The 143847-nt window shown below is 45.6% G+C and overlaps 3 protein-coding genes across 12 annotated transcripts in view; 2 read left to right on the plus strand and 1 right to left on the minus strand.

Annotated features, from left to right (window-relative positions):
* RAD51D (RAD51 paralog D) overlaps positions 1-4546 on the plus strand; it is a 12847-nt gene extending 8301 nt beyond the window's left edge. Inside the window, exons 10-11 of the mRNA XM_077836695.1 lie at positions 1265-1432; positions 2477-4546. Of these exons, the coding sequence (XP_077692821.1) occupies positions 1265-1432; positions 2477-2560 (252 nt within the window). The 3' untranslated portion in view covers positions 2561-4546. The remainder of the gene's footprint in view (positions 1-1264; positions 1433-2476) is intronic.
* Positions 4547-10505: 5959 nt separating this feature from the next.
* RFFL (ring finger and FYVE like domain containing E3 ubiquitin protein ligase) lies at positions 10506-90442 on the plus strand. 8 transcript variants are annotated; one of them, XM_077836700.1, is made up of 9 exons: positions 10506-10656; positions 28930-29015; positions 39742-39932; positions 55978-56385; positions 58914-58997; positions 59437-59644; positions 61314-61337; positions 61698-61829; positions 89576-90442. In XM_077836700.1, exons 1-9 carry the CDS (start codon positions 10541-10543, stop codon positions 89776-89778), a joined length of 1452 nt encoding a protein of 483 aa, XP_077692826.1. In that variant the 5' UTR covers positions 10506-10540; the 3' UTR covers positions 89779-90442. The 8 variants fall into 8 exon arrangements, with proteins under 8 accessions (XP_077692826.1, XP_077692827.1, XP_077692830.1 ...); XM_077836702.1 differs by lacking the exon at positions 28930-29015 and adding an exon at positions 22860-22972 and having other exon boundaries at positions 10594-10656; positions 89576-90437; XM_077836703.1 differs by lacking the exons at positions 10506-10656; positions 28930-29015 and adding exons at positions 13728-13857; positions 22860-22972 and having other exon boundaries at positions 89576-90438.
* On the minus strand, positions 67479-94604 carry LIG3 (DNA ligase 3). 3 transcript variants are annotated; one of them, XM_077836696.1, is made up of 20 exons: positions 94446-94604; positions 93411-93992; positions 91226-91369; positions 89029-89226; positions 88381-88532; positions 87401-87567; positions 84278-84355; positions 83988-84156; positions 83477-83632; positions 81646-81777; positions 80669-80748; positions 79824-79911; positions 77832-77909; positions 76830-76953; positions 76250-76392; positions 74840-74914; positions 73391-73537; positions 72594-72765; positions 72085-72179; positions 67479-68081 (listed from the first exon to the last, which is right to left on the minus strand). In XM_077836696.1, exons 1-20 carry the CDS (start codon positions 94570-94572, stop codon positions 67848-67850), a joined length of 3141 nt encoding a protein of 1046 aa, XP_077692822.1. In that variant the 5' UTR covers positions 94573-94604; the 3' UTR covers positions 67479-67847. The 3 variants fall into 3 exon arrangements, with proteins under 3 accessions (XP_077692822.1, XP_077692824.1, XP_077692823.1); XM_077836698.1 differs by having other exon boundaries at positions 93411-93781; positions 94446-94596; XM_077836697.1 differs by lacking the exon at positions 94446-94604 and having other exon boundaries at positions 93411-94119.
* Positions 94605-143847: the final 49243 nt, after the last annotated feature.

Here is a 143847-nt window from a genome sequence, read left to right on the forward strand (position 1 = left end):
TGCTTTAGCTCAAGTAGTAGAGGTTCATGCTTCTAAAACATAAAGTGGTGGCCAGGCAGGGATTTGGACTGTGGTGGACGGGAGAATTGCCTGCTTGGGGAAGCTTGTCCAGTACTGCTTGAGCTAAAAGATAAGCTTGGCAGCAGTAACGTATTTGTAAACCTGTATACATGGCATAGCCACTGGAGAGGCACAGAGAGCCACACCATGTTATATTTTGAAGGGCACAGGACTTAATTTGCACCAGGGGTGAGCCCCGGCACCTCTAGGCTTGGCAGTTCATAGTCCTGGCACCTCTAGGCCTCCTGCATCAGTTATTAAAGTAAAAAAAAACTTGCTTGAGCCCCGGCACCTCTTTCATTACAAATTAAGCACTGGACGGGCAGCATGGCCAGTCACGACAAGGAGCAAAGGAAGGAAAGGAACAAAAACCAGTGGAAGCAACTGATTGCATCCATTCGCTCCCTCATCATCAAGAAAGGGATAGATAATAAGACAGAAAATATCATACTGCCTCTATAAATCCATGGTACTCCCACACCTTGAATACTGTGTGCAGGTGTGGTCACCCCATTTTGAAAGAGATATATTGGAATTGGAAAAGGTTGAGAAAAGGGCAACAAAAATGAGGGGTATAGAACAGCTTCTGTATGAGGAGAGATTAATAAGACTGGGACTTTTCAGCTTGGAAAAGAGGTGACCACCTGGGGGATATGATTGAGGTCTATAAAATCATGAATGGTATAGTGACAGTAAATAAGGAAGTGATATTTACTCCTTCTCATAATACAAGAACAAGGGGCCCCCAAATGAAATTAATAGGTATCAGGTTTAAAACAAACACAAAGTATTTTTTCACGCAACGCACTGCCAGCCTCTGGAAGTCCTTGCCAGAGGGTGTTGTGAAGGCCAAAACTATGATGGGGTTCAAAAGGGAGCTAGATAGCCATTGATGGACCCATCTTCTACTAATCTATTAGCCAGGATGGACCGGAGTGGTGTCCCTAGCCTCTGTTTGCCAGAAGCTGGGATTGCGTGACAGGGGATGGATCACTTGATGATAACCAGTCTGTTCATTCCCTTTGGGGCACCTGGCATTGGCCACTGTCAGAGGAGAGGATTCTGGGTTTGATGGACCTTTGGTCTGACCCAGTATGGCCGTTCTTATGTTCTTACGTTCTAAGTGTCTAAGTTTTCATTGCAAGAAGTAGCCATTATTGCTGATAACTGGCTGGAAATGATAAGCTGGTTTGTTGCATTCCAGGTGACTAACCACGTGACGAGAGATGGCAGCAGTGGTCACCTGAAACCAGCCCTAGGTCGCTCCTGGAGTTTTGTGCCCAGCACCCGGGTGCTGTTAGAAAGCAGAGAAGGCACTTGGGGAAAAGCTAGCACCCGTCGCATTGCTTCCTTAACAAAATCGCCCCGGCAGGTGAGACTTTCCGGAGAGCCCATCTGGGAGTGGTGAGGATGGCTGTGGAGAAGGTTGCTTGGATTTAAGTCAGAGATAGGATGCCAGGCAAGGACTGAGTCCTTAGGGAAGTAATGCAAGAACTCTGGCTTCATTCAGGAGTCACCGGCAGGACGCTGTGATGGGCTTTGGGGACTTGAAGAAAATACAACCAAGCTATAAACTGTGGAAGTGCATGTATTTTCCCCCCCTGCTTCTAAATGGCCCATTTTATAATTCCAGACATACTAAATCAGTTGTTCCATTTCTAATTTGGGTCACACTGACTCAGTTGTTCCATCGAAACACTCCTGACTACGCATGGTCATTAAAGATCCCATATACCTACTTGCAAGAAGAACATTGGCTCAGATGTCCTGGTCAGTTACTAACATGGGTGACTATATCGTATTGTTCTCACTGCAGCTTCCCATTAGATACTATGGGCCAAGCCCTAAGATGGTGTAAATCCGTGTAACTCCATTGAAGTCACTGGATCTATGCTGATTTATACCACCTGAAGATCTAGCCCTATATTCTGTTTCCCTTCCTGAGCCAAATTGTTGTCAAGTGTATTGCAATAGTATCCAGAAGCCCAAATCAAAATCAGAGCCATATTGTACTGGACACTAAATAAAATAGTTAGAGACGATCCCTGTCCCCAAAGAGCTTACAGTGTAACACTGATACTAGGTACAGATGTGCCCTTAATTATGGACTCTTAGGGCTTATCTACATGTGGACATAGAGGAAAGTTAATCTGAATTAACTAAATGTGTGAATTTGAAATGGATTAGTTAAACTACATTAAATCCCTGTGTGTATTTACTTTTGGAAGTGAATTAAAATAAACTGACTTAAAGCCACTTAATTCTGAACGAGTGTGTTCACACCGGGATTTAATAGTTTCACTAATCCAGTTCAAATTCATACCTTCAATTAATTCGGATTAACTTTCCTGGATGCCTCGGTATAGACAAGCCCTTCGATAATGTGAGCTTAATTTCCTCTTGGCTTCCCTTACAGCCAACTGGGATTGAGGTGGAGCTGGACATCGGAAGCTGTGGGGTATTGGATGAGAGCCCAGCCGCTTCCGGAGCGGGACGCTGATGGAGAGTGAAAAGTGAACAGCAGATTACAAGGGCCTTTACTGTGGGCAGTAATATTAGCTGCAAAGGTGAAGACTGCAGAGCCATCCCGGGAGAGATGCTTGGAGTCCCAGAAGAAAGGACTGTAGAAACTGGGCTGTTTCCTATTGTCCCCGCCAGTTAAGGAACTCCCTCATCCTGGACAAGAGAGGTTTGGGCTTCAAGGAGATCTCGGAGGAATGTGTTTGAGTCGGACAAGTGCGGTGTGTGACTGTACCACTCTTCTGGAGTGCATTAAAACCACAGGCCCTTTCCTGGGGGTTTTGTGGATTGTCAGGGGAATCTTTGTCTCAGGGTGTCGTGAGGTGAGAGGGAATTTTGCTGAATTCTTTGCTGGGTAAACACCAGACTGTTGGTAACGTGGCTTTTTATAGCTGCCTGATCCCAGAACCTCCAGCCCTCTGGTGAGGGTCCCTGGGAGGCCTCAATAAAGAATACCATCAAGACCTTCAGGAGCTGGAATTCCATCTACTGTAGCAGCCATTAGTTTTAGTCCTGTTCTACCTCTAAAGGGTCATCACTACAGCAGCCTTCAGGCCTGGGTCCCGCTCTGCTTATTCTGTCGCAGCACGAGGGTGGACACAGGCTGCTGAAGGGAAACCACAAGAGAAGTTCTCAGAGCTTTTTATGGTCACATCTTTGCTACCCAGATTGTCAGTGGGAGTATTGGTATTTTGGTATATTGCATAAAGAATTGCTGGAAAAAGGTATAAGTATCTTGGGCCAGATCCTTAGCTGGTGCAAACTGGGTGTTGCTCCTGACTGACAGCAGTGGCAGATCTGGTCCTGTGTTTACGCACTTCTTGGCTGATGTATTTGATACCACTTTCTGTATTCCTTTGACTCATTTTTTAAAAAATTATTATTATAAGGAATATTTTGCGTGGAAAACAGGAACTTTGTTTTAATGAGGTTATTCTAGACCAGCTGCTGCGCCTGCAAATGATCACGATTTCAGGTGAGGACAGATGGACTCTAAGGCCTGGCCTGAACTCAGGGAACTGTACAAAAAAACACACACACCCCGATTTAGCTGAATCAGTGTTTGCACCGGTGAGAACATTAGTGTAGACAAGGCTCTGGTCTCTGGATCCATTTTTACCATCACGTTGATTAGACTTGCTTTTTGCTAATGCTGCGATGTAAACCGGTCCAGCTTCTTTCTATACCATGGCTCCCATTCCTGCTGGCACTGCTGTAGCCAAACTGGTGTTTGACTCAGGAAGGAGTTTTTGTAAATTTCCCCAGACTACAAATGGACTTACGGTCTTCTATTTTCGTCTGCAGGCAAATGTCCCTGGTAATGAAAGGAGCAAATAAACACACAAAAGGGATCTGAGATTTTGGTCTAATTGCCCTAAATTGCATGTTTTTCAGAATTTCCCAGGAGGCAGCAGCAGGTCTGGGTTTTGCTACCATTGGATTTTGTTTGTCACCTGTGTGTTGCTACAGTGCTTGTGAGAACCCAAGATCTCTGTTCTCTCAGGGATATAATTTAACAAGAAAGTGTACAACGCCTTCCATTAACTCAGCCAACCAACAATGTAATGCGTATGCATTGCTGTGTGAGATAACAATAAGCACAATAGCTAAGTCAACATGGTAGTCTAGGAAAGTAGCAAAGAACCATGTGACCAGATATAAATAAAATAGGTTTATCATCATTGGAAGCCATTTGTAATTATTATTTGTATTGATCCGGCACCAGTACCCGTGCTATGCAAACCCAAAAAGACAACCCCTGTCCCACACAGCTTGCAAACTGACTTTTGTCTTACAATCTTTTCTGTGCAAATAGTTGTCATGCGTGTCTGGTGGAGATACAGTGGGCCAAATTCTCTGCTGCTGCAGATTGGCCCAGCTCCCTTGAAGTCACTATCAAATTTGACCTGTTATGTATTTTGTACCAGCTGTGTTTACACACCGGTTTATAAACCTTTCAGGTAAACTCCTATCTGTCATTATTACTTTTTCCATTTAGTTTGGGAGTCCGAGGTGGAGTACAAATTGGGGGAGGTGGAGTAGGAAAGGGAAATTATATAAAAATTTCCAGATGCTGTCACAGATCCATAGAGGTGAAGACTAGAAGGGACTATTAGATCATCGAGTCTGACCTCAACCTTACGTAACCTGCATTTAGCCAGAGATTTTTAAAGCTACCTAAGCAATTTGAATGGCCATTGGGCATCCGGAGCCCTAAGGTGACTTTGAAAGCCTCAGCATTAAACCATTGACACGTGCCTGCAACTTTAACCTCGCCTTAACGACATTTTGTGTGTGTTCTCTTCTGCGTACTTTGTGAGTCTTCTCAGATTCAGTGCACATATTTTCCAAGAGTGTCCAAGTCATTAGGGCAGAGATGGAAACGTCTCCAGAGGCAAAAAACAATTTGTTTCTGGCAATTGCTGTGCTCTCTCTAGTCACCACAAGTGCCAGTCAGAGGAAAGCTTCAGAGGTGAGATAGGAAGAAGTGCAGTGACTTGGTGGAAGGGAAGGAGGAGGGGAGAGAACTATAGCTAGCTGGAGCAAGGTCAGTGAAAGAATCATAGAATCATAGAATATCAGGGTTGGAAGGGACCCCTGAAGGTCATCTAGTCCAACCCCCTGCTCGAAGCAGGACCAATTCCCAGTTAAATCATCCCAGCCAGGGCTTTGTCAAGCCTGACCTTAAAAACTTCCAAGGAAGGAGATTCCACCACCTCCCTAGGCAACGCATTCCAGTGTTTCACCACCCTCTTAGTGAAAAAGTTTTTCCTAATATCCAATCTAAACCTCCCCCACTGCAACTTGAGGCCATTACTCCTCGTTCTGTCATCTGCTACCATTGAGAACAGTCTAGAGCCATCCTCTTTGGAACCCCCTTTCAGGTAGTTGAAAGCAGCTATCAAATCCCCCCTCATTCTTCTCTTCTGCAGGCTAAACAATCCCAGCTCCCTCAGCCTCTCCTCATAACTCATGTGTTCCAGACCCCTAATCATTTTTGTTGCCCTTCGCTGGACTCTCTCCAATTTATCCACATCCTTCTTGTAGTGTGGGGCCCAAAACTGGACACAGTACTCCAGATGAGGCCTCACCAATGTCGAATAGAGGGGGACGATCACGTCCCTCGATCTGCTCGCTATGCCCCTACGTATACATCCCAAAATGCCATTGGCCTTCTTGGCAACAAGGGCACACTGCTGACTCATATCCAGCTTCTCGTCCACTGTCACCCCTAGGTCCTTTTCCGCAGAACTGCTGCCTAGCCATTTGGTCCCTAGTCTGTAGCGGTGCATTGGATTCTTCCGTCCTAAGTGCAGGACCCTGCACTTATCCTTATTGAACCTCATCAGATTTCTTTTGGCCCAATCCTCCAATTTGTCTAGGTCCTTCTGTATCCTATCCCTCCCCTCCAGCGTATCTACCACTCCTCCCAGTTTAGTATCGTCCGCAAATTTGCTGAGAGTGCAATCCACACCATCCTCCAGATCATTTATGAAGATATTGAACAAAACCGGCCCCAGGACCGACCCCTGGGGCACTCCACTTGACACCGGCTGCCAACTAGACATGGAGCCATTGATCACTACCCGTTGAGCCCGACAATCTAGCCAGCTTTCTACCCACCCTATAGTGCATTCATCCAGCCCATACTTCCTTAACTTGCTGACAAGAATACTGTGGGAGACCGTGTCAAAAGCTTTGCTAAAGTCAAGAAACAATACATCCACTGCTTTCCCTTCATCCACAGAACCAGTAATCTCATGATAAAAGGCGATTAGATTAGTCAGGCATGACCTTCCCTTGGTGAATCCATGCTGGCTGTTCCTGATCACTTTCCTTTCATGCAAGTACTTCAAGATTGATTCTTTGAGGACCTGCTCCATGATTTTTCCAGGGACTGAGGTGAGGCTGACTGGCCTGTAGTTCCCAGGATCCTCCTTCTTCCCTTTTTTAAAGATTGGCACTACATTCGCCTTTTTCCAGTCATCCAGGACTTCCCCCGTTCGCCACGAGTTTTCAAAGATAATGGCCAATGGCTCTGCAATCACAGCCGCCAATTCCTTCAGCACTCTCGGATGCAACTCGTCCGGCCCCATGGACTTGTGCACGTCCAGCTTTTCTAAATAGTCCCTAACCACCTCTATCTCCACAGAGGGCTGGCCATCTCTTCCCCATTTTGTGATGCCCAGCGTAGCAGTCTGGGAGCTGACCTTGTTAGTGAAAACAGAGGCAAAAAAAGCATTGAGTACATTAGCTTTTTCCACATCCTCTGTCACTAGGTTGCCTCCCTCATTCAGTAAGGGGCCCACACTTTCCTTGGCTTTCTTCTTGTTGCCAACATACCTGAAGAAACCCTTCTTGTTACTCTTGACATCTCTCGCTAGCTGCAGCTCCAGGTGCGATTTGGCCCTCCTGATTTCATTCCTACATGCCCGAGCAATATTTTTATACTCTTCCCTGGTCATATGTCCAACCTTCCACTTCTTGTAAGCTTCTTTTTTATGTTTAAGATCCGCTAGGATTTCACCGTTAAGCCAAGCCGGTCGCCTGCCATATTTACTATTCTTTCGACTCATCGGGATGGTTTGTCCCTGTAACCTCAACAGGGATTCCTTGAAATACAGCCAGCTCTCCTGGACTCCTTTCCCCTTCAAGTTAGTCCCCCAGGGGATCCTGGCCATCCGTTCCCTGAGGGAGTCGAAGTCTGCTTTCCTGAAGTCCAGGGTCCGTATCCTGCTGCTTACCTTTCTTCCCTGCGTCAGGATCCTGAACTCAACCAACTCATGGTCACTGCCTCCCAGATTCCCATCCACTTTTGCTTCCCCCACTAATTCTACCTGGTTTGTGAGCAGCAGGTCAAGAAAAGCGCCCCCCCTAGTTGGCTCCTCTAGCACTTGCACCAGGAAATTGTCCCCTACGCTTTCCAAAAACTTCCTGGATTGTCTATGCACCGCAGTATTGCTCTCCCAGCAGATATCAGGAAAATTAAAGTCACCCATGAGAATCAGGGCATGCGATCTAGTAGCTTCCGTGAGCTGCCAAAAGAAAGCCTCATCTACCTCATCCCCCTGGTCCGGTGGTCTATAGCAGACTCCCACCACTACATCACTCTTGTTGCACACACTTCTAAACTTAATCCAGAGACACTCAGATTTTTCTACAGTTTCGTACCGGAGCTCTGAGCAGTCATACTGCTCCCTTACATACAGTGCTACTCCCCCACCTTTTCTGCCCTGCCTGTCCTTCCTGAACAGTTTATAACCATCCATGACAGTACTCCAGTCATGTGAGTTATCCCACCAAGTCTCTGTGATTCCAATCACATCATAGTTCCTTGACATTACCAGGACCTCCAGTTCTCCCTGCTTGTTTCCAAGGCTTTGTGCATTTGTATATAAGCACTTGAGATAACCTGTTGATCGCCCCTCATTCCCAGTATGAGGCAGGAGCCCTCCCCTCACAGACATTTCTGCCTGTGCTTCCTCCCGGTATCCCTCTTTCCCACTTACCTCAGGGCTTTGGTCTCCTTCCCCCGGTGAACCTAGTTTAAAGCCCTCCTCACTAGGTTAGCCAGCCTGCTGGCAAAGATGCTCTTCCCTCTCTTCGTAAGATGGAGCCCGTCTCTGCCCAGCACTCCTCCTTCATGGAACACCATTCCATGGTCAAAGAATCCAAAGCCTTCTCTCCGACACCACCTGCGTAGCCATTCGTTGACTTCCACGATTCGACGGTCCCTACCCAGGCCTTTTCCTTCCAGAAGAAACTGGAGAGCGTGGACTGTGGGGAATGAGTGGGTTGGGAAGTAGGGGATGTGTGGTGGGAGATAGGGGGAGAACAGAGGGGTGGACATGAGGAGCTCTATGAAAGACCGCCTCCAAATGTCAGGGTGGCTATTTTGAGTGAGTGAGTGGGTGGGTGGGAAGTAGGCAGAGAGGCAAGGGGAGATTGGAAGAGTTCTGTCCTTCCTTTCCTGTCTCCTTCTTCCAAAGGCCCTAAGCCCTGTTGCAATAGTTTGATTTCACAGCTTCCCCACACTATGGATGACTGTAGTGACTCATCTCATGCCCCCAACTGGGGCAGAACATATGCAAATATTCAGAAGCAAGGAAATGAAGAAGAAACTCGAAGCAACTGCTAGTTCTCAGAGTATGTTTCACAATCATGGAGCTGTGATGCAAAAGGTTTGGAGGAAATTGCTAAGCAGAGAAGGCTTAAACTGCATAAAGCCGAGCTATACTGCTACAAGCTATCAATCCTTACACTTCAGGGAATAAGCTGCTTACCAGAAGGGGTCAGGAAGAAATATCCTTCCTGGATCAGCGTACAGAGCCGATTTGGTGTTTTATGCCTTCCTCTGAAGCAACAGAGACAGGCTGCTGCTGACGGCAGAATACTGGACTAGACAGACCATCGCTTAGAGTGGGGCAGTTCCTACCTTCTTAGTGTTGGCTGTGAGGTAAATAACGGGGGCGAGTTTCATGACAGAGATAATGTCCTGAGTCTTCTGGCTGCATTTCAAGCACTTTGAAGAGGTAAAGTGTGATGTAAGTGGCATGTATGGTTTTATCAGTGATGTTATGGTTATAGGGTCTTGCCTTCAGCTGAAAGGTAGGGGTCAGTGCAAGAGGCAGGATCTTGGATTCAGCAGCCAGAGCCGTGTGGCAAAGCATGACTTCCAACCAAAGTTGACTTTCCCTACATTTATAATGAAATCATGGTTGAACATGGCTTGTGTCCTAAATATAATGAGAATCTGGCTAAGCATCTTGGTGCCTACACCCAGCTCTCCTCTAATGCAAGCTATGCAGTGTGTTCCTTATACAGAGGGAGATAAGGCACCTTAGATAGTTTTCCAAATGCAGGAGATGAAATTGAAAACAGAGTGAAAAATGCATTCTGAGACATCCCTATCAACTGAAACAAATCTGATGGGAGCTGCTATGGCTGGAGGCTGCTAGGGCAAACAAGATGGTCAAATATCTCATAGAAGTGAGATTATCTTGTATGTACTTGACAGTACCTTTCTGCAGGGAGGACTCAATAGCACTCCACCACTGTGATATGTGCATACAGCTGCAAGTTAGTGGAAAACTGCAAAGTGGCCAGGGATTTTTAATATGCACCCAGAGCAGACATGATCTCACTCTTTGCCCCCCAAAAGCCAGAAACAGTAATCGCAGTGGAACTCAATGCATCAAAGAGAAGGAAGAGCAGCTGTGACTCCGGCCAGGATCTGAACCCCCAGCAGGGCTGGTCTTGGGTTCAGATTTATTCCCCCAGTTGAGTCCCATGCAGGGATTCAAACCCTAAGCCAGCTCTTGCTTGGGTAAATGTTTGAACCCAGATCCATGTCCCACGGGTCAGGGGCGTCAGATCTTAGACCCAGGCCCTGCTTCACGGGATGATGTTGGAACCTGGACTCTGCCTGGGGCCATTCAGATTTGATCCTGAAACAGGGCCCTGCCCAGGGTTATGAAGCTCCAGCTAGGTCGGGCCTGGGACTTTGCTCTTGGAGTCCAAGGGTGGGATTTACAAGGTGAGGGGACCCTGGCACCAGGCTCTGTAGTGGGGTGAGGCTAGGGTGACCAGATGTTCCAATATTAGGGGCTTTATTTTATATAAGCAACTCTACCCCACTCCCTGAAAGAATTCCTGATTTTTCACACTTGCTAGCTAGGTGAGGGGACCCGCCCCTGCCTCGGGCGGGATTCGAACCCTCTGTCCCAGGGACGAGTTATTTCCGCCCTCATGGTCTAAGCACCACTCCCGGCCTGAGTTGCGCTGCCCCCGCCTCCCCACCAGCGGTCGCTGTGGCGGCGCCGGCCGGCAGGGCCGAGAGGCCGCTCTAGCCCTCCTCTCGCTGGCTTCCACCGCTCTGGCCCACGTCTCTTTGGCTGGCGGCGCCGGGGTGGGGAGTTGTCATAGCGCCGCCGCCGCGCGGTGCGGAGGGGGAGGTTCGATGCAGGCGCCAGCGCCCTTCCCCTCCCCTCCCCCTCCCCCCGCCCTCGCCGGAGGGGACGGCCCGGGCCGGGTGATACCAGAGACACCCCCTCCCGGGAGCGAGGGGCAGAGCAGGTGAGGGGGACGGGGGGCGGGAGAGAGGCGGGGGGGCTGCCCGGGGTTTTGGGGGGGCGGGAGAGAGGCGGGGGGGGCTGCCCGGGGTTTTGGGGGAGGCGGGGGGGGCTTCCTGGGGTGGGGGGGCTGCCCGGGGTTGGGGAAGGCAGGAGGGGCGGGGGTCAGGAGACAGGCGGGGGGGCTGCCCGGGGTTGGGGGGGCAGGAGAGAGGAGGGGGGGGCAGGTGGGGGGGGGCTGCCTGGAGTTGGGGGGGTGGGAGAGAGGTGGGGGGGCTGCCTGGGGTTTTGGGGGGAGCAGGAGGGAGGGAGGGATGGGCTGCCCGGGGTTGGGGGGGCAGGAGAGAGGCGGGGGGCAGGAGAAGGGGGGGCTGCCCAGGGTTTGGGGGGGCGGGAGAGAGGCAGGGGGCTGCCTGGGGTTGGGGGGGCAGGAGAGAGGTGGGGGGGTTGCCCAGGGTTTTGGGGGGAGCAGAAGGGAGGGAGGGATGGGCTGCCCGGGGTTGGGGGGGCAGGAGAGGCGGGGGGCAGGAGAGAGGCGGTGGGGTTGCCTGGGGTTTTGGGGGGGCGGGAGAGAGGCAGGGGGGCTGCCCGGGGTTGGGGGGGCAGAAGAGAGGCAGGGGGCTGCCCGGGGTTTTGGGGGGAGCAGGAGGGACGGATGGGCTGCCTGGGGTTGGGGGGGCAGGAGAGAGGCGGGGGGAGCTGCCCGGGGTTGGGGGAGGCAGAAGGGGCGGGGGTCAGGAGAGAGGCGGGGGGGGGGGGCTGCCTGGGGGTGGGGGGGGCAGGAGAGAGGCGGAGGGGCTGCCTGGGGTTGGGGGGCAGGAGAGAGGTGGGGGGGCTGCCTGGGTTGGGGGGGCTGTCCCGGGGGGGTAGGAGAGAAGTGTGTGGGGGAGGTGTTGGGGGGTCATTGGGCTTTGTTCTCTCTTGGGCAGGGGGTGAGGCGAAGGGGGCTGTATTGCTGCGGAGGGGTTGGTGAAGGGTTGGAGAGCCCCTTAACAAAGTCTTGTGGGTAAAGCCTGAGCTTGTGGGGACTGGGAGTTAGGAGCTGCTGTATTTCTAACTCTCGCTGCAGTGTGCTGGCAAGTAAGTCCCCTTCCCTCTCTGTGTGCCTCGCTTTCCCCATTTGTCCAACGGCCACAGTGACACTGAACCCCCTGGCAGAGGGTTTTGAGACTCAGTTAGCTACTATGTGTAAATGCTGCCAGACAGTGGAGTGCTGTGGAAGTGTCAAGTGTTGTTATTTTGCCTAAACTGTTTGCTGTCATGTGCATTTTATCATGTCCAAAGTCCTTGCTCATTTGGTACAATGCCAGTGGCACCAGGATGCTGTTTTCTTGATGTAATGGAGCCAAACTAGTTTCTCAATGAATAACTTTACCCGTATAGTGGAAATACCCTTCCTGTTTTTATGTCATAAACAAAATCAGGCAAAAATTAAATATTTATCTTAAAGTGTAAACAACGATGGAAATGTTAACAGGAAGGCAAAGGGGCATTATCTGTGAGCCAGGTGAAAAGTTAAGGTAGTTTGCCTGTTCTTCAGAGGCTTTTTCCTGTAATCTAGACAAAGTGTTGCTGGGGAAGTAATGACATGCCTTGTCAAGGTAGGCTTCTAACAAACATTGCAGTATTATGATTAATTGTACATAAGTGTCTCACATTGAAAACTCACTTACACATAGTCCAGTCTGAATTTGTACAGATTAGGCACTTGGTGGGCGGGGAAGGAAGCACCTGCAAGTACTTTACACGTTTTGAACATTCATGGAAGGACTCTTGCACTTCATAACAGTTCATGTATCTTAATCTAATGTATCTTTATGATAGCAGAAGGCAAGCCAATACTGTAGAGGTAAGCATGACATAAGAATTTAGCTAGCTAGAAGAATTTAGCTTTACAGTTCACAGATTCTAGTAGTGTGCAAGGTGATGTTTAATCTGCCAAGAGAGATGGAAGTGTGTGTCATTTATGTATTGTTTACTAAGACTCTGCATTGCCACTAATTTTTTTTTCACAGAATATGTATATGTTATGTCCTAGAGCATGTTGTGCAATTCTTAATTAGATGTTCTCTTTAGAGAACTATAATGCTATGGTGTATTAAGTTGTATTACTCGGTCTTTCTCACTTGACTGGATCAATAAGGAACTGGACTAAGGGAAATACTTCTCTAGTTTCAGCACTCCCTTTCATTACGCTGGTGATTGGAAAATAAAGTAATTTTTTATTTAGGATTATCTTTCTGCAGGTTTGAAGGCAGTGGGGGGTTTCTTTTTCTTACGCTAGCTGTACTAACTGCAAATTGATACGGCATAGATGGCTACAGTAATCCTTTTTGGTTTTGTTCGAAATTTACTCAGTGTAATAATTTTCACTAGTACCATTTTATTTTGTCAGTTCCAAATAAATTGAAGAGTAGTGGGGGTGAACTATCTGTGTTCAAACAATATTTTTATATTATTTCCTGTATGTTCTAGATCAGTGGTCCTCAACCTATTTACCATTGTGGCATACACATGCAGCTCTCTGTGTTTGGTGGGCCTCATCCACACACAATATACCAGGAGTGGCCAAACTTACTGAACCTCCAAGCTGCATACAATAATCTTCAGAAGTTGGAGAGCCGCAAGAAACACACAACCTGCCCTATGGGGCGGCACCTGCTGGGCTGTGGGGCTTCTGTCCCGATGCTCCCCCCGAGGGCTAAAGTCCTTAACCCCCTCCCGGCAGAAGCCCCATGTCTTACCACACTGCCGCAGGGCAGAAGCTCCGAGCTCCCGCCTTGCCCAGTCTTGAAGGTGGAGAATGGATGGGGTGCTTGGGGAGCTCCAGGAGCCGCACCTTTGACTGTGAAAGAGCTGCATGCGACTCGTGAGCCACCGTTTAGCCCACCTGCAATATACTCTACCTGTACGTCCCTGAAAATGTCACATGGGCCACAGCTCTGTGCTGATTGGGCCGTGGGTTGAGAACCACTGTTCTAGACCCTCCCTTCTCTCATATTCAAAATACTATGTCCCTATAACAACTTCTGTGTTCACAGTGTTGGTGGTGAGAAGGATTTGTGGTTATATCAGCAAGCTGCCCTATGGATAAACATAACTGGCTTTAATGGAACAACTGGGTCCAATGAAACAAATTGATCCACCTAAATCCATTATCGTGTCTACTACACTGGCCAGTGCTGGCTGCTTCAGGATGCATCCTGTGAGTGGTTGGGGAACTGTCTAACTATACAGCAGAGGGGTTTGGGCATTTCCTCTGTCAGTATTAATCAGACTTTAATGAAAGCAAAGATATCTTCCACTGTAATTTATGTCTGTGGATAAATGTTTATTTACCCATGCCTTTACTGAGGTGAAATAGACTTCCACAGGTTTCCACAAGAGTCATGCCCTTTGAATGGAGTGTCCCCGTACCCTCTCTTCCTATGCTTGCAGGATTAAAAATAAAATTAAGGCAGAAAGCCATACAATAATATCTTTAAACTATCTGGGGCTTGTTAGCATACTAGATGCATTTATTTTGTCAATCTAATTCCTTCCTCCCTTCCCCATCCCAAACCTGTATTCCCTGTCTTTGTTGTTGGCTTTGGAAGTACATGCTTTTAATTTTCATAGCTAAAGATGTACTGATTACTTGTAATACTGTAGCCTTGTAATTCAACCCACCAAGTTTGTTGGTTTCATTTACTTATAACCTAGACCGGGGTGGGCAAACTACGGCCTGGGGGTCGCATCCAGCCCTTCAGACGTTTTAATCTGGCCCTCGAGCTACCGACGGGGAGTGGAGTCCGGGGCTTGCCTTGCACCACACGTGCCGTGGCTCTGCACGGCTCCCGGAAGCAGCGGCATGTCCTCCCTCCGGCTCCTACGCATACAGGCAGCCTGGGGGCTCCACACACTGCCCCTGCCCCAAGCGCCAGCCTTGCAGCTCCCATTGACTGGGAACTGTGAGCATTCATGGCCCGCCATACAATTTCCATACCCTGATGTGGCCCTCGGGCCAGTTTGCCCACTGCTGACCTAGACTGTAAATTCTTTGGGGGCAGGGACTGATTTAAATGTTTGTTCAGTGCCTACATATTTTGGAAGGAATATTAAATCTAATGTTTCAGGCCTTAAACTAGTCTCTATAGAGATCATGGTGAAACCTCATGTCAAGGCAGGCTATCCTACAGCTGTCTACTGTGGGGATCATACACCTTTCTCTTGAGGTATCTGGTTAGGCTTACTCAGTTTCTCTAAACTGGAGGTGAGGCTGATCAATCTGTAATTCCTGGAAACTCCTCAAGGCTTTTTTTTCTAGAAGATACATTTCCACATTAGTGACTTTCAAGTCTTTAGAAAAAATTTTTTCTTTTAGAGCAGGAGTGGGCAAACTTTTTGGCCTGAGGGCCACATCTGGGTATGGAAATGGTATGGAGGGCCATGAATGCTCACGAAATTGGGGGTTGGGGTGCAGGAGGAGGTGAGGGCTCCAGAGGGGGAGGGCAGGGGCAGCGTGTGGAGTCCCCTAGCTGACCCTACCTGTAGGAGTCGGAGGGGGGACATGCCGCTGTTTCCAGGAGTAACGTGGAGCCATAGCATGCGCAGAGCGGGGCAAGCCCCCGACCCTGCTCCCTGGCGAGAGCTCGAGGGCCGGATTAAAATGTTTAAAGGGCTGGATGTGGTTCCCGGGCCGTAGTTTGCCCACCCATGTTTTAGAGACAAGATGCATCCTTTTCAGGATCTCCCAATATCTATTGAGTACCTAGTAATTTACTGCACTTGAGTTTCTCAATTTGCTCTAGAATACTAATTAGATTTCCTTTTTTGGTAAAGCCACACTGACTTCCTATGTCAGGTAAGGTTTGAATAGGAATTGGTATGCCTTCATTTGTTTAGCTTGCCCCAAGAGCTAAACTATGTAAGTTGGGTTTTAACCTATGTAAGAGTGCTCACACACAAAAATGCATTGATTTAACTACATTAGTGCAACATCACACCCTTAGGTGCACTAGTGCAACTTGTATGTGTAGATCAGGGGTCGGCAACCTATGGCACGCGTGCCAAACACGGCACGTGAGCCGATTTTTAATGGCACGCTGCTGCCTGCCGGGTCCCAGCCACCAGCCCCGCTCAGCCCGCTGCCGAACCCCCGGGACCCCGGCAGGCAGCAGCGTGCCATTAAAAATCCTGCCTGCCCTGGCCTGCCCTCCCCCCCCCCCCCCCCCCCCGTGGGGGCAGGGTGAAGAAGGTTAGTCCTGCTGGCTACTGCTGCAGGGCAGGCAAGCTCCCTCCTCCCCCGCCTCTTCCCCCAGCCTGCTGGGTTGCTGCCCCTCCTCCTCTCCCTCCCTGCTGCCCATCAGCTGATGGCCCTTGCCACGGAGGGGGAGAAGCGGAGCCTGCAGCGCACTCGCTGCTTTGGGGAGGAGGGGGAGAAGAGTTGGGGACAGGGCCTTGGGGACGGGGTGTGGAATCAGGGCATGTCCCCTCCAGCCCCCTGCCATGAGCCACTCTGGGCAGGGGTCTGGGAGCAGTCCCATGACCCTAGCCCACACCCCCAGCCCTCTGCCCTGATCCCTGCACCCCCCTCACACACTCCTAGCCCTGACTCCAGCCCTCCCCCACAGACCCAGCCCCCCCATGCCCTGATTCCTGCACCCCCTCACATGCCCCCAGCCCTCTGCTATGACTCCTGCACCCGCCACACCCCATGCCCTGGCTCTTGCACCCCCCACATTCCCACCCCCACTCTGAGCACCAAATGGGAGTTCCTGCACACTCTCCCCCCTCCCCCCCAAACATTCCCACCTGCACCCCTTGCACCAAATGGGAGCTGCCCAGGTAAGCACTCCACACCCAAACCTCCCGCCCCAACCCTGAGCCCCCTCTGTCATTCTAGCTCTTGGCCAGGCCCAACACCCCAACCTCCAGCCTGCTCCTTCACCCCCAGCTCTGTGCTCAGTGCACTCCCACCCTCAGCTTAGTGCAGAGAAAGAGGAAGAGAATGGGCGAGAACCAGGGAGAAGGTAGGTACCCACTCTATGTGGGCAGGGCTGGGATCCCAGACCGGCAGTGGGCTGAGCTGCTCGGCCCACTGCTGGTCTGGGGTCCCGGCCACTGGCCCCGTTCAGCCTGCTTCTGGTCTGGGGTTCTGGCTGCCAGGCCCTTGTCAGCCGGGGTCCTGGTCGCAGGCCCCGCTCAGCCCGCTGCCGGCCTAGGTGAACGAAATCCCAGGCTGGCAGCAGGCTGGCGGCGTAAGATCAGCATTTTAATTTAATTTTAAATGAAGCTTCTTAAACATTTTGAAAACCTTGTTTACTTTACATATGACAATAGTTTTAGTTATATAATAAATAGACTTATAGAGAGAGACCTTGTAAAAAACATTAAAATGTATTACTGGCACGCAAAACCTTAAATTAAAGTGAATAAATGAAGACTCAGTACACCACTTCTGAAAGGTTGCCGACTCATGATGTAGATCAAGCTTATGTTGATATTGTCCCTTGTCAGTGTCAAAACAATCTGCTCTAAAAGCAGTCATTCTATGGTATCAGTAAATCGCTTCTTCGTACCATACCGTTCAGTCAGTTTTGTGGTTGTTAAAATCACCCACTGTAAACATTTGCTAATGAGAGGTTATTTATAGTGCTTTCGGTTTATGTGCAATGATGATATGTTTTGTAGGCTTGCATCATGCATTCATAGTTTTCTTACACATTCACGTCAATATTCCTTTGGAACTTTTTTCTCTTTAGATATCTGTGGCTCAGGCAAGGCACTGAGCAATGGAATTCTTTGGATGGGAGGGGTGGTGGGTAGCAAGTTAAAGCTGCATTGTACCTTGCAACTAGTAACTGATACAACACAACTTTGGTAACTCTGCTGTGGTTCCCGTGAGGAGAGTTGGATTGGTGGACCCTTTGTCCTTTAACTAGTTGCAGTGAGCTACTTTTATTCATCACATCTCTAATGGGGTCTTCACAGGTACCTGGTTTTGTAATTTTGAGCACAAATGGGTCCTGGAGTCCTGAAATAATTTTTTTTAGAATGATCAGTATCTCTATAATTATAGCAGGATGAATGGCTTCTGTGTTTAGACAATTAGCATTTTTTCTCATGTGAATCCAGGAAACTCTTCCCATATGTGCCTGACATTCTAGGCTAATTGCAGAGACGGGTGAAATGTGAAGCCTAATAGATGGTTGGAGGGTGTTTTGGGGGGTGGGGTGATTAAACAATAATGAAACTGTTAGATGCTTGCAGGGAAACACTGCTGCCTGTGTGTGGACTTTGCACTGGAGAAAGTTTCAATTGTTCCAAAGCAGGGCTTGCTCTAAAATGTAGCTTTTGTGACTGCTAGTAGCATAGTTGTCTAAATTACTGACTCTCTTGAGGCCATTATACAAGCATTGCAAAATGTTTTTGGAAACAGTTTATTTTATGATTCAAATAAAGCTTTGTCTTAAATGTCCCTTCCTACTTTATAATCAAAAACCTAGAAATTGAGGAAGAGAATTCTTATATTTTTTAATTCACAGTATGCTGCAATTCAAAATTCAGGTTCTTCAAACTGGAGACTGATATTTGCGTAGTTCATGCCTTGTAGTTTTTAAAGAAATTGAAAAACTTGTCAGGTGTTGTATGTGATCACTTGTTTCCTTATAAGGTCAGTCAGCTTCTGTTCTGTGTTGCTATTTCATATCATTTTGGTGCACAGGGACCTCTGTTACCATAAGTAAGGGCAAGTTTACACTACAAAATTAAGTCAACCTAAGTTACGTTGATGTACAGCCGCCACAATAATTAAATCACTTTTACACATCCACAGTACACTCCTTGTGTCTGTGGTGCATGTCCTCACTAGCAGAGCTTGCACTGATGCAGAGAGCAGTGCACCATCTGTAGTTACCCCACTGAGCAACTTGCCACCGTCTAGCGCATAGTATTTTGGGAAGGGTTTGCACGGCCTCTTGGGGGCAAATGAGTCACACAGGGCTGACTGGAAACATGGTGCAGTTTTCTCTAACCCATAATGTTATCTCCATCCCATAATGTTTCACGCCTCTTTTCAAAAGCCCCACAACCCACTCCATCTGTGTGAGAAGGATGGATCCTGCAAAGCTCTGCATTGTTGTGATGAGCCTTGCAAGCATGGCGCGCCTGATCCTGCGGTATTTGCAGAGCTGCCAGAGGAGCTACAGGGAACATGATGACTCCTTGCAGGCTAGGTTGCTGTGGGACATAGAAAGAAACAATTCAAGGTGGTTGTTGGATTCACAGAGCAGCTGCAGAGGTGGAGTGCTGGTTCGGAACCTTAGAAACAAGCACTGACTGTTGGGATCACATTGTTATGCAGGTATGGGATGACTTGCAGTGTCCACAGAATTTTTGGATGTGCAAGGCCACATTCCTAGGTGTGCTTGTGTGTGTGTGTAGCTTTCCCAAGCCCTCCAGCAGAGTGACACCAAAATGAGAGCTGCACTGACCGTGGAAAGGCAATTGGCGATTGCTAGTGATCAGTTGGGGATCAATTTGGAGTAGGGAAATTCACTGTGGGGGTTGCTGTGATGCAAGAATGCAGGGCCATTAATTGCGTCCTGCTATGAAGGACTGTGACTTTGGGCAATGTGTAGGACATATTGGATGATTTTGCAGAAATGGTGTTTCTGAACTGTGGTGGAGTGATAGTGGCACACATACCCCTATTTTGGCACCAGACCACCTTGCCACAGAGTACATCAACGGAAAAGGATACTTTTCTATGGTATTGCAAGCATTGTGGATCACCAGGGATGTTTTACTGACATCAGCGCAGGATGGTAAAGGAAGCTGCATACACACACATCTTTAAGAACATAGGCTTGTTCAGAAAGCTGCAAGCAGGGACTTTCTTTCCAGACCGGAGGATTACCACTGGGGATGTTGAAATGCCAGTAGTGATCCTGGGAGACCCAGCCTACCCCTTACTCCCGTGGCTCATGAAGCCGTACACCAGCCACCTTGACAGCAGCAAGAAGCGCTTTAACAACAGGCTCAGCAGGTGCAGAATGACCGTTGAATGTGCCTTTGGCTGTTTGAAAAGCTGCTGGTGCTGTCTACTCATGAGATTTGATCTCAGCGGAAAGAAAATCCCAATGGCTATAGCTGCTTGCTGTGTGCTTCATAATATCTGTGAAACAAAGGGGGAAAAGTTTCTGCTGGGGTGAAGGGTGGAGGTGGAATGGCTGTCTGCTGATTTTGAGCAGCCAGATACTAGGGTTGTAAGAAGAGCTCAACAGGGAGCTATATTGATTAGGGAGTCTTTGAAAGACCATTTTAATAGTGACCCACAGTAAAGTATGTTGCTGTAGTGTGCTCTTCTTGGCATTGGTTTTTTTGAACCCCGGTATGAACCTTATAATGAGTGCTCAGTGTGTAGTAATATAACATTGAAAATGAATGTACCTATTGCCATTATCTGTGAATGATGTCAGACTCACCCAGCATATGTTGTGAACTAATAAAGATGAATTAAGTTTCCATAAATAGACTTTTATTCCAAACCCATGCAAACAGACATATTTATAAATGAATTAAACTTTATAAATACAAGGAAAAGAACCTTTGAAGGGGAAAGAACATTCATTTTCATTTCACAAACACCAACTGTATCTCTCACAGGTCAGTGTGTGTGTGGCTGTGATTGCCTGTACTCTCCTTCAGGGTGGAGTGATGGGGTAGTGCATCAGCCCCGGATTTCCTGGGAATGTGTGTAGGGAGGTCCCAGAATGCAACTATCTATGGGCTGCAGAGGAAGGCGAGCACGGATCTGTTGAACCTGAAGATCAACAGGAGTCTCCAGCATCTCTCGTTTGCTGCTTGAGAAGTGCTAGCATCTCCTGCTGCTCTCTCTCTCCTTTTCCTTTGCTTTTCTCCTCTCCATTCTATCCCTGTCCTTTCTGTCTTTGAGGGCGATCCTCCAAGCTCTGTGCTCAGTATCCGAAGCACCAGAAGCTTGCAGGATCTCTTGAAACATGTCACTACACGTCCTCTTCCTTCTTCTTCTTATCTGACTGAGCCGCTCCGCTGGTGTGGATGGAGAGACCCTCAAGGTCACATTTCCAGATGCAAAAGATACAGTACACAGAGGTACTATTGAGAGTGTATTCACAAGATAAACGGAAACTTGGTATCCTGAACTCACTCCCCGTCATCCACACAAGTTACAGGCACTACATTCTCACTTCTCCTTGGGATTCATAGAGCACAGCGGCAGTCCCAGCCATGGTGAATACCGCCCAAAGACGGGGCGAGTTGGGACAATGGGGGTGTGGTAGCTCATGGGCATGACTATATGTGGTTAGGGGAATTGAACTGAATGCTGGTACCGTTTTCCACAGGCAGTGGGTGATGTTAGCTGAGATCTCACTCCTGCGTGCAATGGAGGCTGAAAGGGAACAGCTCCTGCATGCGTCTGTCTGCAGACCGGGACCCTATGCTGCTAGCCTGTGCGCTGCAATGGTGCCTGCTGAAGTAATTGCTGAGTGGTGTGGGAAAGTGTCCTATTGTGGCGGAAGAAATAAGGCAGCCCCACCCAGAAACCTTGGGCAGAGGATTGCAGACTACCTCCAGGAAAGTTTCCTCGAGATCTTTATGGAGGATTCATGGGACATCCCAGTGCACTTAAACAAATTATTGTGCAGGGCCCCCTTGGCCTAATTGTACAAGGGAGTGAGAAGCAGATAGCAACTTTGCATCTATTGATTATTTCACTACCTGTTCAAGCATGATTTAAAAAAGAGTAAATGAACAGAGGTGTCCCTGCAGTTTCAAAGCAAATTGCGCACTTACCAGAGGTTCCTTTCCCTGCATCAGGCTTGCCCATGCTGGACTGTAGGGACTGGCTCGACTGGTCTGGAATAAACAGGTCCTGGCTGGCTGCACCACTGGATCCCCCGGTCATCTGTCCCCCATACTACTCCTCCCTTGTCCAACATCACCTCCTCACTATTCACTCAGGGGCCTGTGATTCTGACTCCCCCGAAGTACCACGGGGCTCTTCGGGGTGGTCTCAGCCGAGGATGGCACGCAGCTCTTTGTAAAAGTGGCATATCTGCGGCTCGGCACCAGAACAACTGTTAGCATCCCTGGCCTTCTGGTATGCCTGCCGCAGCTTCTTGGCTTTCATGTGGCACTGCTACGGGACCCTCTTTTAGCCCTTCTCCCTCATGCCCCAAGCGGTCTGCTCGCAGATATGGACGTTTCTACAGCTAGATCGTAGCTGTGCCTGCACAGTCTTCTCCCCACAGACACGGGAGCTCCACCAGCTGCTGTGTACTCCAGGCAGGAGCACGTCTGCGGCGTGTAACCAGCATGGTCAGCTGGGCAGTCGCTAGGTGAGCTGTCCGTGCTAAACAAACAGAAAATGGAATTTCAGAAATCTATGAGCGTTTAGAGCAGAAGGGTGTATACCTGTGTACCTGGCTGCTGGGCAACAAAGCTCAAAATGGTGACCATGGCGGTCACAGTAGGGCATTGTGCGACACCTCCCAGAGGCCACTAAAATTGACGTAAGCAATGCAGTGTCTAGACTGATGCTGCGTCGACCTAAGTACTAGGCCTATCGGGGAGGTGGAGTTATTAAGTTGGCGTGGTGGGTGGGTCACATCAACAGGAGCCACATTTTAGTGTAGACGCTTACAGAGTTAGATCAACATAAGCTGCCTTACGCCAACCTAACTCTGTAGTGTAGATCAGGCCTAACCCTATTTATTATAGAGGCTTCCTTTACACAGAGGAGAACTGCAAGATTCTGGATGCAGGCACTTGTACAAAAAGCAGCTTACTCTTCTAACTTGCTTTACTATTTTTGTGTTTATACCAAGACTTTTCCCCTCCCCATCTCTTTTTTTTTTTCTTCTGTTTAATCATTGAAAGGTCACAATCCTCTGTGTATGACATCACTATATTCCCATGAAAATTACACAAGTCATTCAATCAGCATTGTGACTTCCTTCTAGGATGAAGTAAGAAATGGCTAAAATGTGTTGCCACTGATGCTATTAAATATATTGGAGCTCTAAAAGTGAACTGAAATATTTTAAAAACACATACAAAACTGTAAGATGTCAAAATGTAGGTAATTATGTGTATTGAAATATTACAAATAATTAATGCATTTTGGAGCAAAATACTTGAAAATTACTTTTTTTTTTGGGGTGCTCCCACCCTGGCTTTCAGATATCCTTGTCTACTGCTACAGTTGATGCTGGTGACACCTTAAAACTGTGTAAAGAATGGCTTTTACCTGATTGTTGTAGAGGTACTGATGTCGTCTCTGAACACATGTTTTAGTGAGTAAAAATCTCTTTGTAATGTAAGTCTGTGTGTTCTAAAAATTTGAGATCTCAAAAATAGCATGTTTAATATTATTTATGCATTTCCATTCTCCTGACTCAGTCCATTGCTTTACATGTAAGATCACCCTTCCCAGCAGTGATGACATTTTCAGTGATTACATGTCCTATGACATTTCCAGAACTATAAGCCCGTAGAGATGTGTATGTTCTTATCCTGATGGCTGCTAAGACATGTTACTTCTATGTTTAATTCCAAAATAAATGTATGTTTTCAATGTGAAGATCCATCTTCATGTAAGTGGACAATTCTTAATGAGCCATCAAGTTAAGAAACTAGAAGTCAGAGTGGATATAACTTAATTTGATGTTAAAAGGCTGTTTGGCTAAAAAGACAACATAATATAGTGCCTTTTAATGTCAGAACTGTCGTCTATTTCTTGTGTTAGAATGCCAGATAACAACAGCTGTCATTTCTGACCCATCACAGAATGCTGCCTGTGCATGGAAGAGATTAAATTGACATCTTTAGTTGTTTTAGAATCGAATGAGTAAGCATACTGGGTCAGTCAAAAGTTATTTTTACAAGAGTGAGAGAGATTTTCCCAAGAGTGAGAGAAAACAAGATAGATCAACTCCTGCCAACTTTCATGATTGGTTTTTTCTTCAAGCCCCAATTCCAGTAATCATATTATTATTTGACAATCTCAGCAGTTGTCTTCCCCTTCCCCTTCCCCCCTCCACCCCAAATCTGCCTTCATGGTTGCCAAGAGGAACTTGAAAATGTGACTCAAAAGTACCCTAAAGGTTTAAGACCCAAAAGACAAATAAAATTCCCCAGATTATTTTTTTTATTTTTATTTTTTAATTTCATGATTTTTAAGCCACTCATGATTTTGAGGGCGGGGGGGGTGTTTATGATTTTTGAATGCTTGGAGTTGGCAGTACTATATTAGTTGGGAACTAAAATATGGACCTTTTATGCCTAATGACTTGGATCATATATGGGGGATTTATTCTCCATGATATAGGTCTGGAATCTCGTTGATGTTGGTTATTGTGGGACAGTTGAAGTGATCAGTAGCTACTAACCTTGCCATCTTTTTTTAGAATTGTTGGTGTGGCTTTTGAATAACTTGGCATGGTGACTTAACCAGGTTTGTCAAATTTATGTTATTTACTGGGAATGCCTCTATGCATGCGTCTTGTATAAGCAACCACTGTAATATGCCTATTTTATTGAAATACAATTTTGGGGGGATGTGAGTTCCAGTACCTTTGGTGAATCATAATTCTGAACTGCAGCCTGATTTCCTTGTGCTCCTCTTGACAGTCTACACTGATTTTTCTAAAGTATGTACCAGATCAGTGTAGTGTTCCACCATAGTACAGGTGCAGTTGTTACACCATGCAGGGAAGCCAAAACTTAGGAATCAATTTGTATTCATTGCCAAGGTTGTGGGTGCCAGTGTTTGGAAACTGTTACTGGTTTGAAGAGTGTTTGTACCGATCTGCCGGCTAAGCACCTCTGGGTAGGTCTATAATACAGCTAGCTGGAGGCAAGCTTCCCAGCCCAGGTAGAAAGAATGGAGCTAGGGTGCTAAAAATAACTGACACCCTGGGCTTGAAAACCTGAGCTCCATCCTGCTCCTCAGAGTTCACGCTATTTTTAGCGTCCTAGCTAAAGCCCTGCTAGCACAAGTCTATCTGGGCTGGGAAGGTTGCGCCCATTTGCACTGTATACATACATACTTGAAGTGACAGTGTTTCCACAAGATTGTAGAGATGGTATCTTTCAAACTGCTAGGTACATATTATTGCTTTATACTCTTTGACAGTTGGGTTTGCAAGTTTTGAGATGGTATAAAGCACTGGTTTCTAGCTCTAGTAGTTCACAGGTTACCAACCATTAATATGCTGCTGGAATTAAGATTGGAGGAAGACAGAGAAGCAAGATGGCAATTGAAAAGATGCCGTTTTAAGGTCATCTGATTCAGAATTTTCCAGGCCCAGAAAAAATGCATTATATTACTAGAAAGCTGAGAGATTCAGCTCTGTAATGGATAGCAGTATAAATGTCACACAACATTTCCTACTAGCCCTAGTGACTTATATCAGATATCATATTCAGTCCTCTTGGGTTTTTTTCTAGCAGTTATCCAAAACTGAATGGAGCAAATCTTGGACTTCAAACAGTTCAGTGCTAAATGGACATTGTTTTTGGAGCTATAATGATATTTACTATTTAAAAAGAGCATGTATAGAGCAGAGCCTCAGAGTGTCTGCAATCTTTTACCCATATAGCACTCCTGTATGGAGGCAAGTATTTTCATTCCTATTTTATAGATGAGGAAACTGAGGGTACATTTATAATACAGGGACTATACCAGGATAGGTATGGAGCCGTAGCTATGTTGACATAGCTCTGTAGTGTAGACCCTGCCTACACCTAGGGTGGATTTGATTGAAATCAGATTTATTTAAATCATGATTTAAATCACTAGTCAGGAAGACTTGATTTAATCATGGTTTTCTACCTAAAAACGTGGTTTTCTGCATTCTTGTTGATTTTTGTAACCTTAATACATATTCTTCACAACTCCGAGAGAGATGTAGGTTTCATTTTTAGAAGGTACACACGATACATTTTTAAGCAGTGATTTATTTTGAAAACTTCTCAGATTAGTTTTACAGCTATCTCAGAAAATGAATGATTGTTTGGTTATTTCATTTACCAAAGGTAATTGAAGCAGATATTTATGAAGTCAGTGGGAGGTGAACTATCTCCAATTCAACAGGTTAATCATTAATATTTGGAGGATTTTCTTGCCATGCTATATTAGGAGAACATCACCAGACAGACGCTTTAATTGTTTTATTTAACTAAAATAACAATGTTAAGTATTCTGGATTTTTTTCTTCAACAGCAAACGTAATATTTTAACAAAACAAGCATATGTGCCTCACTTCTCACATTTATCTCCAGACTTCTTCTCCTTGTCTGGATCTGTTCCTCCCCCAACAATCTTCTATTCATTGAACTTTTTGAAACTTTATACTTTTAGAGAGAGGTAAGGGATTGACTCTGTGTACACAAATTTGCAGAGGGACAATAGAGTTGAGGTCTGTTATTTCTCACCTCTGTATATTATTTATTTAAAAACATTTTTGGTGTTAACAAGCATGTTACCTCTGGAGAGACAAATCCACAGTTTGAGAACGGCAAAACTAAGCATCTCTGATGCTATCTTTTAGATTGAGCACTGAGTCCCATTGGGTAGATAGAAAGATTAACCTAAATAATCTATACAGAAGCCTGTGGAACCCCATAAAATTGGGTCCCTAATCCATGAACTATTGGAACTCACTCACAAAACTTTTCTTCAACATTACATGAATATATTGTCTCATACTATAGAATTAGAATTTATAATCCCCATTCCATGATGAGATATCTTTGAGCTACAATGTATCTTAATTAAAACTATTTTTAGATAAAACGCTTTTTGAGGAAAAAACTTATCAAAAAATCCGATTTAAATAAAAAAAAAAATCATTGATTTTTATCCACCCTGCCTATACCACAGACAGAAGGGGTTTTTCTGTGTTTGTAGGAACACCACCTCCCTGAGCAACTGTAGTTAGGTTGATGGCAGCATGCTTCCATTGACCTAGCTATTCTACACTGGAGGTTAGGTTGGCATAACTGTACTGCACAGGAGTATGGATTTTTTCACACCCATGAATGTCATAGGTATGTCAACCTAATTTGTAAGCGTAAACCAGGCCTGGTCTACAAAGGTTAATTCATTTTCCAAGACCACAAAGGGTATTGGAGTTAAAATCAGAACTAGCATGCAGGATTTCCGGTCTTCTAGTACTATGGTCTGTCTACTATACCCAGGTCTCTTACCTGTTACACACTTCTAACAAAAAGGCATATTATCCATTATCTGAAAACTCAATTTTTCCAACCATTTTAGATGCTGTGAAGTGGACTCTGCTCTCTATGGGCTTGTCTACACTACCCGCTGGATCGGCGGGCAGCGATCGATCCAGCGGGGGGGTCGATTTATCGCATCTAGTATAGATGCGATAAATCGACTGCTGAGCACTCTCCTGTCGACTCCGGTACTCCACCAGAACGAGGAGCGCAAGCGGAGTTGGCAGGAGAGTGTCAGCTGTCGACTTACCACAGTGAAGACACCACAGTAAGTAGATCGAAGTACATCGACTTCAGCTACGCTATTCACATAGCTGAAGTTGCATATCTTAGATCAACCCTGCGTGATAGTGTAGACAAGCCCTGTGTGTCATGCTGAATGAGGAGGTGTTTAGTTTGCATTTCCATTTCTCTTTGCATTTCAGAGCCAGTTTGGGTATGAATTTCAGGTTTATCTTGAATAAAACTAGTTAAGCAACAGGTTTGCTGTATTTGTAAATTACTAGTATTGTATCTACCTCTAATTAAAACTGTGTCCAAGTAGAGTAAAAGCTCACAAACATTAGAACAAGCTGAAATCAGATTTTTATCAGAATACAGATGGACAGCAGGGCTTTAGGTTATGCTTACAGATCTACTTGAGTTTTATACTTTGATGCACAATTCTTCTGCAGTATCATGGATTTCGACTCCTCTTTTCCAGCATCACAGTTCCGTCATATTTGTGTGGCATCATTTTTCCTCTTCCAGTGTATAGAGTGTGAAAAGAAGCCCATTTCATGTATGACTAGCAGCATTGCTCTTTATTTTTAACTTCAAAAATGATTTTAGAAGTTGAAGCTCAATTAAAAAAAATACCACCACCAGGACCACCTAGACTCTGCAAGGTTGTCATCCTGCTCTTGTGCACAGTGACACCTCCCAGGGCTTTCTCTCTGGAGGCTTGGCTCCAAAGCCTGCAGTCCTTTTTGTCAGGGTGTTTCCAAGCTACCTTTTCCGATGGCAGGTAGGGAAACTCAGGCCCTCCCTCTCCTCTGGGTTCTAGTCCATGGGCCACGTGGCAAGCAGCGAAGATCTGCTATTGCAGACTCCTTGCTGCCTCCCTGGGACTTCTTCCTACCTTGGCCTTTCTTCAGGCCTTTTCCCACAGCTCCTTCCTGGGCTTATTGTACAATCTGCCTGTTTCTAGGCGCTTCCTTCACTCTCTAGTAACCAGAGAGGAACTGCATAGTTTTTCCCCTCTTTTCTTGCAGCTCCTTTCTGATCTGGGCTTCCTCCCTTTATTCTCCCCACCGAGCTTCTTCCTTAGCTGGGCCCACCTGCAAGATGTAACTATGTACCTTAATTGAATTCAGTAGCTCCCGTTAAATCTCTTAGTGCTAGTGTGGGGTATATACCACATCACAGGTACATGGTGTAGGAATCCTCCTGAACTTCTATTTGATACTAAACTCTCAAATTGAAACATTTTCCACCTCTGATTCGCTAGGAGACTACATCCTGTGGTGGTCCGAATGGACTTTGAGACTGGACTGTTGCAACATGTTATACTTTGGTAGGAATCCACAGATACTAAAGAAACAGCGAGTGTATAATGTAGCAGAAGGCCTGCTGACAGGAAAGTTGGGTGGAGTTTGTTATGCCGTTGTTGCGTTTGTGGTGCTGGCTACTGATCAAGTTTAAGGACCTGATGCTTATCTTCCAGGCCCTCGGTGGGCTAGGTGTGAGCTATTTTACAGAGCTTCTCTTCCTCTTTTCAAGATGTTTGTAATAGTTTCATTGTCCCTTAATATCAGCTGATAGAGGCTAATGGGAACTGGAGATGGAGACTTCTTGGCAACTGGTGAAGGTCTGTGGAACTCCCTTCCCAAGGAACTGAGGATGACCACAAAACTGACTGTTCAGGACTAAATGCAAGCCTCACTCTTTTCCCATATATATGTTTTACATACATAGATGCAGAGAGAGAGGACACACACTTACACTTGCATTGTTGTTTTACCTTGGTTAGGATTGGGGGAGAGGAGAATAGTTGTAAAGTGAAGTTCCCAGCCATCCTGCTGACTCCAGGGCTTTCTCTTCTCTCCGTACTGTTCTGTATGTATGTTCATATATATATATAATTTTTTGTGGTGATGAGTGTGGAATAAATATCTAGATAGTATGGTTATATTAATGTGAAAGGATATTCCACAGGAACAATTTGCATATCTTTAAAATATGAATGAGTGAATATTTTACGTAATATTATATGTATTTGTTCCTCAGCATAGTCTAGGGGAGAGGGGAAGGGAGACCATCATTGGTAAGGTTCTACCAAATTCATGGCCATGAAAAACACGTCATGGACCGTGAAATCTGGTCGTTTGTGTGCTTTTATCCTATACTATACGGATTTCATGGGGCAGACCAGTGTTTCTCAGATTGGGGGTTCTGACTCAAAAGGGAGTTGAAGGGCGGGGGTGTCACAAGGTTATTTTAGGGGGTGGTCACAATATTGCCGCCCTTACTTCTGCGCTGCCTTCAGAGCTGGGCAGCTGGAGCGTGGCAGATGTTGGCCGGGCACCCAGCTCTGAAGGCAGCGCTGTCACCAGCAGCGAGCAGAAGTAAGCATCGCAGTACTGCAGTTCCCCCCCCTGCAATAACCTTACAGCTTCCCTACAACTCCTTTTTCGGGCCAGGAACCCGACAGTTACGACGCCATGAAATTTCAGATTTAAATAGCTGAAATCATGACATTTGCCGTTTTAAAAATCCTGTGACCATGAAACTGACCAAAATGGACCATGAATTTGGTAGAGCCCTAATCATTGGAGGTTACTCTCTCTTACTACAAACACATTATGTAATTAAAAGTGAAAAATTTTAAAGTGAATCACGTAGCTGAAGTCAATGTACTTAGATCTACTTACTGCGGGGTACACGCTACGCGATGTCGATTGGAGATGAGACTCCCGTGTGCTTCTTGTTCAGGTGGAGGACAGGAGTCAATGGGAGAGCAATCTGCTGTTGATTTAGCAAGCCTTCACTAGACCCTCTAAATCAACCGCCGATGCATCCATCGCCACACCTCGATCCCCCGGTAAGCGTAGACAAGCCCTGAGACTGCAAGATTTTTTGACATGGACTGTATAATCCTATATCTCTCAAAAGATTCTAGCACATTGTTGGTGCTGTGTTTAAAATAGTAATGGCTTTGCTTTCCTGGCAAGCCCTCTAGTAGCACAAAAAACAAGTTATAAATACTTCTTTAATAAAGTTAAATTCAAACTTTAAAGTACCGCGGAAAATAGTCTCGTCTCTTACTCCCCAGTACTGAAGGAAACTGTTTTGTCAAATTTCGTACCCTATCAGAATAAAAGAAGTCATTTTTTTTTCAACCTGGCCTTTAAAAACATACCAGCCAACTACCCCAAACCCCCAGTTATGAAGCACTAATTTCTGGTGTATGTACATAACCGTATGATTGATAAATATTGGAAGACTTAAGACTTACTCCTACTCCCATCTACTTCAGTGGGAGTAGTAGTAGACCTCTAGCTTCTATTGCTGTATTCACTCTGAAGTATAACTTTGTTCTGTCTACAAAAGTCCTTTTGTAACATGGCCTTTCTTACAACTGTTGTTTGCAAACACATACTGAATGTACAATATACAGACCATGGTGTAACTTAAATCAGTTTATGTCTCAGGAAACAGTTTCAAGTGGAGCATTTTTTTATGTTCCAGTAGTACTTAGGAAATTCCCACGTTCTCAGGATTTGTTTTTCTAAAATTGTACACTCTAATTTTCTAGGATTTTAACTCTTCTATCTCTGTAAAACATTTGGTTTCAGGCATTTTACATTCCTTGGTTTTCACAATTTTCTTCCGACAAGACAACCTTTTTATTAGTCTTCTATAAGATAGTACTTACATACATAATCTAAAACAGTTATGTCTCATACTGTTAAATTTATTTGTAATTATTTGTGTGTGTGTTACTTTTTCAACTGACACATCCACCAAGGTCAAGTAAATCTGGTGGTATAGTATGCCAAAGGCAAGCAATTAATAATTGTTTCCATTAATTTTAAATACGATCACCTTCTTGAATATAGAGTTGTTGTATCACTGTGAATAATACCGTGGCACCAGGCATTTAGTGGGAGTTATGTTAGCTAGTTAGCGCGTCACAGGGGGAATCTAGCCCTTGTAGTCTTCTATGGGGGTACTTTTACTTTCTGCAGCAAAACTAAATTACAATGAACTGTGCTCCGTACTTTCCTCTCAGACTATAACAGCTCATTAAAATAAAAGGGACCAGGAATCCTTGTGCCACATGGATAGAATCATCATTGCTGTTATGACTTCTCTTCTGTCTCATGGAAGGCTGCTTTAGGTATGATCAGCAAGTCCGTCGTTGCTGGTGCTTCAGTGATGGCACAGCGTCTAGTATACGTCGGTCATTTGAGCTGCGGTTTACAGAAGTTCAAATTCCTAGGAAAGAGTTCTGTTAGTAAGGCAAACCTGGGTTTTCCCCCTCCCCGATTTTTTTAATTTTGACATTTCTGAAGAATTGAGTGAATTTACATGCACCAAGTGAACAACATAAATCCAGTCAAGCCGTCATCTGATAAACTAGATGTGAAAATGAATTGATAAAACAATGCTTCACCCGACAGTTGAAAACCTAACAGTATTTTAAGTAATCACAGCTGAAACTTAACTGTTAGCAATCTGTTTGCAAAAGCACCCCACCACCCCTATGGCCACACAACAACATCACAGTGAGGGAATAAGGCTTACCTGATGTTACAATCCAACACTGCAATACTAAAATTGGGGTGAAAATTAACATACAGGATACATGAAGGGCTATTTGCTGTATTGTGTATTATGTAAAGCAGAAATCACTGAGTAGACTTTGCACTCTGATTTTATTATCAGCTCTGAGTCATTGTACTGTGTAAACTTTAGTCCATTGCTGAAGTAATATTTGCCAAAGATATGTCACAAGTTTTGCCAGTTACTCAGCTGGAAAGCTGATGACTGTTTCTCATGTGGTGCAGTTATCTGAAAGCGATCTCCGCATTCTTCTTTGTACGGAGAACTTAATGGGAGCTAAGCTTGGACATGTTTTGAAATTTAAAAATACTATATTCTTTATGCCAACTCCATGTACTCTTCGTCCTTTAACCAATGCTTTTCTTTCCTTACTTTTGTACTGCTGCTCAGGCGTATATCTGTATCAGCAAAACTTGTAAGTTTAGACAAGCTCAGAGAGAAGATACCTGCTACTGTGGGGCTTTTAAAAGTGACAGACAAAACAGATAAGATCTAATGGCTAGAAGTAAAAATCAGCAAAATTTAAACTGGAAGTAAGATGCATATTTTGAACAGAGAGGGCAATTAATGACTGAACAGATTACCAAAGGATCTGGTAAATTCTCCATCACTTGGAGTCAAAATTGGATGTCTCCGTAAAAAGTATATGTTAGTTCAACCAGAAGTTGGTTGAGCTTCATGCAGGAATCATTGAATTAAGTTCTGTTTGTGTTATGCAGAAGGTCAGGCAGGAGGTCATAATGGTAGCTTCTGGCCTGGAAATCTATGAAAAAGCATAGGTAACTGGATTCTAAGTTTAGTTACCATACACACAAAATAATCAAGATGAAACCTGAACCTTATCTTTGAATTATTCTGCTGCCAGCTGGTCTGTTTGTCAATGTCTCAGCAAGGGCAAATGTTCTTTACTTCCATTCTTTCCTTTTTTTCTAGTTCACTGTGGTTTGGCGAGGCTAGGTGGTGTTGTCTTCATTAGCAAGTTATATATTACTTTATCCCTTAGTCCAAACACCAGTACAAATAGATTTACATTTTTTTCATAGATTCATAGATATTAAGATCAGACAGGACCATTATGATCATCTAGTCTGACCTCCTGCACAACGCAGGCCACCGAATCTCACCCACCGACTCCTGCAATAAACCTCTCACCTATGTCTGAGCTATTGAATTTCTCAAATTGTGGTTTAAAGACTTCAAGGTGCAGAGAATCCTCCAGCAAGTGACCCGTGCCCCATGCTGCAGAGGAAGGTGAAAAACCCCCAGGGCCTCTTCCAATCTGCCCGGGAGGGAAATTCCTTCCTGACCCCAAATGTGGTGATCAGCGGAACCCTGGGCATGTGGGCAAGATTCACCAGCCAGATACCCAGGAAAGAATGCTCTGTAGTAACTCAGATCCCACCCCATCTAACATTCCATCACAGGCCATTGGGCCTATTTACCATGAATAGTTAAAGATCAATTAATTGCCAAAATCATGTTATCCCATTATACCTTCTCCTCCATAAACTTATCGAGTTTAATCTTGAAGCCAGATAGGTCTTTTGCCCCCACTGCTTCCCTTGGAAGGCTGTTCCAGAACTTCACTCCTCTGATGGTTAGAAACCTTCGTCTAATTTCAAGTCTAAACTTCCTGATGGCCAGTTTATATCCATTTGTTCTTGTGTTCACATTGGTACTGAGCTTAAATAATTCCTCTTCCTCTCTGGTATTTATCCCTATTTCAAGGTTGCAGCATGTTTGACTAGCTTCATTTATTCCTTTTTGCCACATAAACAGTCTTTCATTTCCTTCTAATTTTTATGTCTGTATTTCAAAGATTTTTTTCACCTTTTTCATAAGAACTCTTTGAATTTGTCTAAGTTGTGAAAAGAAAAGGAGGACTTGTGGCACCTTAGAGACTAACCAATTTATTTGAGCATAAGCTTTTGTGAGCTACAGCATCCGATGAAGTGAGCTGTAGCTCACGAAAGCTTATGCTCAAATAAATTGGTTAGTCGCTGAGGTGCCACAAGTACTCCTTTTCTTTTTGCGAATACAGACTAACACGGCTGCTACTCTGAAACCTGTCTAAATTGTGAGTGATTTAAATTGGATATGTACAAATATTGTGCATAAAACTAATTTGTCCAGAAGATTAAGTTTAACATCTTGGAATCTTTACCTATCTCTCTTTCTGTCTGAGAGCATACCCTCTTTTGGAGCGGTTTTTGTTAGCGTGTTAATGAAAACTTCATGCTATGGGTTTACTCTGTTCCATGCCAGAGTACAGTCTGGAATATTAAAGTTTATAGACAAATCCATCATTCTGACCATTGGAAAAACAGGTTGATTTCATATTGAGTGGCAAGATACTGTACCTACTGTCCTAGCCAATTCGTTCCTTTTCTCTCGAACTTCCTGCTGAGAGCTGCTGTTGTCGTTTCAATTTATAAATCAAAACTGAAGGTTCATTCATTTTTCTTTGCAAAGAATATTCATTATCACACTAATGTTTAGAAACTAAGTGACTTGAGATGTCTTGGCAGGCAAAGGCAAGATAAAAGCATTTCTTGGCCAGCTACCAAGAGGTTACATACTACTGACCCTATATTCTAAAACCGCTGCTAAAATATCCACTTTTGCTAGCTAAAATTAACTGAGTATAACCTTATGAGTTTTCTGCACATGGTAAGGGTATTGATCTGAATTCTGAACCACATAATCTACTAAAATGGAAACCTTAATGTGAAGCAGATCTACTTTGAACAATGTCTATGGGAGCATCATAGAATCACAGAAATGTAGGGCTGGAAGAGATCTCAAGAGGTCATCAAGATCAGCCCCCTATGCTGAGGCAAGACCAAGTAAATCTAAACCATCCCTGACAGGTTTTGTCCAACCCGTTCTTAAAAAATCTCCAACGATGAGGATTCCACAACCTCCCTTGGAAGCTTATTCCGGAGTTTAACTACCCTTAGAATTAGAAAACTTTTCCTACTATCTAACCGAAATGTCCCTTGCCACAGATTAAGCCCATTACTACTTGCCCTACGTTCAGTGGACATGGAGAACAGGTGATTGCTGTCCTTTTTATAACAGTCCTTAATATATTTGGAGACTGTTATCAGCCTTCAGTCTTCTTTTCTCAAGACTCAACATACCCAGTTTTTTTAACCTTTTCTCACAGGTCATGTTGTTTTTGTTGCTCTCCTCTGGGCTTGGACCAGTTTATCCACATCTTTCCTAAAATGTGGCATCCAGAATTGCGTAAGAATCAGCTAAGAGCATCAGTTCTCTGGCAGCTCCGTACTATTTGCTGGGGTTTGCATCTGGCCTGCTAAAGCTTCAGAAGCCGTTTTAATATAGAGTAACTCCTCGCTTAACGTTGTAGTTATGTTCCTGAAAAATGTGACTTTAAGTGAAACGATGTTAAGTGAATCCAATTTCCCCATAAGAATGAATGTAAATAGGGGTTAGGTTCCAGGGAATTTTTTTCACCAGACAAAAGACTAAATTTTATTTTATTTATATAAAGCAAACAGTCTCTCTCTCTCTATGTATATATACATACACACACAGTATAAGTTTTAAACAAACCATTTAATACTGTACACAGTGATGATGATTGTGAAGCTTGGTTGAGGTGGTGAAGTCAGAGGGTGGAAGAGGGTGGGATATTTCCCAGGGAATGCCTTAGTGTTAAATGATGAACTAGCTGAGCACTCAAGGGTTAACACATTGTTAATGTAGCCTCACACTCTACAAGGCAGCACAAGTGGAGGGAGGGGAGACAGCATGACAGAGACACACCGTGTGTGAGACAGAGATGCGCATTGCCCCTTTTAGTACACTGACACCCTCCCCACCCCCCCACAGCAAGCAGGGAGCAGCTCCAAGGCAGAGGGCAGGAGCAGCACATGGCAATGGTGGGAGGGACAGCTGAACTGCCGAGGTAGCTGCCGCACAGGAAACTTAAGGGAGTGGGGAGCTGATGGGGGGCTGCTGGTCCACCCTGGTGCCAAGCCACCACCAGCTAGCTGCAACGGGCTGCTCTTTCTGCAAGCAGTGGACAAAGCAGACGGCTGCCAAACAACGTTATAAGGGAGCATTGCGCAACTTTAAATGAGCATGTTCTCTAATTGATCAGCAACGAAACAACGTTAACCGGGACAATTTTAAGTGAGGAGTTACTGTAGTCTCATCTCTTCTCCCCTTGGAGTTTGACAGGCAGGTTCCTGAAGATGATTTTCAAATACTGCATTTTTGCTGATAGTTTTGTTCTTTGATGTCCTTTGCAGGAAAAAGAAATCTCTTCCCTCCCAACCTGCCTCCTTTGAGGGCAGCCCCTCTCTTTCTTTAACACAAGAATTTTTCTTGCTTATCATACTCTTGGGTCACTACTACTAGGGTATTTGTGCATCTCCCTAATTGCAGCAAGTTCTGTTTCTTGTGGTAAATTAGCAGCAAAATTAAACTTTTGTGCTTTCTTATAATCTTATGGGTTGATGGAAACCCATAACCAATTATCACTATTTGTGGTGTTACATTAATGGCTGTCATTTACTCTTACTCATTTCTCTTAAACCTGGGAAGCAGCTTCTTAAGAACCTTACAGTTCAATGAACTAAAGTAACTGTTAACTTTTTCATATATAGAAGCTATTCTTTCAGACTTTATCAGCTAAGCAGGTTTAAGGATCTTCTGAAACCACATCCGAGTCTTATTGTCAACCTTCTGATAACGCTAGAACAGAATGTAGGCTTAATAACATTGAGCTCAGTCTTTGTTTCTTCTGGTTTGCTCATTCCTTCTTTGCAATATCTGAACTGGTGCAAAGTTTGAGTGAGTTGGCCTATCTTTTTAAGAAAAATAAATCAGGACAAACCGTAGACATTTGTATATGCTGCTACTGTGGGTGGCCTCAAGTTCACAGGAGTCCTTATGGGCTTAATGTGGATGTAGTTTTTTAATCTCTTGTGGAGGCTATGAATGCTTCTTTCAGTGTTCACAGGGCTCATATCTTGGGTCTGTAAACCGTAGGATCAAATTAAGACTCTCAAAACAGCTGAGTCATTCCATAAAATAGCAAAATTGCAAAAATGTTGAATTTCCAAAATACATAACTTCTAACAGAAATTTAATGCTCTGAAATTAGAGTTCAGAAAAAAGCATAGGTAAGTTCTGATGTGTATTTTATTTATAGTCTGTGCATTTATAGCCATTACCACTGGATACTGTGGTTTCAATTTAAGGCTAATACACATGATGAAGCTAAATACATTCTGTATTATGACTTTGTACTATGGACTGCTTTTGTTAGACTGTATTCCTTGAACACGAGGTGTGTTTTCTTACTTTGGAACGAGTACCATGAACATATAATATAGAATGCTGGACTAACTACAGCTCCTCCACTAACATACTGGGACCTCAGACCTTACACCATGTTAATAACCATTTGTCCTGCTTTTTGTTGGTCATTAAACTTGTTTATAATTTGACATAAAAACTGTTTAAGGTTAAAAACCTTCTGGCACCAGGTTTTACACATACAGTTGTAAACCAGTCTGTACTGTTTATTAGCCTAAATGACCAGGTTATTTTTCAGTATGGTAGTTATCCCCAAATATTTGTTATATGGGATATACCGCCCCCACCCTCCGTTTCCCATGGTACATTTCTATTTAAAAACGTCTGGGCAAAAATAAAGCAGACTAGCCCCCTCAGCATATTTCAGAACAGCTTCAAATGGTATAGAAGTAAAGTCCGTGCACCTACACAAATAGATTATTTCCGTGGAAGTTAGAAGGAACAGGCTGTCAGCACGATGTGATGTATGTAGACATAAGCATAAGAGACTAATTCAGTTAACCTGAAAATTTAAAAATCGCATACATTTGCTTTTTCATCTAAGGTGAGACGTCTAATTGCTGCTCTAAGTGTATATTTCACAGCATGACACACTGTATGAACTGTTTCTCCTGTATCATCAAGACTCTTGTTTTCTATTTGAACACTAAAATTTGCTGAACCTGCAAGCTTATGTTGTCATGCTCAGGCATGTGTCCACTATAGCGACAGTGGTAACTTTGATAGACCAAATTCACCTACACTTTGAAAGGATTAAAGAGTCCAGTAAATCTGCAGATTATTGGAACTGCACCAAACTTCAAAAGCCTCCTTGTTTAAGTACATCAGCCCAACAGGGCTGATTGTATAAAACATTCAAATACTATGTTAGCACCTCATGCCAAACACTCCTCAGAGCTTGTATTGATTCACCAATTTCCAAAGTATGGTTTAATCATGTCATAAAATGTTATGTAGGGAACATGCACAAACAGCCTAGCTAAGAAAAAAGGTTGACTCCAGGGGTTTGGAAAATCGAGGAAAATTGAACTGGCAGATACCAATGTTGACAGAATCTGGGAGATTTCAGGGGGGAAGCTTGCTGTGAATCAGGGGTGTGGAGTGGCTGCGAGGGGAGCTACTGAGAGTTGGCAGGGAGCAGCTGGGAAGGGGTGTCCTGGCAGTTCCTACTCCCATTCCTTGGTGCCCAATGCCATGTGTTCCCTCTTTCCGTTGGCAGCTGGCACAGTGATGCCTCCTTGTCCCTGATCCCAGTGGCTGACACGTGTGCTCCTGCCCCTCCCTCAGGCCAGGTGCCTAGGCCAGGACCTGTGGTGGCTGGAAGGCGTGGAGAGGAGAGCAATCCTACCTGCTCCTTGGTGGTTGGCCTAATCTGCTCTGATCTCTCCTCCAGCTTCCGTGCTTGCCTCCACCAGATATTGGGCAGAAGTATACCTGAGCCCCCCAGTATTTCCATTGTGGGGGTGTTAGCCCCCCGCTCTGCCCCCTGCTTTCCTGGTTCTGCTGCCTCTGGACAGAATAGGCTGAAAGATTTAAAAGAAGCGTAAAAGTATCTGTCTGTTAACTATAACATGAATGCAGCAAATACAGGGTGGGAAGCAGAGTGTATTCCTTATGCTAGTGACTGATGACACCTAGCATATGGTCTGAGTGCCCAGAGGAATGTTTTCAGGCCTATGTGCTTAGTAGATTACAAATAAGTATGGAAATGTTATTGCAGAAATGGTTTTGCTCCAAAAATACTGAGAGGAAGCATTCCCCCTCCTCTCTTTGCTCTCCCCCTCTGTTTCCACACTGTTTCCTCAAGGAGTCTAGGTAGGGGTACATCTCTTACCACCAGGGCCCAAGCAAATAGATACGTAGAGACATTCATAATTTCTTACCAGTTAGCTCCCCTATATTCAACTGTGTTTCTAAATAAGTTAGCAGAGGTTAACACTGATTCATTGTCTGGAAGCTTACTGAGTGCAGGACGCAAATTAGGGTAGCTGTCTGTTTCCATTTCAGCTGAGTCCAGCTGAGTTCATGGGGCACCGACACTGCCTGTTCTTGTCTGTTTACAGGCCTGCAGCTGTAGCTTTATATGTGGAGCCAGGCTGTCGAGAAAAACCAGCTAGGGTCTCGCTGTTAATCTTACACAAGCACCATGTGAGAGAGAACACGAGTCTGTAATATCTTTCTGAGGGAGAAATTCACCAGTGCCTCTAACCTTTCCCTTACTCCCTACTGCAAAGTAACTGAAAACTGCCTCACTCGGTTGTAGCTCCATAGTGTAATACAAATGACTGTTCTGCGATCATAGAGTTCTGAACAATGCCCATGCACAACAGAGTGGAATTTAAACATAGTCTTCCTCCTGCCCTAACCAGAGTCTCCGAAAAATGTCAGTAAAGTCCATTCTGAAACTCTGCCCGTGCATTTTCATTAAGGGTTTAGAGCATGTTGTGTGTTGCAGATACGTACGTTTTTGGCCTACGCCTGCAGTTGGTAAGAGAAAAGATCCAGTCCCCTTGCTACTTGCTGTCAAGTAGCTTAGTTAGTGAAGGAAGCATAAACATTTCAGTTCGTGCCCGGCCCTCACTTTGGTAGCAAATATGTGGCTTCTAGTACGTTATTTACCTTGTGTTTTTTCTCACCCTTTTAGTTATTATGTGGGCAACCTGTTGTAACTGGTTTTGTCTGGATGGACAACCTGAGGAGATGCAGCAGCGGCCGCAGCAGGGTGCCAGACCCCAGGCGTATTCCAACCCAGGTTACAGCTCCTACCCTTCTCCTACAGGTTCTGAACAGAACTGCAAGGCATGTGGGATGCACTTTGAAAATTCCTCCAGGAAGGTAAGGGGTGAATTTAGCCACTGATTTGGGCACCCATTTGGTTTGACTGACATACACAATCTGACTCCCAGATCATTTATTTACAGCGTCACTTTCAAGAGCCTGCAAAACACACAACCAAAGGAGGCCCTTGATTTAGGGACATAATGTATAGCAGAAGACAACTTGCCTTGCTTCTTTATTTCCTAGTTGCTTTCACAATTAGCTGGCACAAATGAAAATAACCAACAGTTCTTGTTAGCGCACAGTAGTCATGGCTGTACTGGATGCTTTATTAAAGGACAGCAAGCTACTTATAGTCAGTTAAAGGGATACCACTTTAAAAATATGTTACCTACTGTTATTGCAATGACCACCTAGGGTTACTGAGCTTATTTGTAGATTGTTCAGGCATTTGACAGCAATTCATGTTGTAGTCTGTTTTTCCTGGTCGTCTTGTGGGTCTTTACACAGTAATAGGGGAGAAGAGAAAACGTTTTAAAAACTGGAAAATGCCATTGCAAAACTACAACAATTAGGCAGGTGTAGTACCTGAAATCATAACTAAGTTATTTTCAAATTGACTCTTTAAAACTCTTTAAAACATTTAGTCCTCAGCTAAAAAGCCATCACTGTTTATAGGGAGTGAATTGCCAGTTTAGTGTTCATCCCTGAATTTCTGCACTTCTTTTTTTGTTTTGTTTTACTTGTTACCCCGTTTTGTGTACTAGATCCTTGTGCATTGCAGCTGCCAAAACTATTGGTGTCACAAGATTCAAAATTAATCAGCAGCCTCTGGCCAGGGAAATGATTTAAATGGGGAAGTTCCTAGAGTGCTTCCTGAAAGTCTTTAGGAGCTGGTTAGAATCCACACTCCATGACACAGCCAGTATTTGATCTGTACCATGTTCTCAGAGTTAGGGTGATGAATAAAGAATGGAGGCATTTGACCTGGATAAATTAAACTTTTAAAAAACTCTATTTTAAGGTACTGCTTCATGACATAGTCTTCAAAAAGAGCTATAAAACCTACAATCAGCTTGGCAACTGCTAAGGAGTTATATTTGTTTTGGCTTTACCCCTTTTCAGGCATTGGAAATTTTGGACTGGGAAATTCATCGAATTTGACTTTGCATTTTTAGCCACGTTTGGATGCTCACATGTGTCTGGGAGAAGATAACTCTTGATAAAGCTGCTTTACCTGTCTGCCCGTAGAGACAACATGGATATGTCTGGTTTTGGTATTGTTATATTATGAGAATCTTACATTGCTTAAGAAACTATTCTAAGGATTAAAATTTTGGAAATAAATTTTTTTTGTAAGCAGGGTTCAGGCATATATGTGTACTCAGAACTCTGTTCTGAAAGTAGGCAGTTTATCTGTGTATAGTACTTTATACCACTACACTAGGAATCCTCTAAATATGTCCCCAGTAAGAGAGCATCTCTCTCTACAGAATACATGGCAAAAGAATTATTGAGAATCAAACTTTGACTCTTTTCCACAACAGGGAATAAAAGGTGAGGAATAGGTAATTTTTGTCAGCACAGTGAAAGATATGAATGAGATAGGCAGCCGTAGTTCCAAGGGTGGTACATTATTGGTGGTAATAAATACTTTATCTCTTTGCAAAAATCTAATCCACGAACAATGGAACCCTGATTTTTTTAAATGTGTATTTTAATAGAATCCATCCTGAAATTGATGGCCTACTACTTGAATCCCCATCAATAGCATCCCACAGAGTTGGTGGCCAGTTCACTGAAGGTAGAATTGTTTACTGATTCACACTTCTTGAGTTACTTATTCTCTACAGTGAGACTTTGGACTACCCACTTGCTCCATAATTTATTCAGATTTGTGCTTCTAAATAAAACCAACAAGTGTATGTAGTATCGTGAAGATAATATTTTACTCATTTGTTTACCAAGATGTCATTAATGTTGTCTGGTCTAAGGTGATATGACTTCAGGCCACCATCAGGGAAATGAATTAAAGGATATATTAGAATCTGATTCTGCTGCAACAGGATCACAGAAAAAAACCAGTTACTCACCTTTGTAACTGTTGTTCTTCGAGATGTGTTGCTCGTATCCATTCCAATTAGGTGTGTGCGCACCGTGTGCACGGCCGTCGGAGAATATTTTACCCTAGCAACACCCGGTGGGTTGGCTGTGGAGCCCCCTGGAGTGGCGCCTTCATGGCGCTTGATATATAGCCCAGCTGACCCAGCGCCCCCTCATTTGATTCTTGCCGGCTACTCCGACAGAGGGGAAGGGGGGGAGGGTTTGGAATGGATATGAGCAACACATCTCAAAGAACAACAGTTACAAAGGTGAGTAACTGTTTTTTCTTCTTCCAGTGCTTGCTCATATCCATTCCAATTAGGTGACTCCCAAGCCTTACCTAGGCAGTGGGGTCGGATTGAAGCAATGTGTGGATTGTAGGACTGCTCTACCAAACGCTGCGTCATCTCTGGCGTGCCGGATGATGGCGCAGCGTGAAGCAAAAGTGTGTACCGAGGACCAAGTCGTGGCTCTGCAGATCTCCTGGATTGGCACCTGGGCCAGGAATGCCGCCGCCGAAGCCTGGGCCCTTGTGGAGTGAGCAGTGAGGGGCGGGGTTGGTACGCCAGTCAGATCGTAGCAAGCGTGGATGAAGGACGTGGTCCACGAAGAGATCCACTGAAAGGAGACTGGGAGGCCTTTTATCCGGTCCGCCACTGCAACGAAGAGCTGGGTCGTGTTCTGGAACTGCTTCCAATGCTCAGTGTAGAAAGCAAGGGCCCTACGAACATTGAGGGAGTGCAGCTGCTGTTCCTGGTGACTGAAATGCGGTTTTGGATTAAAAACCGGAAGAAAAATGTCCTGGCTGATATGGAAGTCTGATACAACCTGGGGAAGAAAGGCCGGGTGAGGCCGAAGCTGCACCTTATCTTTATGGAAGATTATGTAAGATTGTTCTGAGGTAAGGGCTCTCAGCTCGGAAACACGCTGCGCCGACGTGATAGCAACCAGGAAAGCCGTTTTCCAGAAGAGGTAGAGGAGGGAGCAGGTGGCCAGTGGCTCAAACGGGGGCTCCATGAGTCTGGAGAGGACCAGGTTAAGGTCCTATGTGGGGACTGGCTGTCAAACTTGTGGAAAGAGATGGTCCAGGCCCTTGAGGAACCTGCCAACCATGGGATTGGCGAAGATCGAGCGGCCATTCGCACCGGTTGAAAAGCCGAGATGGCCGCAAGGTGAACTCTGACAGACGATGCTGCCAGGCCCTGCTGCTTTGGGTCCAGGAGATACTCCACAATGAGAGACACGGACACCTGGAGAGGGGGCGTGTTGCGCTGAGTGCACCAGCATGAAAACTGCTTCCACTTAGCCGTATGCGTAGCCTGAGTGGAGGGCTTCCTGCTGCCCATCAGTACTTGCTGTACAGGTTCCGAACAGAGACGATCTGAAGGGTTCAGCCACGCAGCATCCATACTATGAGGTGGAGTGTTCGCAGGTCGGGATGGCAGAGGCGACCGTGACCCGGAGTAATCAGGTCGGGAAGAGGAGGCAATGGGACTGGAGTGTCCACAGAGAGCTCCAATAGCACAGGGTACCAGTGCTGCCTTGGCCACGCTGGAGTCTCCAGAATCACTCGCGCCCTGTCCCTGCGAACCTTGAGCAGGACCCTGTGCACAAGGGGGAATGGGGGAAAGGCGTGAAACAATCGGCTCGTCCATGGGAGTAGGAAGGCGTCTGTGAAAGAGCCCGGGGAGTGGCCCTGGAGGGAGCAGAACGCCAGGCATTTCTGATTGCTGCGGGAGGCGAACAGGTCGTCCTGGGGAAACCCGCACCTTCGGAAGATTGGGTGGATGACATTGGGGTGGAGTGACCACTCATGGGAGTGGAAGGACCTGCTCAGGTGGTCCGCCAGCGTGTTCTGGAGCCCAGGTAGAAAGGACGCCACCAGGTGAATGGAGTGGGCTATACAGAATTCCCACAGTCGAACGGCCTCCTGACAGAGGGGGGAGGAGTGGGCCCCTCCTTGCTTGTTTATGTAGAACATGGCTGTGGTGTTGTCTGTGAGGACCGCCACACAATGACCCTGCAGCCGCTCCAAGAAGGCTTGACAGGCAAGGAGCACCGCCATCAGCTCCGGGACGTTGATATGAAGGGAGAGTGCGGACCAGGGCCATATCCCTGTGTCTGAATGTCCTCGAGGTGGGTGCCCCATCCCAGGGCTGACGCATCCATGACAAGGGATAAGGAGGGCTGCGGGCTGTGAAAAGGAACTCCTTCACATACCGCCTGGGGATCTAGCCACCAGAGGAGGGAGGTCAGGACCCGCTCTGGGACAGTGTCCCAACCTGGGCGATAGACTGATATCAGCCAGGCCTATAATGGGCGGAGTCGAAGTCTGGTGTGCCTGGTTACATACGTGCATGAAGTCATGTGGCTGAGAAGACTCAAGCAACTTCTTGCCAACGAGGTTGGGAAGCTCTGAAGGCTCCGGACAAGGGCCACAATGGCCTGGAAATGAGCATCTGGAAGGAGGGCTCGTGCCTGCACGGAGTCTAGAACCGCCCTGATGAATTCTATTCTCTGGGTCAGTTCTAGTGTCGATTTTGCGACAAGAGGCCTAACCGACGAAATGTGTCTATAACCAAGCAGAGGTAGGAGTGCACCTGTTCTCTGGTGCTCCCACGGATAAGCCAGTCGTCGAGGTAAGGGTATACCTGCACCTGCTGCCGACGAAGGAGACCAAAGGGAAGGGCTGTGAACTGATGATGTTCGCGGTTGACCACAAAGTGGAGGAAGTATCTGTGCGCCAGATGAATTCGCTATGTGGAAATACACATCTTTCATGTCGAGGGCGGCGTACCAGTCTCCAGGATCCAGGGAAGGTATGATGGTGCCCAAGGAGACCATGCAGAACTTCAGCTTTACCAAGAACTTGTTGAGTCTGCGCAGGTCCAGAATGGGTCGAAGCCCTCCCTTTGCCTTGGGGATTAGGAAATAATGGGAGTAAAACCCCCTGCCCCTTAGCTCCCTCGGGACCTCCTCGATCACCCCCTTGGCGAGGAGCATGATAAGGATAACCTCCTGAATAAGGAGTTGCTTGTGAGAAGGGTCCCTGAAGAGGGACAGGGAAGGACGGTGGGGAGGAACAAAATTGGAGAGAGCATCCTGCTTCCACCATGTGGAGGATCCAGTGGTCTGTGGTTATGCGGGCCCAGGCACGGTGGAAATGGGATAAACGATTCAAGAAGGGTGGGGTAGGATCCTGAATGAGGTCCGGTATATCGTTCTTGAGCGTCCCTTCTAAAGGCCTGTTTTGAGCCTGAGGATGGTTCAGACTGGCCCTGACCTTGCGCAGACTGGGGGTTGGAGGGCTTCCTCCTGCCATTACGCCCCTGTCTCCTATACAAATCCTGCCTTGGTCGAGGAGGGAGTTGGAGCGTTATTGTTGTGGCTGCTGTGGTTTGAAGGGTTTCCGCTGGGTAGCCGGTGTGTGCATGCCCAGGGACTTCATTATTGCCCTTGAGTCCTTAAGGGTTTGTAGCCTGGAATTGGTTTTGTCCGAAAACAGGCCCCCTCCATCAAAGGGGAGGTCCTGCAGTGTTTGCTGAAGCTCCAGTGGCAGGTAGGAAGCTTGCACCCAGGAGATATGCCTCATCGCTATCCCTGAGGACAAAGTGCATGCGGCAGAATCTGCAGCATCCAGCAAGGCCTGCAACAAGGTTCGTGCCACTATTTTGCCCTCATTGACCAAGGCCCCAAACTCTTCTCTGGACTTAGGAGGTAATAACTGCTTAAATTTCAGCATGGAGTTCCAGGAGTTAAAATTGTAATGGCTCAGCCTGCTGATTAGTGATCCTGAGCTGAAGACCCCCCACAGAATAAACTTTGTGCCCAAACAGATCAAGGTGCCTGGCGTCCTTTGATTTGAGAGCTGGGGCCTGCTGGCCTTGCCATTCTTTCTCATTCACTGATGCTACCACTAGCAAACAAGGCTGTGGGTGGGCGAACAAATAATTGTACCCCTTTGAGGGGACAAAGTATTTGCGCTCCACTCCCTTAGCAGTCAGTGGGATGGATGCAGGTGTTTGCCAGATTGTTCTGGTGCTGGATTGGATAGTCCGAATAAGGGGTAGGGCTACCCTTGATGGAGCTTCTGCTGAGAGAATATCCACCACCAGGTCCTCCACCTCTACCACCTCCTCCGCTTGCAAGTTTATGTTCCGCACCACCCTATGCAAGAGGTCTTGGTGGGCATGGAGGTCTATAGGAGGGGGACCCGAGACTGTAGTGCCTGCCACCGCCTCGTCGGGTGAGGAGGAGGAGGAGGATACCGGGGCGGGAGAGGGTCATCTAGGGCCTCTTGTGGAGCTGGGCCCAGCTGTCCTGTGCCAGTGACCTCAGGGCCCGGAGCAGGAACTGCTGTTAGAGGAGGTCCTGCAGCGGGAAGAGGAGCCACCATGGTCTCCATGCCTCCTGGGGCGGGGGCTGAGTGGCAGTAGCCTCTGGCACTTGTGGCTCAGACGGGGTTGAGCGAGAAGCCCCAGACAGAGCACCCTGTGCTTGGTGGTACTCCCAGTGTGTCCAGAACAGCCATTGGGTGGACCCTTGAGCAGGACCCTGCTCTTGTGCCTGCCAATGCCCAGCCCCCGACTCCAGGTGGCTATGGTCCAAATGGCGGCAGTCCGAGAAGCGCGACCCTGCCTCCGATCCCGAAGAATGGGAAATGGAACAGGAAGGCCACGGTGGTGCCGAGTGGATCTGCACGGGGTCGCGCCAACGGGGTGAAGTGAACGGTGCCACAATGCTGTGGAGCGGAGCCGGTGCCGGCATCTGGAACAGTGCCTGGATCTGGACCTGGCTCTAGACGATGAGCGGCATTGGGAGCAGCGTCGGGTCCGGCATCTGCTCCTTGACGGCAACCAGTGGGCAGAGTGGTGCCGGGACTGCGAGCGGGAACGGTGCCGAGAACGAGATCAGTGCCGTGGCTCGACCGACGGTGCCGATGGGTGGATCAGGGCCAGCTTGCCTCGGGACGGTGCCACGCATGCAGTACTGGTGCTTTGGCATGAGGCTATGGGGATGCCGATGCTATCATGGCAATAAGGTCCCTTGCAGTCGCAAAGGTATCCGGGGTGGATGGCAACTGGACCTTGACCATGCTGCGTACCGGGGAGTCCAGGGGTACCGGACTTAACGGCTCTCTTCCCAGGGCCGGAGTCAACGGTGCTGAGGCCGTAGACTGTGCCCCTCGACATTCCCCTGCGGGACGCACCTCCAGAGGCGGTTCCAAGGAGGCTGGCCTCTGTGTCGGCGGGCCAGCCTTTGCTGGTTTCTGGTGCCACTTCTTGCCAGGAGAGTGGGAGTGGTGCCGGGCCGAAGATGTCAGCTGCGGTGCCGGGGAGCGTCGGTGCTGCGGGTCTCAGTCACAGTCCAACCGTGGTGCCGCTCCTGCTGGAGCGCTGGGCACCGAGGCGCTCGGTGCCGGATCTTGGCGCGCCGCAGGAGGTTGAGGCCTGTTTGAGATGAAAGTCCCGCTCCTTCTTGGTCCGGGGATGAAAACCCTTGCAGATCCTGCACTTGTCTGCTTGATGAGACTCCCCCAGACACTTCAGGCACGAGTCGTGTGGGTCGCCCACTGGCATGGGCTTAGAGCAGAAACTGCAGGGCTTGAATCCTGGAGCTTTGGGTATGAGCCCAATAGAAAATCGGGGAGGAGGGGAACCCCCCCCAACCCACTAATCCTAACTAACTACAAGTATAACTATGAGCGATTATAAACTATGAACTATTATAACTAGAAACTGTAAGTGCTAGCGAGAGTGGAGACCAGCAACGCTGAACTCCACAGTTCCAATGGCCATTACGGGTGGTAAGAAGGAACGGAGGAAGCGCTGGGTCGGCTGGGGTATATATCAAGCGCCATGAAGGTGCCACTCCAGGGGGCTACAAAGTCGACCTACCGGGTGTTGCTAGGGTAAAAATTCTCCGACGGCTGTGCACGTGGCACGCATGCACCTCATTGGAATCGATATGAGCAAGCACTCGAAGAACTCTGTATCCTATCCTAGGATGGCTGAAGCAGTTACTTTGAACTGTGATACCCAGTTAATATTTAAATCAAGCCACTTATATGTAAAACATAATGAATATGAAAGCGAAGTCCTTTCAAATTGGAGGCCATACAGATAAATGAGTTTGTTAAAAGTGAGATTCAACAGAACGTTGACCTCTCAAGAAATATATTTTTTCAGGGTATTCAACCCCCTTACCACATATATATCAGTCCTGATACATTGTTAAATGGATCAGGGCAGAGAACAGTGAAGATGGTTGCAATGAGGCAAGTATGGACATTTTCTTTGTATCTAATAAGATGCCTTTATATAATCATTGAAGCATCTTTAAAGGACATTCAATTGTTCTTGGTAGTGAAAGCAATCTTGTCTTCCTTATTCTCCAAGCTAACTTCTGATCCTGGCTTTCTGTTTCACAGGATGACCATTAATTTAAGTCAGGCTTCGCTGATTTTATATTTTTTCCTGCTGATAGCAAGGTAGACCAGGCGTTCTTCTGGGGCAAGGTCAAGTTCTCCTTGCTGCCTCCTCTTCCGCCCCCTGAGAAAGGTTTACGTGTCTCAGCCACTGGCTGACATTTTCAGGAAGGCCATTTTTTCTGAAGAATACTTACTGGAAAAGCTCCTGGCAAGCTCAGGTCTAAGATATAAAACAATAGCTCTAGTTAAATCTTGAATGTTGGCATTGACTCACTTTTATCTCAAACAAAATGATGTGCCAAGTGAATTGAATAGGAATTCTATAATCTCTGGAACCCTAGTTGTTAGTGCAAACTGAACCTTTCACAATTTAGAGCGTGCTGTCAAAGATTAAGTTCTAGGCAGTGTTTTGATTAAAATATTACAAAATTAGCTGATAGGTTGGCATTTGTGACAGATATGGCAATTCCCTGCAATATCCTTGAAAAAAACATATAGAATTACATTTAAATATATTTGGAGTCCATTGTATTAAATGCAAAGGTTATGTATTATTCTGGCCTGAGACTATATGTAACTTCTGTAGAGAGATGTGATGTAAGGCCTGGATGATCAAAGGACTATATTAAACAATATATGTCAGACAAGAATGGACTTTTGAGACAATAAACGTGAAATGAATTTCCTGGGAAGTATCTACAGAGAGGTGAATGCAAATTCTCCACTGCCAGTTATACAAAAATGCAGCCTTTTGAAGCTACGCCCTGAGAAGTGGGCCTTTGTCTGCTGATCATCTGTTACATGAGGCCGAGATCAAAGGCGCAAGCTGTATAAAGGGAAGACTGGTTGTTCTGGTTCTGAAGTAAGGCTGTTATGAACTTGTAACCAAAGGAATAAACCCTTTGTTGGGTTTGAAGGATTGACTCCTACCAGAGACCTTGTTGGAGTTGAGGGCTGATCTCTGCTTAGCTTTTTAGGATGCATATAGGTTATTTTATTATTTTTAATATATTTTCTCTAATGCTTTCATCTTAAAAATAAACACACTTGCTTAGAGAGAGCTGTGTGGTAGCTTGTAACGGTTGTCAATTACAGCTGTTCATAGCCTTCAGAGAGAAAGCAAAGCACCCTGGCCTGTTGTAGGCACTCTGATTTGCTGGGGAACTCAGTGTAGGTACGTAACTGCGCAGTCCTGAAAAACCTTGGTTGGGAGGGAGGGTGGACACGCACCTCTCTCGGGAGAGGTGATGACTGAGGAACTGGGAACCTAGAGCAGGTGGGCTTAAGGGACCATGGAGGGGGATACAGGTTGTTGCCCTGAACTGTGACAGGGTTATTGTTGCTGATCCCTTGCTGAGATCAGTTAGATGATGTATCTCTTGTACTATGCCCGTGTGGTAGCTGAACACCTCTGCGCTCCGGAGTGTTAAATGCAGGGACATTCTAGGCGAAGGGTCCTCAGCTGTGGAATGAGGTCCCTCTGCTGTTCCTTCAGAGCCAGTCTGCCAGGTTTTGAGTGTGGTGAAAAACTCAATCTTTTCAGATACGACTACCAGATGCTTCTAAACTAAAGCATTGCATCTCCCCTCTAATCTTCTCTGATGGCTAACTGGAAGAGGGAAAGTATTGGCCACAATAGATGTTCTCCATTAATATTTGTGTAATGTATCCAGATGCCCCTGTGATGAGCACCCCCACTGTAGGTTGTTAAAATAGGGATTGTTCGCTCGACTAGTCTAGATGGTGCACAGACAACACTCCCCATCTTTGCACTGAACAGTGTTACATTGACTAGATCCCTTCAGGAGTCCAGTGTCCAACAAATCAGACCAACAGTAATATTTTATATTAACAAGTGGGGGGAGGAGGGGGAAACTGGTGAAGCTGGACAGTAACAAGAAGGGTTTCTTCAGGTATGTTGGCAACAAGAAGAAAGCCAAGGAAAGTGTGGGCCCCTTAATGAATGAACTAGGGAGGCAACCTAGTGACAGAGGATGTGGAAAAAGCTAATGTACTCAATGCTTTTTTTGCCTCTGTCTTCACGAACAAGGTCAGCTCCCAGACTGCTGTGCTGGGCATCACAACATGGGGAATAGATGGCCAGCCCTCTGTGGAGAAAGAGGTGGTTAGGGACTATTTAGAAAAGCTGGACGTGCACAAGTCCATGGGGCTGGATGAGTTGCATCCGAGAGTACTAAAGGAACTGGCGGCTGTGATTGCAGAGCCATTGGCCATTATCTTTGAAAACTCGTGGCGAACGGGGGAAGTCCCGGATGAGTGGAAAAAGGCTAATGTAGTGCCAATCTTTAAAAAAGGGAAGAAGGAGGATCCTGGGAACTACAGGCCAGTCAGCCTCACTTCAGTCCCCGGAAAAATCATGGAGCAGGTCCTCAAAGAATCAATCCTGAAGCACTTACATGAGAGGAAAGTGATCAGGAACAGTCAGCATGGATTCATCAAGGGAAGGTCATGCCTGACTAATCTAATCGCCTTCTATGATGAGATTACTGGTTCTGTGGATGAAGGGAAAGCAGTGGATGTATTGTATCTTGACTTTAGCAAAGCTTTTGACACGGTCTCCCACAGTATTCTTGTCAGCAAGTTAAGGAAGTATGGGCTGGATGAATGCACCATAAGGTAGGTAGAAAGTTGGCTACATTGTCGGGCTTAACGGGTAGTGAGCAATGGCTCCATGTCTAGTTGGCAGCCGGTGTCAAGTGGAGTGCCCCAGGGGTCGGCCCTGGGGCCGGTTTTGTTCAATATCTTCATAAATGATCTGGAGGATGGTTTGGATTGCACTCTCAGCAAATTTGCGGATGATACTAAACTGGGAGGAGTGGTAGATACGCTGGAGGGCAGGGATAGGCTACAGAGGGCCCTAGACAAATTGGAGGATTGGGCCAAAAGAAATCTGATGAGGTTCAATAAGGATAAGTGCAGGGTCCTGCACTTAGGACGGAAGAACCCAATGCACAGCTACAGACTAGGGACCGAATGGCTAGGCAGCAGTTCTGCGGAAAAGGACCTAGGGGTGACAGTGGACGAGAAGCTGGATATGAGCCAGCAGTGTGCCCTTGTTGCCAAGAAGGCCAATGGCATTTTGGGATGTATAAGTAGGGGCATAGCGAGCAGATCGAGGGACGTGATCGTCCCCCTCTATTCGACATTGGTGAGGCCTCATCTGGAGTACTGTGTCCAGTTTTGGGCCCCACACTACAAGAAGGATGTGGATAAATTGGAGAGAGTCCAGCGAAGGGCAACAAAAATGATTAGGGGTCTGGAACACATGAGTTATGAGGAGAGGCTGAGGGAACTGGGATTATTTAGTCTGCAGAAGAGAAGAATGAGGGGGGATTTGATAGCTGCTTTCAACTACCTGAGAGGTAGTTCCAGAGAGGATGGTTCTAGACTATTCTCAGTGGTGGAAGAGGACAGGACAAGGAGTAATGGTCTCAAGTTGCAGTGGGGGAGGTTCAGGTTGGATATTAGGAAAAACTTTCACTAGGAGGGTGGTGAAACACTGGAATGCGTTGCCTAGGGAGGTGGTGGAATCTCTTTCCTTAGAAGTTTTTAAGGTCAGGCTTGACAAAGCCCTGGCTGGGATGATTTAATTGGGTATGGGTCCTGCTTTTGAGTAGGGGGTTGGACTAGATGACCTCCTGAGGTCCCTTCCAACCCTGATATTCTATGATTCTATGACTTTCCTGCCAGCAACTCATCTTGTAGTTTAATGGACTTGAATTACTTTTGTCCTGCATAGGAGTGTTCTTCTCCTGAGACGGATTGTGTGCTTTGGTGAATAGGAATCTTGAGACCTGATTTACGATCTGTACTGATTATGTGATAACCTCAGGATAGGTATAAAGGGGTGGAGATGATTCTTATCTAGAAATGTTTATGGGAAGAGGTTTTGCATCTTTCCATCGAGCCCCATTAACATGTCTTTTATGAAGTTCCAGAACACCAGCAGAAGTCCCACAGATGTCACTGGCCAGGGATTCAGCTGGATATTTACCCTTCAGTAGGGTAAAATGGGGGAGCAGTGATCTAGGTTGAGAGGGAGCTTATTTAAGAGGTATAGTAGTCATACCTCTCAAGGCATTATCCATGAGAAGAAAACATCCGAACAGATCAAGCTCAAAAACCACACCCTGAATTCCTGTTCTAAAACAGCTGACTCAGAGGCATGAATCTATAAATCTACTTTCTTTGAACTTTATGCACAGTGGAGTTGAAGATTTTCTCATTCACCATAAGTAATTCAGAAAACAAAAAAAGAGTTTTTTGTGTTTGGTTCAAGAGTTTCTATCTCTTGCTTTCAAGCCCAAGTTCTGATTCCTTATTGCTAAGGCTACGATTTAGTCACAGAGGGTGCGGAAGTCACGGACTCTGAGACTTCCAGTGACCTCCATGATTGCAGCCTGCAGCATTTAGGAGCCGCAGAATCCCCCATTGTCCGTGAGGGGCAGAGCGCTGCGGGGTAAGTGGCAGGGCCCCTGGAGCTCCAAGCCACCACAAGTGGTAGGGGAAACCCAAAGCTCCTGGCCCCGGCAGGCAGCAGGGAACCCCGCAGCTCCTGGCCACCGCAGGCGGCAATGGAAGCTCCGAGCTCCTGGCTAACGGCAGGTGCCCATGGAGCTGCTGTAGGCCCCCCGGAGCGGTGGGCGATGGGGGCAGCTCGCGGCTGCCATAGGACCCCAGAGCTGTGGGTGGCAGGGGCAGCTCGCGGCTGCCACAGGTGGTGGGGGCAACCTGCAGCTCCCGGGAGGCGGGGGGACCCAGCAGCTCCTGGCCGCCGTGGGCCCTTGGAGCTGTGGGTAATGGGGGGCCCCTTGAGCTCTGATATCCAACCTGTGGTGGGGGACCCTGGAGCGCCTAGCCACACATACAGCGGGCAGGCTGTACGGGAACCCACAGATCCCCATTTTGTCACAGATGTTTTTAGTAAAACTCACGGACAGGTAACGGCTTCCGTGAATTTTTCTTTATTGCCCGTGACCTGTCTGTGACGTGACAAAATCTTAGCCTTACTTACTGCATAGCGCTAAAGAGTCTGGACGGGAGTGCAAATTTATGGTGAAATCTAAAGGAAGAAAGCCAGTGACTAAATGGATGTGGGAAACAGGGGGATTAGTAATAGAATACAAATCCAGTTCAGGTTTGTAGTGATAGAAAATGATCTAATGGCTGATCTGTCGCATAGGCCACCAAAGTTTGGTCTCAGTCCAACTGCCAATGGAGAACTGATCCTGACACAAAAATCTCCTTCGTAACTGGCAGTCTCAAGAGAAGGGCAAAGTACTGAATCAGCTTGCTGAGTCACACCCTAGAGGTGGTCACTCTCGAGGTTAAGGTAAACTGCCAGACTTAGGAGGGGACCGAAAGTTTGTACATTACTGCATACGCTGTACCTGTTTTGTAGAGGGGAAGTGTCCCAAGTACGGCTGACCTGGCACCTTTTACTAGCACTGAATCCATCCATGCATAAAAAAACAAACAAAAAAACAGGAGAAGAAGGACTCAAGTGACTGTCCTAATGATGATCCTATTGTGAGTGCTCTCACCTGACTTTCAGAAATGCTGAACAGAGTTCCAGCTATCAGCAGGAGCTGTGAGTGTTCAGAACCTCTGAAAATCAAGCCCCTGTGCCCAGGGTGCTGAGGGTAGTAGAAAAACTTAGATATGAACAAACAGAACTTAAACATTAAAATTGGTTTTGATGCTTGAAGCCGCCAGGCTCTCAGAAGAGCTCAGATGTTCCAAAATACTTAGCACCCAGCCACTGTCATTGTGACGTTGAAGGCCAGGTTCTGAAGAACTTACCTTGTTGCCAGTGTGCTGGGCTCCTTTGAAAACCTTGCTACTTATTTTGGAAAATAGAAGCTGAATTATTTTGAAAAGCTGGCCATTGTTGTAAAACTTGTTCTTGTTTCCTTTCCTCGTGGCAGAGGCCTCCCCCAGCAGATAATTTATGCATGCTACTGTTTACATTTTTAAACCAGCACACACATCTGATTTACTTCGGAAAGTCTGTTCCCTTATAGGATAGTGTGGCAAATTGCCGGCACTACTTTGATGGGTCTCGCGCTTTCTCTTCTTGGGGAGGGTTCAGGGCACCGTTTCTCACCCCTGAACTGGGGTATTAACTGCTCCACTAGTGTCCTAGAGGAGGGGAGTGGAGAGGGAGGGACCTGGGCCCGACCTCTACTCCGGGTCCCAGCCCAGGGGCCCTAGGGATAGCGGTAAATCGCTTAAACTAGAGGTTCCTTCCCCTGGGCTACTTCCGTCTCCTGCCCTTCAGCTTGTGGGGCTTCCTGCCCTCCCTCTGCACAAACCAGGTGTCCCTTTACCTAGGGTCTTGGTCGTCTTAGCCCACTGCAGCACTTCTCCAAATTCTCCTCTGCTTCCCTCCAAACTGCTCTCTGCTCCAGCACCAATCCACTCTGCTTCAACTCCTTCCCTTGTCTGATTGAAGCAGATCAGATGACTGGCTTCAGGTGCTTTAATTAATCTATAGCAAACTTTCTTCCCTCTACAGGGAATAAGGCTCCCTTCTGACACTCTCCTGCTGCCCTCTGGCCATGCTGTATCACAATAGATAGATCCGTTGTATTCCATCTGTGATTTAGCTGGGCAGATGGGTTCAGAATAAACCATTGAAAACCGTTGCAGTGTTGGAATTCATTATTGTTTAAAAACATTTTTGTGATTTGTGTAATAGAATTTATCTAATTTCTTTTATAAGAACTGTGTGTTGAATCCAGACACATGTCAGAAATATTTGTTAATTTTCTTTCAGTCAACAGCACACATTGTGTGCTTGACATATCTTTCATAAATAAGGTTTGATTTATCTAGGACAGTGGTTTTCAAACTTTTTTTCTGGTGGCTCAGTTGAAGAAAACGGTTGATTTCAGCAGAGCTGGGGATGAGGGGTTTGGGGTGCAAGAGGGGACTCCGGGTTTGGGGGGGCTCAGAGGTGGGAGCACAGGCTTACTTTGAGCGGCTCCCAGTCAGCAGCGTAGCGGGGGGGTGCTAAAGCAGGCTTCCTGCCTGTCCTGGCACTATGGACCATGCTGCTCCCCAGAAGTGGCCAGCAGCAGGTCCGGCTCCTAGACAGAAGCACGCAAGTGGCTCTGTGCAGCTGTCACCCGCAGGCACTTCCCCCCCCCCCAGCTTCCATTGGCTGATTCCTGGCCAATGGGAGTGTGCAGCTGGTGCTCGGGGCGGGGGCAGCGGGCGGAGCCCAGTGTCGTGTCCCCCACCCCCTCCGGAGCCAGACCTGCTGCTGGCTGCTTCTGGGACATAGTGTGCTGTCGCAACAGGTCGGGACTTTTAATGGCCCGGTCGGTGGTGCTGACCAGAGCCGCTGGGACCCAGTGTCTTACATTCTGCAACCCAGTACTGGGTCATGACCTGCAGTTTGAAAACCACTGATCTAGGACATGGGCTTCAATTTATATTATCTCCAGCTTGCATGTTGTGTTAACCCCAATACCGTTCTTCGATAATCACTCTAAACCTTTGTGGCTTGGTGTCTTTTCTCTCCCCCTCTTCTGTTTTGAGCAGCACATCTGCTTTGACTGTAAAAAGAATTTTTGCACTTCCTGTTCAAGCCAGCCTGAAAGCAGTCCCCTTCTCTGCCATCTCTGTCAGCGGTTCCAAGCCACAGCGTTTCAGCGGGAGGAGTTGATAAAGATGAAGGTGAAGGATCTACGAGACTATCTGGCACTCCACGAGGTTTCCACAGAGTTGTGCCGTGAAAAGGAAGACCTCGTGTTTCTGATTCTTGGGCAACAGCCTGTAATCACCCAGGAGGATAGAATACGAATCCCGCCGTTAAATTCTGGCACATCTGGACAGCAAAGCTTTGTGATTCTGCCAGAGACCAGCACAGCATCTTCTACCTCACATGGAGATACCTCTCCAGTGTCTGCAGACTCCATCTTGAGTCCAATAACTCAGGAACATCAACAGGTACACCAGTCTCCAGTTAGAAGCACCTTTAGTGTACTTATTCCCTCTCGTTGTCAGATTAATTATTGAGATGCTGCCTGTGTTTTTGCCATCAAAATTCTGCACATATCTTCCTTGATTAAAGATCAGTGCCATGAGACTGCAGGGCTTCTATTTACCACAAACGACAGTGCTTCAGCTGCGTATTACGCATGGCTGTCCCCATGTTCATAGTAAAGCTAAGTCCAGGGGGTCAAATCCTGAGGTCCTTGCTTAGGCAAACACCCACTGATTGCAGTGTTTGAGTAAGGACCTCAGACATTTTGCTGTAGAATGAATTCCTTTAGTTTCTGAATTGTTCTAACTTGTGAATTTCATTGTTGCTGTTTGTCAGTTGTGGCATTTGTCCTGCCTGCATTAATGGAATTTAATTTTTTTTTTTTTTTGGACTTTCAACCTTATTTTTGGATCTTGTTTGGATATACTGGATCCTTCAGTCACTGTTTTAAGGCAGTCTTATCATTGCTTTGTTTTGCACCCTTACATCAGCACTGGATACTCCTGTGACTAATAAGTTATATGGATATTTAATATCTATACTGATGCTAAAGCATATTTTACTTCCTTTTCTAGCCAGGATGTTGATATCATACTGACAACTACAAGCAGCTGTTAAAATGTTATATCCTCATTCTGTATTTCCTTATTTCTTGTGCCAGGAGGTCTCCAAAATTTCAAAGTGATATTGGAGTTAAAACAGTGGGGGAGGAGGATGGTTGAGGGGGCTCCTGGAGTCTGATCATCTACTGATTTGGGTCTGCAGAAATGCTTTGACTGAGGCCAAAAGTTATTAGTCCTGGCACAGAGAGTGCCAGAAACGGTCCAGCTGAATTCTTTTAGAGGAAATTAGTCATCTGATTATTTATATTGCCTTGCTTTGTTGTTAGGCTTTCTACTGACTGCTGTGGAATGTTTGCTTAGGGCTTGTCTATACAAACACTAAGTTCAGAGCAAGCTGGGGTGTAAATCTACCTCACATTAGCCTGCCGCACACTAGAAGTTCCCTACTGTGCTTTAATCTACTCCTATTTCAAAGTGGGATAGATCCAAGTGCACTGTGGAACTTTTGAGTGCATGGCAGCAGGGTCTATGCAGATACTTAGTGCACTAGTGCGAGGTGGATTTACACCCCAGCTTCCTGTGAACTGTTTGTTTAGACAAATCTTTAATGTTTAACATCTACTCTGGGCCTTCCTGGCGGGCTTAATTATCCCGGGGCCATCTCAGAAAGTGTGCTGCTTAGTTTCTCTATAGGTGTATCATGAGGCATGGTATCTTGTTTAAAAATGCAGTTATTCTTGAGGACATCTTTCACGCGTGGAGTTAGAAGGGCTTCTTACTGCCATCGCGGTAGCTCATGTTTGGAAATACCTGTGTTCACCTATGAGTTCTAAGTTTTTTCTCCAGCAAATTTCAGCTCCTGGCTTGACTCCTGGTTTCATCTGGTCATCTTGTGGGAATTCTCAGTAATATCAGCTCTTAAAATGCTTTTCATTTTCCTAAAGTTTTACAGATATTAACTGATCACAGTTACCCTAAGTAGTAGGGGAACATTCTCTCCATTTTCACTAAAAGGCAAACTGAGGTGGAGAGGATAAATACCATGCCCAAAGCCACAGATGGGGAATCAATAGGAACTGGGATTACAGGTCTGTTCCTTTCACCCAGTCCAGTGTTCAGAACCCCTGCCCTCCCTCTCCAGCTGCCATTGTCCTGTCCCCATTGCAGCTTCTCACCCCTACCTGTCCACACAGCACTCCACTCTAGGGAAGCCGTAATCTCCAGAGCAGTTTGAGGTGTGGGAGCTGGAGGAGAGAGGCAACTAATCCCTCACTTAACATCTCCAACACAACACCCCAAACCCAGCAACAATGTGCAGAGAGCACCGTGCCCTAATGGTCATTGAGTAACTGATCTGAGCAATCTTGAAGAGCGCCATCAAGTGGTCTCTCAATGAGAAACACAGCACAAATTCTTGACATATTCTAGTGATTGTGCTGTCAGTGACATCACACATGGATGCCACCTCACAATGAAGGATTGTAGAGCAGTGTCAAGATTTCACATCATGATAATCAGGTGGCTTTGTGCAACGCCATTTTGAGTCTCTATACCATCTGTCTCCTCCCAGTCCAGACTCGTAAGCCCCATGAGAACAACATGTGGGGGTATATTGTACATCATCAAGTATTCTAACAGGGCTCAATATATAATAAGGTGGGACCTGAAAGGGCCAAATGTAACACTAAAGTTTCAAATTGAGTTTTACTTGTTTAAGTGACAGGAATGTAGTATAGGAAACTTACTTTCTGCTAACGTGGCAGGAATGTAGTATAGGAAACTTACTTTCTGCTAACGTGGCTCTGTTTTGTCTTGTAATGACTTTCCTAATTCCACCCTATGTAGTGCATGCTCTGTGCTCAAGCCCATTTCCACTCTGGATATGCAGGGAGATTCCCTGCTGGTGAAAGATTTATTTCCTCTTCTAGGCAAATGGGCATGTGCCTCCAAGCCAAGACGATATGACAGAAATTGAGAATGCAGCAGAAGCACCAACAGAGGAGGAGACACAGGTTTGTGTGTGTCCCTTAAAATCAGACCATAGAAATAGGAAGGGTTCTTATAAGGGTTATTTCGTCCAACAGCCAGCTAGTGAAGAATTGCCGCTACCGCGGGTACTGCACAGAGCAGCAGAATAGCAGTTCGGAGTACAGCCGCCAGAAGACACTTTTCTGTACGTGGAGAATGGCAGGACGACCATATATGCAGAGAACCTGGTGTCACTTTAACACACGTGTCCTCCATAGTGGAGGACATTATAATGTAACTTTATAATAGGAGGAGGTGCTTTTATCTCCCTCCTAGAAGGCCCTTGTGTTCCTCGTAACTGGAGGGATGAAAGATCATTCACCTCCATGGATGAGTTCCTGCTAGTAAACCTATGAAAAGCTGCTTTGAATTCTGTCATCACATTGTGAGGTCAAATGTTAGTCTGTCTTTGTTCCATTTCAGTCTGTTGACTCGGAGGATAACCTGGTACAGGGACGGAGGGCCTCTCTTTCTGATCTAACGAGTGTCGGAGACATTGATGCACTCTCTGTGCGACAGCTGAAGGAAATCCTGGCTCGCAACTTTGTCAACTATAAAGGCTGCTGTGAGAAGTGGGAGCTGATGGAGAGAGTGACCCGCCTTTATAAAGAGAAGGACCTTCAGCATCTGGGTAAGGAGGAGGAACTGTATCAGTTTGCCAGGCTAACTGTCTTTCTCAACTCTTCGCTTTGGCATCAGCAGAAGCAAGCAGCAAGTCAAAGGGAGAAGGGGCTATAGTCTCCTTTTTCTTCCCTCCCTCTTCTCGAATGGCTCCTCCAAAAGTTTCTGCCTCTGCCCTTTGCAAGTGAGAGTTGGGACAGAGGCATCAAGGACTAAATAAACAAGGCAAGAGCGTGTCAGAGTGAATGCTGGTAAACTTATGGTTAGGCTTAAAGAGACAAGGTGGGTGAGGTAACACTAATTGTCAACCTCACATGTCAAAAGATACAAAGTAAATATCCTTAAATCAAACTCTTAAGTTCTAAAGCAGCCCTATCTTACTTTGCTTATGTGTACATTTTGATTATTGATGGAAATATTTAATTCATCAGTTTGTTTGTACTGTGAAACCTGTTTATCCATATTTACCAATAATCTAACCTGCCAAGCCTATGGTTTACCACTACATGTGTTTACCTACATAAAAGCTTTGTTAGTGTGGTTCAACTCAGGAAGGCAACTGCTCCATTGTGTATTGAGAGTGAGAGTGATTGACTCTAGTGACAAAATGTGTTCTTCCTGCCAGAGCCAACAGAGCTGTGGAAGATTCGAGCTACCACCTAATTCTTAAAAAAAGGAGGACTTTTGGCACCTTAGAGACTAACAAATGTATTTGAGCATAAGTTTTCGTGAGCTACAGCTCACTTCATCGGATGCATTCAGATGAAGTGAGCTGTAGCTCACGAAAGCTTACGCTCAAATACATTTGTTAGTCTCTAAGGTGCCACAAGTCCTCCTTTTCTTTTTGCAAATACAGACTAACATGGCTGCTAGTCTGAAACCCACCTAATTCTTGTGCATCATCACCAGAACTGTTAAGTTCCAACCAGATGCATCCATGCATATCTGTGGCCAGCAGTTTCTATAGGTTATTACTGAGGGGCAATTGGAAGATAGTTGTTATATAGGTCTCACTGAGGGCTTTGTTAGCTCTGCAGATTCTTTGTTCCTGGGGGTGACTTGCAACAAGGAAAGAACCCATTTTAATTCTCAGAACTCAGGTTGAGTTTCAGGGCTAGTAGTTAGAAAAAAACGTTTCTTTATTTGTAAACTGAGGCTATTTGTTATGGACTCTGAGAGGAGATAAACATGGAAACCCGCTATGCCAATTGTTGAGAATCATTTTAAGAACAGAATCTTTAATTTTCAGGTTTAGAGCTGTATTTATTTTTGATAATCATTTACAGGGGAGTATCAACTTAAATCAAACCTCTCTCTGAAATTTGTAACATACTATCGTTAAGGTAAGATTATAACTAAAGGAAGGACCAGAAGACTTTTCTTCCTGCATTTTGTTTACTTTGTGCTTTAGCCAAACACTTTGCATATAGTCGCTCAGTTTGCCTCCTGTGAGGATCTTTTGTACCAGAACATAGTGAAGAAAACTTTTAGAGAAATGTGTAAAACCACAAAATTGGAGTTCAAGTGATGTCTTTTTATAAAATACAGAAATAATTTAAGATAGTCATTTTGCTTTGTAAGGTCTTAAATTAACTGTACTTGAAGTAGACAATCTATTAGCCTACCCATAGTCGTCATCCTACATAATGCAGCTTTTCTCCTCTCTTTTTATATTGCAGTTTCCGACATGGATGATCAAAATGGTAAGTAATTTGTTTGTTCAACGATCTCACCACAAAGATTCTCAGGACTAGTTGTTGCTCTTGTGTGCTCATATGGGGGGGTGTTTGTTTTAGGCATAAATTTTCAGCTCCTCCTTCTCAGATGATCAGGTAAATAGTCCCACATCGGTATCAATGCAGGGCCAGGAGCAGGACTGTTTACAAGTGCTTAGTACACTTGTGAAAAGATGGCGCTTCTGAACTTTAGTCTCACATAATTATACATAATTTGACACTGAAGCCACTATTAATATATGTGTATTGGATAACACTGAACATCCTGTCCTAACGCCATGATATCGTTTCCTTAAATCTAATACGTATAACCCCTTTTGTCTTCAGTTTCCTCAGGCAGTGCAGGGCTCCCTAGCACTGAAGAGAATCTCTGCAAAATCTGCATGGACTCACCCATCGACTGTGTCCTGTTAGAATGTGGCCACATGGTCACCTGCACCAAGTGTGGAAAGCGTATGAGTGAGTGTCCCATATGCAGGCAGTATGTGATAAGAGCTGTCCATGTATTTAAGTCCTGAGTGAGCATGAGGAAGACCAGTGTTGCCTTAAAGCCTCATCCGCTGTTAGAGATGGTCAAAAACCTCTACAGGTAGGTCAGAGACTGGCACACAGGACCTCACAAGAAACCTGAAGTTCACAGGCGAGATGAGGAAAGGAGAAAGCTTGGGGAATTGTTCTGATTAAAGCCATTGACTGGCTGTGCCCTTCACACCACAGTGCTTTACCCTGCAGTACCTAGACTCCAGGAGCCCACCGTCAGCAGCAGAGACGGAAATAATTAACAGCTTGCATTCTAGGCTAGCTTGATCAACTGATGAGGGGGGACAAATAATCACTTGGCTTTCCAAAACTGACCCCAGCTTCTGAGGCTTATTTCCTCCACAGTAATAAATAAGGTGGACTGAGGTTTTGGCACGACATTTGCTTTTGTTTTGCTGCTACTGAATTCTCCCATTCTGGTTCCCTCTTTAATTTGCTCTGTTCCAGGTCACACATCCACTGGTATTTTTATTTTCAAGGAACAAAATCGTATTGGGCTGGTTCCCTCTCCCTAGGCTTTGCTTTTTTTTAAAAAAAAAGTGTAACTTTATTTTAATCTCTAGTTCCTTATGCTTGCAGGCCAGGCTGAACTTTTGTCCTCTGTGGCCTTTAGCTTTTTCATATTCAGAATTTATTTCAAAGCCAAGCCCTGTAAGATCACGGTGAAACATTCACTATTGCTACACCTTAATATGGAAAGGAGGCAAGACTTCATACTGTTAAAGATGCATTCTTCCCCTTTGAAAGACAAGAGGCAGTGAAGTGGCTTAGGGCATAGAGCCTCCTCTTGAAGCTTACCCAGCATAGGCAGCGTTTGTCTTCCTCCCGCCTACAATTTGCCTTTCCTTGGTGGTTCTTTGTTATAACACCAAAGGATGGTATGTCGCCTGCAGGGTACGCAAGAAATCCCTATATACCTGAACTGGCTGAGAGTCAACCTCCTCCAGTGACTAATGAGTTGGGACCCTGAGGCCCTAGTCCCCTACAATGTTTGAACACTAGTGGAAAAATCCACTATGGCCCGAGTAGTGAGATTTTGGTCTAGGACTGCCTATGCTCCTAAAAGGGATTGGTGAGACATTTCAATCATGAAGCTCTCAGCAATGTATTCTTATAACGATCTCCTAAGGCCTAGAGATGAAGCTGTCAGAGAGAGATTGTGAAGTTTGGAGGACTTTTTCCACTGTGAACCTCTACAGCTGGGTTGTGTATTTTCAGTCTCATTTCTTGCTGTCTGCTGATTTGTCTTATGATTTGAGGATAGTGATGATCAGTCCCCAGCCTTCCTTTTTCTGCCTGTTTACCAATTCACTGTTTCAGAGTCCTGATGTGTTGCCAAATATGCAAAGACTGTTTGCTGAAGAGCACAAGATAACTTCTCCATTTTCCTTTTATGGGGATGAGGCTACAGCTTCACCCTTAGAGAGAATTCTGCAAGGTAGACTTGAGACATCAATCAAAAGCTGTTCATGACATCTGTGGTTTAGAAAGTCCCAGTGGACCTATTGCAGTGTTTTTTTTCCTCTATGGGGTATTAAAAAAAAAGTTATCTTACAAGGTGTCCTGGAAATACTCCATTCTGAACTGCCAGAAAAATATTCAATTTCAAAATCATCCTATTATGCGTTAAATAAGATTTTTCAGCTAAATTAGGGTTACACTGGGGTCTTATCTTATGCCACATGGCTCCTGGACCCATTTAAGGCTTAACAGTTGTTTCCAATTGTTTTTCACACACAGTTGTAGGCCTTACATGAACTGTAACTTTGAGTTCTTCTTACATTATCATAGTAAATGCAGGGGTGTTCCGAATGAATGTGTGGGCGCATGCATGGTATGGTATGGGGCCAGGAACAGCATCTCTATACAAAAATTGTATTTGTCCACTCGAATGAGAGTGGCCATTCCTAGGCTCTGCACCATTAGAGAAGCAGCTTCTATGGATGGATCTAGGTACACTTGTGGTAACAGCTGGTAATCTTAAGTAACTGCCAAGGTATGTAAGCTTTGCAACTATTTAACAGTGCTGTAAATAACAGTAGCAATGCCTCTGCTGCAAGAAATGCCTGCGTTGTGTGTCAGGGGTGGGGTGTGGGGGGGGTCTTTCTTGTGGAAGAGAGTAAACCATTCCTGGTAGCTCATAAGTATCATTCATGGATAGATATTTAAAGGAAGGGGCCTCTGCCCTGTGATCTGCAGCACCTGTCTGTTAGAGAAGGCCTTTACTTTTAGTGGCAGCAGTTCCTGTAGAGGAAGGACAGGAGCCTCACCTTGTTTCTTGGATCTGTGTCCTTGCCCTGTCTCTCTTCATTTCATGGTAAGAGAGCTGCTACTTCTGGACAGTTTGACCTGTTTTTATAATCTCTGGCAAAAGGCTGAGCCCAGACTTTCCTAAACAGAGGGGTACTGATACACATTTTGCCAGCAGCTAAATTGTATTATGTTAAATACTCTTCCCATACAAGTAATGGCTGAAGTTACTATTGAGCTGTTCAATCATGAATGGGAAGAGGGTGTTTACATCAACCTCTACATGTGGCCTAAACTTATGAACCCCTGATCTAGCAAATTCACTGTGAAAAATAATGCATTTTACCATGTTCAGCAATAACCTCAGGCCGGAGGGGCTTAGGTGGAGGAAGACACTTTCCCTAGTCAGTGAGTAAGTTTACTTAGCTTCTGGTCTCTAAGGTTCTTCTGCCTGTATTCTACAGTAGAAAGGCCCTCGTGCAGATCAGTTTTTGCAGGGATGATGTACACACCCACCTCAAGCTTGCAATTTGCCTTCCTAGTTTGGTAGTGAATAGTTTTCCCATTGCAAAAATTGATTCTTTGCTGTAGGGGTGACTGATAGAATTTATTTTTAAGTGAAACTTTTAAAAGCCAGAGGAAACTGGTTCATAATCCAAAGGAATATACTGATCTGAACTAATAAATATGAAAATAGTCAAGTGCTTTATGTACATTGTACACATTTGTTCAAATATTTTGAAAGTTAATGTTCTACTTGAAATGGATTCTATTAAATTCTTTAAATCCTAGTAAATAGACTAGTTTTGGTACAGAGTTCTGCTTTATAATTTTATAATAAAGTGAAAATTTGATTTATCCAACTATTGATATTTTCTGAGTTTCTCTTTTTGGGAGCAGCAGAGGGCTTGGCAGAGATGTTTGACTTACTGCTGCTTTTGAAGTTTAAAAGATAAGGAGAAGCATGAAACAAAATACCCCTATGCTGTGTAGTATATGAACCTGAATATAATGTAAATTCATCACCAAGCTCCCCCGACCCAACCTGGAGCTATTCTTCCTCAAAAGTCTGAGGAAGAAAAGATGGAGAAAGCTCAACTCTCAACAGTAGAATTCTTTAACCTACTTATAGCAAAGTAGTCAACTGCCATTGAAGTCAACAGGACTTGAGGGTGATCAGCCTTTTGCCATTTTCATATTACGTATTTAATGCAGGTGTGTGTAAACACTGAAGAGCCAACACAACCGCTGCAAAGCAACTTGTAACCAACATGCAAAGTTAAACTACATCCTAAAGCTTAAAGTGAGCAAGAAAATTAAAATAAAAACCTACATTAATAGGCCTCACTAACAAATGTCTGAAATCCTTTTGAGCTTCTTACTAAATTGATTCCAAGAAGCCTGTTGGAAAAGGAAGAACCCAGTGTGTTTCCTTAGAATTCCTGAGCATGTTTTGGCCTAAATTTATCAAATTGCTTTATGTACATGAGGGGCATAGGACATCCCACCTGACAATCAGATCCAATAGACCATCTCTAAAATGACCTTTTGAGAGGCAATTTGGTTACAGTCCACATTCAATGGAATGATACTTCAAACAAAACTCTGAACACTGCCTCACTTGAGGTAGAAACAAATAATCCAAGTGTGGATTAGACAAATATTCCTAGACACCAACAAGCCAGAGATCTTCGGTTCATGCTAGAATGGAACAGTCCTTAAGTTAGAGGCATTGCCTTGAGAAGCAAGTTGTTATAAAATGAGTGGGGTAGAGCAAGCATCCCACTGCATCTGCATGCTTCCACCGTTTCCTTTATAATAAGCCTAGGAAAATCATCAGTGAGACAAATACAATTTTCCTTATAGTACCTTATTTAAGTGCTGCCATGAGTGAAACAGTCCAGCCCAAACCTTGGGTGCTGAGTGGCCTTCCCTGGACTAAAGACTTCATTACCCAGCAATGATAGAGAAACCACATGGTACACTCACATTACAGGAGCTAGAGGTTGAGGGGAGAGTAGGGAGGCTTCATGTTCTACAAGGTGGGGCAGGGGAGAAGATGCATCTGCTGCTTCACACGCCATGGCACTGGGAGCATGAGCATCATGCTATCACTTGAACTTGACCCAGCAGCTACAGGTTTGGCTGTTCTGAGCCAGCCTTGCTTGTAACACACTAGGACAATCACAACAGTAACTTTCTAATAAAGCACTTGGACTCCAAAATCCATGATTTTTTACTTTCCAAGTTATCAAACCCCCATTAAATATCCATCTATTTCTCTGCAACCCTATTTTCTATCTGAGTCCCACCCCCAGGCCATACATGAGCTGTCTATTCATAAAGTTTAGTGTCATGGAATAGTCTGCAGTATATTTAGATGGCAAAACCTGCAAATAACTCAGCTCCCAAGTTTCACTCCATGAAATGTGCACAGCAGCCAAGAGATCAGATTACTTCTCCATGGCACTGATGTAACCAACTACTACTGGAATAGTCTGGTGGCCACAATTCAAGGAGGCTGAAAAATTGGAGGGGGGTTTAGAGAAGAGCCATGAGAATGGGAAAAGATTGGAAAACATCCCGGATATTGATAGGGATCCTGGAGTCCGTTTAACTAAATCTTCTCTTAAGGGATGACTTGATTACAATCTGTAAGTACCTACATGAGAAACGGCTCTTCAATCTAGCAGACAAAAGTATAGCGAAATTCCAATCCCTGAACTTGAGGTTAGACACATTCAGACTGGAAATGAGGCACAAATGTTTACAGTGAGGGCAATTAACCACTGGAACAACTTACCCAAGGCTGTGGTAGATTCTCCACTGCTGGCCACTTTAAGACTAGATTTTTTTTTCTAAACACATTAATTCAGGGAAGTCCTATGCTCTGTTATATGGTCAGAGTGGTTCCTTCTGGCTTTATAATCGACAAATTCCAGGAGACACTGGCACAGAATTAGCTCTTCACTAACTCTTGATCCCAGCAGCCTGGTTGTGACAAAAGAATATCTTGGGGACACAAACCCTTAATGGAAGTTTATTTGGCCCAGTTTTAAAATGAAACACTGTCTAAACTGTTTCTGGATGCTAGCCTATAGCTCTGATTGTTAAAACACGTTAGCCTAGCCAACAACAGTCTTAAAATAAAACGGAGGAGAAAATACCAAGCAGTATAAATGGCAGTGTTTAGACTAGCCTTCCTTTGTTTGAACTATAATAGTGCAGCAAGTTCATACTGGTAATAGGTCTATAGGAAGTTGTACACGCTGCCAGGATTTGTCTTCTGTTCAGATACAGAACAGCCTGAGAAAAATATCTGTGTCCTTACCGGAAAGGAGAAGACACTGTGTAGTTTTTATTTATAAAAATACCCAAACTTTAAAACAAAACAGATGAAACCAGCACCGAGAGCGAATGGACGGGTTCAAATGATGGGCAGAAAGAACGGATTCCAATGGTGCCATCTTTTAGTGAGATCTCTGAATTCATTCCAGCTGGCACTGATAAAAATCAAAGTGGTTGCTATGGATCCTTAGAACCCACCTGTGAGGAACTCCAGGCATTAGATAGAGATGTGGATAGAAAAGCAAAGGATCTCAGCCTTTCTTCCACCTGCCTAGTTGCTGCTGTTCCCTTGTGTTCCTAGAGCACAGCAGTGTTGGGCCAGGTAGCTGCCTTGAGTTTTTAACGGGGGGCCACTAGCCTCCGTTTCCGGATACACTCCCAGATCCAGTCAGGAGAGACGCGCTTGGCTCCAAGGTTCTCATCAACATCCCCTATTACATGTGTTGCTGAGGCAGTGTCGAACTCTTGCACAAGGTCTCCATCATACGCCACAAAGTACCGGCGGATTTTGCTGAAGTCCTCCACGGAGGGCGGTAGGTACAGCTTCACCCCTGTAAATATGTCCAGCAGCATCTGCAAATTGTGGGGAAATAGAAAAAGATGGTGAGGAGAAATAAGATTGGGGAAGAGACTAGAGTGGTCTGGGTGCTTTACTAGATTAAGCGCTCTTTAGGCATGGACTCTCACTACATACAGCTCCCACCGCAAGGGGGCTGACAGAGGTCTCTGGGTGCTACTTGTGAAAGTAGAATGAATTATATTGAAATTATAATTCATTAAAGAAATGCTGCTTGAAGGGTTTGTTGAAGTATGGTTGTCAGGAAGAGAAACATCAAGGAGTGTGAGACAATGGGTCCTCAAACTAATTAACTTAGAGCTCCTACTGAGCTAGGAGATTGGTAAACATTAGTATGCAAATAAGATATGTATATATATATTTGTCAGTTTCTGCTTCCTTTTGTCTCCTATGTTAAATTGGCTTTCCCTTATCTGTTTAAATAAGTTAGCTTGAGCTTTTGCAGGAGGCTCACATATCTGGGTGCACTGGCAAAGCGCTTTGCTAATAAACAGAGTGGTCTGACAAATTCAGTGAGTCTTAATCTGACTTTGACATACTGCAACACAAATAAGGATGCAGCTTATTTAATACAAGCTTTGGGAACAGACTCTCTTTCCTCCATGCTGAAAATGTTCAGTATAGTTTCAAATGGGACCTCCCAGCAGGAGGTGAACAGGGAGCACGCTGAGGAAGCAAGATGCCCCCCAAACTCAGATGGGTAGGAAGCACAGGGCGTTACCTTCTGTGTTGCCACTGTGCAGTGTAAAAGCTACACATCTGTTCTGAGACACGTAGTGGTGGATTAGCAGGTGGTGCTGTAGGTAGGGGTTAATAGAGCCAACCCCTTACTCACTCTGCAGCAATGCCTGCTAAGAACCCAGCAGGACCCCCCCCCAAGCAGACATTGTCAAACTGAACAAACGCCCTCCAGCTCCCCAATCTCAGTTCTTTGAAAGCATTCAGCAGGTTCCAAGCACAAGCCCCTCAAGTACAGAGTCCTGTGCGCTCAGAAGAGGGGGCTGCAAACCAAGAGGATCCTGTTCTAATCCCAGTTCAGAGGCTGTCTTACCATTGTAAATCCCTCACTCTTTGCGCTTCAGTTAATCCATCTGCACTGGGACCTCTCTCACACAGACACACTCCTGTGAAAGTCAGATACTGCAGCTGAACTCTACGTCCATAGCTAAGTGCCTTACCAAGAGCTACAGGGACACGATTAGCCCCAACGGCTACCTCTCGCCGGCTGCTCTCGGGGCCCAGCGACCGAAACATGTCTGCTGCTGAGGCTACGTCTACCCTAGACACTTCAAAGCGCTGCTGCGGGAGCCCTCCAGTGGCCGCACTGTGAAGTGTGAGCGTGGTCGCGTGCGAGCGCTGGGAGAGCTCTCTCCACCTCCACGAGGGGACCGGCTCCGAGTGCTGGGAGCGCTGTTTCTAGCGCTTGGAGCCTGGCCACACGAGCGCTTTGAAGCGCTCCAACTTGCTGCGCTCAGGGGGGTGATTTTTCACACCACTTAGCCAGCATGTTAGAGCGCTATAAAACGTAAGTGTAGCCAAGCCCGGAGATGCCCAGTGACTTTGGCAGTTGGTGTTTTTCAGTTTATCTAGTGCAGCATGGTAGCCCTGAGAGTTCGCACTTGCTATCCCCATCAGGAGTGTTCCAGCCGACACTAACCCAGGGACTGCTCCCACAGGTTTCCATGGACCTGGTCCCGCACCCCACCCCCAGCTCGTACAGAGCGAAGCAGAGGCGTTGCGCTCTCTCTCTCTCTCTCCATGCAAAGGCCACAAAGCTCAAACCTTCCACAAAGAGCTCAGCAGGGCCAGCACAGCCTGCTACAGGAGCCAATGCACTTGCTTGTTGAAGGATTTATTGCTGATTGGCACAGCAAAGCCCAATTTTTCCAGCCCGTTCCTCATCTATTGTGTCACGTGAAAGCTCCTTGTCCTCACCTGCAAGTTCCTGATCAGCTCTGCCTGCGTCTCCTGTCGTACTGTCCCCACTGCCAGTCTGTCCAGGCATCTCATAGGTGGCTGTGCATTCCTCCACACCATGCTCTCCGCATGGAACACCTCCCCAGACTGATCCATGATGCGATCACTCTCCTTCTGCAGACCCACCTGGCCTATGATTCCTACTGGCAGTCACCCAACTAATGGCTAGGGCTGAAGATCAGTTGATTTATTTTAACCCCCCAAACTCTACAATCCTTTCGGGGGCCTAGGCCATATAGCCATGTGACTTTATCCTCCCAATGATGAATCACTTACGTAAGCCGCACAAGCACACTCGTTAATGCAGAAACTGGAATGGCTCAGAGGCTTCATACTGCAGACACAAGGTGATCCCCAGCTGGGATCAGGACAGATACTTCCTCCCCTGTGCAACCTGACCGCTTCCACACACAGCACTGCACCAGCGACCAGGTGCAGTAACAGTAGCCGTGCCTTCCATCACAACATCTAGTCCAGCCCACTGCTGGAGTCAGGACAATGGGCACCGATGTGCTCTGGGTTGACAAGCCCCGTTATCTCAGCCACTCCGTACTCAGCGTGAAAGGAAGTGGGGGGAGGCAGAGGCTCAGCCGGAGGAGCTTGCTGCTACCATTTCTGCTTTTACATATCACCGAACTCAGACTGGCTTACAACGGATCCAGTGGTCAAATACTGAATCATCACTGCTTTGCCCAGGATGGAGGGCAGAGGTGGACTGAGAATGCACACTGCGTAACAGACAATCCGTGGAAGAGAGCTAGGCTCTTGAATGAGCCAACATGCCTGCTCACAGCATCTACGAGAAGCCACAGCCATTTCCTGCAAACCCCAGCTGCAGTGCAACACATCAGCGGGCTCTTTCGTGACAGAAAAATCTAGTCAGTTAGTTTCAGTCTTTAATGACTAGCTAACAGGCTTCTCTCTGAGAATGGCTGGGAAAGGCTCTAGCTCTTCTACATGCTGATCTGCTAGCACCTTCCTGGGTGCCCAGCTCACCTGCTGGTTCTCTCTCCAGGTCTGCTCTGCAACAACAAACAACAGCCCCTCTGAGGAGCAGTTCTGCTTGTTCCGAGTCTCCTTCCCAGCCGAGACTTGGGTCTGCATGTGCCTGGGGGTACGAGGCCCCAGCTCCCCTGGAGTAACTCACAGCACATTCCCATTGCTTCCTCCTGGCTCCTCCCCCCCCTTACTGGCTTCTCCAGAAGACTGAATGTACCTCCTCCTAGCCTGAATGGACTGTTGGCTTGGCCCAGAGATTCGGTACGGTTCTGGCAGATCTTCTTCCACCGGGTGCAGTAGCCAAGAGCAGCCTGATGCTCAGGTTGAGGCAGGGAGGCTTAAAGCACCCACCTGCACATGCCAGGCCTCACGAACTGCAGCATAGCAACCCTTGTTTTTCAGACAGCCGGCTGCTGCCATGCCGGGGAATGTGTCCCAAAGCAACGGACTCCGCTCTGCTGCTCCCTGGTGAGCCCACTGTACTGTGCGGAGAGCGAGCAGACCCCGCAACGCCGAGTTAGAGGACGTGCCTCCTTTCCCTCCCAATCTCTGGATCAACTGCACAGGGGGCAGCTCCGGAGCCCAGTCTCCCTGAGGTGGGGCTCTGGGTCTCCACAGCTCCTTGGGCTGGACGCAAGGCGGCAAAGCTGGAAGTGAACCAATGATGGCGGCGCCCCCACTTGGCAGTGGCATGCTCCAGGCCAACCCTTAGCCCTTTTCACCAGGGCATGGCTGGCTATTGCTTGCTGCTGGGCCATGCTGAATTTGACCTGCTGGGAACAGCTGCTTTACTGCTCACCTGAGAATACTACTGCTGCTACCCAAGGTTCAGGGGAAGGTTACATCAGGCCCATAGACTCCAGTATGGCAGACACCTTAGCAGCCTAGCGGCCCCCTGCACAGCACATGGCCTCTGCTTCAGATTTGTTCTGAAACACTAATGCGTTTAATGTTTTCCCTGTCTCTTAACTGCCCTGCAGCTCCCGCACTGCTCTGAAGCCAGCCCCACCCAGCCGTCCATACCTTCTTTCTGTTGTCATCCGGCTCAGCTGCTTTCCGTTTCTCCCCTCGCTTCTCCTCCGCCTTCTTTGCGGGAGATCTAACAACTGCTTTGCTGCCTGTCAACAGGAATGGCCTGGGTTAGTGCATTTTGCAGAGACAGGTGTGTTTTAAAGCAGGTTTGGATGCGCAGAGGGAGAGAGGAGAATAAGTTCCCTGCTCTAACCACTGTATCTGGGAGTGCTTTTATTATTGACCAGTGTGTCTCAATACTGGGCTGTAGGACCACATCAGCCTGGCTTCCACCTCCTCTCACTCCCAGTGGGCCTCAGAGCCACAGCCACTCACTTTACACTGTGAACTGCCACGGCCAAACTGCAGGTGCTCACACCTTTGCACAGTGCAACTGACACGAACGTTAGGTACATGGTGCTGCAACACATACACCAGTGTTAGCTGAAGGCAAACAAAAGCCCAGCCACCAAACCCAAATCCCCAGAGGCCCTTAGACTCTGTGGAGGGCACTCTCTTACCTTCTGGCTTCTTGGCTTTTGCAGGTGACTTGCTTGGGGGTGTCTTAGCAATTCTGTGGGGTGTGGAAGATCTAGAATTTCCCTCATTCTCGCCACTGCTGCTGGCTGTGGACCCCTCCTCCTCTGCTACAATATTGAAATCGGATTTCTCCTTGGAGAGCTGGTATAGCTCCTGCCCCGCAAGGAAACAAATTCTGCCCGTTAGCCACAGTGGAATTCCCTGACATCAGACATGATATGCCCAGAGACACGAGACACAAGTGATAAGCCAGGTACTCCCTTGGGATCCTCTCTCCAGCACCTGCTCCACATCCTCCACCCTCTCCTAAATTCCTAGCAGCTGCTCCACACAAAAGACACCAGGAGAACATAAAGGGTCATGATTAAACACCGAACGACAATGGTGAGGCTGAGAACAGAGCTGACCAACGGGTGACTAGTGAAGGCAACCAAGAACCCATTTCCATCGGTCAAGGAAGTGACAAGTACAAAGATGCAGTCATTATTAATCAGATTTATTATGGTAGTGCCTAAGCCAACCAAGAACAGGGCTCCACGGTGCTAGGCGCTGTACAAACAGAAGCACATGGTTCCTGTCCCGTACAGCGTACAATCTAAATAACCAAACCAATCCCAGAAGCAGTGCAAAAATGCAGCCTACCACCACGAACATCACTTCCAGCAAATGTCTTTGTACACACAATGCAATCTGAATTTGCCTGCAACTTTATGAAGGGGTTTCCCTTTGGATTGATGTCCTTACTATGCTGCACCTGGGAATATATTACAAGTCTCACCTTGAGTTGAGGGAGGTTGGTGGCCGTCTTCCAGTCTTTGTCATCTCGGATCCGGGTGCAGCGAGGGAAGCGGATGGAGATCCCATCTGCAGTGTGGGCTTCTGCTTTAGAGAACTCAGCACCTGTGATCTCCCACACAGGGGCTTTCTAGACAGAGAATATTGGAGATCCATCAGCAAGGAAGCCCTACATTATTTTCCTTTGTAATCCTCCGTCTCATCTACTAACTGAATGCATGTCTGAGCCCTCCCCCCCCCACTACAAGAGATCAGACCAAACTGAGCTAAATACACACAAGTTAATTCATTGAGTGTTGCCATTAGATCTTCTGCCAAACACCTACAGGCAGCCATATCTAGTAACTCTGTTGTATTTTCAATTATATGACCAGAAACATCACAGACTGGGTTTACGTGTGTGTCAACTTCGAGATAATAAAATGTAACAGATATGCATGGCACCGAAGCTGTCTGCAAAATTATGGAGTGACAGTAGCAACTTCATATTTAAGGTTGCAATTCGATTTTCACCAGCCCTTTAACTTCGTGAAGCTCCTTTCTGCCTGAGAGTTCATGTGAGGTCCCTCGCCAGGATGGATTTGTTGGGAAAAGTGAGTTTGCTAAGATCAGGGGTTTCAGAGAAACAGGATTTTTCCAGAAGTAAACGAGTCCTCTAAAGCAATGGTTTTCAAACTTTTTTCCTGGGGACCCAGTTGAAGAAAATTGTTGAGGCCCACGACACAACGGAGCTGGGTCAGAGGGGTTTCGGGTGTGGGAGGGACTCTGGGCTGGGTCAGAGGATGGGGTGTGGGAGAGGGTCAGGGCTCTGGGCTGGGGGTGCAAGCTCTAGGGTGGGGCTGGGGATGAGGGGTTTGGGGTGCAGGAGGGGGCTCTGGGTTTGGGGGGAGTGAGGGCTGGGGCAGGGGATTGGGGCACAGGCTTACCTCGGGTGGCTCCCTGTCAGCGGTGGTGCTAAGGCAGGCTTCCTGCCTCTTCTGGCAGTGCAGACTCTGCTGCGTTCCAGAAGCGGCCAGCAGCAGGTCTGGCTCATAGGCGGAGGTGCGCAAGTGGCTCCACACAGCTCTTGCTTTTTAATGGCCCGGTCAGCGGTGCTGACCAGAGCAACCTAGTGCCTGACTTTCCGCGACCCAGCACTGGGTCTCGACCTACAGTTTGAAAACCACTGATCTAAAGGTTTTTGTCAATTCCTCTCTTAGCAGCTTGGGCTGGAAACCTCAATTTTAAAGTATTTTAATCTTAGATGAGGTTTGATGCACCGGAATATTTTTCCCAAGAAAGGCTGCAAATGCAACATTAAGAACTTGTGCTTCCTCTCAGTGCCCCACCACAAACTGCTCTGTAGCATAGAAAACCTCTACCTTGACTAAGAGATTAGTGCACTGCTGCATGCCACCCCTGGAAAGCATGATCTATCCATGGAAGCACTTGCCTTTGGGTCTGGAACAATGAAGTCTGGATAATAGATCTTGTTAATTTTCAACCAGCTTGGAATTTTACTGGGATCCTAGAAGTCCAAGAGGACAGGATCAAACATAGGAAGGGTGATTATTACAACAACATGCCTGTTAAAATACGAACCTGCTCCAACAGCAAATATGTGTTGAAGGGACGTTAGCCCTTACCCTGGTTCTTGTCACGCAGACAGAAAGCAGAAGACCAGAAGTCCGAAGTGCAGACAGTGCGATGTTTATTGGGGTTAATCAGGCAAGCATATCCATAGCACTGCACACCGGCAGAGCCTTTATCCCAGTGTCCCCCCTTTCCCCTTCCTTAGCAGGCATAATTATAAAGGTCCCACCCCTTACAATTTATGGTCATATTCGGTTTTGAAGGGTCTTGGGGCTTCGGCACCACTTCTTTTGTATCCCATGGGAAGGCTACGGAGTGAGGTTGTGCTTTGGTCAGAGACAGGCATTTCTTTGGCCTTTTTGTGTTTCTTATATCTTCCCCCCCCCCGCCCCTCCCGACTGGTTACTTGACCTTATCTCAAGAGAGGAGTTTGAGGCAGAACTGTCCTTCAAGTGTGCGTTCGTATATTACACTCCCATTCTGCCCAGCAACACTTTAGCTCTCTCTCTTGTTCCCCCCTAATCTGCTTGTGGGCAGATGTAAGTGTCTTTGTTTACACATTAGTAAGAATATAAAAATATCAAAAATCAAATGGGCACACAAGACCCAAAATTCTATCTCAGGCAAATATACAGGCCTGAATATGACATCATCATCACTAGCACTAAACACCTGGTAGATTAGCAACAGCTCACTGCATCTCCACACAAGGGATCTCTACCACTAAGAGCCCAAGGTACTCCCTCATGCCCCAAGAAAGCAGGTACTGGAGGCAGAGTATCCTTTAGATCTGCAGCAACCCCTCTCCTGATTTGGGAGAATTGGCTTCCATCTGTATGTGAACCAAATCATAGCCAGGTAAAATTAAGTGTTTCCCCGAACAGTTTAACTCGCTATAAACAGATTTTAGTCTATACAGATTTGCCAGGCAAAATGAATTCTCAACCTTCTAAAATACGAGGTAAATGCTCCAAGCCCAGTATTTGCAAACTTTCTACACCTAGATGAGATTTAAAGTGGCCTGAGATATTGGATTTCGGCATCAAAGGCACTTGCGTTTGAAAGTCAGGCCTTGGCGTTTCTGAAGTAACACTCCCCTCTAGCGGCTAGTGAGGTAAAGCACAGCAAACCACACCAACTGCCATTTGCTGCTGCTCGTCGGAATGTCTAGTAGCCTAAATGGGAATCGAATGGCCAGTAGCCTCCCACGCTGAGCTTGGATCCAAATATAAGATGTGCCCACCCAGGCACATGCCAGAGCCCCCCTCACCTTGCTGATCTTCACCATGTCCAGCTCCTTCTGCAGGCGAGCCAGGGTGGCATCATCGTGCCCACCCGCGCACTTTGTCACCGTGCACCATTTCTGGCTCTTGGGGTCATAGCAGCCCATGAGGAAAATGGACATCATCCCACCTGGAACAGGGAGCAGGGGTTTCAGCATCGGAGTGCCAGGAGGAGCCCACCACTTCACGGCACACAAAGAGCCATCAAGCTGAACAGTGGGTCCCAGTCTCTGTGAATCTTGGGACTTTAGGCTTGTGACCGGGATTCCAGCCAGGCAAACCCCAACCCACAAAGCTTAACAATGAGCATCTGTACATTGGGCCACAGTGCGCCAGCTGCCAACTCATTCGGCTCAGCGCACTCTAGCCCACAATGGAGCCGGGCTGCTAGCTGTATTATGGGTTACAGTACACCCACCCACACAGAGGAAGTGGCAGGCAATAGCTGGTACAGCCAAATCTTAGCCAAGGAACAGCACAGTAGCCTGGAAACCAACGAGCCAGAGATTTTTCTCCCACCTGAAGCATAGGCAAGTTATCGACTCACGTTAGTTCAAGGAGACACACCTTTACTGCCTTGTCCATAGAAAGCTCCCAGAACCACCAAGTCTGCCGTGTCAGCCATGGCACCTTCATTCAGATAGTCCTTTTTCACTTTTAGCCAGTGACGTTTACCAGGCTCGTACGTACTCTGCAAACAAGCAAGAACGCTGAATCAGAAAGAAGCCTATTCAGATTTCTGTGGGGAACCATTTAAAAAAGTGGCCCAGGACTTCTATTTGGCCACACTGTACTTGAGCTGTGTTTCCACGACTGGTCTTTGGACTGGGCTGGTCCCTGAGATCTCCCTGACACAACTTAGGAATGCAGCAAGTCAGTCCCTAGTATCCAAAAGGTTGAGAAACATTGTACTAGAGCACTTTGATATACCAGTTCACAAGGAAAGGTTTAGACTAAGGCTTCCAGTGTTCATGAAACCAGCACCTACCAAAATCCAGCATGACATGACACTTCAAACACAAGCTAATAATAAATAAGTGACACGTAATGTTTTCATCCATAGGTCTCAAATCACTTTCAAAGGGGATTAAAGTATCATCCACATTTTACAAAGGGGGAAACTGAGGCACGGGGAAATGTAGTGACATGCCTATTGTCACAGAGCCACAACTAGAACCCATGTTTCTAGACTCCCAGTTCAGTGCCCTAGCCACTGGACTACACTGCTACAGGAACATGAGTGCAATACAGCCCTGCTGCAGGGACATCAAACGCATTTAGAAAACCAGGAGACCAGATGGCAAGAAAACAATATGCGAGTGCGGAAGGAATTAAGAAATGGTTTAGGTAAGAAGCAGTGACAGTAATCTGGAGCTCAAATGAAATCGACTGTAAGGCATTCTCGGCATAGTTCAAAGGCTTTTATCTACTTAAGAGCCGAGTTCAAGGTAAGATTAGATTAAAACAATTTAACATTACATATGGTGAAATCTTATCCTGAGAAATTGTTACTCCAAGATTCCAGAGAAAGTCTAAGCAAGGAAAGATCGTGACCATAAGCAGACTTGCCTTTATATCTTTCAGCACCAGCCCTTCCAGCCCCTCACGGATGACTCGAGTGATCATATCTGCCAGATCTGAAGCTTTCTGGAAGAGAAAGGAAACGGTTGTGTTAAGATTACCCTACCAGATGGGGCTATGTTCACGGACATTCCTGTGCCGACCATTACAGCTCTCAGGCAGGAGCAGAAATGCATAAAGAATACGAAGTGACTGCAAGGGAAACGAACAAGAAGCTGGTTTCAGCAGGTGATTTTCAGAGCGAACAGTCCCACTTTTGCTTTTCTCTATTGTCAGTCTGTGCATGCAATGACGACTGCCACCAATGTCTCCAAACACAAAGAACTGTCATTGACCTTACAGTAAATGTGGTTATTCTAGATGCGTCATCCAAATGGATTCCAATTCTGGTGCACACGACTCCACACATGCGAGAGCAGATTCTTTTGGCTGGCAGTGTCTTTTGGGGCTTTACCTAAGTCTTTGACATCCTTGTGCTCCTCACCTACGGGTATAAGACGGTGGAGCAGACCCAACTGTCCCTCAGTTCCTTCACCATACAGCATCCAGATGATATAAGACTATTGTAGAGGAAGAGGAGGAAGGCTGGTTGTGGAATCCATGTGGACTACAGAGTCACTGAGGTAAGTAACTGTTCTTTTGTCAAGTGATTGTCATATGGATTCCACTTCTGGTGACTAAAAGGCAGTAATCTCATTCAGGAGGTTGATATTAGGAGTCCTATTTAAATAATGACAGCAGGACAACTCTACCAAAGCAGGCATCAGACCTTGATGCCTCAGCTAAGGTATAGATAGTGCTGTGTGAAAGCATGGACGGACCTCCACCTGTTGAGACATCTCAAATCTAGAATCAGGTGCTAGCTTCCCTTCTTCTTGGGGATTAGATAACATCAGTAAAACCTCTTCCCTATGAGTTCCAACTGCACCTCCTTCCACTGCTCCAAGATTTCGAAGGAAATCCACTTTTTTAACAGTTGCGACAGGGAATGAGGTGGGAAGGAAGCAACTGAAATGGGATGGAATATCCCTTGTTATAATTTCTAAGAACCATTAATCCGAGTCCAGGTCTCCCAAAAATAAAAAAGATGGTTGCCAAAGGGGGAGAAAAAATGGGGCATAAATCTTGGAATGGTTCTGATTACCTCACAGCAAGTTGGTCACCATCGTTGAGAGCCAGAGACAGGGTGTGCAGTTGGGGAAAAAGAGGCACAGGGCCTCCTGTGCTGGAACCCGTTTGTCCCTCAGTGGTTCCGATGTCCTTATGGCTTGTAGCAATAAGCAGAAGGTCACTGCTTCCTCCTAGGAGCTGGTGTGCAAATGCCCAGTGAGTGGCTCTTGAATCTTTCAAAGCATGCAGGGATTCATCAGTAAATCCATTGAACAGATCACAACCTTCAAATGGAAGGTCCCCAATCGTCATTTGGCCCCTCTCTTTCAGTATTTCCAAAGATTAGAGCCATGAAGCACTGCTCATGTTGATGGAAGGGGACACTGACCGAGCTGCTGTATCTGAAGCATCTAATGCAGCCAGTAATGATGTTTGGACTACTTAAGATCCCTCACTCACAATGGATTTCAGCTGCTCCCTATGTTCTTGCAGGAGCTTTTCTAACTATACTATTAACTAGCCTACGAAAAATTGCACAGCGCACAGAGTAAGCAGACACTACAAAGGTTCCATATTGCTGCCACAGATTGTAAGAAGTTAAAGAAATGATGAGCCCACTCCAACCTTTAAGCCCTCAAGCAGGAGAATGTGAGGGCATGTAGCGTGCAGGTGCAGCCCTAGCCACTGAAGGCCAAAAGAATCTGAGCACACCAGAAGCGGAATCCATGAGGACAATCACCAGGATAAAAATCACAACAATTGCAGAACTATACTGCTGCTCCATTAATCATGGGGCAGCAAAGTGCCCAGGTCATAGGCCAGACAGATTACTATTTAAGATGCCTTTTTGCTAGCTGAAACTGAACTCACCGTGACATGCTTCATCTCAGAGAAGAGTATCCGGTTGGGGATTTCCACCATGTTATCATGGAGAAACTTTCGACGCTCACGCAGGGGCCTAAGGAACACAGTACACACACATCAACCAAGGAGAAGCAAAAGATCCCCATAGACACTAAGTACTAGTCACACGAACATTTAAACAGCACTTTGCAAATGCCTTCCTACATTTATTTCTACACAGAGAAGTAGAAAGTTCCATTTTTAACAACTTGCACTTGTAGCACTGATAACGCACGGAGCTCAAAGTGCTTTGCCAATACTGAGCAAGCCTCACAACCCCTCTGTGAATTAGGCAGCCTTCATTACACACAATATATTCTGTATACATTATACAAATGAACTGTGGCACACGGGAGTGACCTGCCAAAGCTCACAACAGGAGTAGTTAGTGGCAGAGTTCTGAACAGAACCAAGGAGTCCTGGCTTCTACTCTTTTGCTCTCAAATACTGACCACATTGTAAGCAATACTAAAAATTTAGAGTGTTTTATTTCCTTCCTAAAATTCTGGCTGGAAATCGGTGTCCTACATTCCATTTGCCAGTATGTCAGCCAGAATTTTGGGGAGGAAAATGTGCAGAGCTATCTTCAGACTAGGGTTGATATTTTCAAAAGTGCCCCACTTAAAAGCTCAAGTCCCATTTTCAAAAGGTACTTAGGTACTTAAGAGCCTAAATCCCATTGTCTTTCAGTGTGACTTAGGCTCCCAAATGCTTAAGTCAGTTTTAAAAATGGAACTTAGGTGCTTTAGAAAATGTTGCCCTAAACCTATTTCTCCATCCTGAACATCAATGAAGCTGTCTGTCAAACTCACCTGTCCATCAGGCTGGTGTCATTGAAATAGATGCAGTCAAACACAAACAAGCAGACATTGGCATCCTGGAAAGCAGCTTTCTGCAAAACAATTAAGATCAAAGAAATCAATCTGTTTGAGCATCAAAATTTATTATGCAAGCAGGAACACAGGAGAAATGTGACTATATGCAAAGTGCTCTCAAGCGTACAAAACACTAAACAGAAAAATATTTTCCCCTCTTTGATCTTTCATACTAAAATTGTATTTTGTAACAGTCATAAACATTCTTACAAAGCCTGATTTAAATTTATAGTGTCTCTTTACACATAAAATAGGAAAATAAAACATGTTAATAATTCCCAAGTGACCTGGTAGTAAAAGCTACATGATATTAATGGCTTAAAGCAACCCAAGTATAAGGAGTTACTGCTATGGGGAAAACCCAAACAAACCTTCCATTGATTTCAGATAAGCAGCTCCTCAGAAATCAGTAAAACAGTTCCAATTTAATTTTCAGTTTATGGCCCTGATCCTCACCTCAGTTTAACATAGGTCTGAACTTTAAAATCATGCTGATGGGGACCTAAAGCTCACGTCAGTATCATTTTGTCCTTTTCCACCTACTAAAGAATGTTGCAAGCAATCCTGAACACTCAATGGCAGAGAAGCCTGTAAGTGACTGATTTTTTTCCTTTTTTAATATCCATCCTAGGTTGAAGTTTCCCAAACATCTCGGCCACCATTTGATCAGATGATCTTCTGATAATCTGGTGCACTATGTCTCAGCTGAAACTTCTAATTTACACTATCACATCCTTGGGCCAGGGGCCAGATCTTCCTCTAATGTTCTGTTCAGCACTGGACAGGTGAATGGCCTTAAGTGATAATGAACTGCATGATAAAAATGTTTAAGGTGACAGACTAATCACGTCTAAACCACCAGCTTTAACCTTCAGACCACAGCAACAACACATGGCAAGTGCCCACTTTGGTACCTTATGCACTCCAAGGGTCCCAAAGGGTAGCGGTTTGCCTGCTTTGTTGTCAATCAGAAGAACTTCCGCATCCAGGATCATACTATGTCCACCAGGGAACGCCTGGGGGATGAAGTCCTTAAAATGGGCTACCTGAAAAAGCACATAGCAATGACTTACTTTCCTTACACTCTCTAAGTCTGCCTAGGGGTCTGTCTCACTCCTTTAGCAAAGATGGGGGCCCCCCACCCTTCATGAAGTCCTGGGAGGAAAGCAAACAGCAATACACACAATGTTTTCCACTCAGAACGCAATGTGCTTGGCTGGACAGCTTCTCATTACCCCAGCAGCAAGCGATCGTACACTGGAGAGATACATAAGCCACAGCTAACTGAACCAGAGCTTTAAACACATGGGAACATACCGGCAGTAACCTGCAGGAGGAGCAAGTTCCCCCTTTCAACTTTGTGTAGCAGATAAGGCTGTAGTATTAAACACAATGCCATTCACAAACCCCACCACATCCTACTGCAACTAACCCACGCCATGGTGGCAGCCAAAGCATCCCTGACAATGAGAGGTGTAGGCAAGAGACTGGGGTAGGTACAAAGGAGGGGCAGAACCATATTCCTGCAGATTTTCCCGGGCCGGGAGAGGGAGTTATGGAGAAACATGGAAAGGAGAGGTAGGAAGCAGGTTTGTATATAGGACATGAATTCTAGAAGATTGAGAGTGAGTTCAGACTCAGACCTTCAGAACAAGGTACAACAAGTCTGAGCCTCTCCATGTGCCTCACAGTAAGAATCAGTTCTCTTGCATGCCATAAATACTCCTCCTAATGGAAATCTTACCAAGTGCCCAACATCATTCACCTGCCTTCACGCACGGTGTCTTTGAATCAACCACTGAACAGGTGGTGTCAAAATTACCCTTAACCCTCAGTTCCCAGCAGTTCCTGGGCATTTCCCACAAATTACAGGATTAGAAAACACATTTTATAGTGATAGACTCAAAGAGCTCAATATATTTATCATAACAAGGGTTAAGGGGTGACTTGATCACAGCCTACAAGTATCTACATAGGGAACAAATATTTAATAATGTGCTCTTCAATCTAGCAGAGAAAGGTATAACATGATCCAATGGCTGGAAGTTGAAGCTAGAGAAATTCAGACTGGAAATATGGCATGAATTTAGAATGATGAGAGTAATTAATCATTGGAATAACTTACTGAGGATAGTGGTGGATTCTCCATCAGACAATTTTTAAATCTACATGGGATATTTTTCTGAAAGATCTGCTGTAGGAATTATTTTGGGGAAGTTCTCTGACCTGTGTTGTACAGAAGGACAGACTAGATGATCACAATGGTCCCTTCTGGCCTGGACTCAGGTCTCAAACATCCATACTGCACTATGCAGACTTTTTGACTGGGATGGGCAGCTTGAGCTGTATCCAAACTGCAAAAATCACAGGGCTTGCACCCAAGGACTCAGGCTGTGACCCAACCCCCTAGAAGGTTCCTAAGGACCCAGGTCCTGAGTGCTTGCTGATCCAAGTCAGGCTGATTTGTGTGTGGAAGAAAGCAGGGCTTAGGCTCAAACCTGAGTCAGAGCCCAGGCTTACTGTGCAGTGTAGATATACCCCAAGAGGTTAACAATGAATTCTGCCCACAATGTTGAATGCAGCTTTTAAAATTCATATTTAATATGGTACACAATGGTCTGCAACAGACACTGGGCATCTTGGCTCCAGGAACTGCTGGGAAATTCACAGTTTATCACACAAGCCTGGAGAGGAGAAAAGCAAACAGAAGGCAAATTACAAAATGGAGCTTAGGACTCTGCTTACTTTGTGAGGGAGGACAGGTTTGAGGCTTCGGCTGAAGTAGCTGAAGTGATCTCCATTCTTGTGGACCTGGACTCGCTCCCCATCGTATTTGATCTCTGCATACATCCCATTGGGGCACTTCTTCATGGCGTATTCAATTGACTTGCAGGCTTCAGCCTTACAGAAGACAGGAAAGAAGAATCCCATGAAAACTTCACTTGTGGAAGTAGTGACTGGAATTACTTTTAAATAGTTTCTACAAAACTTCCCAAAGAAAAGCCAGAACAAACAGGAGAGAGCCAGAGAGATTTTTGCTTGTGTGACATCACTACAACACTTATACAACACACTTAGTACATGGAAGAGCAGTTTAAAGCCACGTATTATATCAGTGCCTCACACCCCATCACCCCAATCTTGCACAACCATTTATGCTTCTGTTGATTCTTAAAGGTGAGGATATCTCAGGACAGTTTGTATGAGGATCCTCATCTCTACCTCCTATGTAGGGTACTGAGGAAATCCATATTACCAGCATGGGCTGAACAGGGGTCATCAGTGAGGCCTGGACGCTGAGGGTTCGCTTCAAACCTGGCAACTTGTCAGCCTCCTGCTGGTTCCTCAGCACTCGCTCCACCACATTCTGGAGATTGCGGGAGGCTTTGAATGCCTCATAAGCATTAGGATCTAAAGCATCCAACCTTTAAACAATTAAGGGGGAAAAAAGAAAGTCACTCTCTCAAGCCAAGCCTTCTACAGACAGTTAAGGAGGTTGCTGCCTGCTACCGTTTTTACTTCTCAGACAGTAAATGTGGAACTCACACATGCTTTGCACCAGCATTCATTTTCAGATCATGCTTTATTAGCCTGATGATGCATTTCAGGTCATTCCCTGTGCACCTAAAATGAAAAGAGGATTCAATCAGAAGATGTTCATCTGACCTACTCCTTCCCTTGATAATAGGGAAAGGGATCTGCTCCAAACCTCAGTACCATGGGGTAAACACTGCAGCAGAATGAGAGCATGACTACACGGAAGCAGAAGTTAAAGATGGGGACCCCCTCTGAAATTTGAGTCCCATAGAGTTTTTAGCTTATACAGTGTCACTACAATAGCAGTTATATAACACAAGGTGGGCGTCTCTGCAGAAGAGCAGCTTAAAGCCATGCCACCAGTCACTGCAACATACTTTTTACGGCTCTGAATGACTGAGGAAATTGAGCTCCCATCACTTTCCCTGGAAAGCGAGGTGTATAATCGATGTCACTGTTACATGTGTGTTATACAAATCACAAGACAGATGGCACAGCTGCATTTCAGCAATATCACCACTGTCTAGGTAGGAGGTATGCCCACTGTCTGCTGAAGTTAGAGCAGCTACAAGCCACACACTCAGCAGGTCACAGTATGGAAATCAGGGTGTCTGGTATTGATTGAAACACTCACTCAGCTCCCAACAATCTATGCAAGTAATCAAAAGAAATGCACTCAGGAGATGGCTCGCCAGTGATCTAAATTTTAAGATAAGGCTCTAAAACTCTCCAGAACCATAGAAAGAATGAGAAGGACTTGTGGCACCTTAGAGACTAACACATTTATTTGAGCATAAGCTTTTGTGGGCTAAAACCCACTTCATCATTCAAATCCCAGCAGGGTCAAAACCTTTCATCCTTCAGCAGCAAACTAAGTTCCATGCAATTTACTGCATGTGGTGGTGAGGGGGCTTTTAGAAGAGACCTTGTGTGAAATGTCTAAATATTAAAGATGCCATAGGATTTTACACAGGGATTTGCCCTTTTCTCACTGTTGCACAATGGGTTATTTAGCTGATACAACCATCTCTCGGAGGAGGGCTATCCAATGCTGTTTTACATAGCATCATTGCAAACTGCTTTGCAAATTATATGCATAGGAGGTCAGAGGAGAGACCTCTTTGTATCAACCTTCTAGACCAGCGTTTTTCAAACTAGAGTCTGTGAGGGTATTCTAGTGGGTCCGCCAGCCCCGCTGATCAACTCCTCTCCATCCTTCTCAGTGCCTCCTGCACACTGGGGAACAGCTGTTCAGCGGCATGCAGGATGCACTGGGAAAGAGGGGGAGAGGTTGGAGGGGGAGGAGTTGATTGGCAGGGCCGATGGACCCCCTGGAGTATCCTCAGTTCCCTGGTGTGCAGGAGGCACTAGGATGGATGGGGTGGAGTGGGGACGGGGTGTGCTTGGGGGAGGGGGCGGAAAGAGGCAGGGAAGAGGAGGGGCAGGAGTGGGGCCCTGGGGAAGGGGTGGAGTGAGGTCAGGGCCTGGGGCTGAGTGGGGAGCTTGAGGGTCCGTGAAAATTTTTAAATCAAAATGGGGGTCCTCAGGTTGCTAAAGTTTGAGAACTGCTATTCTAGATGTTGAGCATTAGTGTCATCTCAGTGGGATCTTGGCCCTGGCACCCAAGTAAATGGCAGAGCTGAAAATTTTACTGACTTCCTCTACTCCTAACTCAGTTAAAGGATGATTCTCTCAAGTCAATATTTTCCAGTGAGGGACAAAAGAGACCAACTCCTATACAAATTAAAGGAGAGTTACCAAAAAGATTGAGAACATGTCGAATCTGGGAAAATGGAAAAACCCAAGAAGGTCTGGCTGCAAACTCCAAGGAATTCATTCTTTTGGCAATAAGTAGCAGTAGAATAAGCTTATTTGCAAAAACCAAGAAACAAGCACTTGACACACAGTCATTAGGAAAAGCAAACAGGAAGCTGGCGGAAGTGGAGCTCTTATCACACATCAGTTGAGAAAAAAATTGATGGTGGCAACAGTTCAGTCTCATTGACAGAAAGATTAAACACGGACGTCTGTGCTCTGTAACACTCCTGTCCACGTCAGCTGAATCATGAATTAAGTATGGACGGAATGAAGCATCAAATACCTGACTTTAGATAGATGAGTGATACCGAGTCTGTGTGGCATGGTAAATATCAGGGTCCAGATTTTTAAAAGTGATTTTGGGTGTCCAACGTGAGATGCTTTCAAGCCATCTGATATTCAGAAAGTGTTGCTGGGCACTGCAAATCAGGCCCCTTTAAGGTATCTCAAAAGCTAAATACCCCAAAATGGAGGCACTAAAAATAATTCGCCACACTGGAACATCTTGGCTCACGTTTTTATCATTATTCAAGTCCAGAAGGATCAATTCAAAACCCTTACGATGCTCAAAGAACAAAAATGTATGAGATTTTACACTCTTACAGGCCCCAAAATATATGGCTTGAAGAACTTTGCAGGGTCCTTCAAATTTAATCCCCTACAGTAATTCTATTTCTTCATATACAGAAGTTGTAGAAAGATCGTTAACAACTTCATTTTGAAATGTAACAAATTAATGTAAATTAAAAATACGGTAACAGGTCCATAGCCTGACACTTATATGGTGACTGAGCAAGACATGCCCAGGTTCTATAGGGTTTCTTCCCTCACAGTGGCTGAGAACAGCAGCTTTACATGCAGGTTGGATCTGAAGTTTCTCTATTAACCTTTTGCTTAGTGCTGGTGCTAGATACCGACTCGATAGCCAAGACTGAAATTCTTTACACAGCGCATGAGCAAAAGCAACATGCTCTCCATGCTGATCAGTACTCAAATGAGATTTAACTCTGCCATTGAAGGACCCTTTATAGATGCGAATAGCAAGTTCAGTCTGTATGGCCTTTTCAGTCAGTAACAATTGTGGTTATAGTTTTTAAGGTGCACACTTATCCACTGGGAACTGCACTGAGACAGACACATTTCACACAGACTGCCAAAAAGCCAGAGTGCAAAGACTACCAATCTGGGCCGGATTCAAACCAGTTATCTAAATGTAAGAAACAGATCCTTATCCCCCTTAAAAAAATAACCAGAACCACCCACTGGTTTGTGCTTATGGCCTCAGAGTTAGACTTAACCCGTGTCTCACCCTACCTGCTAGCCATATCCTGCAGCACACTTTGCTGGTCGTCCTCCTTGGAAAGCTTTGAAAGTTGAGTGAGGAACTCATCCACTTCCTGGATGGTAAGGAGACTTTTGCCAGCAGGAGGGCAGGACTTGCTCTCTTCAAAAAAGATGCGCACCGTTTCAGAAACATCTCCCTGTCTCCAAAACAAACAAAACCAGGGTGTTTATCAAACCTTTGGCAGGAGACTAAGGCAAAAGGGATGGGGCACTGGAGATGAAGTATGGGTCAATAACTAGATCTTTAGTAGGAGGGGAAAAAGGGAGTCTGATGCCAGACCTCTATGAATGGGTCACAACCAAAGAGCGAGGAAGGGCAACAATGATGCAGCACTGGGATTGTCTTCCCAGCCATTTCTTTTTTAAGTGGTATATGCAAGACACAGACCCTGTGTCCTGCTGTCATCATATTTTCCACCACTGCAATATTTGGTGCCTTTAATTTCCTCACCATGAATCCAATCTTGTAGAGTTTATGTGCCATGAACTCTTGCTGAGTTCACTGGAGGCTAATACACTAAGCCTACAGAAGTGGACCCATCATCATCGTTTGGATTACAATTTTGCTTTTATTTTAAAGTAAATCCTTGCAAAACAATCAGTTAAATGGGAATAAGCCAGACACAACAAGAACCTCTAGGGTAGCTGTGGCAAAGATTTCAGTGCATCAAGTGCAACCAGAGTATTGTTCAGAACTTTTGCATTACTACACCTTTAGTCCTGGATGCTGCGGGTTAACTGATGCGCAGCATAACACTAGCCTGCGTTCTGTTGGAATACCATTATATAAAAGGTCCAGTTTGTGGGAAGCTTCATGATGAAAAAGAATCACCAACTGCAGCTCTGAAAACTTATAATCCTTTCAAGTGAAGGAAAATTTGCATGGTTTCAGTATCAAGAGGCTGAACAGTGAGATGAAATGAACTTGCAGTCTCCATCCCTTTACTGACCTGCTCCAGGTCTCGGACCATCTCCTCCTGGCTGCAGTTGAAAATCCTGCTGAATAGCTTGACAATCTGCTTGTCGTTCAAGTTGTAAACACTTTTAATGACACCTGGTAATAGCAGCTTAATAGTCAGGTAGAGGTCACCATGGAAGCCATCTGGAAAAAGGCAGGTGCATCATTAGAAACTACCAGACATTGGTCTCAGCAACAGGCTCTAGATTCACGTACACAGGGGCCATCAGGTAAGTACTAACTCTAAAAGACAGCAACACAACCATGGCCCACCATGTGTTGCCCTATGGGGTACTACTCTACATTCAAGGGCACCTCCCAGTTGGTCCTCCATAGCTAATTCCGATACTGCAAATTTAGCACCAGCTACAAAAATTTCTCCTGATCCCGCCACGGGACCCAGTCTTATTGAACTTATTATCTAGATAACAGACAAGAACAAGGCAGTCCACACTGTAGGCACTGTCCACATCACAACAGACACAAAAGTGGTGCAGCGCATAACTCTGAAAATCACATCTTACCCATGGACTTGACTGTCCTTTGTCCCCATTCCTGACAAAGCTGGGTGGCCTTTGCTGTTCATTATTTTCAGATGCCCTCCCAACACAGAAAAATGCCAAGCACGAGTCACACATACCTCCCGCAGTTCCTTTTTGCAAGAAGTCCTGAATGATCTGCGTTTTCACGTTATAGCTGGGCTTCTCGGCAACCATGGCGCACAACTTTCTGAACTCCCGCAGCAAGCAATCCTTGTGCTTTGGGTCACACTTCTTTGCAGAGAGGCTAGACTTGTGGGAAGAGCTTTCAGGGGCTTCATCAGAGTTGCCCGGTTTAGCTGTACAAAAGGAGACACAGCATGTATTTAACTTTTAATAAGTAGGTTGGGAGGATACGGTACAAACTTTGAAGATGAGGGTCACTACTGTCCAGGCAAACGAAAAGCAAGAACAATCCCTACAAGCTGGCAAAGCTTCACATGTGAGTAGTGAAGCGCACATCAATGAGATTTATAAAATCATGATTGAAAATCTGAACGTGCATTTTTAACAAAAAATTCAACTACTCTAGTATGTACCTTGCACTCAGAGCACGTGAGAATTTTCTGCAGTTTATGAAATAAAGTTAAAATCTCAATGAAAAATCATCATGCTGACGGATAATTTCATTTTATTCTCACTTTATAGGCAATTCTCCACTCCAGCATCAGGTTTCCCCAATACTCTCACAGCAAAAGGCAACCTTCAGTGGAAGAAAAAGGCTTGACAAAGCTGCTGGCTCCCTTAGAATCCCTCCCAAACCATTTTTCATTTCTTCCCACTCAACTTCCAGAGGCAGATGCCAAGATGGAGCCCATCCCATGAGTCACAAACCGGATCTGGACACCTGATGTACAATACGACCAGTTCATCCAAAAAAAATCAGGGGACTTGGAATCTGTTTTAACTAATTTGGAATTTGTTTTACTATGCAAGAGGTGAGGGGGCACAATCTAATTTCCAGTTGCATATTGATAAACTAGGTTCTACTGTAATTACTTTGGGTACCTGGTGAGCATCTGTTTGTCTTGATGTTACAGAGACAAGAGGATAAATACCTTAGCAATAACTTAGTTAACTAAACCCAAGCCTCTTTACTGCTCACAACGTTCAGGAACTAACCAGCAAATGCTCAACTTATTGCAGAAGCTTTCAGTTAACAGGATACTACTCCACTTGGGAGGGATTAAAAGATCTGCATAGCTTCTGGACAGTTATATTCTGAAAACCATGAGAAATTTATTTCTACACTTGCCAACTCTGTGGTTTCCCTTCCCTAACCCACAAGAAAGATGGATGCTCAATTTCTTAGAACTAAACTGGACAAAACTAGAAAATAGCATAAGAGAATCCTACATGGGCAAGAAAGACTGGGTGAAGTAATGGAGTCTTTCCATCTCTAGCTTCCGTTATACAATTCTGAGCACGATGAAATAACTTACAAAACCAGAGTTTGTCCAATACAATAAAACACGTTTACTGAATTTTCATTAGAAATGAAGTTTTTTCCAGTGGAACCAAGGCAAAGAACGGCTGTGCCCACATTTCTGAATTCACAATTCTGAGGGAAAGTGATTTTATTTTAACAAGTTTCACTAAATATTAAAAAAAATCCCAGATTGTGCTACCTGATTTATTTCAACCTTTCTTCCTGTAGAAAAAGGTGCAGTTTCCAAATCTCAAAGGCTCTTCAAAGAACCAGCCAGGTAGCCAGTGTAAGTCACAAAATAAAAATGCTCTCCACTTCAGTTATAGGTTTCAAAATCACTGTTCATGAATACAATTGAGTCCAGATCCTCCTCCCCTAATGTTAGTCAGAGCTTTTCCACTAACAGGTACAGGTCCTTCTGATTACAGATATCTGGAGTCAACATTCCATCTAGACCAGTGGTTTCAACCTGTGGTCCACGGGCTCCTGGGGGTCCGTAGACTGTGTCTAAGATTTCCAAAGGGGTTTTAGGGGCTCGCAAACGAAAAAGATTGAAAACCACTGATCTAGACATATAAATGCAGTTCTGCAGTCTTACTCTTTCTGGGCAGAAGATTTGGTAGATTTTATCCCTTTTGTACACATCACCAAAATAATGCAAACATCAGTTCTTTTATGACTGACAGCTTAGAAAACACTTAACTTTGTCTACACAAAGTAAATAAAATATGAAGTTTTGTTAGCATTAAATCATTTCTTATTCATTAGATATAAACTACTGAGGTCTGACTCAAATTGAAACTCCACCGCTAATGCTAATATTATAAGAGGAATAAAGGTTCCCCCAGCATCAGCATAATAATTCCCACCTGTGAAGCCAGAGAATTTCTTTGGTGATGGATTGGGGGTAGCTAGCAGCTCCTTCTTGGGACTGGTTATCTGTCCACTGGGGGAGAGCTTCGCCTGGATAGTCGCCTTTTTCTTAGGTGTGTTCGCAGCCTTGGAACTGGCCTCTGTAGAACACAGTAAGAGGTAAAGCATCGGGTCAAAGCAACCCATAATCCGCAACAACAAAATCAGGTAAGTAATTCACAATACTTTGCAATGAGCAACTTGTGTGAGAACTTACAAACAATTAACCCACAAAACACATTGAGGGAGGGGATAGGTAAACATTTTACAAATAAGAAAACTAAGAGTGGTTAAGTGATATGACAAAGCTCAAACAGCAAGATAGAGCTAGCTGGGAATGGTAGCCAAGATTTGAGGCTCCCGTGTCTTGCAATCACCAGTAGAAAACAGTGCTTCTCTCCTCCACTCTTTTAGTGCTTGAATTCGGAGAATAGGTCTTCCCTGCAGAGTTAACTCAGGCACTTGTTTAGATGTTGCCTCTAACCCCTCTGATCCCCACATAAAAACCTTACATGAGTTTAGGGATGCTTTAAACCTGGGTTAACTGGCCCATCTGGGGAGGGATAGGCTAGAGCCTGGGTGCCACTTTCACTCAGGCTGATAATCCTCCCATTTTTCAGTGAGGATGTAGGCTAAACTACTTGGGGCAGGGCCCCTCTTTTTGTTCTGTGTTTGGACAGTGCCTAACACAATGGGGGCCTAGTCCATGAATGTGGCGCCATGGTAACACAAATAATAATAAATAGCTCGAATGCCGATAGTCCTCCAATGCCTTCCCACAGTTCCCCTCAACTGCCCCCTAGGACAGACAAGTTCTCTCAACTCACTGGGAAAGAATCAGAGCACCTCAGCTCACTGCAGTTCAAAGATAAATTCATGGAGGATAGGTCCATCAATGGCTATTAGCCAGGATGGGCAGGAAGGGTGTCCCTAAGCCTCTGTTTGCCAGAAGCTGGGAATGAGCGACAGGGGATGGATCACTTGTGATTATCTGTTCTGTTCATTCCCTCTGGGGCACCTGGCACTGGCCACTGTTGGAAGACAGGATACTGGACTAGATGGACCTTTGGTCTGACCCAGTAGGGCCATTCTTATGAACCACGGGATATGTTCCCAGAAGTTCTAGTGACACACAAGTGAGGGTGCAGCATCAATGAGGACACAATAACTCAGGTATGCTTTGTGGTATGGCTGCTCACACTAGGCTAACCCAGATAATCACCCAAGTTAACTCTGCCATGAAGACATACCCTGAGTATCATGGAGCAATGAGGAAGGATCCACTCCAAAGCCTTAGTTGCCAACCTCTTTGGAAAAAAATTAAGTTTTGATTCTTAGATGGTTTCTAAGGTAGCCAGGGTCTGTAACAACTGCAGAAGCAATGCACTCAGCCCCAGTGGAATGATACAAGGCTCCTCCTCTTCCAACAGTGACCACTGTCAACTGATTAAACAGCTAAATGGCATGACTGACTGCAAGAGGTGAAAAGCTTTTCAAGGAAATGGCTTAAAGATGAGAAATTTGTGAAGGGAAGTCCTCAATACAGACTGGGAACAGAAAAAAAAATTATGACTCAGTGGAATAACTGGTGTTGTAGAAAACAAAAGCATAGAAGCAGTACTGATGTTTTAAAAAGCAAAAGCAAATGCAAATACTACCAACTTCAGTGCAAGCAGGCCATTTTTAGGACAAATTAAGTATATGGTAAAGGCAATTGCAATAAGGTGACAGCAACTGTAAAAGGCTTGTGGAATTACAGCATACAACACTAGCGTCCAATCTTTCTTGAGCAAGTAGATTAATTTAACCAAAGAATTTAGCGACGCCTGCTAGCACCGACACCTCCCATTCACCTGTACATGAGGGAATTGGAGCAACTTGGGCTTTTCCAAATCCACTTCATGATTTCACAGCTCTCAATCTCCAGGATGGATTACAGCACCACTGAATGGAAAGTGGCCCATCCTGGAGACTCATTATAATGCAGAGGAAGAGCCAGCTGCACTAGTCACAAAGAACTGCAATGCCATTTACTGGTCCAGATACTCTTGGGTAGGAATCACTGACATACAGCATTGCCTAATATTACCGATTATTAAGGCCCCAGACAAGGGCACAGAGGCTCTCCCTCAAGCATCTCACCTGAAATATACTGGTTTATCATATCTTTCTCCGGATCCTGGAGCTCTTCCCAACCCTCCAAGTCTGTGATGTCTTCAATCTTCTTTGTTGTGGCCCGAGCCCTCTCTAGCTTCTCAAAAATGCACTTCACATGGTACCACTCCTTCATCTCCCCGCCCGACTCTGTGAAGGGGTTGGGGACCACCTTCCCAATGCGCACCATCCCCTTCAAGATCTTCTCCTTACATTTCTTGCAGCCGGCTGTGCCGCGCTTGGCATAGTCCACGCAGTACCTCTGTTCCGCCATCTCATCAGGGACTGTGCAGACCCTTCGATGCCAAACATGCAAAGCTGAGGGCACAGCAAAGTCTTCACCACAAGCTCCCTGGTTTCTGCCGGCAGAAAGGAGAGACTTATTTCTTACCAGCAATCGGAACCAAGTAAACGGGCTGGCCACCAGGAGACGCAGAAGGCAACTTTCAAATCTCAGTAGAAAAGCCTGTCTCTGGGGCAGGCAAAGTCCTTCCCTTCTGCTGAGCGTCCTGGCAGTCTGTAGGAAGAGGCTCTTGAAAACGGCCGGCATACAGCTCCCTCGACGCCACACTAAGCCAGAGAAAAAGGGGAACAAATCAAGGCGCCTTCCTAAGTCTCTGAGCAGCGTAAGCTGCCCCCCGAGTATCGCCCCAAGGGCTTTCCCTGGGCTGAACCCGGAGAGAGACACGGGAACGGGCCAGGTGCAGGCAACCGGGTCGCGGCGGTTTCAACACCGGCCGTCCCGGGCCAGGGGAGCGGGGGGCCAGACAAGGCCGCCGCCGGGGGGAGCGGCCCTCGCCCGTGCCCGGCTTGGGACGCCCTGGGCCGGGGTTTGCAGCAGCAGAGGCAGCGGCGGCGGCCCGGCCGGCAGCGGGGGGGAGGGCCCGGGAGCGACTCGGCGGCCGAGCCGGGCCGGGAGCGGCAGGGCCGGGCTGGGGGGACGCCGCGGCCCCGGAAGGAGACGGGCCGGGCCCCCGGAGGGAGCAGGGGCCGGGCCCCCGCGCCCCGCCGCGCCGCAGGCACCTGGTTCCGGCAGCCGCGGGCAGGAGCGTCCGGGGACTGACCGGCCCAGCCCCCTCGGCCCGCGCCGCCGCCCCCGCCTCGCCTTCAAATCCGGGACTCGCGGCCACGCAGGGCGGGCATCGCGCATGCGCGCGGGCCCGCGAGCACGGGCGGCTGGGCCGGGACGGGAGTGGGGCCCCGCCGGCTGACCCCGCCCTCTGCAAGTGGCCACGCCCCTCGGTACTGACTCCGCCCCCAGCGGTGGCCGCGTTTCTCTCGCGGGAGCTTCACCCCCTCAGGCACAGACCCTCGGTCCTCAGTAGGTTTGCCAACCCTCCAGGATTATCCGGGAGTCTCCGGGAGTTAAAGAGTAATCCTTAATGAAAGATCAAGTAATGTGATGAAATCTCCAGGAATACCTCTAACCAAAGTTGACAACCCTACCCCTCAACAACTCCGGTCTCAGCCTAGTCCCCACCTCCTCATGGCAAACCCCACCCCCTCAGCACAGACCCCGCCCCCTCAAGGCAAACCCCGCCCCCTCAGCACAGACCCCGCCCCCTCAAGGCAAACCCCGCCCCCTCAGCACAGACCCCGCCCCCTCAAGGCAAACCCCGCCCCCTCAGCACAGACCCCCCCAAGCAACCCCCCATCAGAGACCCCGCCCCCTCAACAGAGACTCCACCCTCTCATCAGAGACTCTGCCTCAGCATTGCAGACTCCGCCCACTCAGCAAGACCCCCATCTCCTTATGGCAAATCCCTCTCCCTCAAGACAAACCCTCCCTCTCACCCAAGACCCTACTCCCTCAAATCCCTCTCCCTCAAGACAAACCCTCCCTCTCACCCAAGACCCTACTCCCTCATTCATAGATTCCAAGGCCAGAGGGGTCCATTGTGGTCACCTAGTCTGGCCTCCCAGCACAGACCAGAGAACTGCCCCAAAATAATTCCTGGAGCAGATCTTTCAGGAAAACATCTGATCCTGATTTTAAAATGGTCAGTGATGAGAATCTACCAGCGCCCTTGGTAACTTGTTCCAACTGTTAAATACTCTCACGGGTAAAAATTTATGCCTTATTTCCCATCTGAATTTGTCTAATGTCAACTTCCAGCCACTGGTTCACGTTAGACCTTTCTCTACTAGATGGAAGAGCCCTTTATCAAATATGTGTTCCCCAGGTACTGTGGATCAAGTCACCCTTTAATCTTTTCTTTGTTAAGCTAAATAGAGTCAGCTCCTTCAGTCTATCACTATAAAGCAGGTTTTCTAATCCTTTACTCATTCGTGACTCTTCTCGAAACCCTCTCCTATTTATCAGCATCCTTCTTGAATTGTGGGCACCAGAACTGAACACAGTTTTGCAGCAATGGTCGCACCAGTGCCAAATACAGAGATGAAATAACCTCTCTATTCTTACTTGAGATGCCCCTGTTTATGCATCCCAGAATCACATTAGCTCTTTTGGCCACAGCATCACACTGGGAGCTCAAGTTCAGCTGATTATCCACCATGACCCCCAAGTCTTTTTTGGAGCTGCTGCTTTTCAGGGTATAGCCCCCCATCCTATAAGTATGGCCTGCATTCTTTGTTCCCAGATGTACACCTTTACGTTTAGCCATATTAAAATACATATTGTTAGCTTGCACTCAGCTTACTAAGGCAATGTCTATGCTACCACTTGTCAGCAAAACTTATGTTGCTCAGAGGTGTGAATAAACACCCCCCGCCCCAAGCAACGTAAGTTTCTCCAGCATAAGTGGTAGTGTGCACAGCATTACGTTGGTAGGAGAGCTACTCCCACCAACATAGCTACCGCTGCTTGTTGGGGGTGGTTTGATTATGTCGACGGGACAGCTCTCTCCTATTTGCAGAGAGTGACTACACAAGAGATCTTACAGCGGTGGACCTGCATGGGTACAGCTGTCCTGCTGTAAGGTCTGTAATATAGATCTAGCCTAAGAGATCTAGATCGCTCTGAATCAATGACCTGTCCTCTTCATTATTTACCACTCCCCCAATTTTTGTGTCATCTACAAAGTTTATCAGTGATGATTTTACGTTTTCCTACAGGTCATTGATAAAGATGTTAAATAGCATAGGGCCAAGAACTAATCCTGATGGGCCCCAAGTGGCAACAGACCTGCTCAATGACAATTCTCTGTTTACAGTTACATTCTGAGATTTATCAGTTAGCCGGTTTTAAATCCATTTAATGTGTGCCATATTAATTTTATAATTGTTCTAGTTTTTTAATCAAAATGTAATGCAGCACCAAGTTAAATGCCTTACAGACGTCAACACTATTACCTTTATCAACCAAACTTGTAATCTCATCAAAAAAGGATATCATGTTAGTTTGGCAGGATCATTTTTCCATAAACCCATGTTGATTAGCATTAATTACATTACCTTCCTTTATGTCATTATTAATCGAGTCCTGTATGAATTACTCCAGTATCTTGCCTGGGATCGATGTCAGGCAGACAGGCCTATAATAACCCATGTCATCATGTTTACCCTTTTTAAAAATTGGCACAACATTAACTTTCTCCCAGTCTTCTGGAATGTCAACCATGAACCAAGATTTATTGAAAATCAACTTTAATGATCTAGTGAGTGGCTTAGCCACTCTTTTAAAACTCTTGGATGCAAGTTATCTGGATCTGCTGATTAAAAAATGTATAACTTTAGTAGCTTCTGTTTAACATCCTCTAGAGATATTAGTTGAATGGCAAACTCCTCCTCCTCAACACAGACCCTACCCCATCATGGCAAACCCCTTCCACTCAGAACATACCCTGCCCCCTCCTAGCAAATCCCACTTCGTTAGCACAGATCCCACGTCCTCAGGGCAAACCCCTCCCCTTATGGTAAATCCCATCCCCTCAGGCCTGCCTATACACCTTGTGGCCCTAACTGCTTGGAAATCCATGGGCTGGAGATCATTATTGCTTTTACTAACCAGAAAAATAGAGAAGTGTAAAGAAAAAATAAATTAACTTACATTTTGGCAAGTTAGACACCTAGAGTGGTTGTTGCCATGGATATAAATAAGATTCACCTGACATGACTAGCAATCTAAGACCAGTACAGGAGCCAATAGGAAAGCAGGACTTCATTGTCAACATTCCATCAGCTTTATAATGGAAGATAATGACCAGGACCCAAATCCCTTAAATCTCAGGTTTTGGCCCAAATTTTTTTCATACACCTATAAGACAGAACAAATTTAATTGCTTCATTTATGGTACAGTGCTGGAGAGATTATCACAGCAAAAGTTCACCCTCTCCAAATCTTCTGGTAATCCTTAAATTGATATTTTTTTTGGTCTGAAATTAAAGTCTTGATGCAAGACTTGTTTCAGTTACATTCCAATGAATCCAATCTTCTTGGTATTGAGGAAATGTCCAGAATCACACTATATAAAGGGAAGATGTCTGGAATTTTAATAACTGCTGTGAACAAATGTATCCATGGCCGCTAAAGTAGGTATGGAATCTGGGTATTAGCAGGAAAGGCATAAGAGAAATAGACAGGATTACCGAAAACAAGCAAGTACATGGAATTATTATTTGAAGAAAGGTGGAGTAATGCTGGTGAAATAAGGGATCAAGCTGTTGTATAATGAGCCTATTCAGCTCAGTTTTACTCATTTATTTGCATATTATTTGCCAATAAGGTTTATTTTAATAGGGTTTAGAAAGGAAAGCCTATTGCAGCCCTAATGGCAGAGTCACAACTAGAATGGTGTGTACATATTCACTTTGAACAGGATTCATAATCTGTGTGTGTGAGAAGTGGTTTCAAAGACTTTCCCGGGTTCTGAAGTTAGAAAAGGTGTATGTTTGATTGACTCTTCAGTTTATTTTCATGGTCATATCTGTTTGGGTGAAATTCACCTCTGAGTAGAAGGCTAAGCGCCACTTAAGTTCCACTAGAAATCTGTCTTAAATGGGATTAGTGACGTCTAGGGCTTTTGCTATTCCTCTGCACAGGGCTGAATATCATCTGTTGAGAACTTATAGACAAGGTACACTTTCATTCAGTTCATGTGCATTCACAAAGGTAGACAATGGGTTCTCTGGAACCAAAAGTGGAAGTAGGCCTTGGTTAACATACAAACAAAAGAGCTCTGATCTCAGAAGAATAAATTCCCTCTGCTATTGCACAGTTATTATGGTCCTGATCCAATGCCCAATGATGCCAATGAAAAGATTCCTGTTGACTGCATGGGCTTTTGATCAGGCAAGTGACAAAACCAAATAAAAGTTGGGAGTTTAACTCCCTTAGGCTCCAGTGCTCGCTAACAGGCGACTACTGAAAAGGGCAGACCTCTTCCAGCAACACACAGTCTCTGGATCTTACTTCAGATGCAGCAACGGATCTCGAATCGCAGAGACATTATCTCTTCTAATACTAGTGTTGTGGTATCATTAAAAGCAACTAAATATCAAGGCTGTAAAATTAAGACACCCCTCAAAATGCAACACAGGAAAATTTCTAATGACGTTTTTTGTTTTTGTAATGATTCCCAGGCAAAACTGGACCCTGAGTGAAAAAGGCCTTTGAAAACCCATGTTTAAAGAAAATAAGTAATTTTGACAGAAACGGGGCATTGTGTTTTCCATAACACCCCCACCCCAAAGAGATTAAGTGGGTAGGATGATCGACACCTACTGAATATGATATTGAAATATCAAAATGAAGAATTGCTAAATGGTAGGATTAAAAGCTTTGAAAGCTGTATTTTAATGATTTGTAATTATGGATAGTGAATGAGTTTCGATGAGGTAACACTTAGGCCAAGGGTGTGCTGGCATAAGTAGTTTTGCCAATTTTTATTTTACACAGAATTGCTGATCTGCTTAAAATGGTGTTATTGCTGACTGCAAAAAGGTCGCATGTGCTGGAAGTTTTGAGGTAAAAATACACAAACTTGTAAAAAGAAGCCTTTTTTCTGGGAAGTCCCAGGAACACGGTGACAAAAAACAACATGACTTAAAAACTGCATAAACAGCAACAAATGCAGAGATTGTGTAAACTAAAGCTTGCATGTGCATAATGTATGGGTTGCATAAAACCCAAAGGCTTGATGTGCTAAAAGCTGATTGGAGAAAAGTTAAGGAATAAAGATTGTGGAAATTCATAATAATCCAAGTGAACAAGGTCCAAATCAGAGAAACACCTGACCAGAAACTGAAAGATGGGTCTGAAGGAGAAGACCAAGGGATCAGGGCAGGTGATGACTATCATCAAGTAGAGGAGAACTTCCCGGCATACTGGCATGTGGTAACTTGGGTCCTCTACCTATTCCATCTTGTCTGGTATTATTTCCTTGCATAAATGTGTGTTCAGATACTATAGTGACAATAATTCTGTTTGAAATTGTATAAATAAAGGCAAAAATTGATTAAGCCTAAATTGGGTGGATTTGTGACTCAGTTTCCCACTTTAAATCCCAACACTGGCATATTATTGTGTGACCCAAATGATGAAATGACAATTCGCAAGTAGAGTTAAGGCTGAAATGCCCAGAATTGTAATTTCTTAAAACATCCTATTTCATTCACGGAATAAAACAAAAACAATATTTCAAAAGACAGGCAATGGCCAGCTGAGGTCAGCCAACCAACTTCCACTCTGTGCCTGTGTAACAGCAATTTTGCATGCTTCAAAAAAGCATCACCAATTGCCTGAGAGACCGATGCTGTCATACGTGACTTTTCATGAGGAGGATTTGCATGATAACTTTAAGGAATCTTCTCTCTAATAAATCCACTTTGTTTATCAAAATGTGGTTCCTCTCCTTCCCCTGCAGTAACCACAGTCCCTACTGCATCTCCCTCTTCCTGGGCTTTAACGTAGGCTGCCTCAGATTCTCCTGCACCTGCATGTGCCAGAACTTCAGCCCCTCTGGGACTCTCTCTCCTACCACACACCTTGCACTATCTCTTCTTTCCAAAAACACCAGGTGAGTCAAAACAGGGACCTACATTCCACTCCAAGATACCATCATGGACATGAGGAGGGGGACACACCACTGTTGATGTTGTTGCTGCTATGGAGACCCTGAGGCCGGTCTCCATCCCCCAAATTTAACATTAATGCCAGGCTGACGTATAGACCTGCAGAGAGGTCTGTTCATGCCACTAAGACTCTGAGCCTTGGCTCCATTCACCCAGATTAATATGAATGTCAGGCTGCTATCTAGCTCTTCAGGGAGGGATCCATTCCATAAATATAATCCTTGCCTACCCAGTTCCAGGCTCCAATTCTCAGGCTTCTCAGACTAGTCCCAGTCTCCTTACCTAGCCAGTCCCTGTTGCCCCCCCAGCCTAGTTCCTTGTCCGATCTGTCTATTAGCTCCCCCTCCTCCCCCCCGCCCGCCCACTGGCTCCCACTCCCAGTGTTCCTTCCCAGGCCCCTCATCAGACTGTCTCCCCACCCCCACTCTGGCTTCTTGTCCCAGTCTCTTTACCCAACCAGTCCCAGTTCTCCTCCCACATCCCTGCTCCTTGTCATAGCTGGCGCTCTTTTCCCCTACCCTTTTCCCCAACTGGTTGCCCGTCCCAGCCGTGTTGTCCAGCTAGTCCCAATTTCCTTCCTCTCCCCAGCTCCTCATCTGATCTCAGCACCCATTCCAGCAGCCAACTGCCCCCCCAGCTTCCACTTCCCACTCTGGCTCCCAATCTCCCCCCCAGCTCCCAGCCACAGTGTCTTTGCCTAACCATTCCCAGCCTGCCTTTCCCCTTGGCTCCCAGTCTCCTTGCCCAACCCATCCTAGTCTCCCCCCTCAAACTCCCAATCACAGTTTCCCTCCCCTCATTAGACTCCTCAGTCCACTCCTTTTCCTCTCTCCAGCCTACCTTTTGTCCCCTCTGCATTAAAATCAGGTACCTTCCCCCTTCTTGGTGCCAGCAGGGGGATCACTGAGAGCACAGGAGAGACGGACTCTCTATTCTCAGTTCCAGTGCTTGGCCCAGCCCTGGTCCTGAGCAGCTGGGAGCAGCCATTGAAGGGTTAGGGATAGTTTCCATTGCAGGGAAAGTCCTTGTGAACCTCTGGGCTGGAGCAAGCTCAGTCGCTCTGTGGGGAGGGATGGCACATGTGCAGGCTGGTCAGCACCAAGAGTTGTAAGGGGCTGGAGCATGTTCAGTGAGAATGGAATTATTTCTGAGATTTTAGCTGTTAAGTTCTAGCAAGTCTCTACTGGCTTCAAGAATTTTTTTTAACACAGGTGAAACAATGTACTTTTCCTTCGCTTCATTCTCAGAAACAGCTAAACTTTTTTTGGCTGAAATTTCCCCAAAACAATTAGCCTGAGACAGACGTCCAGCATCAAAAATTTCAGCCTAAAGGGTTAAAATTTGGCAAAAGTGATCAGCAACTGAAAACAGGGTCTTATAATGGAAAATGTTGAGCAACCTAACCAAAGGTCCTGCTGCCAGCTCTACCTATTGTAACATCATCCTATCCATCACCCTTTCTGCATTGCTGGTCAGCCCTCTCTACAATGATGTGCTTCCCCATAGCTCATGGTTTCTTGAAGGACGTCTTGTATAATGGCAGAGGTGTGAGTCTGGTGAGCTGAAGATGGCTAATTTATGATTGTACATTGTCAAAGTTATTTTTTAAACAGCAGAGAGTAATTAAACTCCGCTATAAAATAACTGGGGAAGTGCCTGAAATAAATACAATAGAGACAGCTGCATGCTGAAATAACTTTATTTAAAATGACATTAAAAAGAATCTCCATCCTGATCAGGAACATAAATCCAGACTCTTCCCTCCCCTCCCCTCCCCGACTGCCTGAGCTGTCTCTTTAAGAAAAGAATGTTGTAACTGCCTGAAAACAGGTGTTAACTGGGGCGGGGAGCCTCTCAGCCGCCGCTGATTAAACCCAATTTACCAGCCTCTTCTTGTTATAAGACTCCCAGGGAGCAGGCCTGCTGCTTCATGGCTCTATGGGGGAAGGAAGGATGTGTGGGGATGTTTGCAGAAATTAGGGCTAGGCGTTGGTTTCAAATGCTCCATCTTTTGAATACCCAAACTCTGACAGCCCTTTGGATAGGGGAGAGACTATAGGAAGCATTAGCTCAAAATGAGGGCTGAAGTGCTGAGAACATCTGAACAGGGACCTCTCTAAATTAGGTTTAACTAGTTCCTGTAAATCAGGATATCTTTCTCTCTAGTGGCCTCAGAGGATTACTAAATTAGTCAGGAAGTCTAGAATATGGAGGTTTCCTCTACAAACCTGTAGGCTGGGTCTTCTGGATCTAGTCTCAGAGGAGAAAGGGCTGACTTTTCTTGTACAGAGACTTGAGAGGTCTTCTTCAGATCTCTCAAGCCTTTAGCTCTAATCTACAGCAGTACAGTACTTCAGCTAGACAAGAGAAACCTCTCCTGACTTCTGTCTCCCTTGTTAAACCTATTATGTCAGTAACTATTGCCTGATGGTAACTTAACTGTCTTCCCAACCTTACCTACCTTCCTCAACTGAATGAATTGAGTGAAGGGCTTTTTAGAAACAAGGTTTGTTTTAAACCTACTTATTCTTAATCTCCCTGTTCTAAGCAATCTGAGCCAAGATGAATATTGGTACCTGAATGTATGTTGCTATCATCTTCTCCCTCTTAAAACTAACTTGGTTAATATCATGGAATATGTCTTTTATGGGGGGTGAAACAACTTCTGGGAACATCCAAGAAACTCCATTGTGCAATGCTGGGTGGAAAATTAGGATTTATGAATGGGCAGTCTGAGGTCTAGTAGCTATAATGTCTACAGTCCTACCTACCACAGGAACCTAGGTTAATTGGTATGTGTCTCAGGTGTAAAGCAGGTATGGTGTAAGTCTTTTTGGCTCTGGTGTTGAACAGAATCTAACTCCTATTGTTACACTGGAGTCAGTAATTAGCTGGAATGTGTGCCTGACAACCAGGGGCTCTTCTCTGGATGCTGTGGCAGCTTTTAGGCCCTTTAATTGTCTATAGGACATACTGAATCAAACATTCCCTTAATCTGAATGGGGAACACTAAAAATGAGATTTAACTGCTTTCTATAAATCAAGTTTTTTAATTTCCTTTCTAGAAGAAAACACTGTAAAGGAAAAGACTGTCTAGTTGCTAGCAAATAGCTGCTAATGCATCCTTGCTCTAATGAAATGCCTTGGAGGGGTAATGCATGGTACGAACATGGTCTGGACTAATACACTGCAGTAACTAAAAAGCAGATCTAAGTAAATAGCAAGAGTTTCTGGTCCCCAGTTTCTTTAGAATCTCAGGTGTGCTTTCCCTTCTGAGCTTAGAAATGCAATGCACTTAAACACATGAGCTGAAATGACTTGTGGCTTAGTGATGAGGGTATTAAGAAATCCTATGGATAAACATTTGCTTAAACTGCTTTTTCCCTCCTCCTGATAGGTTTCCAAACATACTCTTCTGTTTCTGAATCGCCCATTCTTTACTTTGCTTTTGATTCTGCTTAACAGCAAAACATTCTTTCCACAAACCAGTCAGTGAATAAATGATTACACAAAATAACCAGAATCCATTGTCCACTTACACAAACACCTTTATTGGTTCTCACTATTAAAGGTCTAAGTGGTGCTTAAAAAATGCAGACAGAAGTTGCTTCTCCTAGCTGGATCACCACAAAAAATCTAACTTCTGGATTGCTGGCTCAGCATAGGTGGGGAAGAGGCTACACAAAGGCACTATTTTTGCCATATTCACCAATCCTCTTTTCCTATTGCAAACTCAGACGTATCTCTCTAACTCAATAAAACCATTTCCCCATTAGAAGCCTGTCCGAAACTTTTGGGTGTACCTTCAGAATTTTGAACTCAAATCAGGTGAAATGCAGCAGCAGCTATCTCCTTGGGTTGCTTTTATTAAAACTAACTTACTGGGTCTTCTAGATGAAGCACCTCTCTGGGCCCTGGTCTACACTAGGACTTTAGGTCGAATTTAGCAGTGTTAAATCGATGTAAACCTGCACCCGTCCACACGAAGCCCTTTTTTCTACTTAAAGGGCTTTTAAAATCAATTTCCTTACTCCACCCCTGACAAGTGGATTAGTGCTTAAATCGGCCTTGCCGGGTCGAATTTGGGGTACTGTGGACACAATTCAAAGGTATTGGCCTCTGGGAGCTATCCCAGAGTGCTCCATTGTGACCGCTCTGGACAGCACTCTCAACTCAGATGCACTGGCCAGGTAGACAGGAAAAGAACCGCGAACTTTTGAATCTCATTTCCGGAGACACTGGGAACTGTGGGATAGCTACCCACAGTGCAACACTCCGGAAGTCGACGCGAGCCTCGGTACGGTGGACGCACTCCGCCGAGTTAATGCACTTAGAGCATTTTCTGTGGGGACACACACTCGACTATATAAAAATGATTTCTATAAATTTGACCTAATTTTGTAGAGTAGACATACCCTAAGTAGGAGTCCATTAAGAAGCAACACAAGAAACCAGCTGCAATAAGCTGGTAGACACCAGTTGCGTACTCAGTGTGGGTGTTGTGGAGGATTGATACCACATTGCATTGCCACTAGACCAACTATTCAGCCTGCCAGCATGCTATCTGACCATTTACTAGTAAATCAGTATCCAACCTCTCAGAGGGCACTCAAATTGTGAGGAGCTAAATGAGTGTTTTGAGTTTTTTTCACACTAACTTGAAATCTGGATTGGGTGGGCTTTAATACCCAGCCTGAAATGGCTCTGCTCCATCCTTCAGTGTAGTTGCCACTTATTTGATATGAGATGTAGCAATTTCACTTGAGGAATCTTTCATCTTGCCTCTATATTTAACTTGGGAAGAGGTGCCATTCTTTGCTTTCAGTGAAAGCAAGTCAATGTCTCAACTAATCTGAAAAGTGTGGGTGCTACAAACACAGCTAGGAACACCTTCATATTTAAAGACCTAGTAATCGCCAAATGAGATCTTCCCTAGCTCACACAGAGCAGAGTTTGTCAGTTCATCTTTCCCATCGTAAGATGTTGGACTTGTACTGCCAAGCCAGGCAGCTTTATAATTTAGCTTTTAGGAGACTAAGTGCTAGATGTGAGCCAAAATAGTAATTCTGAATCTGCTTAACTCAGTTGAGTCTCAAAGTAGAAGGTTTCAGAGTAACAGCCGTGTTAGTCTGTATTCGCAAAAAGAAAAGGAGTACTTGTGGCACCTTAGAGACTAACCAATTTATTTGAGCATGAGCTTTCGTGAGCTAGCCTATTTCCTCTTGTTTTTTCCTCCCCCCCCTCCCCCAATGTTCTGGTTTAACTTGGATTTAAACTTGGAGAGTGGTCAGTTTGGATGAGCTATTACCAGCAGGAGAGTGAGTTTGTGTGTGTATGGGGGTGGGTTTTTGGAGGGGGATGAGGGAGTGAGAGAACCTGGATTTGTGCAGGAAATGGCCTAACTTGATTATCATGCACAATGTGTAAAGAGTTGTCACTTTGGATGGGCTATCACCAGCAGGAGAGTGAATTTGTGTGGGGGGGTGGAGGGTGAGAGAACCTGGATTTGTGCTGGAAATGGCCTAACCTGATGATTACTTTAGATAAGCTATTACCAGCAGGACAGTGGGGTGGGAGGAGGTATTGTTTCATATTCTCTGTGTATATATAAAGTCTGCTGCAGTTTCCACGGTATGCATCTGATGAAGTGAGCTGTAGCTCACGAAAGCTCATGCTCAAATAAATTGGTTAGTCTCTAAGGTGCCACAAGTACTCCTTTTCTTTTTTCAAAGTAGAAGAATGGTGTAACTAAGAAGTCATGGTGAATGACATCCTTGTCTATTTTGGCCCGGTGATATAAGTCAGGGGTATTCTTTGGTACTGTATTGTTTACAAAATACACATACAAGCCTGTTTCCCAGAAGGCAGTAGAAGAAGCAAGTAGTTTTCTTGCCTGGAAATTCCCAAGCCTGCCTTTCCAAGTTCTGTGCCCAAGAAGCATTCTACTTCAGCTCAGCGTCACACTCACCACGGCTTCTCTTGCTTTCTGCCTTTCACACCAACCCAAAACTTAGATCCTGCCTTTGTAATATTTACCTGGTTTAGGTTTTACTCAGGTCTTGGCATCTGGCAGACTGCCTTGGGCAGTAGTTGCTATTGTTTCTACCTCTCTCTGCATGAAGCAGGTTAATTGCTGCTTCCATTTAGCCAGAAAGAAAGGTGTTTAACACACCCATTGGCTTTAATCAGGTCCCTGAGTCCTTGGATCAAAGACTCTCCATGGCAGCTATTCACAATTTCCAGCATAGTACTCAAACTGTAGCTATAGTTCCCTGTCTCTCCTTGACACTAAACAATGCAGGGAGGGGAAAAAAAATTCTGCCTTCAGGTCTATGTAGCTACATTAGCACCGACCGAAAAACCTAACTGTTTTGAGCCAATCCCCAGGAATGAGTCCCATATGGGGATTCTCTGAAAGTATCAATAGAATAGTTAATAGTTTTTTGTGAAACCAGTCAGAGGCCAAATTAAATCCCTGCACGAGTGGATATTAAGAAATGGGCAACATGAGAGCAGATGAAGTCAATGTTGATATGCAACATCTGGAAGGGATGTGAACTATTCATACACCCTTTTTATGGGGTTCCAAACAGCACAGCGGAGACCAGGTTACTGTAGGCAGTTCACTGAGGACTTCTGCTCAATGTGTAGTAGTGGTTTAATAAAAAAAAAAAAAAGCAAACCACTTATTTTTAGGATGCATAATAAAAGGAATTAAATGTTACGCGGTGCTGCTGTATAAAGCAATTGTATGGCATCACTTGGAATACTACTTTAGCTCTAGTCTATCTACATCAGAAGATAGAAAGGGGGGCTCATACGTGGCTGAGTGACTAGAAGCACAGAATCCATTAAATACTGAAGATTGGGACTAATCTTGGAGAGGAGATGAATAGAAGAAACGTGGTAAAGGTATGCAAAAGGAATGGCTAGAAGTTCCTAAGCTACCTTCCCTTATTCTTTAGAGAGGGTAAAGAGAGAACATCTGAAATTGAAGAGTGGTAAATTTAAAGCAGAAAAGAAATTTTCCACACAGTGCACAGTTGGCCTGAGGAACTCCTTGCCACAAGATGCCACTGTGGCCAAGAGCTTAGCAGGATTTAGAAAAAGTGGACGTTGCTTTTATCAATCCAAAAATATCCAAAGTTAAGGCTAAAAACTTGAGTCCTGAAAGGGCTTTATCTCATAACTGCCTCCTGCAGGGCTTCTTGAACCTTCCTCTGAAGCATCTGGTACTGGCTGCTGCCTGATAGCTGGCAGTGCACCTTTATGAAAAGCATTGCAGTTCTGAGCTACAGACCTTTCCTTTAGGTCTGAGACAATGATTTCTAGTTGCTTCTCTGTGGTCTTGGAGCTTTATTTTCCTCCATGAAAACTCTTTATTCTAGTCATGGCACAAAATCTGACAGATTTTTCAGGTGTGATCTTCATATTTCAGTTTTGTCCTTTTCCCCTAATATGGAATTAAGTCCCCCCGATGCTCAAAATAGTGAATAGCAAGTTTACTTCAGTTTCCAGTGGGAGCTGGTTAGGATTCTAAAGGTACTGCTCCATCTGGCATCTCTAAACTTTTTTTATAACTGTAAGTTGAATTGGTAACTTGAATAAAGCTATCTAGTGCATACCTTAACCAAGATTGCCTAGTTTTAGGGCTTTTCTTTCACATTGAACCATCAAATCCTTATAAAGAACCTGTTTGGAACTGAATGCAGGCCGGTTTTCCTTCCGGGAATATAAAATGAGGCCAAACTCCTAGCAAACGGCACCTTTTGGAAGAGGCACCATCTTGTTAAGGTTCATGAAACAATATACTATGTGGGGTTTCTTTGCCCCACTGCTAACAGTCCGAGTTGAACATCAACTTGCTTTCCTGAACGTGCATATTCAATTTAATCTTTGTAAAAATCAAAGAAACTAGATTTAAGACCACTCCATGCATTAAATGAAACAGGCCTGGGTGTAGACACTGTCTTGAATGATACAAAAAGAGGGTAACTGTTATACCAATAAAATAAAAACCAGCAGGATCTTATTAAAGGGGAAAAGGCAAAATACCACATTTTCTGTGAATACAGAGAATCATAGTAAGCAGTTATAGCTATAACATTCCATTCAATTTCATATTTATTCACACACACACACACAGAGGTTCTGCAAGGTTGTTGTTATAGTTACCAGCCTTAGAGTTGCTCAGGCCAAGCCACTGGCCAGGTGGCCTGGACATGAGGAGGGAGCAGGGCCTTGTCAGATGCTCATCTGATGCTCCTGGAAGTTGGTTTGCAGAATCAGACCCCAAAGTTCTCACTTTCTAGAGTCCATTTTTATAGGAATTTCTTCCTATGCCAGTCTATGGGAATTGCTTCGTCATGCTGTTGCTGAATCAATCAGCAGATGTCACATTCCTGACAGCTCCGTGCTGCCAGATGTTATCTTGTTCTTTGGTTCTCCCATTCTTGAGGCTGTTGGGTGGATTCCAGTCTGCCCTCCGGGGGTCCTCTGGTTATTTCCACTTGACGCCTTCTTCAGCCGATGGACACTGGATTCTTAGGCTGGCACCTCCCCTGATCATTCAGTTATTATCCACACCAAGCATCCATCCACATACATCCTCTATCTCTATTTTAATCACAATTGTTAACAAAGCGAGATGAATACAACAAAATGGCGGGGAGTCTCTGGGTGCTGTTTCTATTGTTAGAGTATTGCTTTGAGGCTCTCTCTGTGTAAGTAGTTGTTACATAGAATTGCTTTGAGAACAGACTGTCTTAGAATGTACTCACACAATTAGCAACTTGCAAGTTTTACACATAGAGGGAGAGAGACAGTACCAAAAACCAAGAGACCTCTTAGTTTAAATTCCAGGGTATTACTAATTATGGGGAATCAAACTCATTTGTGATTTTAATGCAGAACTTCTTTAATATGATCCAACATAACAGCATAATCAATGTCTTGTTCATGTGAATTAAGTATGAATGTCAGTGTAATTTCTTGCTCCTTAGAATTGGCAAGGCATTCTGATGTTTTTACTAGTCTCAGAAAATGAGACCATACTGGGAGTCCTATTTCCATTTAGTATTTTGCCCTTGACAGTTAAAGCTTGATATATATATATATTTTTCAAATCGTGTTAATGGTGCTTTTAACTCCTTTCCAATGTCTTGATGCAGGAGTTACCATACACCTTTACACTAGCCTTCTCAGCACCCGCAACCCTGCTTCATGATTAAATCATTCTTGCAAATTTGGTTCTCCCATTTCATTTTAATATCTTAGAGTTACAGGGTCTCATAACTTTGATCGATTCACTTCCCATACTTTTATAGCTGCCTATATAACATCTGATCCTTAAATCTGACAATTTATGTCCCCAAGATGACTGATGGAAGGTAGCAATATATTTTAAACATTAAAAACAAAGATCTAGCAATAGAACAGAATTGTATGGGGGCAATGAAATGGTGTGCATATGAATCAACTTCAAAACTTGATCTCCAATTGTAGCTAAATCTGTCCCAAGTCATCTAGAAACTAACAAATCCATCTCAGGAGCAATTTTGCCTAATTCAAGAGGGGGAACATGAATTCCACCCAAATGTGCAGAACAATGGGAGTAGGAAGGCATCTAAAAGGAAGCAATCTAGATAAAACTAGAGAGCTAAATGAAATAAAGCATGACAAACATCTGTGCCCCATGTTCAAGCCATCTTTAACTTTTTTTAAAAAAGGCCAAGGAGCTCCCAAAAAGCAGACTTGGTTCTGCACATACGTAATCAGAGGAAACCACCAGTTTGGATCTGAAGATGAGTTCTCAACTGCTTCAGATCAGAAACTTAGGTCAGAGACCAGTTAGCATTTACATTGTATTAAAGAAGCACCCTACTGCTAGAGGAGAAACAAAGGCTTATAAAATAGAAACCACTTGGGAGCCAGACCTGGGTAGCATGGCCTTGGGGCAACCTCCTCCTATAAACAGGGATACCAGCCAACTCCAGGTGTAGCATGGATCCAATGTTTGTAAAGCACTCTGAACATGAGATGCCACACAAGTATCAAGCATTCATAGATTTCTGTGCCTCAAAAGGAAGGATGCAAAACTAATTCAAATGCCAGGGCAAACCAGCCCCATCTTCACTGCTGGCTGTAGAGATACAAAGCTATCAAAAAGAGGGCTTACTCTCCTCTGAGGCTGCCTGCTACCAGGCTGCATAGCGTCTTAGAGCTTCTGAAGAGGCGAGGGGGTCAACTCCTAGGGGTTGCCGTGGAGGCTGCTACAACAGCCTTTCCTAGCCATATTGAGGCTAACTTGTCATGTCATGGCTTGTGAAGAGAACAAGTGCCCCTTGCTCCTGGACTTTCTGGCCATTATCTGACCAGATGTTGCCACTTAAGGCCTAGACTGAAATGAGTCATCAGTAGAGCTTGTTTAGCTCTTGTGCTAGGAAACCAACGCCGAGAGATGGCTTGAGCAAACTACATTGCAATGAGAATGGATAAACTCGTGTGATGTGCAACAGCAGCATGCACTGGAAATGTAAACCGTTTCAGCACAGAGGGGGAGGTGTCCCACGTCAGCATGCTGAAGGAAGCTAGCTGCTCACGTATGCAGGGGGGCAGTTCCTCTAATAATCGCCGTTCCTCAGCTAAAGGAGTGGTCAGGTCTCTAGACAGTTAAACAGAGCAATAAAGGTCTCACTTTTATTGATTCTCAGCTGAAGGCTTCTTACCTACTCATTCTGTTGAACAGATGTGAATTCAGACTCCTTTTATGTGCGGCCTTAACCAAATGCACAACCAGGGCACTTGCATTCTTAACAGGAATGAGCAAATAGCAGGACACGCGCTCTGCCAGGCAGGTGCAGATGGTGATAGTAACAAATCCTTACATTGCTCAGATCCAAGAAATGAAGATAAAAATCATCCACTCTTCTTATTAGAAGGTGGCAGCTCTTGCACACAGCACATTCCTGAGCTTGAGTCCTCCTTTCCTTTTTTTTAAAGGAGCAGGGTTAACCCACGTGTCCCATTTAGACAAGTTAAATTAACTCTACTTTTCCAGAGTTAAATAATTGACATTTTGCTGAATGTTGCTTCTTGGCAGCAGCCACATTCCTGGAGTAAATCCTGTTCTGGACACCTTCATTCCCAGAAAGATGGTGAGACTCTAAACGAAGGATATTAAGAACGTAATGGGCTTAAAACGGTAGCCATAACTAGCCACAAATCAGTGGCAAAGGATTTATTTAAGGAGCTACAAGGAGGCACGACTTGGAGCAATGGGATTAGACAAGCCATTAGTTAACAAATTGCATTAGAATATTTCCATCAATTTAGCTACATCAAACTACACTGCTTAGAATCTCAAGAGGAGGCTACTCACTACAAAAATGTCTCTCAAATGGCACCTGTGTGTCTGCCGGTGCTATTTGAACAGGTAAATGACTGTTGGCTTCAAATACCTCTACAGTAGTGTAGAAAAGGTAAACAGACCACTCACGTCTCCACTGTGAGAATTACTTGCCCTGGTTTTTGGAAACGAGACACCCACACTGTCATTAAACCTATTAACCTCAATTGAGTTGCTTGAAAACAGAGTAACTGCAGCTGAAGGAAGTCCAGAAAACCACTTATGGAGAAGAACTGTGTGTGGACTCAACAGTTCAGGTAAACTCCTCCTGGTGCAACCTTCTGACATAAACAAGGCCTAAGAGGGAAATTTTAGCTGAACATATGAAGATGTGTCCCGACCCAAGGCTTCTTGCCTTGCTGCATGACAGATGCCACAAATTGCAGCAAAACTGTGCTCTTACTGTACAGCTCTACAAGAGGCCTCCATTGTAGCAATGTTCATCCTCTTTGCACAGTTGAAAGTGCAGGTTACTTCCCTCCCACTAGGGAGGGAATGCAATGGTTGTAAAATAGCCACCTGGTGTTGGAAGCCCCTATAAGCTTCAGAGGCGGCCTTCTGCAATTAATCAGCATAGTTCAGTGTACTTATGTTGCCAACAGTGCTGTAGAAAAACTAGTTGTAGGACTCAAACCAAGGTCTCAAAGTTTCTGGGCAACCATCTGTGGCTTTCTTACTGTATATGGAGTGGCCAACATTTCAACAGGACCAGATGTTTGCTATTCTCTTGAAATTGTTTCTTCCCAAAAGTCCTTCAAGGCAAGCCTTCAAAAATGGCTTCCAGTGTCTCCTCCAAGGTAGGCAAACCCAGAAAGGTTGAAACATTGTTTTCTGTAATGGTTTGCTGAACTAGCTTACTTTCAAGAACTCCCTTTATTTGTATCCAGGGTACTTGTATTTTGGCTTCTGAGCACCAAAGGCAAGAACTCTGAGAAGTGTAAATGGCCTGCTGGCCACTTATCCCCATTCAGAACATGCAGCTAAATTGGCTCTTGTAGGGTTCTGAGGCAATGGAATAGACACCTCCGTGCTTGCCTGGTTGTTAATGAATTGTGATTTTTTTTTTTTTTAGTTGGCTTGGCAGATAAGACAGGACTGGCCAGGTATAGAGAAGAGGATCAAGCTGGCAATCTGCCCTCAGATGGTGAGTGGTGGCTCTGACCTACAGCCCTTGGGAGGACAGGTTGCATGTTTGATAAAACTCAAAACACCAGTTATAATCCAGTGTAACTGGGCCAGTCTGAAATATTCAGACCCTCTAGGGCTGCAATCCTGATTGTAGATTCAGAAATAGCAAAACCAGGAGGATGAAAGCTCCCTCTAATCTAGGCAGGTGAATAGATCAAGGGAAAGATTAAAGGGAGAAAATAGAAATGTGTGTATGGGGAAACTTAATGTTCATATATAGACAAGGTGCCAGAGGTAAATGGAGCCCTGAAACCCGGGAAGCTACAACAGATGAATCAGCAGGAAGCGCTTCAGTGTTTGACTAGTCAAACGCTAAATTATGGCAAAATAATTAATGGATACCTCCAGCACAAGTGTGCTTTTCAGTTTCAAAGCTGAGGATTTCACACTAGAACAGATGGCTTAGGCTAAAGCAGCTGTAGTTGAAACATGTATCTGTAGAATATTTGTACAACGACTGAAGTGAATACGTAGACATCATCATGTCTACTGTGCAGGAAATCTGTTTCTCTATCTCTCAGCATGTATGCGTGACCATGGGTCTGTCTTTTAACCATGGCTGCTGGAGCTGGGATGTAGATTCCTGCCAAGTGACAGGGCCAGGAAATAAAGATCAGTGTCTTATTGCTACACTTACCTCTGATAAATCTGTACAGTAACTGGGAAACTGACATGTTCCTATAGCTCATGAAGTTATTAAATGCAGAGCATATCTCGATAAACAGTGACAATACTCCACTGTTAACCTATTCCCTTTTTTAGGAACGATGGCTGCTCCCAAACAGCTTCCAGCATGGAAGTCCCTCCCAGCTGTGCCAGTGGGCACTTATGGCCTGTCAGTCACATCCAAGTTCCTACCAGCCTGAATTATATCGCGGGGTGACCCCAGCACACTGCTAGTCCCAGGTTTTCCTCCACAAATGTCCTTCACTGTCCAGCTTTCCTAGACAATATAAGCTCCTATAAAGTCTGCCATTTTATTAATGAGCACGATATACCTATGTCCAGTTATCCCAAATGTAGTTCCCCAGACATACTGGATTAGATACATTACAAATTTACAAACCGATTGAGTACAACTAATGAGGCATAAATCAAAAATAGTTACAAGACAAAGAGCAAATGCAACTAATGCCTATCTTAGCAAACTATGTTAAATTCAAAGCGAAGTTTTTCTCACAATGTGCTCGCATATCAGAAATCTGCTTTCATCACTTTTTCGGTGTATCCTTACCTATAACTCAAGGGTATTTACAGATTCCTAATCAAAAACTGAGATTTAGTTTTGCTTTAAAATGTCCAGCATGTCAATTCTTGGCATGGAATACACATCTGATACTGTGCCAGCACTGAGTTTTCTATAATCACCACAAAACCTTAGTGTTGTCTTTCCTAGGGACCAAGACCACAGGTGATGCCTAAGAGCTGTCAGACTCTTTAATTACTCCTAGGTCTAACATGCTTTGTAATTCTGTACAAATTTGTTCTTGAACCTTGCCAGTGGCCCTGTAGGGTCTGCTGGGAGGTGGCTGTGTGATCCTTCTGTAATGATTTTATGAGTTAGCAAGTGTTGTCCTGGGCTTGTTAGAATACACTTGTTTTCTGCAGCACAGACAACACCTCTGTCCTCTTGACTGGTATTAATGCCCTGCAGATACTGATACTTTCCAGAGTTGAGTCTGTTTGGCATTCAGCCATCAAATCAATGAAGTGCTGTGCCTTGGTTTCCCCTTTTATACAATAGATCATGTTTGCCATGGCTTCCCTGCTGGAATAGGCTTTGTCTGTTTACATGGACTAGCTGGGGAACAGCACTACCATGAGCTTTTTTAACATTTACTACCTCAAAAGGTCCTTCCCAAGAATCTTGCATTTTGTACTTTTTTCCCCCCACAGGGCTTAACACCAAGAAGTCTCTTTTTTCAAAACAGTATTTACAAGTATTTTTATCACGCCAGGCCTTTTGTTCGGATTGACTGTCTTGAAGGTTAACTTGAACAACATGCATGATGTCTTCACTTTTTTTCTGAACCTTTGTCCATATTCAGTTACTGGCTCTTCCTTTGCCTCAGTGTCCCCAAGGACCCACAGGGGCAGGCCCGTGGCCTCCGAGGCTGGGCTGTCGGCACCAGTGATCCCTGTTTCTGTGGCTTCCTGCAGTGAATCCAGCTAGGCCAGACTCCTGTATTGTAGCCCTTCAGCATACAAGGAGTATTCTCTTTTAATATAAAGTAGCTTTTCTCAAGGGCACTAGGCCCTGCAAGAATTACAGAAAAGGGGTGTTTGCACCATGTATCCATGCCCCAAAGCCACAGGGCAGGGTTTCAAGCCCTTCTGTGGTGCCTTTCTTGTTGTAATTTTTTTTTTAATGGACTTTGTCTCTTATGATAGAGGGATGCTGCACCTCTGCCTTTTTAGGGCTGTTCTCCCCTAGGTTTACACAATAGTCTAGGACTAGACCTTTCACACACTGAATTGACTTCTTTGTGGCTTGCTACAGTCATGGTAATCCTTTGACTTCATACAGATCTTTCCTCCTGCCACTAACTCCATGATGTGTTGATTGGGTGGGATCTCACTTGTCCCATAAACACCCTCCCCATCCCCCAATCTCCCTCCCATTTCACAAATATCTCTGAGTCTGGCATGGTACAGGCAACACTCTTGGGACCTGTCTAGCAGGTCGCACAGTTCTAAGCCAGAATAAGCAGTGATGAAACCAGCTGTGAAGGTGTTTATATTGCCAGAGATCATGTAGTGTTTCCTTGCATGCTTCCAAGATGCACAAACTCCCTGAATGAAAACTCCTAACTGGGGCGGTAGTGGGGGACAGGTACTGAAAGAGTTCGTCAGGGTCTCTCACGGTGCTGGTATTATTGTTCTTTGTCTGAATTTACCCCACAGAGAACTAAAAACAGTTTAGCAATTTGGCACTTTGCAGGGTTCATCATGATCTCAAGTTGGTGTAGAAATCCATGAATGTATGTATTTTTGTCTTTGTCTGTGCATCAGTTGGGATATCCTGGCCCCTCTGGTTTCTGACAGAGGTGTAATTTTATGTACTCAGAAAAGTCAGATTTTTCTTCAAAATGCCAGATTTCCTAGACTTTCAGCACCACATACCCCTTTGCTGTGGCATTCAACTCCACAGTGCGCCAAGTCCCAGGATGGCCCTCTCCTCAGCAGTATGGATGCATGTCTCTTGCTGCTCAGTTTCTGCACACATAGTGGCATAGTGGGACTATAAGTTTCACTCATTCTGATAGGTTTCAGAGTAACAGCCGTGTTAGTCTGTATTCGCAAAAAGAAAAGGAGTCCTTGTGGCACCTTAGAGACTAACCAATTTGAGCATGAGCTTTCGTGAGCTACAGCTCACTTCATCGGATGCATACCGTGGAAACTGCAGAAGACATTATATACACACAGAGAACATGAAACAATACCTCCTCCCACCCCACTGTCCTGCTGGTAATAGCTTATCTAAAGTGATCATCAAGTTGGGCCATTTCCAGCACAAATCCAGGTTTTCTCACCCTCCGCCCCCCCACACAAATTCACTCTCCTGCTGGTGATAGCTCATCCAAAGTGACAACTCTCTACACAATGTGCATGATAATCAAGTTGGGCCATTTCCTGCACAAATCCAGGTTCTCTCACCCCCTCACCCCCCTCCCAAAAACCACACACACAAACTCACTCTCCTGCTGGTAATAGCTCATCCAAAGTGACCACTCTCCCTACAATATGCATGATAATCAAGATGGGCCATTTCCAGCACAAATCCAGGTTTTCTCACACCCCCCCCACCCCCATACACACACAAACTCACTCTCCTGCTGGTAATAGCTCATCCCAACTGACCACTCTCCAAGTTTAAATCCAAGTTAAACCAGAACATCTGGGGGGGGGGGGGGGGTAGGAAAAAACAAGGGGAAATAGGTTACCTTGCATAATGACTTCATAGAATCATAGAATATCAGGGTTGGAAGGGACCCCTGAAGGTCATCTAGTCCAACCCCCTGCTCAAAGCAGGACCAATTCCCAGTTAAATCATCCCAGCCAGGGCTTTGTCAAGCCTGACCTTAAAAACCTCTAAGGAAGGAGATTCTACCACCTCCCTAAAAACGCATTCCAGTGTTTCACCACCCTCTTAGTGAAAAAGTTTTTCCTTAGCCACTCCCAGTCTCTATTTAAGCCTAAATTAATAGTATCCAATTTAACTAGGGAAGAGAGGCTTCGGGGGGTGCACTTCAAGTTTTGCAATTCCAGAGTCATTTGTGAGGGAGCCAGATTTGTCAGGAATGTTTCTGGGGTGTTGGTATGGTACTCTTTTCCATGCAGAAAAATATATATTTTACCATTTTGAATGTACACAGGGTTGCATGTGCCCAGTTGCTTTTTTGCAATGTGCCTATAGTCAGAAAAATGATGAGAATTTAAGGGCAAGGAATGTCTCTGCCTTTCAGACTTTTATTGGCAAAACGTTCCAGGATTCCACATTCATGGTGTACAGTTCCAAAGGCTGTGAGGTGTATTTTGTCGATAGTTAGTGAAGGCAAATATAGTACAGAGAATGGATCACTCAGGGTAGTAAACTAATGGTCTTAACTTTCACAAACATGGGTATATCTTTTATAGACTCTTGACTCAAGTTCAGAAAGTCCCAGAGGCAATGGGGTTTGCCTGGCTCTTAGTCTTTCCCTCAAAACTCGCCTGTTTACAGCTCCGCTGGCTCCTGTGCCCTTGCAGCTGTCTGGATCTGTTACTTTGTTGCAGTTTAGTGGGCTGATTTAAGAACTTCAGCAGACAGGTCACCCTTAGTAGTTCTTATGGATCCACAGGTCCAGGGCTCTTGAACAGCTCTGGAGGAGTCCCTGGGAAGATGCCTTCTGTGTGTCAGTCCTGTTAGGGTCACACACTCAGAGGGTAAGCCACTTGGGGTCCCCACCTCCTGGGACTGAACCTTGGAGGGTCACTCCTGCACCCCGGGTCATGCCATGAGCTCCCTGCAGCATGTTCATCTCCGTTGGTCACCGGAGGGAGACTTGGACACCAAAAGGGAGCACCTCCCCCACCTTCCTTAACTGGCCTGATTCTCTGCCAGCGTTGTGAAAGCAGAAGGGTTCATTAGATGTCTGGAACATAGAGTAAAAAGTCCTTAGTTAACATGGAGAAAAGGTACAGCATAGTCCATCTGAGTCAGATCAGAGCCTTTAGTGCCAGTCCAGAAGCTTCTCTCGGCCCTCAGCAGCCCACACTTACCAACCCCACCTGGCCACTGCCCAGCCCTTTGTCCTCCAGCTGGTCACACCTAGCTGGCCTCCTAAGGAGGGTGGGCCATCCATGGTCATCTGTTACTAGGTGCCATGGGCCCCCAGCTAGCTAGGCATCAGTCATGCCTGTATCACAGAATTTGACAAGGGTTCTCTGTCCCAGAATGTCCCCACTCCAGGAATATCTTCCCATTAACCACCACCTTCCAGTCGCTCTGGGGATCAGAGGTACCTGGGCCCGGGGGAGTACAAGAGGACATGTATTCTGGGGCCTGGAGTGAGAGCCAGCCTGTTTGGCTCCAGGAGTGAATTATGTGACTGACCTTGCTGAGAGAAGCAGTCACAAAGCCAGCTGCTCAGGGGTAGTGACAGAGCCACCGGTTGTTTCCCTGGTTGAACAGAGGATGTGTTAGCCCCTCTTTGAGGGTTATGTTTGGTCACCATTTCCTTTACCTTTGGGCATTGTGCCCAGTTACGCCCTTTTTGTCCTCAGTAATTACATCTCAGGTCTCTGGTTCCTTAGAGGAGAATTGCTGCCCTCGGCCACTTCCCACAACTCTGGATTTACTGGAGTCCTGCTTCTGGGATGCTTCCATGAGTTCCCTTGCCCTGGATCCATGCTTAGGCCAGTCCCCTTTGGGTCTTTTTTTTTTCATTTGTGTCCACAAACTCATTGGCCAAGCTGCCTGCAATCTGCAGGTCTTTAGGCTTCCTGTCCACTAACCACAGTTTCGGTCCTGAGTACAGATTAGTAGTATAAGGGCCCACCATCAATCAAACGTTGGCCCTGTTCCCTGACTTGTCAGGCCCCACCCACCTGTCACCCTAAGACCTGCCCCAGGGATATTACTTCTGGGATGAAGATGGACACATGACTGAAAGCAAGGGGTGTCATGTGACACCTCTAAGAACTCCTCCCATCGACTTCTACCAATTGGGTGGGTTTTGCCCCCTGTAGGACTGTCCCAAGAGCGTTACCTTTAACTGTGACTTTTTCCCTGACACAATGCATTTTGAACTATATACATAATGCTCGGGTTCCTGTTTGCACATACTTAGTAAAAGCTTTCTCAGTTTCATCACTTTCACAAGCAGAGTTCATCATGTCGTCTACGAGAGTCGTTTACTTTATCGGTTAGGAAACAAATGGTCATCGTCAAAAGCCTGGGGCAGCTCCTCCACAAAACTGATAAAAGGGATGTTCCCAAGCAGCTCTTTATATAGAGGCTGGCAGTGACTGTGACATCACACAGTGTTCTCAGGCGTAACAGACAGTGTTTGTTCGGCATTATCTAACACACTTTTTATAAAGTAACTTTTCCTGCAGTTGCTGGGCCCTGAGAGAATTACAGAAAAGGGGTGTTTCCACCTCCTATCCGTTTTCAAAAGCCATAGGGCAGGGGTTTAAACCCTTCTCCGAGGATCCTCTTGTTGTAAACTACTTTCTGCGTTTTCTTAAGGGCCTTTGTCTCTATTTGCCACTGATTTTTATTCCTTATGATAGAGGGTTGCTGCACCTCAGTCTTTTAAGGGGTGTTCTCTCCCAGGTCTGCGCTATAGTCCAGGACTCGATCTTTCAAACTGTGTCAAAGTGGATCGTTTCACAGTTGGCTACATTCAGGGTAATCCCTTTGACTTTCATACAGGCCTTTCCTCCGTACGGCTTGTATCTGTATGTTTTTGGGCCGGCTGATGCACACTCCATGATGTGTTGATCTGGCCGGATCTCGCTTGTGAGGTCCCCTAAATAATCCCCCGAGAGGAGAGCCCCAGTCATCCTCCCATTTCACAAATATCACCGAGTCAGTGTCGTGGTCCAGGGACTGCTCTTGCAGTCTGTCTTACAGGTTGTGTAATACGAAGCGGGCATAAGCGGTGGTGAAACAGGCTATGAAAATGTTGGTATCGCCAGAGTCCCAGTAGCGGACTATTGCATGCTTTCAAGACACGCACGCTGTTTCATCGTCTATAAACTCGCAGGATGAAACCTCGTAATTGGGGGCAACCAGGTACGGAAAGAATTTGTCAGGGTCTCTCTCGATGCCAGTATTGGGTAGGTTTGTTCTTTGGCCAAATTTACCACACAGTTTTAAAAACAGTTCAGTGATTTGGTGCATAGGGGGGTTCAATGTGATCTCGTGTTAGCATAAACACATGCCTTCTTTCCGGTAGAAATGGTTAATGTACTTATTTTGTGTTTCTTTGTGCACCAACTGGGATACCCTGAAGCCTCTTGTTTCTAACGGAAGTGTAATTTTATGTACTCTGAAAAGTTTCAGATTTCTCTTCAAAATGCCAGATTTTCTAGATTCATAGCCACTGTGTATCCCTTCACTACAGCAGTGTTCAATTCCACCATGCACCAAGTCCCTAGGATGGCCCTCTCCTTGTCAAAATGGGTGCACATCTCCCACTGCTTGGTTTCCACACAGGTTCGGCATAGTGAGAAGAAAAGTTGGCCTCCCGCTCTGACAGGTAACAATGGGGGAAAAGAGGCCACTTTAACTTTCACACTTCCAAAATAATTTGCAAGGGGTCCAGATTTGTCATGAACTATATCAGGGTGTCCGATAAGGTATTCTTTGGTTTTTACAAAAGGGTACAGGCTGGGAAAATCATAGGTGGATTTCTTCACTGGGGTTAAGTTTGTAATACAGGAGGATAGTGTTAGTCCTCCCCCGAAGAAGAGCATCCCTAGGCATGAGACACTGAGGCAACTGGGCTCTGTTTAAGAACTACAAACTCCCTATCTATTTCTATCCTCACCTCCCACTTGTGCTCCCAGAGGGTGCTCACTACATAACCAAGTCTTGCAGATAGTCCATCTTCTACTAAAGAAACCCAAGAGTTGTCCCCATCATAGGGTTCTGTGTTTTTTCACAATGGGTGACGCAGTCGTGGAAAAAAGAGGCTTTAAACACAAAGGCTGGTGCTTACCCGGTCAACGATGGCGTAACCGTCTTGAAAGTAGGAGCCTACCTGTAATTCCCTACCCCGTAAAGGATTCTGTAGCTGTGTATTTTCTTTGTGAGCAGTACTCAACAGCCACTGAATAGATGGGGTTGAATCTCTTTTTCCCTTTTGTGATAGTTGGCTGGAGGGAGAAGAGCTACTGTGTTAGGCTGCAAAACCATAAACCTGTACATAGCCATGCAGACAGTTGCCAGGCTTAATAAGTACAGGAAAGGATCTATACACAATTTTACCTCTGAATTTCAGGGCACCACTACAATATCTCTGTCATCTGTCATTTTCATGATCTCTTCTCTGTACAGGATACAGGCCCATCTCAAAATTTTGACATCCTGCTGACAATAATATGCAAGCTCTTTCTGCAAGTCAAACATCTCATAGCTGTTGACCCGATACCAGTCAAGAAATTCTGCTTTCTCCCCAGGCATCATGCTGTTGACACCATAGTGCTTCACCCCGGGCATAGGCCCCACATAAATTTGGTTTTCTAAAGTGTTAAAAAATGTGGGAAATACCCTTTGCAACCTTCAAACCCCATTGCCTGCGGCAGCTTGCTAAGCTTTATGGGCAAGATGTTTCAAGTGTCTATAAAATGAACGCCTAGGGCCTTAACTTCCACACACTAGTTTACTACCCTGACTTATCATTTCTACCCACATCTTTTCCTTCAGTAACTGTCTAACAACAAAGTATGCATCGTAACTTTTGGATTTGTGCTGTATAAACATGTAGTCCTGGAACTTTTTGCCAATAAAGGGCTTAACAAAGGTAGAAAGACACACTCACCACCCTTAAATTCCTAGGATTTTTCCAGCTTTAGGGACCTAGCAAATATGCAATTGGGCACATGCAACCCAGTCTCCTGCATGCATTCAAAGTAGTAAAAAATACTTCTTGGTGATTCAGGCTTCCCATGCCGTCTGTAAACACAGGTGGCTGTCTGCAGCACCGGTGATCAAATCCTGACCCTGCTTACAGCGCCTCCCTTTACACCTGTGCCCCTTGTCCACGTAAGACCCAGACTTATCACAAAGTTTTAGACAGGCATTCGACTGGCTTTTCGATGCCCAGTTGACGTGTCTGTCTAAACACTCTTTGGACCGACAATACAGTCTACAGCTAGGACACCTCAGCTGCACGCTCACGCTGTCAAAGCACGTCCCACGCAAGCAGAGACAGTAACACCTGCATTACAAATCACAGCCATCGTCCTCGTCACACTTGAGGTTCTCTTGAACAATTTGTGTTGAGAGAGAAAACAAGTTGAGCCTGATTCATCTTTGCTCTTGGCAATGCTGTCCAGGGTCTCTAGAAAGGTGGTGGTGAGCAGTTGAAAGATTTGTCAAAAAAAAAAAATACAGCTGTAAGTTCCCACGGTTTTGTGTTTAGATTTACACAACCGTAGGATGGCTCCTACCCCTTTACAATCCCCCGGCCTTCAATTTTTTATATTTACCTGAACATTTTCTCTGTTCACCTTGTCCACCCCTGACTCCAAACCATGGTTCCCCTCCTCCATGGGCGCGGAGGAGTGGCCATCACAGTTGTCAGCCTTGGCCATCATGAGCACTTGGGTCTCATGGTCAGGTTCCAGCATATTGAGCAACAGCTGGGCCTGTGGCTGCTTCCACCTTCTCAGAAGTGGTGCTGATGTGTAGTGCCTTCTTGGTGCTAAAAATGAATTCCGGGGCAGGGTTTGTGTGAAGGAGGCCATGTTTCCTCTGTTTTTTCAGAAATTGTGGGAACATTCTTGAAACAAGGCCTCTACCACACGGCGATGGAATTAAGCTCCAGAGGTTGGGGTTTGCAGCCTAAACCCTTGTGCTATACCTATTCTGACTGGCACACATTTCCCTTCTGGGAGGCCCTACGGTAGGGTGACAGCCTGTCCCTAATTGGGCGGGACAGTCCCAAAATGTACATTTCAAGTCCCAGTCCTCTGGGAAAACATTTGTCCCTGATTCCCTGTAGTGCCACTCCATGCCTGCCTTAGGCTCAGGGGCAACACCAGCCTCTTCCCAATGGGTAGGTGTGGGATCCGAGGCTCCCCACAGTGGCCTGGGCTCCTGAGAGGCTTGTAGCATGGCCCACAGCTCTCCCTGGTCACATCCTTTCCCTGTCCTGAGTCAGGGGAGAAAACAAGACAGGCCACATTGACATTACACCTGGATCAGTCTCCACCAGCCTATGAGAGGGGAGAACTTCTACCAGATTCACCTTCCTATCTTGCCTAGCTGTTTGCAAGACAAACCTAGAGCCTTTAAAACACCTCCTGTCCTTTGGACAGGGAAGGCATCTCTTTACAGGAGCTCATTGTTCAAGGGAATTCACCCAGCAGAGCAGCACCCCAGTGCAGAACAGCTGGAGCCTTCGTAGCAGTTCTAGGGTCTCAACATGCTCAACATCTGTATGATGATGGTCAGACTAACCTGGGAACCTGCTGATCATTGATATGTACATTGCTGAAGAGGCCTGCGACAGGGTCCTATTGGGTTTCATGGTGGGCACAAGCCCCCCCCCAGCTTATGGAGGGGAATCCACTGAGCCTGGGACAACAGGAAAAATAACAAGGACAGGTGGGAAGGTCAAAACAAGGGGACACTGAGCTGAGAACCCCAGACAGCACTTGCTGCTCTGTGATGGTGTCAAGGGAGTCAACAGATGCAACCCAGGGGAACTGTGCCCACAGCCAAGAGAGGGGCATCCCCAGAGCTGGTGGAGGGGAGAACGGGGGGGAGGAGGAACTAATGTCACGGCCAATGGAAGGGCCACGGCAGAGGGGGGCAGCCCCTACCATGGTGGGCTGGGCCTTCCCAGAGAGGCTTTTACCTTTCTTCCCCAGCCCTTCCTGCTGGCTGTGGGGGACTCCCCCAAAATTTGAGGAGATTGAAGGCATGGGATCAACTGAGTCTGCACCTGTGCCCACTGCTGCCCCAGTGGGGAGGATGGTGGGCAGCCCAGCAGCAGCAGTCAAGAGGATAGCCACAGGGGAGGATGGGTGGGAAGCAGGATCAACGTGGTGGGCCCCATCTACTGTATCTCCTGTCATTTGATGGGACTTGGATGAACACCGAAGGAGGGGAAAAGGCTAACCATTCCTCCCCGCCAGGCTGCAGGCAGGGCAAGAGGGCACCAAGTGAAACGTCTAATCAGGCAGGGACCCGGGGTGGGGGGGCAGTCACTGACACAATGTGGAAGAAAAAGCACCAGTCCAATTTTGCTACCAATAGCAGCTCCTGCCACGAAAAGGTGGCATTTTTGCTTCCAACAGAACTTGCTACCATCTGTCTGGGGTAGCAAGTTTGGAGGGATGGGGGTTTGCCTTGACACCATTTGCAATTGATTGATTTGATTATTGCAGGGTCAGAATGAGAGAGACTTGTGCATTCAACCATGGTGTGCTGTGCTGAGTCACCTTTGCCTTTCTACAGGTCTCATTTTGTGTGTGACCTACTGAAGTGAGACGTGGGGTACAGGGTGTAGCAAATTGTGGCAAAGTGGCCCCCAGCCATCATACTTCACTACCAATGCACCCCGCACAGGCCCAGGGGTGCTTTTCGCATCCTCTGTTCCGGGGCAGCAAATTCAGAGGGGATGGGGTGCCTTGCTAGCTGGCACAATTTGCTACCTTCTCGCTAATTTGCAATTGATTGAGGTATACTGTCTCATTGTGTGGATAAGTACTTGTAAAGTGAGGTAAGACTTGGGGGTATGGCGGACAGTCTTGACCCTGTCAAATGGCTACTTCCAAGGGTAGCAAATTGTGGCAATGTGGGTCCCCATCCACCAGACTTCGCTACCCATGCGCCTGTCACCAGTCCAGGGGGTGCTTTTCACATCCTCTGGTCAGGGGTAGCAAATTCTGAGGGATAGGTGTTTGTATAATTTGCATTATACACATGGACACACAATTATTTTTCAAATTTTAAAAACATTATAATGTTGTACATAAAAAAATTTGCTTTTTGTTTCAAGATGTTTTGAGCAACAAGCATGTACACAATTCATTAAAGAACTGAACTATGCACATTCATTCTCATCAGTCATGCTTTCCTGATGGGTTCCTTCTGGAATGCAGGGCATGTGTGCCCACCTCTTGCAAGACTCGCACTGGACCTTGGAAAAGTAACAATTGAGAAAATGAAATCACAGAAGTTATAATGTTACACAATTTCCATTCACTCATGCTATTCCTTCCACATGTCAGCATTACCTAAGATATGCCTATAAACATGATGCAAGTGTTTACTGTTGTGGAATTTTTACAAGAATCCAGATCCTTAGGCAGGTGATCGTATGGGTTTCCGATCCAATTCTATGTTTCTTACCATCGTGCAATCCTCCTTCCTTTTCACAATTGACAAGGTTGCAATATATGCAGTAGACCTCCATGCTGTCTGAAAAAATCAACATAGCTGATTACATTACAACTAACACGCTAAATGCAAATCTTGATTCATTAATTGTCAATATTTTAATCCCATCACTGGCTTGCGCATATTTCTTTTGAGTCCTATTTTATCAAATTTTACCATACTGCAGCTGGGTATAAAAATATCCAATTTCATTTAACTGGTCTATCAATAGCAACCGTTCACCCCATTCAAGTTTTTTGGTACTTAAAGATACTATGGCTACAGAGTCACCATTACAGAACCAGACCTGGGAGATAAAACCCCTAAAGTGGGGTATTAAGATAACTGTTACGTGACATAATTCAACTCTTCCTGCTATCTTCACATGTGCCTAATGAGCCCATAGTACATGGGAGAAAGTTATGACCTGACTCCTTCATGAGAAGGATTGCTATTTGTCTTCTAAACGCAGTATTAGCCTCTTGTGGTGTTTCTACCATACTGATGTCTTTCTGCTGCAAATATGTTTCTGCAAACACACACTTCTATTTAGAAAAAACACTGTGACAAGAAGGCCGATGTTCGTATGGTGGGTCCTGCGTTTTTTGGGGGGGCGGCAAAGACACTACCCTTTGCCCCTGCTCACTAAAAATCACGTACAATTCCTCAGGCATGTTCTTTCATATCTCATCTCATACTAGGGGTCAATTAACAACAATTCTTTTGTTTTCATCAATGCTATCTAAGTGCTATCATTTCCAGTGGCCTAACCTGACTATTACTTTAGATAAGCTATTACCAGCAGGACAGTGGGGTGGGAGGAGGTATTGTTTCATATTCTCTGTGTATATATAAAGTCTGCTGCAGTTTCCACGGTATGCATCTGATGAAGTGAGCTGTGGCTCACGAAAGCTCATGCTCAAATAAATTGGTTAGTCTCTAAGGTGCCACAAGTACTCCTTTTCTTCTTTCAGTAGAATATCTGTTCTTGTGCTTTAGAAATGTTACAAAGAGCCAGTGCAATGTCAGATTTCATATTTATGCTGTATTCTTTGCAGAAATCTTTCCCGAATGTATTCATGTCTGGGATCTTTGTAAACAAATGGCGAGGGGGTTGTATTTCATAGAATCATAGAATCATAGAATATCAGGGTTGGAAGGGACCCCTGAAGGTCATCTAGTCCAACCCCCTGCTCGAAGCAGGACCAATTCCCAGTTAAATCATCCCAGCCAGGGCTTTGTCAAGCCTGACCTTAAAAACTTCCAAGGAAGGAGATTCCACCACCTCCCTAGGCAACGCATTCCAGTGTTTCACCACCCTCTTAGTGAAAAAGTTTTTCCTAATATCCAATCTAAACCTCCCCCACTGCAACTTGAGACCATTACTCCTCGTTCTGTCATCTGCTACCATTGAGAACAGTCTAGAGCCATCCTCTTTGGAACCCCCTTTCAGGTAGTTGAAAGCAGCTATCAAATCCCCCCTCCTTCTTCTCTTCTGCAGGCTAAACAATCCCAGCTCCCTCAGCCTCTCCTCATAAGTCATGTGTTCTAGACCCCTAATCATTTTTGTTGCCCTTCGCTGGACTCTCTCCAATTTATCCACATCCTTCTTGTAGTGTGGGGCCCAAAACTGGACACAGTACTCCAGATGAAGCCTCACCAATGTCGAATAGAGGGGAACGATCACGTCCCTCGATCTGCTCGCTATGCCCCTACTTATACATCCCAAAATGCCATTGGCCTTCTTGGCAACAAGGGCACACTGCTGACTCATATCCAGCTTCTCGTCCACTGTCACCCCTAGGTCCTTTTCCGCAGAACTGCTGCCTAGCCATTCGGTCCCTAGTCTGTAGCGGTGCATTGGATTCTTCCGTCCTAAGTGCAGGACCCTGCACTTATCCTTATTGAGCCTCATCAGATTTCTTTTGGCCCAATCCTCCAATTTGTCTAGGTCCTTCTGTATCCTATCCCTCCGCTCCAGCGTATCTACCACTCCTCCCAGTTTAGTATCGTCCGCAAATTTGCTGAGAGTGCAATCCACACCATCCTCCAGATCATTTATGAAGATATTGAACAAAACCGGCCCCAGGACCGACCCCTGGGGCACTCCACTTGACACCGGCTGCCAACTAGACATGGAGCCATTGATCACTACCCGTTGAGCCCGACAATCTAGCCAGCTTTCTACCCACCTTATAGTACATTCATCCAGCCCATACTTCCTTAACTTGCTGACAAGAATACTGTGGGAGACAGTGTCAAAAGCTTTGCTAAAGTCAAGAAACAATACATCCACTGCTTTCCCTTCATCCACAGAACCAGTAATCTCATGATAAAAGGCGATTAGATTAGTCAGGCATGACCTTCCCTTGGTGAATCCATGCTGGCTGTTCCTGATCACTTTCCTCTCATGCAAGTACTTCAGGATTGATTCTTTGAGGACCTGCTCCATGATTTTTCCAGGGACTGAGGTGAGGCTGACTGGCCTGTAGTTCCCAGGATCCTCCTTCTTCCCTTTTTTAAAGATTGGCACTACATTAGCCTTTTTCCAGTCATCCGGGACTTCCCCGGTTCGCCACGAGTTTTCAAAGATAATGGCCAATGGCTCTGCAATCACAGCCGCCAGTTCCTTTAGTACTCTCGGATGCAACTCGTCCGGCCCCATGGACTTGTGCACGTCCAGCTTTTCTAAATAGTCCCTAACCACCTCTATCTCCACAGAGGGCTGGCCATCTCTTCCCCATTTTGTGATGCCCAGCGCAGCAGTCTTGGAGCTGACCTTGTTAGTGAAAACAGAGGCAAAAAAAGCATTGAGTACATTAGCTTTTTCCACATCCTCTGTCACTAGGTTGCCTCCCTCATTCAGTAAGGGGCCCACACTTTCCTTGGCTTTCTTGTTGCCAACATACCTGAAGAAACCCTTCTTGTTACTCTTGACATCTCTCGCTAGCTGCTGCTCCAGGTGCGATTTGGCCCTCCTGATTTCATTCCTACATGCCCGAGCTATATTTTTATACTCTTCCCTGGTCATATGTCCAACCTTCCACTTCTTGTAAGCTTCTTTTTTATGTTTAAGATCCGCTAGGATTTCACCGTTAAGCCAAGCTGGTCGCCTGCCATATTTACTATTCTTTCGACTCATTGGGATGGTTTGTCCCTGTAACCTCAACAGGGATTCCTTGAAATACAGCCAGCTCTCCTGGACTCCTTTCCCCTTCAAGTTAGTCCACCAGGGGATCCTGGCCATCTGTTCCCTGAGGGAGTCGAAGTCTGCTTTCCTGAAGTCCAGGGTCCGTATCCTGCTGCTTACCTTTCTTCCCTGCGTCAGGATCCTGAACTCAACCAACTCATGGTCACTGCCTCCCAGGTTCCCATCCACTTTTGCTTCCCCCACTAATTCTACCCGGTTTGTGAGCAGCAGGTCAAGAAAAGCTCCCCCCTAGTTGGCTCCTCTAGCACTTGCGCCAGGAAATTGTCCCCTACGCTTTCCAAAAATTTCCTGGATTGTCTATGCACCGCTGTATTGCTCATTTGTAAATGAAGACGCAGAATGCCATATGTACATGAAACATGTGGTACTAACATACTTACCATGTAACGCTCAGACTTCTGGAAACACTGGGCCATTGCTTGACAAAGCCCTGGCTGGGATGATTTAGTTGGGATCAGTCCTGCTTTGAGCAGGGGGTTGGACTAGATGACCTCCTGAGGTCACTTCCAACCCTGATATTCTATGATCGCAAAACGTTAGTCAAAAGGGTGAAGTTGTTGTTGTGTGTACTTTAATTTGCAAAGAAAACAAAATGGGCTTAAGGAATTCATCCCAATTACTCCCAGTGTCAACCATCTTCCACAATGCTTTAACAATTTTTTTTTGTGTGTGTGTGGGGGGGGGGGAGCACATGTACCATCTAGACTGAAACAGATTTATATATAATCAAAAACACTTTCAGTGTAACACACTGATTTTGAAGACTTTGTAGTGAGTTGCTCTTCTGGCATGGTACTCTCTACTTGCCATTAGTATTGTAATATTCCCATTCACTTACCTTTTGATGTATTTATTAGTGTTTTCAACCAAGCCACTGGTTTGTGGGTGTACGGGCTGGTGAAGCTACGTTCTGTTTCCCCATCTTTTGCAAATATACAGGTTAAACTAAATAAGTTACACCATAAACTTACATACAGACTTGTCTTAAGGAACGTTCCTTCGCCTATTTGCCATTACTTTTATGTGTAATTAGCAACAGGAATAGCCCATCTTTTAATATTACTATTGGAAAGAAGTTGTGGGTTTTTTGGTAGATATGAAGACAACCCCTCCCCACTCCCCCCCAAAAGCTATAGCAACCCTGACTGTGACGAACAGCAGTGTATCAAAAAAAGTACAGTGATCTCAAACGGTAGTCATCAATGTGCCTTTAATTAAAAAAAAAAATCAAAGTTGAGGTTGAATACATAGTAAAAATAACCTGCAAAATAATTCCCTTATGATTGAATTCAGGACGGACATCTGTCAGTATCCGCCATGGGCATCCACGTCAAACCACCGTTTTGTACATGCTGTTGGCCACCTCTATGTTGACTTTCTTCAAAGTGGAAAGGCTTCCAACCATCTTGAAAGAGAATCTATGGCTGTCGGTACAGACTTCGTACAGTAGATACAATCCATTCGTTGTTGCTGGTAATGGTCCTTGTAACAGATCGAGCACTCACCGCCGCGGCGCCTCCTGCTGGTCGTCCGGGAATTAGCTCAATTCCAGCACTCTGAGCGCCCTCTGCTGGCCGGTGTCTCGCCTGCCTCAGGCCCCCGTGTCCCTCCTGGACCCCAGTGCCCTTTATCTCAGGGTTCTGCCCCCAGCAGTACCCCCCCCAGAGTCTCCTGTCCCAGGGGACCCCCAACCCTCTATGCCCACCTTGCCTCAGTGGCTACTGCCAGTCATCACCTAGCCCCCTTTTTCTGGGGCAGACTGCAGTCTGTAATGGCCACTCATCACTGGCAAGGGGGTTGGACCAGCTGCCTCTGCCTATCCCGGGGCTGCACCTCTGCAGCCCCAGTACCTCCTTGGGCCTTAAACAGGGCCTCAGCCTGGGGAGTTGCCAGGCTGGAGCTCCCCAGCTCCTCTTGCCCTTCCCCAGCCCTGCTCTGCTTCAGGGACGCTGTGTTCCCAGGCAGCCAGGTCCTTCTCACTTCCAGGCTGGAGTGAGACTCTCTCCCAGCTCCTCCCTGAGCCCTTATATCAGGGCCAGCTGTGGCCGCCTCTCTAGTCAACCTACCTGAGCTGCCTTTAACTTTCTTCCCCCTAGGAGTGGGGTAACTGCCCTGCTACACCTCCCCCCTCAAAATCCCCACCCCTGGGGGTAGGGGAGACTCTTTGCTTGGGCTCCCCAAAGCTGCCTCTCCAGGGTTGCCTGCTTCATTTCCACAGCCTCCCACCCTTTGGCCATTTCCCAGGTGTTTGCCTCCAGCCCGCCCGCAGGTCAGCATCCCCCAGACCCTCCACCTTTTAGGGTCTGGGTCCATTTTGTGGCCTGCTCTATGACCACTTGGGTCCTGACCTCCTGCTGGGTCCACTCTGTCTCAGTTCCTCCGTTTGAGACCTGCCTCGTGATGGTCTGGGTCCCGACTTCCCATTGGGTCCCCTCCATCCCCATTGCTGCATCTGCCACCTCCTGTTGGTGGCCAGTCCGCCATCATCCCTGCGGCATCCACCCTGTCCATTTTTGACCCTTCTGGGCCCCCAGGCACCTCCTTCTTCGGCCCCTCTCAATGTGGCCCGGTTCACGGCAGCCACAGCAGGCTCCCTGCCTCTTCGCTGCCTTGGGCCTCTCGTGGTCCTCCTTGTGTCCAGCCTTCTCACCAGGGCTGACGTGGACCCTCCGCCTCGGACCTGGGCATGCCCACCATATGTGTCTGCTATGCCCACAGGCCCAACAGCTCCGTCGGCCCCTGGGTTTCCTCACCCAGCACCTTGTCCCTTCCCCTGCTCCAGGTGAGGCTTCTTGCCCCCAGCACAGTAGGGACAATCCCTCAAGTGTCCATGCCTCCTACAGGTGTAGCAAGCCCTGCCCTTCAAGCCCTGGCACTGGGCTTCCCTTCCGGCTCTCAGCGGTTCTTCTTGAACTCTTGCCTCAGCAGTCTTAGCAGGGCTCGCTGCCCTTCCGCCAGCTGCCCCAACTGCTCCTGGAGGGCCCACTGCACCTCCCAGAGTCCCTCTTGGGTCTCCCAGATCCCTTGCAGCAGGGATCCCCTTCGCCCATGCAGTGGCATAGCCAGGTGGAGTGGACATGAAAAAAGGTGTCAGCCACATGTACTCACCTGGCAGCGCTCCGGGTCTTCGGCAGCACTGAAGGACCAGCTGCTGAAATGCCACTGAAGACCCGGAGCACCGCCGGGTGAGTAAAAATGAAAGGCCCCACTTGTGATCAGTGGGAAAGCAGCCGCTGCCCTGTTCCCACCCAGCTATGCTACTGCGCCCATGTGATTTGTCAGCCTCCTTCTGCTGGGGTGCTGACGCCTGACCCCAACCAGGGATAGCACCAGGGACCTTTGCAAAGAGAGCCCCATCGTCCCGTCCTCTGTACCTCCGGTTCCTGGCAATAGTCCCAGTCCTGTCCCTGCCCCTTGTATCAGGGGTGACCATCTATGCCCACATTCTCCACCATGTGTAACAGAATGAGCACTCACCGCCACGGCGCCTCCTGCTGGTTGTCTGGGAATTAGCTCAATTCCAGCGCTCTGAGCACCCTCTGTTGGCTGGTATCCCTCCTGGACTCTGGTGCCCTTTACCTTGGGGTTCTGCCCCCAGCAGTACCCCCACACTCTGAGTCTCCTGTACTACGGGGACCCCCAACCCTCTATGCCCACCTTGCCTCAGTGGCTTCTGCCAGTCATCACCTAGCCCCCTTTCTCTGGGGCAGACTGCAGTCTGTAATGGCCACTCATCACTGGCAAGGGGGTTGGACCAGCTGCCTCTGCCTATCCCGGGGCTGCACCTCTGCAGCCCCAGTATCTCCTTGGGCCTTAAACAAGGCCTCAGCCTGGGGAGTTGCCAGGCTGGAGCTCCCCAGCTCCTCTTGCGCTTCCTCAGTCCTGCTCTGCTCTGCTCTACTTCAGGGTCCCTCTGTTCCCAGGTGGCCAGGTCCTTCCCACTCGCCGCTGGAGTGAGTCTGACCCAGCTCCTCCCTGAGCCCTTATATCGGGGCCAGCTGTGGCCTGACTGGGGAGGCAGCCACAGCTGTGGCCACACAATCAACCTACTTGAGCTGCCTTTAACCTTTTCCCCTAGGAGCGGGGTAACTGCCCTGTTGCTGTCATAGAATCATAGAAGATCAGGTTGGAAGGGACCTCAGGAGGTCATCTAGTCCAGCCCCCTGCTCAAAGCAGGACCGATCCCCAATTAAATCCATTCCCACCAATTCCCAGATCTGAGTGACCTCTGTGCAAGGGTACGAGTTATGGTCGTACTTTACATGCTTCTTACTAAATGTTCTCAATAGACCCATATGTCGCAAGCAGAGTCCACAATGTAATATGGTTACCATAGCCACACAATCAGAATGTAAAGCCCACTTTTAAAAAGAGAATAAAAAGAGAAAAACAAACAAGGTACAGGAATGGGTTAGGAAAAAATGATACAAGCGGAAAGCTGAAGAAAAATGCCCAGCCAGTACAAAGGAGCAGGAGGGGTCACTGCTGAACTATGCTGTGCCCCTTTTATGCATTGCACTTGTTTCAAAATCAAGGCCTCATTGTATAGCAGTAATAACGATGCACAATGATAAACAATCGTGTCTGATTCCAAAATTCACTTTTCTGCTTTTCAAGGTGGTATCCAGATTGAATTCCTTTCCCTCTTTCTGGCAATGCAGACATCACGCAACCTAGTTTGGATGGAACAATATGATATTAACATTTTGTTACGGAAATAGTATTTGCAAGGGAACAGAGTTCACATTTGCACACCAAATATATTTTTAGAATTTTTATAAATTTTGAACTGGTATTCCAATTGTAAATAGCATTCTTCAGGATTTAGTTTCATTACTTTACATGCCCAATCGGCAATGTCTTTTCTCATCCTTGGCCAATAGTATTTTGATGTCAGCGCAGTTCTTGTTTTGAATATTCCTTGATGTCCAGCACGTGGACTGTCATGACACACTTCAGAGTTGCAGGGCTTGTTTCATGGTATGCACAACGACAACCTTTCTTCCTTTTGCAGAATGGAACAATGTCCCCTCTGTTGATCATAGAAGATGGAGCACAGAGGATGATTACGGTTTCTCAGGGCCCTGGGCCAGAACAATTGTTGGGCCCCTACTCACCATGTCCGCCTGCTGCATCACCCATGGCCCTACCCCTTTCGGCCTCTTCCCCAGGATCCCAGCCATGTTCCACCTAGGCTCCCTGACATTCTGCCTGCCCCACAACTCCTTTGCTCGTTTCCCACACAGCCCCAGGACCAGAGAAGCTCTGTCCTTGTGTTATGGCCCCGGGGCTGTACCAGGGAGTGAGAGCTCCTCCAGTCCCAGGGCTGTGGCGGGGGTTTAAGTGCTGCGCTTCTTTAGGGTACCAGGAGCAGGGTGCTGGGGCTTCTCCTGCCCCACCCGGCACTTCTGCTGGAGATGGGGTCGGGCATAGGGGCTTCCCCTGCCATCCCGCGGCTTCTGCCAGGGCTGGGGTGGGGGCAACATGGGAGGGCTTTCCTCCACCCACGCACTGGGTGGAAGCCGGGGGCTCCCCCATTGGCCGTGGCCCCTTAGCCTGGGCCCAGTAGTCAGTGGCTAATCCGCTGCTGAGGGACACTTGCTGATGAAATCAAGTGTTGCACTTGAGCTGTGACCGGTTATTTGCAAAGCCATTCATTAATTATAAGGCATATGCATATCAAAGTCCTCTATATACAGTATCGTTCGTAATGGCTGGAGTACAAGGGAGGAATTTCAGTGTATGGTTACCACTAGCTGTGTTTTTTAAAATTAGAAATCATTAGCTCAGTGACCGTATGTGATGGTGGTTGGTGCTTGCAGCACGCTGGGTAACCTACGTGAGAAAAAAGGAGGACTTGGGGCACCTTAGAGACTAACCAATTTATTTGAGCATAAGCTTTTGTGAGCTACAGAAAAACTTCAAATCCAGACTCCAGCGAGAGACTGCTGCATTGGAATTCATTTGCAAATTGGATACAATTAACTTAGGTTACCTTGCATAATGACTTAGCCACTCCCAGTCTCTATTAAAGCCTATTTCCCCTTGTTTTCCTAACCCTCGTCCCTCTTCCTCAGATGTTCTTGTTAAACCCTGGATTTGTGCTGGAAATGGCCCACCTTGATTATCATACACATTGTAAGGAGAGTGATCACTTTACATAAGCTATTACCAGCAGGAGAGTGGGGTGGGGGGGAGAGAAAACCTTTTGTAGTGGTAAACACCCATTTTTTCATGATTTGTGTGTATAAAAACAAACATCTTCTGTATTTTCCACAGTATGCATCCGATGAAGTGAGCTGTAGCTCACGAAAGCTTATGCTCAAATAAATTGGTTAGTCTCTAAGGTGCCACAAGTCCTCCTTTTCTTTTTGCAAATACAGACTAACACGGCTGTTACTCTGATACATGAGAAATGAAGCAAAGTCATAGGGGTTTTCGGTAACATTTAGAATTTATGCTCCTTTCTCGTGTCCCTGCCCACTGTTTGTTGCAGAGGTAGCAAAGGAGGTTTTCTGGAAAATTTGAATAAAACTAGTGATCCCGGTCCCCTTGGAGGGAAGGTTAACACTCCAGATAATCCCAGTGCTGAGACATCAGGACCATCATTTTCAGACTGAAGTTTCCAGTGTAACGTCAGCCTTATATGAAAGGATTCCTTGCCTTCCAAAGAAAAGTTGACAGCAAATCGACGCAGGTTCAGTCTGCCTGCTTTATTCATTTCTTCAGGATATGTGTTACTCCTTAGATATGCCAAAACATTCCCAATTTTTCCCTCAAAAGAGTTCCCTGAGAATTGTTCACAACAGAAAACAGTTACTTAAGTGGAAACAGGCAGTATCCATCCATATAAGACTCAAAGCTCAGTTAGAAGGTATGAGTGTACATTGTGGACATATAAGCAGGGGAAACCAAAATCAACAATGCCTCATTCGTAGGCCAGTCACAAGACCGACCTAAATAAATTGCAGCTATGTGCATAATTCTGAAGTATTTGTGGCTTACAAAATGTGGCTGTATTCGATCAGTGCAGATCGACTGTTTTGAGATAATGAGATCACCTACAAGATTGTAACAGAGTATAGTCCTGGTAACTCAGGACAGGAAATGTAACAGCACAAAAATGTGAATAAAAAAACAAAAGACGAGCAGAGGTGCTTGAAGATAATGGGTTCAGAAAACAAATGAATACACGTGGAAACACTCTACTTACCTGCCATAATGATGTGTGTAGAACAGGTAACTTTTTTTCTTGGTGCCACTTTTGGGGAGAAAATAGTTTTCTGCAATTCTGAAGAATCTGAAATCAACCCCTATAACATACACATTTCAGTCTCACCTGTTAGAGGGCTTATTCCTTCACCCTCCCACTCCCCTGGCCCTTCTCACGTGAACAGAAAGCAACAATACCCAAAGTCCAAAGATGCAAACAATTCTATGGTTATTGGGGTGAGCTTCCAGCAAGCAATGATTCCAATTTCCTCTTTTCCTTATTTCCCCCAACTGACGTCCTGTTTGCCCCCAATTTATATAGTAATATTCTCAGCTATGCCTTTAACCGATCATTTTACTGAAATTCAACTAACCAATCCTACGTATTGCAACTTGATTATTTAACCAATTATATCCAACCACCTTAATTGGTTTACACCCAGGAAAATTAATTACACAGCAGACAAAAAAAATCAAAGAACCAGACAGAGACCATACAGGTAAACAATAGAGAAACGGGGACCATAAAAAAGAAAAGAAAAAAGAAATCACCATGATTACAGGCATGCAAACCATTTAAGAAATGACTATACCGTTTTTGTAGATTCTTGATTATTCACGCACTTAACCCCAATAAATGAGCGTACCCCAAGTAATGGTAACAGTATCCAAATACTAAGGGTCTTCCTGGCTAATTGTTTGTGGGAGGGGAGTTTTGATAATTCTATTCAAGTACTGCTTGTCACTTGTGTTCTTAGAGCTCTACTTTGCCCTTTGGTCAGTTCCCTCGCAATGGAGCTATCCTGCACCCAGGTCCCCCAGGGTTGGGTTCTTTCCACCCTCCGAATCAGAAACACACCATATCTAAGAGGACCGGGTAATTGGCACTCACAAGCTGACCCCTTATATGTCCCTGGACTCAACAGGCCGCGTTGAACAGCAGTGTTGAGCTGTTACCCTCCTATTCCCTTGGACTCGGCAGGCTGGGCTAAATAGCACTTTTCAAGCTGCAAAGTACTCTCTTATCTGCTGCTGTGATTCCCTGAATTGCGCGCTCTTCCTTGTAATCCATTTTAATGATAGTTTTGCTCCTTTAAAAATGTTTCTATGACTCTTATTACGCGGAACGCTTCGTCATTTATCTGTATTATTGTTGTGCAATGCATGTCATTGTGCTGTTTTGTTTTTTATTTTAATAGCTAATGCTCATCAAAAACATTTAGGTTTTAGCAATTCCATCTGTATTTCTATTATAGCACTTGCGATGGTTTTTTGTACTTTGATTTGTAATTTGGAGTTGTTAATTGTTTTTCTTTTTCTTTCTTCTAGCACAAGTTTATTTTGTTAGGTCATGTGACTTCCAGTATGACTGATTTTCTGTCCTGTTTTCAACAATTCCTCTGCCTTTGATCCACCAATGAGGATTGCCTTTTGCTGCATTTATCTTGCCTCTGAATACAGCCCTTAGTGTCCCATGTTCACACGTCCTTGCCTGTGTAGAAGTTGATTAACAAATATTCAGTATGTGTATTATATTGTGTCCTCTTACATCCTTCCCCAGGGCAAAAATTTTCCGCAAGTCCACATTCCTGCACCTGTGTGCAAAACTCACCAAAATAAAAGCTGCACTGACCATGGAGAAACAACCGGAGTGTGGACGAGTCAACTGACTCTCCCCTGCATTATACCCTGTGTAAAATGTACCACATTGGAATAATCTAGGTCCACTCCACAAAGCTTTAAAAGATTGCACACGGGGCACAGACCAGGTTCATGGTTCTTGTTTTTTTTATTTCTCACCCTCCTTGTTTTTAAATAGCTCCTACATTTGACTGGGTGTCAAAAGGTGTTTGGAATATGGGGACCCTGTAATAGCATCAACCACCTCCCAGTCTTGCCTCCTTGTGGCCTGGGGTGTCTCTGTGGTGCCCTGCCTCAATTTCCCATTTGGCTCAGGTTCTTGGGAATAACCCACAAAGAATTTCCATCCAATAACGCCCTTCCTTAGGGTCTGGGTTTATTAACAAAACAGTCCTCAGAACAAACCACTCCCGGCCCTCTAGCTGGAGTCCTTTTGCCGCCTCTGCCTGCTTTGTCCAGCTCTCTGGGCTCTCTGCTGCTCTCCTGTACCTGTCCTCAGGTCCCTGCAGGAGTCTTTTCGCTTCCTGTGGTCTCAGCAGCTCTTTCCAAGCTTCGGTCCTTACTGGTGTTTCCAGCCCTCCTGGTGGACTATGCCAGGAGCAGGGACATCCCTAAGGGGGTGCAGGGCTGGGACAACCCACCCCCACTGCACTCCTTCCCCCAAGTCCCCACCCTGCCTCTTTCCGGCTTCCGCCCCCTCCCCTGAGCAATGCAGAGAGCTGGTGAAGTATAGAAAACTGTTCCCTGTAGGAATGGGCTACCTGTAGCTGTTACTGATTGATTATAGAAAACTGTTATCTGATGTAGCAAATGCCTACAGCTAGCAGTTAGTCCTGCCATGAGTGCAGGGGGACAACACGAGTGCAGGGGACAAAGTATTATCTAGACCATTCCTGACAGGTGTTTGTCTAACCTGGTCTTAAAAATCACCAGTGATGGAGGTTCCACAGCCTCCCTAGGCAATTTATTCCAGTGCTTTGCCTCTGTGATGGTTAGGAAGTTTTTCCTAATGTCCAACCTAAACCTCCCGTGCTGCAATTTAAGCCCATTGCTTCTTGTCCTATCCTCAGCGGTTAAGAAGAACAATTTTTCTCCCTCCTCCTTAACCACCTTTTATGTACTTTGAAACATAACCGTTTTCATCTTCCCTCATAGGCCATGTTTTCTAGATCTTTAATCATTTTTGTTGCTCTTCTCTGGACCTTCTCCAATTTGTCCACATCTTTCCTGACATGTGGAGTCCAGAACTGGACACAATACTCCAGCTGAGGCCTAAACAGTGTGGAACAGAGCGGAAGAATGACTTCTCGTGTCTTGCTGATAACACTCTTGCTAATATACCCCAGAACGATGTTCGTGGTTTTCTGGGGGTTTTTTTGCGCAACAGTTACTCTTATTTAGCTTGTGGTTCATTATGACCCCCATATCCCTTTCCCCAGTACTCCTTCCTAGGCAGTCATTTCCCATTTTTTGTGTCTGTGCAACTGATTGTTCCTTCCTAAGTGAAGTACTTTGCATTTGTCCTTATTGAATTTTATCCTATTTACTTCAGACCATTTCTCCAGTTTGTCCAGATCATTTTGAATTTTAATCCTATCCTCCAAAGCACTTGCAACCCCTCCCAGCTTGGTATGATTCACAAACTTTATAAGTGTACTCTCTATGCCATTATCTAAATCATTGATGAAGATATTGAACAGATCCAGAACTGATCCCTGTGGGACCCCACTCGTTATGCCCTTCCAGCATGACTGTGAACCACTGATAACTACTCTCTGGGAACGGTTTTCCAACCAGTTTTGCAGCCGCCTTATTGTAGCTCCATCCAGGTTGCATTTCCCTACTTTGTTTGAGAAGGGCCTGCAACACAGTATCAAAAGCTTTAGTAAAGTCCAGCTATACCACATCTACTGCTCCCCCCTATCTACAAGGTTTGTTCCCTGTCAAAGAAGGCTATCAGGTTGGTTTGACATGACTTGTTCTTGACAAATCCATGCTGACTGTTGCTTATCACCTTATTTTATTCTAGATGTTTGCAAACATTATTTGCTCCATTATCTTTCCGGGTACAGAAGTTAAGCTGATTGGTCTGTAATTACCCGGGTTGTCCTTATTTCCCTTTTTATAGGTGGGCACTATAATTGCCCTCTTCCAGTTTTCTGGAACCTTTCCTATCTTCCATGACTTCTCAAAGATAATCATTAATGGCTCAGCTATCTCCTCAGTCCGCTCCTTGAGTATTCTAGAATACATTTCATCAGGCCCTGGTGACATGAAAACATCTAACTTGTCTAAGTAACTTTTAACTTGTTCTTTCCCTATTTTTGCCTCTAATCCTACCTCATTTTCACTGGTATTCACTGTTAGATGTTCAGTCACCACCAACCTTCTTGGTGAAAACTGAAACAAAGTCATTAAGCACCTCTGCCATTTTCACATTTTCTGTTATTGTTTTTTCCCCACTCATTGAGTAATGGGCCTACTGTGTCCTTGGTCTTCCTCTTGCTTCTATTGAATCTAGAAGAGGGGATGGGGGAAGGATAGCTCAGTGGTTTGAGCATTGGCCTGCTAAACCCAGGGTTGAGTTCAATCCTTCAGGGGGCCATTTAGGGATCTGAGGCAGAAATTGGGGATTGGTCCTGCTTTGAGCAGGGGCTTCGACTAGATGACCTCTTGAAGTCCCTTCCAACCCTGACATTCTATGATTTGTAGAATGTTTTCTTGTTACCATTTATGTCTCTAGCTAGTTTGGTCTCATTTTGTGCCTTGGCCTTTCTAGTTCTGTCTCTACAGACTTGTGTTATTTGTTTATAGTCATCCTTTGTGATTTGACCTAGTTTCCACTTTTTGTAGGACTCGTCTTTGAGTTTTAGATCACTGAAGATCTCCTGGTTAAGCCAGGGTAGTCTGTTGTCATACTTCCTATCTTTCCTACGCAGTGGAATAGTTTGCTCTTACGCCCTTAATAATGTTTCTCTGAAAAACTGCCACTTGTCTTCAATTGTTTTTCCTCTTAGACTTGCTTCCCATGGGATCTTACCTACCAACTCCCTGAGTTTGCTGAAGTCTGCCTTCTTGAAACCCATTGTCTTTATTTTGCTGTTTTCCCTCCTACCATTCCTTAGAACCATGAACTCTACCATTTCATGATCACTTTCACCCAAGCTGCCTTCCACTTTCAAATTCTCAGCCAGTTCCTCCTATTTGTCAAAATCAAATCTAGAGCAGCCTCTCCCCTAGTAGCTTTCTCCACCTTCTGAAATAAATTGTCTCAATACATTCCAAGAATTTGTTGGACAATCTGTGCCCTGCTGTGTTATTTCCCCAACAGCTGTCTGAGTAGTTGAAGTCCCCCATCACCACCAAGAACATAAGGTGGTTATTTGCTGACTTGTCCTAATTTACTAAAACTTGACACTGGTTTGGGATGGAAGCATAAAGCGTTTGGCTTCCAACCGACCCTGCCCGAATTCATTGTAGTGGGACATGGGACATGTGGAGGATAATTCAAACTCTTACTTTCCTTAGGGTTCACCTTCAATATACGTCTAGGCTTTTGCGATCTCTGGCCATTACAGTTCATTAACTCGGCAGGCAGGCACAGGGAGTCATACACTTGTCCTGTTGCCCTGACTGAGAGAGGTTTCTGATCAAAGGGAGTGTAGAATCCAGCCAGCTCCTGGGGTAATCGCTCATTGGAGATGAAAGAGCTTGTCCAGAAATAGATTTTGACGTCTGTAGGATAAAGATGAGCCAGATGGGTTTGTCTCCATGCAGGTGTATGTTGTTCTCTGGGGGCTGGGTAGAAAGGGGAGAGAGGTATTTTTCATTTTCTATTTCCCTTACTGAGGGCCAGCTAAACTCACCTGAAATTTTTCCTGGCAGAAGCACTTGCTATCTATTTCTTACAGGTTCAAAATATGGCTGCCATCACAGAGAGGCATTGGTGGTGGTGTAGGTGAGAAGAGGTCCAAAATGCCCTTTCCCTCCCCCAAACACTCCCATGCATGTGGAAGCCATAACGTTGCTGCTGCCTAAATACCCTGATAGCAAACGGGGAGGGGCAGAAGGCCCTGCCAGCTATACTGAGCACCCAGAGGAGCCAGGCACTGTGTGGAGTGTAGGCTGCTACACCCATTCTGTACTGGTGAGAGCAACTCACCTCACTCCTCAGTGCTCCTGGTAACCCCAAGGCTTCTCCTGGCTTCCACCAGCACAAACATCACTCCTACCACCATTGCTTGAAGATATACCACCTTCACCACCACCACCACCCCATTGCTCAAGCTTTAGAGCCATATCTGAGCCTCCAGTTGGTAAAGTGCTCATGATCTCTATAAAACATGACCTAGGATAATTATGACGGTTACTACTGTGGATATCGAACTCAGACAAACCTTAGTGGGGAGGCAAAGAGTTCTATTGAAAAACGGATGTGGTGTTTTCGGTGAGGTGAATAGCTCTTTAGAGGTTCAGGCTTCTCCCATGAACAAATGAGCCAGCGAAGCAGCCTAGCAAAATAAACAAATCTACCCTGCTATTTACATTAGGAGGATAATTGATGCTGAATCCTGCTGCTGAGAGAATGCGATATAAACCAGTATCTCACAGAATATTTCACTGCAGTGTTTTCCACAGAAATTGAAATTAGGAGGTATGTTCAAAAATACAGGGGGCGAGAGGAGGACCAATGAGGGGTGAGACTGTTAGGGCAAAGTTGGGCTGTATGGCACCATAGTAAAAACTGAAAAATGTTTCACGACCATTTTATTAGATTTAACTCATGTTTTTAAATCACACAAATTACAGTTGGCTATACAAGCCTACTATGAAGCTACATCCTTCTTGGTTTCTTGTTGTAATTTTGCACAACTCTGTTAATGAACTTCTCGAATGCCGTGCATTCATCTTTGGTGGCTTCTCATGTGTCCAGTACTGCCAGTCCTTCATGATATGCTTATGATCAGGCAGAAGATGACTTCTTTCAGAACACACAATTCTATTCAACAGGAAAAAACACCCAACTGTAGCTGTTATGACTGGAAGTAGCAAAAAATGAACTTCTACTTCTTTCATCGAGGAGATGTAGCACAAAGATTGGGTCGAGCCACTAGTGATGATAAAGAAGTTGAAGTCAAATCTTCCTTTGTTCGTCATATGATATTCCACTCTGTGTTCAAATTCTCTATTCTGTCCTGATCACATGGCAGCCCCATTGCTGGTAGTGCCTCACTCCATTCAATTGTCAGTGTTTTATAAGACAGGCATCTGTAAAAGCTATGTCGAGGCTGATGGAATCCAAAAGTTGTTGTTTGTTTCTGTAGAGATGTAAGAATCAAGTCTGTGTACTTTACTTTTTCAGCTGGCTTAACAAACACTTCGTGTCGTCTTCATTTAAGGAGTTAATATAAGTGCCCTGATTATTCAACTTCTGAACTGAAGTCTTTGCTTCTTCCAGTACGTTTTCAATGGATAGCTCTCTGATTGATCCAAGTGTAGCTTCTAGTGCTGGACAAAGATCTACTACTGTTGTAGCAGATGCCTGGATGGCATTGTTTAATGACCCAAGTAGTTTCAACAGTAGACTTACAAGAGAGAATGGCAATAGTCTTCTCTGAACTTAGTAACAAAAGTAGTCCACCAGCCTCACTACTTAAATCTGTCCCATCTTAGTAGATACTTTCCAAAGCCAATAATAATGGTTGCAGTAATTTTAAGACAACAGCCAAGAATTGCTCGTGAGAGAGCCAGTGGATTTTCCCAGGTTGGACTAATTTGAACTTCTATATTTTCCAAGACGTTCAGTCCTTTTGGACTCTTGCTGAAAAAGAGAACAATGAAGACATTAAATATATAGCTTTTAAAATGCCTTTTGAAGATTCTGCAGCATGTGCTAGTGGAGTAGATGGTCTCTGCAGTGTGTATTGGAGAGACTAGGGTTACACTTTTCCCTGAGCAAAGGTTGTACTCCACCATGTCTTCCAGAGAAGTTTGCAGCTCCATCAAATGCACAAACAGCCACCTGTTTGGGGTTCAATTGACAAGCATTTAACTCTTCTAACATGTAGGTTGCCAGAGATGAAGCCGATGTCTTCTCTAACCTGAACATCTAGAAATTCATCTACTGACCTAC

This window comes from Eretmochelys imbricata, chromosome 17, assembly GCF_965152235.1.
Source record: "Eretmochelys imbricata isolate rEreImb1 chromosome 17, rEreImb1.hap1, whole genome shotgun sequence".
NCBI lineage: Eukaryota > Metazoa > Chordata > Testudines > Cheloniidae > Eretmochelys > Eretmochelys imbricata.

Bases quoted from the DNA above. Each gene is read 5' to 3' on its own strand.
- RFFL (XM_077836700.1), top strand. From the start codon at position 10,541: ATGCAGGCGCCAGCGCCCTTCCCCTCCCCTCCCCCTCCCCCCGCCCTC. The intron at 29,016-39,741 runs GTATGTATGTTC...TCACCCTTTTAG, and splicing joins TCTTCTCTCCGTACTGTTCT to TTATTATGTGGGCAACCTGT. The intron at 61,338-61,697 runs GTAAGTAATTTG...TTTTGTCTTCAG, and splicing joins CGACATGGATGATCAAAATG to TTTCCTCAGGCAGTGCAGGG.
- LIG3 (XM_077836696.1), bottom strand. From the start codon at position 94,572: ATGCGCGATGCCCGCCCTGCGTGGCCGCGAGTCCCGGATTTGAAGGCG. The intron at 79,912-80,668 runs GTGAGTTTGACA...TGTGTTCCTTAG, and splicing joins GACACCAGCCTGATGGACAG to GCCCCTGCGTGAGCGTCGAA. The intron at 77,910-79,823 runs GTGAGTTCAGTT...TTTCTCTTCCAG, and splicing joins CTGAGATGAAGCATGTCACG to AAAGCTTCAGATCTGGCAGA.